The 126270-nt window shown below is 42.2% G+C and overlaps 2 protein-coding genes across 5 annotated transcripts; both read right to left on the bottom strand.

Annotated features, from left to right (window-relative positions):
* Positions 1-5201: 5201 nt before the first annotated feature.
* Positions 5202-14979, bottom strand: etv5a (ETS variant transcription factor 5a). Of its 2 annotated transcripts, none has more exons than XM_056388885.1 (13): positions 14806-14979; positions 12948-13100; positions 12696-12789; positions 12531-12578; positions 12098-12148; positions 10199-10322; positions 9806-10108; positions 9380-9702; positions 7714-7776; positions 7262-7330; positions 6836-7005; positions 6626-6733; positions 5202-6213 (listed from the first exon to the last, which is right to left on the bottom strand). In XM_056388885.1, the coding sequence occupies exons 2-13, from the start codon at positions 12993-12995 to the stop codon at positions 5983-5985; spliced, it is 1632 nt and encodes a 543-aa protein (XP_056244860.1). In that variant the 5' UTR covers positions 12996-13100; positions 14806-14979; the 3' UTR covers positions 5202-5982. The 2 variants fall into 2 exon arrangements, with proteins under 2 accessions (XP_056244860.1, XP_056244861.1); XM_056388886.1 differs by having other exon boundaries at positions 5203-6213; positions 6632-6733.
* Positions 14980-20890: 5911 nt separating this feature from the next.
* Positions 20891-125744, bottom strand: LOC130177290 (diacylglycerol kinase beta). Of its 3 annotated transcripts, XM_056388881.1 has the most exons (27): positions 124449-125744; positions 106887-107458; positions 101338-101414; positions 96022-96042; positions 95128-95278; positions 92808-92870; positions 92151-92417; positions 90394-90546; positions 89857-89906; positions 89417-89491; positions 88603-88722; positions 87847-87964; positions 87215-87303; positions 85863-85979; positions 84688-84786; positions 82751-82861; positions 82563-82636; positions 79621-79695; positions 75832-75917; positions 74662-74751; positions 71923-72083; positions 59348-59412; positions 50876-50966; positions 47030-47229; positions 30018-30140; positions 28160-28220; positions 20891-26850 (listed from the first exon to the last, which is right to left on the bottom strand). In XM_056388881.1, the coding sequence occupies exons 2-27, from the start codon at positions 106951-106953 to the stop codon at positions 26752-26754; spliced, it is 2703 nt and encodes a 900-aa protein (XP_056244856.1). In that variant the 5' UTR covers positions 106954-107458; positions 124449-125744; the 3' UTR covers positions 20891-26751. The 3 variants fall into 3 exon arrangements, with proteins under 3 accessions (XP_056244856.1, XP_056244858.1, XP_056244857.1); XM_056388883.1 differs by lacking the exon at positions 92808-92870 and having other exon boundaries at positions 124449-125743; XM_056388882.1 differs by lacking the exon at positions 96022-96042 and having other exon boundaries at positions 124449-125743.
* Between the last annotated feature and the right edge of the window lie 526 nt (positions 125745-126270).

Here is a 126270-nt window from a genome sequence, read left to right as displayed (position 1 = left end):
ATCACATGGATTTTCATGAAATTTTGTGCAGGAATTCATGTTTCTGGGTGGATTAATCTTACTGACTTTGGTGATCCTCACACTTTCCCACACTTTGCCATGAAATTTGGTGTAAATATTCAGGATTAATTTCACTAATTTGAATTTGGTGATGTTCTTTATTGTCATTGTAATTTTCCGGTGCCACCATTAGGTTTTAATGTGTCCAGCACTTTGGTTTATGACCAAACTAATGATGTTCCCTTTATGCGGCAAATGTCTGAATGCTAACAGGCTAAACTGAGATAGCAACTAAACCTGATAAACATTATTAATTTAAATTCAAGAAACTTTATTTGTTCCCAGGGGGCATTTAAATCACACACAGAATAGACGTCACAAAAAACTAAGTGACTGTACATATTTTGATGTATGTTAGCATTGCTATTGTGAGCATGTTAGCGTTTAGCACAGCCTGACAGAGCTAGCTGTAGCTAGCATGGCTGAAGGCTCCAAACCGGGACTGCTCTAAAACCTGATAGGATGTGACAACACAGAGACACTGGACATATAACAATAAAAAAAAACCTTAATGACAAATCCTTTTACTCTGGAAAAAGCTGGTAAAGCTAGTTAGCAAACTTTAACTAGTCAAGCTAGCGTTTGGATGGTCATTGTTTGTGACAGTGATCTGTTGTTCAATCTAGTAGAGGATTCACAGCTTAAGTGTGAACGTTCATATTTTCATTATTTGGGATAATATGCACTTTTCACTGTTTATTCATCAGCGGCTGCTCAATAAATAACCAGGGATGGTTTTCAGAGGGTTTGTGAGCAGTGGATGAAGCGGCATAAAACGCTTGAATGTGTTGCACTGATATAAACCAACATGAGTGACACTATTCATAGAAGTCAATATGAAGTGCACCCATACACCTCCACCAACGGCTTTCAGCGTAAGAGGAAAACACAAAGAGCAGCTCGGAGTAAAAAATTGTTATGAATGCTGGAAGCAGCTATCTCTCTCTCTCTCTCTCTCTCTCTCACACAATATCAGGGCAGGGCACCTCCCATGAGCGCACTAAAAGGCCTTTCATAGCATTCAAAGGCACTCTGCTCTCTCAATCAATGGAAAGTTGCCTGCCAGGCTGTGTTACTGGAGACCAGTGCTTGGCTTTTTACACTCTGTGGTTTGATAAGGCTGTGACTCAACACCAGGCAGAGCGCTGCCGGCCACCCAAACAAAAAAGCCTACAGTCTAAAGCCTCACTGTTTTTTTTTTTTATCACACATCAGATCATTCCATCATGCTACGAATTTCAGCTCCACACGAACTTAACACCCCAGTGACATTACGAGCCAGACGCTGTGAAAAGACACCAGCCCCGGGGAAGCACTTCAGATGTTTCGGAAATCTTCAGTGAGTTGTTAAAATGAAACAAACATCACAAGATGGTTGTGAAACACCACACGACTCAGACAGTGTTCACACACGACGTTCATACGGCACGCAACGGCTACATGAGCTAATCAACCGGTTCATCCACATTTTATCTACATTTATTTCACAGCTCTACGTGCTAGTTTAAATGTACGATGCGTTTATAAAATATAATGCATTGTTAGAGATTATGGAACTACCCCAACAGTTTATGAAGCTTTTAAAATTAGCTTCTCATTAAGAACCTCTGAAATGTTTATGCATCAGTAATATAGACCCAATAATATAATATAGTTGTATAACACTGATAGGGGCCATTTAGTGTTGTGATAACCTTCTATTACTGGCAGCTGTGACACCTTTCGTTTATGACCTTTTTATATTTTGTCAATACAAAAACCCTTTGAATATAAAGTCATATCCCTCCATTCGTTATCCCAGCTTGTAGATTACACTTTAACCTCACAGTCACTGTACAGGCGAGTGCATGTATTGGCTATTTTAATATTTATGACTGACTCTGTGCTCTCAGTCAAGGCTAATGCTTGAATTCATGAATAATTCTACAAACTCAAACGAGCACCAAACAACGCGGCGTCAGATACTGTCCGTCTCCCCCCGTGCAGCAGACTGTTGGAGCTCACTGTAGGTTTTAGTGTCAAACTGTGAATTATTTACTGATGAGTCACACATGTCCATGAGAACATAAAAGTGTAACTAGCCCATAAATATTAGTCAGTAGATTCATTCTTTGTTCCCGTACAATGTGGTGCCGTGTGTGTTCACAGCAGACAAAAGACTGAGCCCACTGCGGTTTTATTTCCAGAAGTAGTTTAAACATGAAGCCTTGATTTTGTGTCAGAAACATCCCGGTCTAAATTAAAGGTCCATATTTTACACATCTGTGTTTTATTTTGAAGTGTTGATACATAAGAAGATATATTTGTGGTTTTAAGAACCAAAAACCATCTCAGTGTAGTTTTACATCTCCTCTCTCTGGAGCTCGAGTAACAACAGGTCGGTGCCTGAGCCTCTCTTCTGATTGGCTGACTGTTTTTTGAGTGAGCCAATAAAAATATAGCAGATTTCAGGTTAAACACTCAGAGAAACCAAATCTTGCAAGGTTGGATGGTGGGTCCAGGTGGGCGGGGCTTGGGGCATGGCTGACTGAGCGCAGTGACTGTATAGTTGTGACATCACAAAGTCACAGAAGTCCTGACGGCTGGTTTTAAGGCTCAGTTTCTGAATACAGGCTGTGTGCATTTCTCTGTGGACTGAGGCTTTGATACTTTCACAGTATTAATATAGAAGCTAGACCTGATCTATAATCACACTACACATGGACAGAGACCTTTACACTAGATGGGCCCTTTAAATCTAGTCATTAAAAACACTACATGTCAAACCGCTCAGTTAAATCAAGCACCAGTTATTGTGCCAAGAAAATAACACATGAGTATGAGTTGCTCAAACACAATTTACCACAAGTTAAAAGAGAGTAATCATTTACCCAGAAATGCATCAGAAGGAGTCAGGAGGAGCATGTGACTCAGAAATCAGCCAGGTCAAGCACAGTGACTGCCAGACCACAGCAGCCAGTCAGCTGACTGGCTGGCTGGCTGCGAGCAGGAGTGAGGGGGTGGGGAGTGAGGGGAGAGAAAATGATGAAACACACCAGGACTGCAGGCAGTGAAGCATAGAGGACCGTTTATTGTACCCAGTACAGATTATTATAAACTCAGCAGTGTAAGAAACACATTGTGAGGGGAGTGGACTGAAGCCTATACAAGTGCAGACAATCCCTGTGCCTGGGGGGTTAGGGTAGGGGGTAGGGGGTAGGAGGAGGGGTGGGGTGGGTGAGGGTGGATCCCATGATAATGTGTGTCGTCGCTGTGACCTTAGCTGGAACTCTGGCCTTAACATACATACGCACACACTTCTACAGGCATGATCATAACAACATCTCCTCATCCATTCTCCAACCCAGTACAGAGGCCTCTTAAAGAAACAGTCTGCAGTAGCATCATCATACGGATTGGGATTTCTTTTTAAAAAGGTACATGTCTATTAGAGCCAGAACTATACAGCTTATACATTAAAATCAAAACAAATGCAGCCTTATAGCAAAAATATATACTTTATATAAGTTTGTCTTTGCCCCCATTCAGAAACAGAGATAATGAACACACAAAAAAAAAAAAAAAAAAAAAATGCAGAGAATATCACAAATATCTTCTTTGTCCAAAGACAGTAAAGCGATATGTTAGTGGACACACAGTCTCGACTGATTACACCATGCAAAGAGAAGCAGAGGTCTCCTGTCGACAGCTTGTGATTGGCAGAGAGGTGTCTGAAAAGAACGAGGGAAAAAACTTCCCCCCTTTCTTTTTTTCGTTTTGTTTTTTTTTTGTTGTTTTTTGTTTTTTTGCATGCAACGTCCTGATGCTCCTGCCATACTGGTGCATCAGAGGAACGAGTACACTGCCAAGGAAATGTTACGCACCCAGACAGAAATACAAAACAAACCAAAAACAAACAAACAAACAAACAGGAGCAATGTGACCATTTATCAGACATAACAACTTCTTAGGCTTTCTGGGAAAATACGTTCTCATGTTATGTGTGTGTCCCTTTTTGAAACGCAGAAGGTGGGAGTGCTAATCATCTCAAAAAACAAAACAAATAAACTAAACAAAACAAAAAAAGCCAAAAAAATAAAATAGACCCAGTAGTGATGAACAGCGGTGGGAGGAGTGTACTGTGTCGACTCTGGGGCTCTAAAGGGAAGCGGATACAATCTCTTACGAGGGCAGAACGATTAAAGAACGGAACATTTACACAAGAGAGCAGCCCGACCAAAACTAGCATGAAATACAGCAACGCCCCAGAAACCTGAGCGGTCCGGGTCTCTAAAAAGTCAGCTGGCGTGTTACAACAACAACAAAAAACAAAAGTTGCAGTCTCTATCTACAGAAAACAAGCCGATCTGTGGGATCAGAATATGTCGTGTGTTTTGTTAATCCGTTTTTTGTTGTTTTGTTTTTTTTTGCAAATTAAAGCCCTTTCACGGATTCTGTAGTTCAAATGTGGTGACATGGAAATGTTGTGGGGAGGGGGGCCGGTGCGGTGTGGGGCGGGGGGGGGGGGGGGGGGGGGGGGGGGGGGGACCCAAAAAGGCAACTATAGAATAATGCTGCATTTCGAATATCTCGTTAGATTTTTTATTTTTTTTATTTTTTTATGTTTTACTCTGTTCGTTATTTTTGATTGTTTTTAAGAAAAGCAGATTGTCACAAAATCAGAAATGTAACAACTCTCGCAGTCTTGTACAAAGGGGGGAGGGGTGGGGGGGAGGGGCGGGTCTGTCAGTTCAGTTAAAGTTGGCGGGCTGTGGCCTCGCTTCGTTTGGTCTCCATAGCAACAGCAGCCCACTTGCCTTACTTTAGGAAGCTTGTAAGGTGGGCAGAGCTAACGAGTCCAGTTCACCCTCACCGGTTTCTCAACTCTCTCTCTCTCTCTCGTGTGTGATGGTGCAGCAGACGAGCCGTTGCAGGTTTTTCCCTCCTTCTTCTTCTTCTTCTTCTTCTTCTTCGCTGGGGAGCTTACAGAGTTCTACGAAGGTTTTCCAGGGAGCAGGAGAGGGAACCATGAAGGAGCAGAGCGCCGGGGTTTTCCAATCCGAGCGGCTCAGCAAGTTCCAGCTCTGGATTATTTTTTAAAGAGTTGGGCGTCGAGAGACTTTTGGGAGTGTTTGTTTTTTGTTTTTTGTTTTTTTTTGCAAATTAAAGCCCTTTCACGGATTCTGTAGTTCAAATGTGGTGACATGGAAATGTTGTGGGGAGGGGGGCCGGTGCGGTGTGGGGCGGGGGGGGGGGGGGGGGGGGGGGGGGGGGGACCCAAAAAGGCAACTATAGAATAATGCTGCATTTCGAATATCTCGTTAGATTTTTTATTTTTTTTATTTTTTTATGTTTTACTCTGTTCGTTATTTTTGATTGTTTTTAAGAAAAGCAGATTGTCACAAAATCAGAAATGTAACAACTCTCGCAGTCTTGTACAAAGGGGGGAGGGGTGGGGGGGAGGGGCGGGTCTGTCAGTTCAGTTAAAGTTGGCGGGCTGTGGCCTCGCTTCGTTTGGTCTCCATAGCAACAGCAGCCCACTTGCCTTACTTTAGGAAGCTTGTAAGGTGGGCAGAGCTAACGAGTCCAGTTCACCCTCACCGGTTTCTCAACTCTCTCTCTCTCTCTCGTGTGTGATGGTGCAGCAGACGAGCCGTTGCAGGTTTTTCCCTCCTTCTTCTTCTTCTTCTTCTTCTTCTTCTTCGCTGGGGAGCTTACAGAGTTCTACGAAGGTTTTCCAGGGAGCAGGAGAGGGAACCATGAAGGAGCAGAGCGCCGGGGTTTTCCAATCCGAGCGGCTCAGCAAGTTCCAGCTCTGGATTATTTTTTAAAGAGTTGGGCGTCGAGAGACTTTTGGGAGTGTTTGTTTTTTGTTTTTGTTTTTGTTTTTTTTGCGTGTACATGTGTGTTTGTTGGCGTCAGGAAACGCCCCTGCGCGCTCGTTTAGTAGCCGTAGCCGTCTGGAAAGGGCAAGCCCGCCACGCACTGCTCCCCGCCGTCCAGCAGGTAAGGAGCGCTTTCGTCGTAATGGGTGAGGGGCACGGTGTCTTCGTCCAGCCCCGGCAGGCTGTCCGGGTCGGCCTTCAGGTTGGGCCTCTGGTTGTCGGGGAACGCCATGGAGAAGAGAGCCTCGGGGTCGCACACGAACTTGTACACGTACCTCTCACCGGCCACCTGAGGAACAACACACATGAATTATACATGTTATAGATGCACATAAAACGTATAAAATCATAGTTGATAGTAAAGTAAACGTGTTAGTTCCTTCGCGGGCTCTTGACTTCAGGGTTAAGTTGTGTTACTCCAGTACATTACCCACGACTGACCCAATCTGATCAAACTGATTTTGATCTGGTTGAAATATGAGGCAGCAAACACCAAACATAAATAGACCATTATATTTAGTAGAAGAAGAGATGTGGCCTGCAGGCTTGTATTCACGGCCGCTATTTAGCTGCTGGCTGTGATAAGAATCTACATCACAACACCCCCCCTCCCTCCCTATGGTTGTATTTAAATATCACTATCTGCTGTTGCTGGGGGGTGGCGGGAGAGAAAAGAAAAGAAAAGTAAAGGGTGAACGTGCCTTTACCTTCTGCATGATGCCCTTCTCGTAGTAGTAACGCAGCGAGCGGCTCAGCTTGTCGTAGTTCATCGCCGGCCTGTTCTTCTGGATTCCCCAGCGACGAGCCACCTGACGAGAGAGAAGCCGCAGATTAGAAAAATCTGCAGAAAAAAATAAATCTTGAATATTCGTGTGCAAAAATAAGACACGAGTCCGGTTGCGGCGGCTAACCTCCTCGGGCTCGATGAGTTTGAACTCCATGCCACGACCGGTCCAGGCTATGAAGTGGCCGTTGGCTGGGTCGTCCAGTAAAGTGACCAGGAACTGCCAGAGCTGCAGGGAGCCGCGGCGCTGGTAAGGAGGTCCGTCACGATACACAGAGGGCTCCTGTTTCACTTTGCCTGTGAGCGAGCGAAAGAAGAAGAAGAAGAAGAAGAAGAAGAAGAAGGAAAGCAGGAGGAGAGATGGCAGAAGGGGAAAAAAGAAGAAATGTCAGTCATGGCCACAGTGTGGTGAGACATTCCTGCCAGATGGTGACTGTGAAGTGGACTCGCTGTTCACCATGAGCTCCTGCCTCAGAAAGCTCACAGCAGACCACTTCATGGACAAATAATATCCAATACTTCTGCTCTAACCTTGTTTTATAATTGCTCTTACCCTCTAATCTTTCAGGGACCACACAGGTATCATCAAAGTACAGCTGAGGATCTCTGTCGAAGGAAAAGCCTGAAATTGGAAAGAAAGAAAGAGAAGCAACATGAGTGAGATGAAAGTGAAGCAGCAGATAGAGCGTGGGAAACAGGCTTTTGTTCTCATATGAACCCAGAGATCCAAACTGCATGCAAAGCAATACAACTGGGCAGCTTCCAAACAGTGGAAGCTTGTATTGTGCAGAGCCTGAGCCAGCTGCTGATGTGAGAGAGAGGTGCTGTATGTGTGGAGCAGCTGATACATTCGCTTCCCCTTGAGCTGTCATTTCATTTCAATGCTGCTGCTGCTGCTGCAGCTGCAGCAGCTCGATAAGTCGGAAAGTCTCAGGGTCACGAAGAAACTAATGGTTTAATCTAAACACGGAAGACATGAAAAGCAAGACAATAACGTGAACTTACTTTCATGGTTATTCTGGTAGAAGCTCCCCGCTCGCCCGAACGATGACTGACAGTTAGGCACTTCTGTAAACAAAGAAGATGGGCGCATAAATTTAGACCAGACATCCTCACTGTCATATCAAATGTGCAATGCACGGAGATCCACTTCGCAGCTGACAGATATATTTGGACCCCTGCCACTGTGCGCAAAGATACATAAAGCTTTGATATGGTATCTGCAGCTATATTAGTGAGTTAGGTCACATTGATAAATATACAGTATGGAAATAAAAGGTCAGAACTCATGGTGGCTGCTTTTCTGTCCAACCAGTGGACCATGTTCATCACACACACACACACACACACACACACACACACACACAAGTGGACGAAAGCCCAGATCAGAGTACACTGCACAGCACACATCCTTTGCATGTCCGCCAAGCCCTTAAATGGGATTAGCACCACGGTTGCTGTATTAAATCTCAATGACAATCAAGTTACGCCACCCACCACCCACCATCCCACCCCTCCAGTGGGGGTCAAGGCCTGTCTTGTGTTTGCTGTGTCTTGTCTCTGAAAGTTCCTACCAACCCCCCACCACCACCACCACCCCATCGCTCCATTTCCTGTGCACTGATAAGACGACCACAGATCAATCTTGAGCAAGTGTTTCCTCCAGGCTCTGACTCCTCTTGTCCTCACTTAGAGCCTGCAGGAGGTAATCGTTAAGTCTCACCACGCAGGCAGATAAAAGAAAGAGGGAGTCAAAGGGAAAGACTTTGGAGACTCCTCCCCCCGTCGAGTGCTGATTGTGCACGGATTCAAATTGTGGCTTTGTGTCTGCATTAATGGTCGTGGCACCGTCTGCAGACAGACCAACGCCGGGGTGACAATGTCAGAGTGCTGAACACGCACATCTTCCATCCGTATAGAGATGCGAAGGCCTCTGTGACGTAGGTATTTAAAGGCCATAAGAAGCTAAGAGGATTTGTCATTACATCACTAACCAGCCAGCCGGTCATACAACAGGCAGAAGAGAGAAAGAGTATATGAGAGTGAGAGGAAAGATGGGGGGGGGGAAATAAATGAATGTTGCAGAGTTTCAGGGAAAGAGGATGTAAATGCAGCAGAGCAGGGACAACAGCTGGGCGTGTGGGCGTTGGGATCAAACAATGCTCCGACAGTCTCTCCGGCTTGTTTGATTTGCACCATGTGAGTAAACAGCGTTTCTGCCACGGCTGTTTGAAAGAGGCTCTTTTTCTGAGGAGGACTGGCACCATTCGGCCCCTCGTGTATTCTGTAAAAAAAACCCCAAGCAGAGACTTTCCAGGCTCTTAAAATCAACTTGCTGCGCTGCGGGTCACTAAGTCCTGCGAGGGCGCTGTCCTAGATCTATTCCAGGTAGGCTCAGTGAAGAGGTTCTGTGCACCTGGCTGCATGACCCACTTACTTTTTGCCCTTGGAGGCTTACGCTGAGCTAAAAGACCCACTTTTACTTTTGCTGCCGTGACTCTGGAGTCTGAGCACCTGTGTGTAAAACTCACAGGCGTGTGTTAGCGCCCAGAACAAACATGGCCCAGGTACATTCCTCACCCTCTGCCTGCTCTGCTCTACTCTCTGGGACATCCTGAGACGCGACGGGCTCTTCTCAACTTATTTTATCAACAAACACTCGGCTACTCACCAGAATCGAAGCAGAAGTCCCGGGGCTCCTGCTTGATGGCCATGGGGTGGAAAGCAGCCTGGCACGGAGGCCCCTGGGGTGCACCTGGGGGGCCCATGGTGGGGACGCCCTGCTCGGTGTATCGTGGGTCGATGAGCTCCTGCTTGAAACCCTGGGGAGGCACGGCCACCAGCGGCTCTGACATCTGCCGGTGGTATGGCGGCCGCCCGTCGCGTGGCAGACTGTTGTTGTTGGCGCTGGGAGGCTGGGGCAGGAAGTGGGGGCGTCCTTGACTCTCTGATGGGGGGAAAGGTAGACATGGCTCTGACATCTGCCTCTGGAACCTAAAGATGGAGGGGGGGGAAGTTGCCAGACGATGAGATGCTGTTCACAAATACACTAAATGAAAAACCCTTGAAGCAACCAGATGAAGAGGCGTGTGCTCACCTGTGCTCAGGTGTGAAGCTGTTGGCATCCTGGCTGATGGGTGCGCAGGGCACGGCGAAGGGCGGGCTGTGGCTGTGGACTGGGAGTGCTTGCTGGTTGGGGGGGCCCGCACTCGCCGTTACAGGCTGTTGTACGTGCACGGGACGCGGCCCTGGGGTCGGGTTAGCTACATTGGGGTGAGGAGGGGGAGTCTGCTCGCTCAGTGGGTGCGTTCCTGCGGTGCTGGTGGGGCCGCAAGGAGAGACCGGTGTCGAGGGGGGAGTTAATGGCTTGAACCCTGGAGTGGGCTTCCTGTCGCAGGCACTGCAGAGGAAGAGAGGGTCGACATGAGAAATCAGGACTCCTTTGATCAGAGCGGGATAATCAACACGCCGCCGCCGAGCCACGACATACCTGTAGCTGTAAAGGCACTTCTCTCCGTAGGGCATGGGACTCCTGTCCTGGCGACAGGGAGAAAGCTCTTTGGAGCGAGTCAGCTCTCGTTTGATCTTGGCTGGTGGCGGGCCATGAAACATCACTGGACGGACGGAGACACACACAGGAACAACACAATTGAGTGCATTAGATAAACTCCAGATATCAGCCGATTGAAGCTATAAACAGAAGTGCAGCAGTTATCTTAACAACATTTGGACCTGATGGATAAATGGATGCATGGACAGCGTCTGTGTATTCCCCCGACTGACAGAGCCACTTAGCAGCTATTTATCATCCGCCACTAATGACGGTCGACTCTGCACTCTGAAAACAGCCATCCGTCCGCCACTGCTAGGTAGCATGATACTAACTGCACCGCACACACGAAAGCTATCAAACCCCTCGTCTGATTCCCATTAGGGCAGAGCAATACCAATACCCATGAATCAGTGTGGCTGTAATCTAATGGCGGTGAATGATTTTCTTCTCCCGTGCTGTAACCATTAGACACTGGCTGCAGCTTTCCGCGTATCAGTGGCAGTTTCCGGGGCGCCACATAATAGCCGGGCAGAAACTAGATCCCCGGGCGCAGAGGAGCGGGAGCCAAATAAATCACCCAGGGTGCTGATGGACCTAAGGAGGGCTAACAATGGGCACGTGAGCTCCCCTGTGTGCGCTGTGAAACCTAATGGCTCGAGTGAGACTCCTCACACAGAGAGAAAAGTAAATAATGGGGAGATTAGGCATCTTTTCTTACTGTGGGCTGGAGGGGGGGGGGGGATTAATGAACACGAACCACAACTTCTCTCCTTAAAACTTAACACTGTTCCTCCACTCCAGAGAAAGTTACATGTAGTTCAGGCCTGGGTGTGTGTGATGCCCAACTGACTGTATCTCATATTGGAAAACTGGTGATTACGCAAACACACGGCGTACTACTGACAGGACAAGGTCACCGGCTGCACCGCGAGTGCGCTTTACATAAACCTACGTATGCACAGAACCTTGGGAGAAAAAAATAAATACATACATGCCGATGCACCGGCTTCAATAATACATTGAGGCGGTGCAGCCTTGTGGTCAGTTTGCAGCTCGCTGTGCCACATTAACCAAGATTTAAGAGGCAGCCCTGACAAAGAGAGGCAGCAACCACACCCTGTCTCCACCTCCCACGCATCAGACAAAAACATAAACTCAGAAAGACAGAGGGGAGGGGGCATAAAATGCTCCATTGGGCATAATTCAAATATATCCCTCAGCTGCAGCCTAAAGGCGATGTGCAGAGACCAACAGGAGGCTGCGAGGAGCAGGTTGGAGGACGCGGTGCGAGACAGTGTCGGGGATGTTAGTGCTGGGGAGCAGGAGCTGAAACAGGCAGCTCTGAAGCTGCTCTATCCACTGGAATCTAGCCCACTTCAGCAGCAGGGCCTGAGTGCGGGAAAGTGTGAAATCAGATTAGGAGCTTGGCTCATGTGATGCCCCATGCCAATCGGCTGATTAAACTCAAAATGGAGGAGAGAGAGAGAGGGAGGGAGGGAGGGAGGGAGAGCAGCCTTTCCCAGAGCTGTGTTTTGAAGACGAATAATGGCAGGATGAAGAAGCTCTGATGGAAAAGGAAGGATGACCTAAGACATTTCATTAGAGACGGCATCGCAAAAGAAAGAATAAGGAAAAAGACGCCTTTCAAAGTCTTTACCGGGTGAAAAATCCCTGATGCAGTGCAGCTAAAACAGCTTGATATTCAGCCACTGTTATTTGAACCTCTGCCCAAATCAGAGGCAGGAACCAGGCCGGGATAAAAACGTCCAGGGTTTACAGGGGACACACACAGACTCTCAATAATCACGAGATGAACAGCAGAAATCGGGTACTCACAGCTATCTGACTGGAAATCTGGGACAAACTGCTCGTCATCAGGCACCTGGGCTGTGAAGATAAAGGAGAACGCCACGTGAGAGAGGAATAAAAACAACAAAATACAAAGTGTGGATAAAGGGGTGAAACGATGGAAAAGAGAGAATGTAATCTAACAGAAGGAGAAAATGAGCAGCTGCGTTTAGGCAACACTAAGAGGGTCCTGGTCAGCAGTTTCTCATGCACAGGACTTTGCTCTTCTTGCTCTAATTGCTAACTCAAAAATTGCAGTATTTCACATTCTCGTCGGGTTAATCTTTCATCTTCAAACTTTGCCCAATTTCATCATGTTCGCCGTTTAGAAGCAAAGGTCCAAAGCGGCTGGTTGTAGTGGAAGGATACTGGACATTAAAATGAAACTGTTATATATAATAAAATATAATATAGAGCTCACCTTCTGCAATCCAGATCTCTTGCAGCTGACTGAGGTCTTGGAAGAGCTCTGGAAACCAGGAAGTAGAAAACAAACAGTGAGTACAGGTCTAACTGTGCATCTGAATTACAAGTTAAAAATCACGGTAAATTACGTCGATACATCCGGTTCATTCATGTCAGTTACCTTCTGTGTCCTGGGCGAGTTCTGTGTCGACAAATTTCCTTTTCCTGTCGATCAGCGGCCTGCTGTGAGATGGTTCCTCCACGTGAGACTTGTGCTGTTGGGAGGAGAAGAAGAAGAAGAAGAAATGTGAAATAGTTTGCAAGTGTACAACAAATGTACATGATGACCGCATCCATATTGTGGAGCCATGGTTTTGATGGTAGCGTGAGGAGGATGTGATGTGACACGTGAGGCTGGCGTGTGTCCACTTACGCTGGGTGGGACCATAAATGGGACTTGCTGGTCGTAGAATCCGTCCATGTTATCTGGGTGATTGGGGGGGGGGGGCTTCGATATTGGGGGGGTTGGGGGAGGGGGGGGTGTTCGCTGTGAAGCGACAGCGCCTGGGGGTCACTTTGTGGGTCACTGGAAAAGATCAGGAGAGTAAACATAAACCAAAGGGTCATGAAAGTCAATGTCACGCTTACACTACAAGAAGCATTAATGTTTATATTAAATAAACATTTCACTTTAAGCCTCTTTAATGTCATTTTAATCCTTATTAAACAAGCACTAACTGTGTAAAAGGGCTATTGAGTTCTGTATTTGTTGAAGTCATACTGCCTCTTGGGCTTCACTGTATAACAATGTGTTTATGCAGCAGCACAACTGCTCCTCCGCATCAGATATTCTGATGCTGCAACAAGGCCGGCGTCTTCTCTCGGTCCTTCTTTTTTATTTTATTTAACCAACAAACAGCTCTTTGATGCGGAGCACAGTGTAAACACACGGTCATTACTGAATACATGTAACACAGTTATATAAGCTACACTCGCTGGCCATCTGCGGGCACTACTTTTCCACTATAATCAGCTTGGAGATAGTGAGAAAAAGACTTGGAAAGAGTCAGCTGTGGCGTGCTCTACAACGCAAAGCCTCCCAAACAAGATAAAAGGAAAAAAGGGCCAGACATGTCATAGAGCTGATTAGTGTCTTATAAAGGCTTGAACCTAACTGCCTGTTTCCCCTGTGCACAACTTGATCAAGTTAGAAACACTACCAACAAACAAATAAAGGGGGGGGGGGGGGGGGGGGGTTCCCTTTAAAACAACAATAACTCAACTTGAAGAAAAACAAGTTCTGCCTCTATTGTTTCTTCTCCCTCAGCAGAGTGATATGACTCACTCCTCTATCTCCTGTTAATGGATGACGAATGAAGAATAGCCGCTGGGCAATAATTACAGACGCCACTTACAACATTAGAGCCCCAAATGTACAAGTTTATATTAACACAACACGTCAATCTGCAGTAGAAAATTAACACCGACTATTTAACCGGCTCTACTCTGACCCACCGTTCACACGTAGTAGAATAATGACTTGCAAGATGGGATATGTGTATTTAAATATGAGGTAAAGTTACTTTTATTATAACAGTAATGACCTACTAATGAAATATGACAACTGCATAGATTATTATAATATTATAATTAGGTTTTAACTAAAAAAAATAAAATGCAAAAAAAAAAAAAAAACTACATAAAGTTCACAACAAAATCACAGTTGAACTTGTGTTATTGTGTAATTCAGACCAACTTTTATCACAAAAATTTGCTAAATCTCAGTAAAACTTTTGCGTCTGGGGGGGGGCGCGAGGGGAGGAAGATCATCCGACACCCCCCCCCTTCAACCTCCCCCTGCTGCCCCCCCCCCCACTCCTCCTCCACCCCTCCCCGCCCTTCCCCCACCCCATCCCTCCCTTGTTTTTCTCAATGAAGTGAAACTCGATCCGTGTGGAAACACAGAGGGAGGAAAAAAAAAAAATGGCCCGTCCATTCATAAAAAAAAAAAAAAATCACAAACAGTCGCCTGACCGCGCTGATAAGCCACAGCCAACACGCACGCAGATAAATAAAGAGCCAAATACAACACACGCGGGGCTTTAAATACGACATTTCACTCACATAGGAGTCGATATAAAATGGTTGCCAAAGTAAATATCTTTAAATAAGATGGCGTTGCGTTCGTTTGCAGTCTAAAAACAACGTTAGAAAAACAACCAGCCACAGCGAAGCTCCGCAAAAAAGAAAAAGCAAAGCAAGTTCCCGTCGAAAGAAGTCCTGCAGCTTACCTTGTCCGTGTGTGGAAAACGTCCTCTGTAGCGGGAAAAAGCAGTAGAAATATCCACAAATAAAAAAATAAAAAATAAAAAAAAACCCAACGTGTCGATAGTCGTGTATTGGTTCTGCGCGCGGACACACTGATGCGTCTCCTTCGACTCACAAAACTTGACTGAGCTTTTCGTTAATGGCCCGGTCGGTTTTTCCCCTGGGCTCCAGCGGCACGCGGAGCCGCGCGCTGATTGGCTGAGCCGGCACGTCCGTTAAAGCCAGGAGCCAGTGGCGTCTCCGCAGCTCATGAATTATGCACGAGCCGCGGTTTGGCCAATCACAGCGCGGCAGGGGCCTATATTTATGAATGGCTGGATTTCATTCACACTTTTTTCAACCCTCAATGCCAAGATGTGTTTTTTAAAGGGCCAGCTGCAGTGGAAATGTACTCAAACCTACAGACTCACGACGGCTTTCCCTTGACTCTAATGACACATGATCACGCTGTTAAAACAAATTGGATCAACTTTACTCAATTAACTCTTCTGTTGGTAACAAAGTAACTAAGTACATTTACTCCAGCACTGTAATTAAGTACAGTCTTAGGTACTTCTACTTTACTTGACTCCCATATGCAAATGTAATATATGCACATATAAAACATTTCCATACATATATATATATATATATATATATACATTTACACACACACACACATATATATATATATATATATATATATATATATACATTTACACACACACACCACACACACACACACACACACACACACACACACATATATATATATATATACACACATATATATATGCTTGTATTGTACATTGTAGACATATGTAATATATGTATACATTGCAAAGCCTGTCAATATATGTTGATATAATGTATATACAGTAAATACAAAAGATGTGTAAATGTGTGAATGTATAAAATTGATCAAATTAATAAAGACATTTATAACTTTTTACATTTATATCAAAAGTTATATAGTATGTTGTTTCAATAAGCGCTCGTTTATAAATTGAATATATATCCTTAACAAATATGTTATATCAAATAAAATTCATCATATAGATATTCTTAATAAATGTAGAAATTGTACTTAAAAAACGTATATCTTTATATATCCAGAGGGTGTATATGTGTGATAATAATATATCCCCTTATAGTTGACATATATGGAAATATCACTCTTGATATAAGGACATTTTTGTGTGGGCTAATTCTATTTTATGCTGTTTTATACATTTACATACATTTCTGAATACTGTAGGCTAGTTTTTACTCCACTGCATTTATTCTAAAGCTTTAGTTACTTTCAAGTTCAAGAGTTCAAATGAGTTCAAGAGTCTTTATTGTCATATGCAGAATGCCTGTCCAAATTATCAATTGTTCGATTATGTATCATCCATCATAAGAGCTCGATTGCTGTAAAACACCATGGGATGTATTAAACTCTATGTCATAGATGCTGTGTCATGGCATTTACAGTCTTCTATTGAAGACATAAATGCCTGTATCATCTGCATATATCTGAAAACCTGCCACCGGCTTTGTTTCTTTTTTCTAATAGTCTGCAAATAGATTTTTCTAATAGTCACATATGATCTACAGAATCATATATATCAATCTATCTATCAAAACACACACAAAATGCATTAGCAATGTTATTTAACTCCACACAATCTGATTAGTTTGATTGAAGAGCTTTTTGCGTTGTAAGTGGAGATGATGAGGTTAATCATTCTGTCCATCACTTTGGTCCAGAGCACATATCCGAGCAAATACAGGTCACATTAGCATGAAGACATTTTCTCACTGGAGGATGGTAATTAACTCTAGTGACCAGCTGACCTTTCATCAGCAGCACAGGTTTTTAATCCTATTTTGATTGTTTTTTTTTTTTTATCCCATCTTGAACTTGATCACCACTTCATACAGTTTGCACCTGCATTGTACCTTGTTTTTGAAAACCAAACATTTCATGGTTCCAGCTTCTCAAATGGGAAGATTTGCTGCTCTGGTTTGGTTTCTGACCATTTTCAGAATTTTCACAAATCAAAGTTGATTAATCAAGAAAATAATCAGCAAATTAATCGATAATGATGAAATCATGAGTTGTAGTTCCGTACGAAGTTTTTAAAAAAATTACCTATGTGAGAATTGTCCTGATTTTATTTAAGTTACATTTTCCATGCAGGATTTTTTATTGTATTAATTGTATTTTCACAGTGTGGTTTTAGTACTTTTACTTAAGTAGAGGATCTGAATATTTCCTCCACCACTGAAGTCCATTCAAACTACAAACATCAACTGTTGTGATTTTAATAAGAACAAAACCTTATAGTCAGTGTTTCGTTCATCTTTTCAAACACGTATAAGTGTCCAAACTTTAAAAAATCTAATTCTAAACCAGCTTTGTCTGATCTGCTTCTTTCACTATCAGTTTTAAAATTTACAAACATAAAACTTTCCCGAGTTCTGACAGTGACAAAGTATCTGAGGGAAAATAAGATGTTACCATTCGAGTTTGTGTTTAAATACAGATATGTATGTGCGGGAGCGGCTGTTGAAGCCCACAGGTTAGAGGTCATAAATAAATAACCCTGGTCATTATCACCTCGGTCACCAAATTAGGAATCCTTCATATCAACTCTATACGACTGCAAACGTCACTCAGAGTTTAAAACAAATTCTAGCAGCTGTTATAAAAAATATAATCCCGACAAATCCCTGCAGCCAGGACGCAGAGATTACACGAGGCTGCTGCAGAGGCAATAATAGTAAGAGCAGACAAACACACATCTAGTTGTCACATAGGGCGCAGGGCTATCTTTGTTGGTCCTCACAGAGGTCAAAGGCCAAAGGCAAACAGCTTGTCTTTCACGACTGAAAAATGTGGAGGTGAAAGAGTTTAAAAATACCGTCCGACAAATTCAGTCGTACATGTGTGTGAAAGCATTAAGTGGCAGAGGACACGTCTCACAGAGCAGCAGCTCTGCAGGTCCGCTGCACGCCGCACCTCTTCGCTGGTGCGGATGTGGTGGGTGGTCATTTGGAGGCGTGTGGAGAGTGAGCACATTGCGTTGCTGTTCTTACTCTTTCCTGAAATAAATGTGCCATATGCAAAGGGTGACACGCTGCTTGTGTACATACCTCTCTCTCTCTCTCTCTCTCTCTCTCAGGATGACTGTGAGTGTGAAAGTGGGAGCTGTGAAGGCAGGGCAGGATTTAACGTCCTGTTCCCTCGAAGACGACGACTGTGGGTTAGTGTGACACTGACATAACGGCCAGGTCAGCTGACCTGCCTGGGGCTGATCTGGGCTAATCCTGAGTCCTTCATTAACCTGCAGGTGAGAAAAACATTGGTGGAAGAAGTCGATCTTTAACTGGAGTCATAGTGTAGAAATACTATTTTACATGTAAGATATATGAACTTGAAATTTCACTTAGGTAATTAAGTAAAAGTACAAAAGTATTAGTATCAATATATTCTTAAAGAACCAAAAGTAAAAGTACTAACTAGGCAGAATGACCCATTTCAGAATATTATATATTACAGGTGGAGCTAATTTTAATTTAATGAGACCCACTTTATAATCAAACAACACATGGGCATCTACCTTTAGACTTGATGGGACCTTTAAAATGGAAAAACTCAAGTAAAGTACAAGTACAACAAATTTTACTTGCAGTAATTGAGTGAAAATACTTTGCCTGGAATCTCTGAACCACGATCCTTCATGCACGTCAGGACAGTTGACCCGGTTTTAAGGTTAAAAGTTTATTTTCGAGCTCAGGGCAGCGGTGAAAGAGGCAATTTGTATGTTGGCTTAAAAAAAACCCTCCAAAGATTTACACATATACATTACTCACAATGCAACTCTGAGATGTATATGTGTGTGTGTGTGTGTGTGTGTGTGTGTGTGTGTGTGTGTGTGTGTTGTGTTTGTAGCTGATGTAGCCTGGAGCATCTTGAGCTGAGATGAGCATCAGGCTACAAAGGTCTGGTGAGCTCACGTCTCTCTGACTCCACACCCTGAGATGTTTTTCCTTTTTCATTTTCAAACAGACTTTGATGTGAAACCGGTGGAGTTCCCCTTTACAAACTGAAGCTCAAAGATCATTGTCGATATGACTGAAAGCTCCAGAACGCAGACTGTTGTATTGACTGACTTTTTAAAGGAAGAAAAACGAACTTCGACCCTCAACTCCTCAACAAACATGGATGAGAAGTGCTAAAAAGAAATGAAAACATCAGCGTTTCCACGACAAAAACTGTTGTAGTTGATCCCATCAGTGGCTCGACCTTTAGCCTCATCACGGCCAGAATAACAGCCACCGTGATGAAGCACAAGTGGCTCAGAGTATTACAACACAGAGCCTCGGCAGTCTGTCCCAGCTTGCAAAATGTCTGTCAAAATGCACATTTCAAAAAGAGTTAAAATGGGAAAGTAGAGCCTCTGGGCGCAGGATGCTCTCTCACTGAGGGACAAGATGTGACTCGCCTGCTATTAATAGCACTTTGGGAGATAATTCCTGCCTTGTTATCTTAGCAGCCGTACTCAACAAGCCTCGCCAAAGGCAGACTCTTCTGAGGCTCTGAGTTGTATAACCACGCTTTCTTTTATTATCTCTCTCTTGTCTCTCTTCCATTCTTAATTCAATGCCTCCCTCTTCTTCTTTGACATTTTCTGTTTTCTCTCTCTCTCTCTCTCTCTCACTCTGCAAGAAGCTACGGGAACAGATCAGGGACAAAAGGCCGTAAAAAGAAAAAAAAGACTGAAGATGACGAGGAGCTACAAAAACCTTCCTCTTGTTCTAATGTGATTTACACATCGTGTCTTTTTCTTTGTTTCCAGGTTTCAGATTTGAAACCGACACACACTTACACATGTAGGTTTTAACAGGACAGAGTCTGCAGCCGTGCTAACAGCAGCACAGCAGCTCTTTGAGCTCGGCTGGCTGAATAAATACTTCGACAGACTGATTCTTGAAACAATATTAAAGCCTCAGATCTCACACTGAAAGATTCCTGTCTGTGCAGACTTTCTTTAAAGCACTATAATCACTCCATGTCTGATTACCACAAGAGCCATGACAGATGCATGTGCTTGCTTGTTTACCATGTCGATAAGCTAACATTTGCTAATTAGCATTAGCCACGAAGCACAGACGAGGCTGATGGTGTCACTAGAGGAAAAGTTCATTCACTCAAGACTTTTACTACATTTAGCAAATAAGACTTTCATACTTTTAAGTGACAATTTACTTGTAAGTGTAAGTTTAAAATGTACATAAAAGAAATACAAAATAATTTATAATAAATAAATTAATAAAACATATATTTTTCTGTTGACAGTGCGTCAGAAAACTAAATGATTGCTTCATTTTCACCTTTTTCAAGGCCACAACTAGAGTGACAGTGAATTGCATAATCTAATATTAACACTGGCTGTTTCTGTTGTTTTCATTAAACCACTGTCTTATCGTTCGCTCACTCATCCTCATCACACGTTTCCTCTCAGTCTGAAACGTGTTTACAGTCACACGTGTCATTGGATGTTATTTGTCTTCAACTGATGCGTGAAGATAAAAAATAATCAGCTCTCAGTCTTTATCAGGCTTCACTAACAAACAGATGTAACACGTTCTGATCAGGTCACAAAAGAGCAGGAGCCGGTTTCAGCAGCTGTTCACAAGTTCAACTGAACGAACAGCAACTTTCTGATAAAGGGTTTATAATAAATATAATTAATGACTTTATTAATGATTAATCCATCATTTAGTAATGCTTTATAGATCCGATATCTGACATTAATAAAACAAGTTTTGGGTTGGCTGGAGACTGGTGACTGCTTCGTTGTGACATCACAAAGTTCCAGAAGTCCTGACGGCTGGTTTTAAGGCTCAGTTTCTGAATACAGGCTGTGTGCATTTCTCTGTGGACTGAGGCTTTGATACTTTCACAGTATTAATATAGAAGCTAGAGCTGATCTATAATCACACTACACATGGACACAGACCTTTACACTGGATGGGACCTTATATTTGTGAGATTAAAGAAAGAAAAGGGACAAAATGCATATTCAACCTCTGGTGTTTATTTGGTAAAATGTTTAGTCCATCAAAATGCCAACAGCTAACAAACAGTGAGGGCGACATACTGTAGAGACAGACACAGGGCAGACTGCGGAGGCTGGGCGTATCGATTCCTCAACCTCGCTCATCCAATCAGGTCCTGGACAACACGGGGGACGGTCTGCCCTTGACCCTCTGCGGGCTGAGAGTCCCCCCCACCATACTGACCCTGAGGGAGGGGGCGGGGCGGGCAGAGGGCTCATATCACAGACGTAGAGTTTATAAAACAGATAATTTGATTAACTGTCCTCTTGGTTACATACAGTAGATTTCTCCTACTCTGTAATAATATTAATAACAATAATATTAATCCCCTGAAGCTGTGCGATGACGCTGCTGTTGTGATATGTAGAATCTGATCTGTGACTCTATGATCTGATGGTTTTATGCACATGTGGAGCAACAACACGCTGCCGGGGCTCTCTGCTGCATCTGTGCCTCTGATGTCACTCAATACCGCTAATCAGTCCCAGGATGAGAACTGGATCGCACCGGTCGGGACTGTAGGGCCACCTTTGCCTCAGATTGGCGGTGGGGGCTGAAATAGCACCACAACAAAAAAAAGAGGGGGTGGGGTGAAGATGCTGCCAATAATTCTCCTCCATAAAATATATATTAAACTTGTCTTAAAACGCAGCTAATCTGGTTGATGTGTCGTATTTCTGCTTCATTTCTCTCCTTCTTCTTCTTCTGATGATGATGTATGTAATTTGCTCTTGACGAGATGTTTCCAGTGCGACCACAAACATCTAAAAGGTCACCATGAGGAAGGTTTATAGCCTTTTTGAATCAGAGGCCGAGGGGCTTCACTGCTGACTCACGCAGGGAGAAATCAAAGAGGCGGCGACACCGAGCGGAGCAGCCGTGTGCCGTGTCCTGTTTTGTGTTTTAAGCCCGTCTCCGTCTCTGCAGCTGGAAACGCGTCTGGTAACTCGACCTCGGCTGAATGTGACGAGCTTGTTCTGGCTTTACTGAGAGTTGTCAGACAGGAAGAGATCTCAGAGGAGATGTAAACCAGGCTGGTGGAGCTAACAAAACACTTTACACCTCTGAACAAGTTCTCTGGGTGTCAAAGGGAGGATTTCTGTCTTAATTTGACTTAATTCTGGTATCAAAGCAACGGCAGAATAAACAAGGCTGGTGATAAACCGTATTCCTGTATTTGTAAATAAATCCCATGAAAAGACCAAATCACCACTGAATTTATCTCATTTAACAAGTAAAACTGATGATGATGATGATTAAAAACATATAAATGACACGTTCCTTCATGACCATGAACATGGGCACTGCAGTTTTTCAGTCGATCCCACGTACGGCGTCCTGCTGCTGGATAAACGCAATACAGCACCACATGCGTATTAGTCCGCAGCAGAAAATAGTCCCTGACAAATTTAAATTTTACTCCAGTTTAAGTAACGTTTGTTGAAACTACAGCGCCCAGCTGTTGGTACCGCGCTACAATAAGATCATTTATAAATGCTTCATAATTATGTCATTAATTCAGTTGTTACCACTTTATAAATGATTAATTAACAATTATAAAATGTATTAAAAATCTTATTAATGAATTGATAAGTTTTACACTTTACAATAAGGCTCCTTTTACCAGTTATAAATAGGAGTAACTCATTAGTAAGATGAATGAGTCGTAAGCATGAACTTGAGCTTGCCAAATAGTGAGCCTGCATCAATGTGTAGAAACTAATGATTTATAAAGTGTTAACAACCGAATTATAAAACATTTATTGATTTGTGAGTCTTATTGATCTATGACGGGGTTGCAGCCACATTCAGAAAACAAGTCACTGGCTTTGCTCTTCTTTCATGGGATTTTTTTCCCTCTTATCTTTAGAGACGACTGATTCAGGAAACTCAAACAGCAGATAAAGATGGACACAGATATCACCTCCCTTGTTTGTTCATTAAGGTCAGTTCTGAGGCAGTAAATCGCATCAGATGGAAACCAAACCCTGCTGCTGACTGAGGGGTAGGATGACATAAAAAAAAAAAAAAAAGAAGTCTAAATTCTGCTGCTCAGCTGTTGGCGGTTAAATCAAATCCTTTTTGGTCATTTTCAGGGCGTCACGTTACTAAACAGGTTGCTGCAGACACTCGGCCTCTCTGTTTGTCCCTGTGAGCACAGAGCGGCTCCATTTATTTGTTAAGGCAATTGATTACTTCAGAGGACAGGAATAGACATGAGTTGTGACACACATTGGAAACTCACTCAGACGCGCCGTGTGTGGGCGTTCGTGTTGCTGCACTTCGATCCGACACTAAATCACAAATGGATGTTGTCATGGTAGAAACTTCATGTGGGAATTCTTTCTTTTTCTTTTAAATGGAACAAGACATCATCTCTTTTTGCCTTTTTTTTTCTTAAACATGCTACCAAAAAATAAAAAATAAAATAAAAACCACAACAAATAAATATATCAGATAAATTGATTTTTTTTTTTTTTTTTTTTTTTAAGCAAAGAAAAAAGTTTGAATATTCTGATTCACACTCTCCGGTTTTGTTCACTCTCCTTTTGTTTCAGCAGGCATGCGGTGATCTAAGTTAACTTCAGATAAAATATTATAAACAAATATATACACTTGGTAATATAGCTGTCTAAAACCATTCTCTCATTAAATGTAAAGTTACTGTAAACATGCACTCTTTCACCACTGAGGTCTCTCTGCGCCCAGGCTCCATCAGGGACGACGACACGTAAAGGATCAGGTGATATGCTGCGTTTGTCACCGTCGGACTTTCCCACAGTGTCGGGTGAGCCAGTTCTGATTAAAGGTTTTTATACTGGTGTGACATGAGAGTGAACGATAACCAACCTGATGCTGTTTGGACGTCCTGTGTGTTTTCATGGGGCCTGGGTGCGAGAGTATAAACTCAGTGAGTTTTTAAAGGGAATCAGGGTGTAAAGGCGTGGGAGCCCGACCCTACAGTGGACCTCAGTCTGTACCATCAGAACATCTCACCAGTCTCACTCTGCCCTGCACCAGTTCACACCGGACCTCAGCAGGGTGCCGCAGTTTCCCACAGACGTCTAACCTCACATCACAAGCAGACGATTTCAACATTCACTCGTTTAAACATTCTCTGCAGGTTTTATTTTACGTCTTGAAGTCGCCGGTCGGCCCGGACTCAGATCGGTCTCGATCAAAATAAAGTCAACTCAAGGTCCACGAACAACCTTCAGAGCTGTGTCTCATTTTCATTTGAAGACAGATTGTGTCACAACAGCGTGACGAGGCTGTTCAATTTCGAAGGCTCCTTCAAACGCCACCTTCTTTTCCATCGGGTGGATCCAACCTATCCCAAGATGCATTGCTCGCTGGTAAAGGAAGCAATCAACGGCGACAGAGAACCTGAGGATTACACTTTTAAATGTAATTATTGGGTTTCAGCTCCGTTCAACAGCTAACAGTACAACTGTTACGTGTTGTGTTGTCAAGGTTACTAGGAGACAAGAGGTGACGCAATGGTAACGACGGGCACAGTGGGTGACGCAAAGTGGAAATCCTCCGTAGACCAAACCCTTATTTCGGTTCGGCCTTTGCGGTCTACGATGACAACGAAGGCCACGGGTTCGGATCTGCGGGTTTTCAGTGAATCTGGATTGCCGTAAAATTTTGTCCAGACATTCATGTTCCTCTCAGGATGAACTGCAATGACTTCAATGATATTAACTTTTCATCCAGTCCCACCATCAGGTCCAAATGTTTGGAACAAATAGCTCCAAAAATCTGCGTTGCATGCGCGTGGCGGCTGCGTCGCTGAACTGCTGCGGCTCACACACGTGTGTGTGTAGTAGAGTTCGCAGGCTACTCAAATGTTGGATTTGGTTTAATGATCAATTAAATCGTATTTATTCTCATATAAAACTGTCTCCACATGCAGCTGCTCAAATGGTTAAAAAAGACGTTAATATCACATCAACAGGTCAATATGACATCTTTATCACGCGACGCAGTGTGTCCGCTCTAACTCGCAGACCTCGAGTTGAGATTATTTTAACACACGTTCTGCAACTTTGATTCATTCAGGAGAGGACAGTGTTGAACTTCAATCTGATATGATGTGAGTGAGACGGAGTGGGAAGCCGCTGCCTTCAGAGAGCGACAGTAGCGGCTCTGCACAGTGAAGAATACTGATCCGGACCCCTCTACGCTAAAACTTCCACAGTAATAACAATGATATATCAAAAACACGTGTGTGTGTGTGTGTGTGTGTGTACAGGATATTTGAGCTACACCTACTTTCCAGAAATATACATATACTCTGCCTGCACATACAGTAGAATATAATTTGCCATATTTGTGGGGACAGTAATATGCATACATTCTTTATAAAACACTGAACTAAGCTCCCATCTGTGATGAAAACTCAGTTCCTCCTCTCCTGTCCGTTTCCTCCGTCACCATCTCGTCTTTATTTGGTAGTTAAACAAATCGTGAACGTATGAAAGCCGCCCAGCAGCTTCCAGCAGGGGCAGGCTCTGGGATTTGCACTCTGGCAGCACACTTGACATTGCGAGTCGATGCTTGACACGGTAATTAGGCGTAGGGTTTCACTGGAGGAGAGATAGACCCTCCCTGAAATAGAGGGATAAATTTAGCTCCCCTGTCAATGCTGTGGTAAATAAAAACCCCCGGGGGCCTTGCTCCTGTACCCTTGATGGGATTTATTTCAATCCTTGACCCACTAGAAGCGCCCGACGCTGCACGGGAGCCGCTGTGGATTCGATCTGGACGGCGGCGTTCGACTGCACCAGCCGCAGAGGACAAATGGGTTTTTCTTGAGAAAAGCAATGATGAACTTAAATGTCTCCAATCTCGACTTTCAATCTCGACCCTGGTCAATTTATAAAGCGATAACTGGACAGGCACTTCCTCTGCCTGGTGTCTACAGCCAGATCATCCACAGATTGTAAATATGGTTTAAAGGATGTTTTTTTTTTGTTTGTAGGCCAGTGATGCTAAAGGGGCTAAAACCATCCCTGTACGTCTCCATCCGTTCCAGGCCACTGTTACGCCCCACTGCCATCCACCCACAAACAAAATAAGTCAATAATGGATGAGGCTTCTCCTTCTCCTCGGCTGTCAGGCTGTGGGGAGGCCCCGGAGCGAGCACTCTTACAAGCAACCGCTGTTTCATTATTCATACAGGTGTTCTAACAGAGAGGTGGCTCTTACTCTATTTACTCAGCGGCCTTGTAAACAGCCAAGATTACCGTCATGCCTCTCTCATTTAACCTTCTCCTCTTCCTCATTGTAGTGTGTCATCATACAACCTGCCTCTTTCCCATCACTATCGCTGGGAATCCCGGCAGCCACAGTGTGTGTGTGTGTGTGTGTGTGTGTGTGTGTAGCAGGCAGTGCAGTACTGGTATATGGCTAAATTATTATTATTATTATTTTTTCCGGGCAGGGGGCGGCTTGAACTGAGAGACTTGACTCTCGCAAGCGGCTGAGACTAAATCCTGGAGGTCTGGAGACGAGACTAAGAAGATGAAGGTTACACAGGAGTAGGTCGGTGCTGTATACTGAGAGTCTTTTTCAGTTTGGGTGCCGTCACTGCAGGTTCCTTCTGGGAGCGAAGTGTCTTGTAGGCGTCCGGACTCCAGGACTGTTCCACTTGTCCAGATGTGATGACTGTAAATGAAACTTCCCACTTTCAAACTCCAACCTGTGGACCGATCGTCTGATGGAGCTGCCTGTACAGTGGGAGGCGTGTGTGTGTGTGTGTATGTGTGTGTGGTTGTGTGTGTTTCTGGGTTCGTAGGTGACATGCATGGGTCCTAGTCGCGGCTCCGGTTGCGTTTCTTGAAGAAGAAGAACGGCGTCTTCTGCGGCGGGCCCAGTAAAATGGGGACCTGGTTCTTGTGTGTGATCCTGACCTGGAAGAATCACACAGAGAAGAGTGTGATGAAGGTGTTAGGTGTTACACAACAATCTGTTCTCAGTGTCTTTATGGTTAAATTCACCAGGTTGACAGTCATGACTTCCTGCCTTTTCACATCAGACTTATAAAATCAGTCACTGCGACCTCTCATATAACCCACACAACGCAACAAACAGCTCTCTATCTGCCGCCCCCGTGAAGCTTTGACTATAACAAAATGAGAAATGGTTGAACAGATAAATCTTTTATTTCTTCCTTTCATATGAAGAGTTTAGCCGGGCTGTGATATATTTGATGGGATGATGTAGGAGGTGGTGGGAGGTTGAGGCTGGGTGCGTGCGGAGGAGGGCGATGAACAGAAGAGCCAGGGAAATGAGGCAAGACAGGACCGAAGCTGAGCAACACTCGGCCGACTTCATCAGGAGCTTGTCCATTTGGGTCCAGGGGAAGAAGACCCTAAAACCGATCATCTGTGTGTGTGATCGGCCGATACTGATCACTTCTGTCGCTCACTGCAGACGGCATACGTTACGTCAGTCTCACAAACGGCCGACATCTTGTTTTGACTTGACAAGGTGGGAGGCGGGACTTCACTACACACAGAGTATTAACCACAGCTGATCGGTTTTAAGGTGATTGCTGACTAGGAGCCAATCAATCGGGGCAACCCTTCCCAAAACACAGTGGCACCTGGTGTGGCGTTTACAGGTGATCGGACAACATCCTAAATGGAATCAGGTCTCCTCTAATACTAGTGATAGTACAGGTCCCAGAAGCTTTTTGTAGCCAAGGCCTGTGCAATTCACCAGACCCCTCACCGTGACCTCGCAGGTGGTTGACCCACGTGGTGGACTGGGATGACCCAGACTGGTTTTGACAGGTACAGTCTCAGCCATCAGGGGCTTTCCTCCAGATCTGTCCCCCCTCCCCCCACCCCGATGTGGACAAGGTCACCCCTATCCTTAGTGGTCTTTAAATCGCTCCATGCTTGGCCCCTGATCTAAGATCTGCTTTGGGGGCGACCCAGCAGGAGCTACTGCCCTGAACGACACTGGGTTGGCAGGGACACGCAAAAACCCCTCCAGCCAGAAAAGGATGAGTTCAACATGAGCACTGTGGTGGCGCAGTGGAGGAGCTCTGGGAACAGACCCAGGCAGCAGCTGTGACTGGGATACTGTATGTTGTGCCGGTTTTAAAACTGAACTGAAACCTGGTTAAACAACAGAAACGGTCTTGACACACTGAGCTGAATGTATATAGCAGTGAATGTGATTTATAATGCTACAGTAGTGGTGTTGTCTCACTGTGCAGGGGGGCTGCATCCAGGGCTCGCCATCAATCTGCATGGGCAGCCGCCGGGACGTCCTGCGAAGAGAGAGCAGAGGGATGAGCAGAAGAGGTGGGGGTGGGCTGGGCGCAAAGATAGAGAGAGGGAGAGAGATAGAGAGATAGAGGGAGGGAGGGGGAGAGAGGGAAGGGTGGGGTTGGAGGTTGTGAAGGTCAGATCACACACACCTCAGAGGCACGAGAGGCCTGTTCACACTGTCCCAGGACAGGGTCAAACACTGCACTCTTTGTTCCCATGAGACCCATTCCCAGACAGGCCCCCACTCTTTAAACTCACAGACCCACTGTATACACACACACACACACACACACACACACACACACACACACACACACACACACACACACACACACACACACACACTCAGTCAAAGTTGGTTTAAGGCTTTCATGCACGCCTCTGCGGCTACAGAAACACAGTATGGGAGAATGAGTGTGATGAATGCTCTTTTAATTCTGGTCTAGGAAAATATTAGGGGGGCAGTTTGCCGAACAAGTGAGAGAGCAACTTGTAAATGTCACTTCTTCAGTAACTGGCGCACTGTGGATGTTAAATGGGCCGAGTCTCGCAAGAGCAACAGACGCATCTGAACTAAAACCACTTTCTTTGAATAGACAAAGTGTCGATACTTGGACGTGGCCACGGTGAATTTACTGAATCTGAGTCTCCAAGAAAATATGTTTCTATACAACTAAACTGCAACAGCACAATACTTTTTAAATGAATGAAGCTGCATTTATTAACAGCAGTGGATAATATATATATTGTTTCTCCTGTGGTTGAATTCAGAAGAGACAATATCAGCAGAGAGCAGACGACTTTTTATTTCAGTCTTGTCTGACATTAGTGTTTAAGCGTTGCCCTGCAGCCCACTGGTTGGGACCGATTGTGTCCACGCACCTTCGGTTGAACGTCTTTCCTCCGTCTCTTTCTGAACTTCCTCCGAATCTCGTCACTTTCAAATCAACATTAAAATCTCTGCTGTTTTTTTCTGCCTGTGATCGATTCGTTTCTCTACTGCACTTTTGAGTTCCTCTGTTTACAACTCATTACTGCAACGTAACTGCTCTATAATTGTATTTCTAATCATACTATTATCTTCATCTATTTGCATTTTAACTATTTTATTTCATTCAATCTATTTTTATATCTAATTTCATTGTCTTAATTGATTTTGTTCGAGTTTTTACTGCTCATTGTGTTTTTTAATGTTGTTTTAATACTTTCTTTTCCTGTGTAAAGCACAAAATTTCCAAAAGCTGCTTTGCCTTTCTACTATCAAATTCCAAAATAAACAACTAAAGAAACATATACAGCTGATATTTGTCATGAGATTGTCTAAAAATGAGAAGCTTTGCACTTGAATGTTGTTGCTCTTTGGTAATAAAAGAGGAGGAGATATAAGAAACGTGTTTAGTGAATATTTCGCCGCTCGACTCAGAATCCGTGAGAAACACATAAACAGATCATTTCTCATCCTGCGGCTGTGAGCCAGTCCTCTGCGCTGCACTTAGTAAATCATGTCGCAATCTATAATTCAACAGGAACATGTGTGTTATTGTCTGGATGCTGCAGGGATTTCAGCATTCAAATGCACAAAAACACTTAGAAGGAATACATTTTTGATCACGCGTGTATAAGGATGGATGGAGTTTCCAGTCGGTTGACCGGAGGGAGGATGGGAAGGAGGGGAGGGTGATGACATGAACCCAGACAGATGAAGGGAAGGGTGGAGAGCAGAGATCAGAAGGTGACGGGAGGGAGGAGAAGAAGGAGGGATTTAAACGTGGGAAGAGATGGAGGAAGGCTCCGACCTGATGGTGACGTTGGCACACTGAGCCAGTCTGCGTCCCGCGCTCTTCAGTCCGGTGTAGATCTGCCCCATCTCTATCGCCCCTTCCAGGCCGACCACCTCCAACAGCTGGTCACTGAAGTCTGGGCGGAGAAAGGTACAGAGGGAGAAACACCGTTACAGACCCTCTGCTTCACCAAACTCAAATATGAGGAACAAGAACGTGTCAAATATGGGAAAAAAAAAGAGGTTGCGCCATGATATTAAAATAATTTGTCACAGACTGTGAGATGATGATTAAACACTTGCTGACCTCCGGAGAAGGGAAACTTACTGCATCTGACTTTTGAACTTCTGGTGGAGGGTGAGGGAGACAGACTGAAGCATCAATAGATACTTTCATTTCTGCTTTTTGTGTAAACGCACCAACTTCTGTTGTGTGAACAGCTGAGCACAGAACTACGAACGAAAGTTGTACGACTCATCGTGTCTCGGCCTTCTTCTATGATGGCCGACTTCTCACCCACACAAGTCCCTTAAAGTGATAGCTCGGGGTTATTTAACGTTTCAACCGAAAAATTATATTGTTTTCTTTTCTGTGTGCATTTGTTAAGAGGCTAAAACAAAGTTGTTTTTTGTTGCTGACCCCGTCCACAGCAGCTCATCACTCAGCCTCTGTGCCGATGCTTCTCTAAACTGGGAGCGCACTGATCCGAATCTATTGCAGGTAACACGCTGACTAAAGATAACTACCTCATGTGCACTAGTAATCTCTTAGGTAATATACTTAAACCTGCAATAACTGGTGTTTTTTGGCTCCTTAGGAAACAGCGCATCACTGACATGTCAACGTATGGTGAACTTTAACAGATGTTTTTCCACATTATCATTCAGCCGTTGACTCTCAGTCCAGTGTTCCCTTTCTTTCTTGTAGCTCTGTGTTTGGTCTCCACCAGCTCCTGAGGGAAATATCTGGCTCTTTAGCTGCTAAATGCTGCACTGTGTTGACCAGCTGCTCTCTGACTGTGTCTGCGTGTTTGCTACCGAGCAGGTCACGGACGGTGTCGCCTTCTGCAGCTGGAAACACTATGAGAGCAGTGAGAGTGAACCAGAACAGTGCAGTTGTGGTCTGGACAGACAATGAGCTGAAACTCAGCATGAAACCATAAAGGTTCAGGGCGGTAAAGCAAAACTCTCCCCAGCAACAAGCCTCTTTCCTCCATCAGATACACGTCTTTAAGATTATAGAGGTAAACTGTGACATGTACAACTGTCACAGTCATTTAAAGACACAGTATTTATGTGGTTTTCACCACACACAAGTAAACACACTCCCACCTTCCTATAGCCGCAGAGGAGAGGAGTTGTTCACAGTAATTCTGAGACTGTCAAACCTTTGAACAGACTGTGCCTCCTCATTATCTTCTACTCTATCAATTTCCCTCGGTGCTCTCGCTCTGTTTGGAAAGCGTTATGCATTACAGTCAATATTTACAGACATGATCTTAAAGGTCAACGATGATGTCATCTGACATTTCGTTTTTTTTCCAATACACTTCAGCTCATAAGTAACTTGATATGATTGAGAAATGATGTGTTTGCGTGGCCCCTTTGCAAACTTCACAGGTTTTTACAAAATGCTTTGAGAAATTAATTATTAGAGAGAATTCTGGGAAATGTTTCGTCTCCACAGCCGGCGTGTTAATTTGTGAAGCGCTGCAGCAGAATCTCGTACCAACTCATACAAACTGTGTTGATGGCAAACCCGTCTATACTAATTAACCGCAGTCACGGAGGGACAGGAACCAAGCAGGATGAGCTGACCGGGCTGACAGACTTTTATTTTGATGGTTGGTTTTTGGTTTTTATTACTTTAGTTGGTTTTATCAGTATTTTCTTCTGTTTATTGGACAATGTGGTCTGGTGCTAGACCCAAAAATAGACCATGAATTGAGTCAAACCTGAGGCTGCTCTCTAACCCATTCTCCATGGCTAATCATGCAGGTTAGTGTGGAGCTCTGAGAGTCGATTAACTCATTCAGACAGGCAGGCTGGTGCCAGCTGAACACCTAAACATATTCCAGTCTTTTCTCATGCACACAGAAAGCAAAGGGCTTCCCCTGACTAGCTTCCTGCCTTCGCTCAGTACTGAGTCACACACTTTTTAAAATGTCAAACACTGACTGACAGAGACTTCGCTCAAAGTTCTCCTTATGCCAGACGATAAAAAAAACCCAAAAAACCAAACAAAAAGAATACAAGTACAGAGAATCTGGATAGATATGAAGGCAGTAGCAGAGGTTACTTCAGTGCAGCAGGAGAAACGAAAGATGAGTTTGTGAGAGGCACCCAGGGAACTGGTCAAGCCCTTCCCCCGGGGCCTCAGTCCTCCATCCAGCCCAGACACGCTACGACTGGCGGTGCTGCCTGTTGTGACTGGAGCTGCAGGTCTGTCTGTCTGTCTGTCTGTCTGTCACAGTGTAAACAATGCTAATAATTTCCCAACTTCGTCAGACGTCAATCACCCCCCCCCCCCCCCCGGCTTTGTTTAAAGCTACAAACAGGAAACTGTTGCGTTTTTTGTTTTGCTCTGGAGAAGAAGCCTGATGCAACCCGAGGCTGAGTCATGACTTTTCATGTTCAGAGTAATTTTAAAGCTCCATATTTTCCTCTTCTCCTGTGTTTTATTCTGAGTGTTGATCCATAAGAAGATATATTTGTGGTTTTAAGAACCAAAAACCATCTCAGTGTAGTTTTACATCTCCTCTCTCAGGCTTCTCTCTGCAGCTCTAGTAACAACAGGTCAGTGAGCCAATCAGAAGAGAGGAGGCTCTGAGCCTCTCTTCTGGTTGGCTGACTGTTTTCTGACTGATCCAATAAAAATATAGCAGATTTCAGGTAAAAACACTCAGAGAAACCAAATCCTGCAAGGTTTGGATGGTGGGTCCAGGTGGGCGGGGCTTGGTGACTGCTTTGTTGTGACATCACAAAGTTCCAGAAGTCCTGACGGCTGGTTTTAAGGCTCAGTTTCTGAATACAGGCTGTGTGCATTTCTCTGTGGACTGAGGCTTTGATACTTTCACAGTATTAATATAGAAGCTAGAGCTGATCTATAATCACACTACACATGGACACAGACCTTTACACTGGATGGGACCTTTTAGAAATAAGACATGTAAGTACAAAGACAGGCTAGATACGTTTTTCTGATCCTATGCTTATTCCTTTAATGAGCTCCTTTGTGCATTTTAACTGTTGAAAACAAATTTCATCTTGTCAATCAAAATGTTGTGTAAGAGACATATGGTAGAGATGCAGCTTGTGTTGGTTCACATGTATAAAAGCATGAGTGTGGACCTGCGTGTGCAGCATTTGAAAACTGCTGCCATTTCGTGCCTCGCTACAAAAGACGATCAGGGTTATACGGGAATGACTGTGTTGCTGCTGAGTCACTGGCACTCTTTAATATTTCAGATGACAATTCAAAAGTAAATGTCGGAGCAGAGTAAGGAACAAACATTTTAAAATCACTCAGAGGCTGCACTTCAGTTTTGTCGGTCCCCCAAAGAATTAAATGCTCGCGGCACATGCATTAGTACAGAGGAGCTCGAGAGGAACAGAAATAAAATCCAGTACTCTGTGCTTCATTACATGAAAAGTGCGCGCATTAATATAAAAAGGTGAAGCAAACCCTTTTTTTTAAATGTTAAAATTGTAGTTTGACATTAGTGTGATGATGTAACTGTTTCATATTTACAGAGGAAGCTCACATTAACTGAAGTCTGAAGTTTAATATGTTCTTTGGAGGGAATTATATTGAAATGTTTGGATAAAGTGAAGCGTCTTCAGTCGTGGTGAATATATATAAAAACTGTTACTGTAATGTTTTACTTTAAAGGGACGATTTGTAAGTTCTCTCTGTCACTGAATGTGGTTTCTTGTGGTGTTTGTTGCTTGACAAGAGCTTCGGCCATTGTTGTTGTTACAAGACGAGGTTATAATACGTTCCTCTGAGCAGCGCTTCTTCTTCGGGGCAGCCTGGACGCTACAGTGACTCGGTATCAGAAAGTGATGAGAAAGGCCAGAGCTAGCTGGTTAGCATGCTAACTTCACTACAGAGAAAAGAAGTGATAGAAACAAGAGTTAACATGGGTGTTTGTTTTTCCACCTCTGGAGACAGCTGTTGGTGAGTACAGGAATTAAGTTTGATGCTGAACTCACATTGTTTCTTCTAGAGTGGAAAGTAAACGGTTGTTAATGCTAACATTAGCTATGTAGCAATGGCAAAATTACACATAGGGCCTTTAAGCCCTCTTATTTAGCATTTATAACAGTAAATAAGCATCTGATCCAAGGTCTGTAACACACTGTAATTAGTTGGAAGCAGATGTACACAGTGGCTTCTTACGGCTGCCAAAACACAGGTGACCCACACTCAGTGCTGCACCTGAACGCCTCCTTTGTAAACACACACAAAGGAGTGAAGCTGCTGATGCTGTTCTGCTAATGTGATGCGTTCACTACACAGCCTGAATAGAGACTGTGTAATTTTTGAATTGTAGACTGAAACATGAACTGATTTCTTCTTCTGCAACTTGGCAACAGAAACAAGCTGTCATCACAATGCTGATATATTTTAATTACCAAAACAGTTATTTACTGTTTACTTATTTACACATCCAGTACAGCAACATTAGACTTGTTTAGAAGTAACTGGTGAATGTGAGTGTGAATGTGCTCTTCTTTTGGTCTCCATCAAATCCTCAGAAAAATATCAGGCTCTTAAGCTCCTAAATACTCTGCTACATGTTCCCCAGCCAGTTGCTAACTTTGGCCAGTGCACAGTGGGTTTTACCAGAGCTTTCTAAAATCTACCAACAGAAATAATAAACCAGTGGGCTGAAAATCCAAAACAATGATCTGAAACTCACTAAAATGCTCCGAAGTCCTGAGGGAAACCGCAGAGTCAGCAGATAACTTTCACATTGCACACAGTCATTTGACCCATTGTTAATACAGAAATATTGTGCAGCTTTAACTGTATGTCTCTCAACATAAAAGTCTAACTGCAGTTTCATGTCCACAGAACACCCATCGAATGCAGGTTTTAATTGCAGATTAAACTCTCACCAGGTTCCTGTAAACCCCCCCCCCCCGAAATTCCTAGAAAAAATACTTAGGACATGATCTCACGGTCCTAAATGGCAGCTACAACCCCGATCACAAATACATTATCCTGCGTCAGATACATAAATCATGCCTCATCCTTATACTGCATGCTACTGCACAAACACATGTAGTATTCACCATATGCATCTGTCTGTCTCTGCAGAGCTTTCCAGGAAATAATCATAATAGGATTGAGCATCCATTAAGAAAAAAACCCGACAGTTGGAGACTAAGGGATCGAGAGGGGAGGGTGTGGGGGGGGTGGAGGGTGTGGGGGGGGGGGGGGGCTGGTGACACAATGGATACACATGACAGATGGGAATTAAAAGGAAGGATGGTTGTAAAGATGGATGCAGTGTGTCATTTGCTGCAGTTGACAAGCAGGAAGTGTGTGTGAGTCTGTGAAAACTGTAACATGGTCTTATACTGTTGTAGGTTTAAGACAGAAGAGGTAAAAAAAAAAATTCCAGTGAGTGCTGACATGTCCTATTTTAGGATTATAAAACAGTGCTATTCATATACGCCTTTCCTGTTCTACTATCAAATATATAAATCCCCCTCCTCCGCACACCCACCTATACACCTCTACTTCCTCCAACCACCAAAAATGGGCATGGCGTCCTGCCCCGTGTCCCAGTGTGAGAGCCTGATGGCAGAGTAGCCCACTGCGCTGGTTCTCACCTCACTGATGAGTCCCGCCTCATCAGATCTCTGCGCTTTTGACTCTGAGGCAACCAGCACTGTTACTTCTCAGTGAGGTAGAGCTAAGAATAGAATAGAACAGCCTCTTACATAATGCAGCCACAGTGCATTCTGGGATGGGATGGCATTGGTGTGCCAAGTGAGAATCGTTACTGCTGTGCTGCACTATTTTCTCTGCTGTGCAGGCAATCTGAGCCGTCACCCAGAATTCATTCATTATTTCAAACAGCATCACGTTATTATACAGTGACTCGTGAGAATCTACATCTGATATCTAAATATTAACAACTGTTATAAAATATTAAATATACACAACATTAATTTACTTATATCCTCTTCGTTATGTCTGTTTTTATTTGACTGCAATCATCAATCTTACAATCTCATAATTTCATCTCTCTGTAAAGCACTTTGGTCAATGTTTGTTGTTTTTAAAAAAGCTCTAGAAATGAACTGACTTCACTAAAACATAATGTATTATACAATATAAATACATATACACAGAAGTATGAAACTAAAAGACCAAGACCAACAATATGTTCTTTTGTTATTCAGTAACTTCTGACTTCCCATTGGTTCCTGTTGAATATATAACATGCCTCTACTATGGTAATTGACTAATTGTTCAAGTAATTTTTCATGCAAAAATGGCAAAACATTTTGTTTTCAGCCTCTCAAATATGGAGATTTCCTGTTTATATCAGATCAAATAGAGATTTTTCCCTGAAAATTCTGTTTGAAAAGTGGGCTGGACTACGACTACACAATTACATATCCACAATTATTTATCTTCAGATATTTTTTTCAAATGGTGAGAGTTGTATTTGGGTTTCTAGCCTTAATGTTGCTAGGCCAGCAAGATTCTTCAACTCCATTTAAAGTTTGTCTTTCAGGAGTTAGTCTGACATAAAAGTGTTTAAGAAGTCCAGTTAAACATACAAGGATTTCTGGCAGGTCCTGTAAGAAGTTTTGCTGCCACAGAGGAAATAAATTCCTCACAAGTGAAAACAAGTCGAAAGCGTCTCCCGACATCTTTACGACAGAAAAAGGATGATTCGGACTCGGGGCTGATTGAAGACAACAAAAACGTCAAGTTAATGCTTAAATGCCAATATTTCATTATTTAATTATTCACTTCAACAAGAGACAGTGAGTTCAAAAATGAAGACCCTCTTGTCTTCGGACTCATAAACCCTCAGGGGAAATTCTCTGGACAAGTCAGGACAAGTTTTCTCTATCTAAAAACTGGTGTTTGTCATAATGTTCATGAATATCTCTGAATATAAGACGACTCTTATACTCAGGGTCGTTGTATATTCAGGGGATTAACAGTTAATAGCTGGGCACGGTAGTTTTTATCAAACATTCTTCAAACAGGAGGAAATAGTGATTTTGTTTCAATCACAGATTAATACACTTTTATTCACTACACCATGACAGTCTATGTGGGATTGACTTGAGAAGAATAAGTGACAATAGTTAATAATAATAAAAGATATCACGGGTGTAATCCTCGACATTTTAAATTCAGTGATGAATTATTTCTAGCAACCCTTCAATTAGAAGCTGAAAGATGAATTATAAATCCCCCCGAGGAAAAACTGCAGCTTTCATTGTGCATCAGCTTGAGGTGTTGGGCTATAATTATGAGCAGGCATACTTGTGTATCCTTCCTCCGCCCACTTGCCCCTCCCTCCCTCCCTTCCCAACCGACCTGTTATTGTCTCAGGGTGGTCAGAGTCATGGCAGATGGTCAAGAGGAACTGCAGCTCACCTCGCCAGTCCCAACGGAGGTAAAGGTACGGGGGAGAGCACTTGGCCGTTTGACAAAGAACACTATGTTACTATGATACGGTACAAAAATACACCACGCACACCATGTTGCTGATTTCATGCATGGACTATAAGCACCCAGATGGTGATTTTCTTTCTTTATTTTGTCGTTTTGTTTTGTCCAGAAACAAATCGTCATGAGAACCTTTCAGATGGGAGAAAACAATCATGGGAAAGGACCCATCATAGTTTTTGAAGAAGCTTTCAGAAATTTCTCATGTCATCTTTTCCATTGCCATCCAGTTCGAGAGAGACTGGCCTCTTTTTAAGAGCTGCCATTCATTAACTTTGAGTAAATGTATCACTGGAAGGTCATCCACTCTCCCACAATCCACTGAGAGCGACTCAGCAGCTTCATACAAGAACTATTTCCAGCCTCACAGAGTGGAGGGGGCGAATCAAAGTAATTATAGTCCGCTGCTTCTGTTGTGTGAGAAGAAAACAATATGCAGACTTGAGATGTGATCAGCCTAAAATAGCCTCCTTCATGGTGTGTCACAGCTTGACCATTGTGTGTGTGTGTGGGGGGGGGGTTGTGGGCCTTGGGAGGCAGGGAAGGAGGAGCAAGACGAGGCGAGGGGAAGGGGGAGAGCTTGGTGGTGTGATGGGTGGGAGAGCAGAGGGAGGATAAGGTGGACAGAGCGTCGGACAAGCAGGGGAAAAAAACAAATGAGTCATGAAGGGGAGACTGAACGCACCTGAAATAGCAGGTTTCTAAAACACAGCACAGATGAACGGCCAGTGTTGTCACAGTTATCTGAAACTCATTAAAAATGGATTTACACTCCACTACTAATTACCCATCAGGACAAGTAACAAGCTAGCAAGCTCCGTCAGAGGTACTTCCAACACCTCCAGTGGAGGTAGAGGAGAAAACGCTGACTGTGTACAGTATGGAGGCATTTACTCAGCATCTACAGTGGCTCAACTCTGTGACTGTTAATGTGATCATTGTTCATCAGGAACAGGTAGTGCGAGGGATTGTAATTTACAAATCTCAGTATAAACAAACATTTTTTGGGGGTTAGCTTGTTTTCTGTCTTTTCAGGAGCGGGGGAGACGGCAAGCCTTTGCTAAATGAGTTAGAATCTGTCTCTTCCAATCAATCCAAAGTTGTCTGTTTACATGTTGTGCGTCCTTACCTGGCTAGCTACTGATTCATGATCCGGCTGCAGCTAACGATGATCTACTCACTTTTTTCAATTAATCTGTCTTTAAAATGATGACAACATCCATATTCAAAAGGGTGTCAAAAAAAAAGATCCAATCCTTATATTTGAGAAGCTAGAACCAGAAAGTATTTCCCTTTTTTTCTTAAAAAATGACTAAAATGAATAATCAAACTAGTTGCTGATTAACCTTGTGTTAACTGACTAATCAATTAATTGATTAATCGTTGGTGTTTTTAGCTAATTTTAGCTGTTTCGTAACTTGTATTGCTACATAGCTAGCGTTAGCATTAACAGCTGTTTACTTACCAGTCTGGCCAAGATCTTCAACCATCAATACATTTACAAGACAATTGGTTATAATACGCCCGCAGACTGGACTCTACAGTGACTCGGTATCGGAAAAAGTCTGGAGCTAGCTTGTTAGCATGCTAACGTGAATAGAAGAAAAGAAGTGACAGATATAGAAGCTAAACGAGAGGGTTACTTTCTGCCACTGGAGACAACTGTAGCTGAGTAAAGGAATTAAGTTTGATGCTGTAGAGGATTTTTATATTAATCTGTTTTTATACTTTTAATAAAATAATGTGTGCATTGTTGATGTAATCATAATATACTTATAACTAAGTGAGTTTTTTTATAAAACTTGCTGTGCAACGTTACAGAAGAACAGACTGAACTTATGATATTGTTTGAAGGCCACCCTAGAAAAAATAACTCCTTATATGGACGACATCCCGGAACAGAAGTAAGACAAAAAGCAAGGAATAGAGTAAGGTATTGTCTCTGTTTGTGTGAATCTCTCACAGATCCACCGGCACGAGAGCTGCCCTGCGTAGGGGGGTGAGATAACACGTGGGGAGCAAAACAACGAAGACAGCGGCATGAACCGATAAGAAGAGACTCAACCCACATTGTATTATTTTTTTCTGTGTAAGAATATGAAAGACTGGGTCAGGAAAGAGGTAGAGTGTCAGACTTCGTGAACTGGCACAACTGCATGTTGTTGTCAGGGAGAGATAGTTTGGCCCAGAGTTCTGTAACGATCTCCTTTTTCTAATGCTATATTGCTGTTAGCTTTAATAAATGCTGGGATTTGAACTTTGAACTTTCCTGTTTCCTTAATCAAACCAACACTTGAGTTCAGGTGACGAACTCAACAATGCTAAACTTGAAACGTTTCTCCTCGACTGGTAAATAAACAGCTGTTAATGCTAACGTTCTCTATGTAGCAATACTTACAAATTGTTCCTTTAACTTTGACTTTGAAAAAGAGATTGCTAACCTCAATGAGATTTATCTGGTTAAATAAAGGTTAATAAATAGCAGACATTGCATGTTAAGAGGGCACAATCCCAAAAGGTTGGGAGCCCCTGATTTACACTACTTGTGTAAAGTAGTGACATTGCGGTCGTGCGCCACTGTCAAACACTGTACACTGCACAGTCACAGTCCTCACAAGGTCAACTGAGCAAGTCATAATTCTCCTTTATTCCCACGTGTCAGTCCCTAGAGCGCTGCGTGCTACAGCCACTTTATTTCTGTGCATCCTTTCCAGCTACATCCACCGCAGGAAGTCAAGGAAATCTGATCCAGGAGCAGAGAGGAAATAAACAGGGGAGGGGAGAGATGGTACAGAGATAAAAGTTGAGGAGGAGCACGGTAATGGGATGGGCTGACACCGGGGCCTTCACACGGGAATCCTGTTCCTGTCAGCAGCTCTTTCCCTCTCTGTGATTTCCCCTGCACCTCTGACTGTGATCTGTCTTCACCCAGCTGACAGCGGTGGACTTTTGGCCCCACTTCGCTTCAATTCAGACAGGTTGACTTTTTCCCTCCACCTCCGCACATTCGGAAACCTTAAGTTTAATGACCGCGCCGATATTTTCTTTGTCCCATCGACTGAGCGTCATTTACACCGTGACGTCAGAGCACAGGGCGAACTGGAAGAGTTAGGGACACACGGAAGCACAGTACAAGATGCAGAGTGTTTCTGAGGACAAATGCTTGTTCACACATAAAAGATGTTAAGAGTTTCTCCCCTCAGCTGATATGCAAATTAGGTGATTGCTTCCTAGCTAATTAATTCCTAGTTAATTAACAAAATGCTTTAAAAAAAAAAAATCAGTGAGAGGAAGTGAGATAATTCACAGGAGGATTGAGTGATACAGTAAAGTGAAACTAAACAGAAACTGAAACCAGAACCAAGTGTGAATTTATCCTAACAACAATGGATAATCACTATTATCATGGTAAATAAAGCTTATTTCTCTCAGTGTGATGATGCCTGTCCAATGCTCAGCAACTTTCAGAGTTATAATGAAAATAAACTTCCCTTCTTAAGTTCTTAATAAAACAACATGTTGACTTTCTTCAGATTATCAGCGGAGCTCTGTAGCACAGAGGTCTGTGGATATACAGAGAATTATTGTTAATAGAAATCACTGTTTCTAAAGAATTTTGAAGTTTAGGTTTTAAAAATATGAAGTGAAATGTTTATATTATATATTTAGACTGATGTAATGACCTAATTTTACTTTTTTGGTGTTACTCATGTTGCTTGCGGGGGTCGACCTTCTTTTAGCAGGGTGGTGGTGAAAATGTCTTTTCTGGCTATTTTTATTATCATTTGAACATAACTTTCCTCAGTTTTCTGTAAATGTAGACTTGACCCAAGGCTGAATTTTTATGGTGCGTTCAGGTGGCTTTCTAAAATTAATTCGTTTTGGGTGATATTTAATGTCGTTATTAGATAGAGACAATAGAGTGATGAAAATATTTGAAAATAAAACTATTTCATCTCAAGCAAAAACTTTATCTCAAAGGTTTATGATTCCAATTCACAGATGAACAGAGACAAAAAGATAACACAGACACATAAAGTCCCTCTATTTAGCATTTATAAGCAGTATATTAACACTAAATGGTTCATAACACACTATAATGTAGTTATAAACAGATACAAGTGTTTATTGATGCATCTGTCTACGACTATACGTCCTGCTGTGGCACGGCTGCTGTACAAACTGACAACAAAATGTGAATAAAAAACACTGTACATTAATAAACACCTGTATACAACTATATTATGTGAGAAGATATAATTAAAACATTTAGTTAACTATTAAGTAAATGCATATATTGCTGATATATGTTAAATAGGAGGACTTAGAGTCAAGAGTTACTGAGAAGACACACAGACACACAGCTGGTACATTGAGGTTTAGGGTGAATAAACATTGACTGTAGCACTTCATGCAAATAAGGCAAGGCAAATATTCACTGTGCATTCAGTAGCACAGCAGGTTAGCAGGCCCTTCTCTTTAAAGCAGGTACAAGATGCCCAGTTTAAATTTCAATGACACCAGTGATTCAATTACAGTTATAAGTTACATAGACTGTCTCTGTGTGTCTGTCTCAGTTGTCGTTTGTGTCCGTGCAGAACGAAAACCAGAGCATAAACACAGTGAGTCAGAGGACTGAAGTTTCAGCGCTGAGGTCACAAGTGCCCTGGGCTTCTTTCACTCTCTCTGGGTAACCCTGGCTCATTGCATTATCTGCAGCAAATGGATTTAAAAGCTTCAGTTTATTGTGCCAGAGAAAGCAACTGCCATAAACAATTAGTTGTATGATAAACATGCAGGCACGCATTCACACAGACGGAGGCACGCTAGTACACACACACACACACACACACACACACACACACCCACACACTGAGGCACGTAAATGCAAACCTAACACAGTTTCTCTTTGAAACTAGAGCACTCGTCTCAGAGTCCTGTTTCCAAATAGCATTAGCAGGACAGGCTAATTTAATAAGGTAAAATCCTGAGGGACAACTCTGGAGAACAAAGATTCCATCACACACGTTCAGACATGCACAACCTGAACGCAGTCACACAACAACATCTGCATCTGTGCGTGTGTGTGCAAAAAAACATCTGGCTCAGCAGGTCTTACTCATCTGTTGACGAATAGATAATATGTGAAAAATAATATTGCAATAATTATCAGGGAGTTTCCTTATATTATTATGTAACTTCCTTTAACTGATATCTGAGCACTACAGAATATAAATCCCTGGCTACTGCAGTGCAGTCCAATACAAATGCAAATAAAATACAAATCTCGACTGGAACTGGCTCCTTGGGGCGAGATACGACTGACACCACGGCTTGGATGCAACAAAAGTGCTTTGTCGGAGATTTGAAAATTCTTTTTGAAATTCACTTTTCCATTATTCAATTTTAAGTTCACAATTTCAGATGTGCATTACCCAGGTTAAAGGAACAACAATAGGTGTTATTGTTGTTGGCAGAGACGTGGTGATTCAACTATGTGCGGACATTTTGGGGTTGCAGTTTGTTGTGTAGTTTTGAACTTTATTTTCGCTTCTGCAAAAAGCTCAAATAAGAACAAACGATAACAAACGACGGGGTTTGGAGAAGTCGTGAAGGAGCGTGGGATCATGCAGTTTCACGATAAAACTGAGCGGCTGTGAGCCGAGCTGCTGCTAACACTTGCTCAGCTTGTTTCTCCGATACTTGACTATCATTGTAACCATGACAACAGAGATCCTCTAACCTTAAAGAAGAACTTATTTTAACCCAAACTACAGTCTTTTCCTAAACCTAAAATAGTGGTAAAAAAAGTTTTTGTGCCTAAACCTAACCGAATCGTGACTGCTCCACAACCTTAACCGCATTATTATTATTGTTACTATGACGACGGAGCTCGGGTACGCCTGTCCATCAACAGCAAACACACGTAAAACAGAAATGGACTGAGTCATCCGTGTTTCTTCTCACTCTATCGTTTCTTTCACTATATCTTCCTCCTCCTCCTCCTCCTCTTGTGTCTTCCTCTCATCCTGTCTCTTCAGTGTAGCCCTGAGATCTCCATGGAAACAAGGTTTACATCAGTCAGCAGAGATGCTGAGACAAAGTGAAGCGAAAGGGACAGAAGTGGGATGAATCGAGAAAACACTGGTGAGAGCGTAGAGTGAATTGTTTTCTAAATAGCAATTATAAGTTGTCAGGGTTCGGAAAACTTATTTATCAGCATGTGAAGTAAAAATTCAAACTGTGACAATAAATCAAACTCGTCTGTTTCTTAATCAGAAGTGAAGGAGTCCTGATAACTTTGAATCTTAATCCGTGAACAAATGAACTTGTCTTTTTTTCTTCACAACTGGGTAATTATCACTTTCAGAACTTAAAATAATGAGTTCAGATAATCAAACTAAGTTATTTATTAACACTGTGTTTGCATACACTTCTCCAGAAATCCTTTTTTTTTCTGATATAGAAAAGTTACTTGATGGGGACAGCTATATATATATATATAAATATACTGTATATATTTTATAAAAGTCGTCGACCAGAAGCGTGTTCATGTATTGATTGACAGTTGTGAGGGTTCTCCTGACTTTGGTCTTCTCTGAATGGTTGGAAGGAGAGCGAGGCTCGCTCAGACACTTTATATCTCTGCACTGCTGCCAGGCTGTTCCACGAGTCTGGCTCACAGACGCCTGCGACAGCACCTCTCCACTTGAAATGAAGAAATGTTCTGGATCATATTTCAACTAAAAATATTTTAAAAGTTAGATAAAAAGTTAAATTGCCTAACTTTATCTCCTGGTGATCTTTTTTTCCAACTCCTGGTTATTTTCTCAGACTTAATGAAGCTCCAGAGCCACAGACGACATGATACAACTGATTCTCTTTGTGACACATAAACATGTTCAGTAGCAGCAGATTAACCCAACACAGCGTTTATCTACTGGTGTCATACGCCGCTCAAACGTCACCGGCCCGACTGACACGATCTTAGAGGTGAATATCCCGAATATCATGGTTATTTGATTTGGGCCGGATTTTCTTAACAAGCAGCAGCTGTGGTGTTCGGGAGGAGCGGTGACGACACCTGCCAACATGTGTATTCTGAATTCACATCTGTAATTTGAAAGATGTGTCAGTTAATGAGCACCTGCTCCAAAAATATTGGTGTCTGCCACAAACAGTGATTAAAAACTAAAGCATTAAGAATCAAAGCAGCAGCTGCAATAGAGACGTGAATGATGAGCAGATGGAAGACGGAACGCCGCAGCATCCAAACGCTGTAGAACATATTAATGATTATATAAAACAAACAAACACACAAACCTTAGTGGAAAATTATTGTATCTGCTTCATCAAACTTACAAATGGAAATGAAATGTTTTCTCTGCTGGAAAAAACAACCTTTGATTATCAAGAACCTTTACTTATTTATAATAACTTTCAACAGTTACTGGTGTGGATGAAAGTGAAGATCAGGCAACACTTTAAACCACATATAATTACTGCACTTAAATGAACCAGGAACAAGCTGCTGCCGTACGTCGAGACGCCACTCGAGGGTCAGACGGCTGATTACAGGCATTGTTATGTCCGTTTATGTCCATTAACTCTTTGATTGTAACGTCACATCACTCAACATGCAGAGCAGTCAGGAAGGTGTGAAGAAAAACTCACTCATACACGCGTATACATCTGAACACACACACTTAAAGCTGGCTGGACACATTATCCCTCCTGTCTCATCTGTGACACAGCGCTGCAGGACATTTCATGGCGATCATCTAAAACAGATGTTTGGTGGCTATCATTGTCTGTTAATACCAGCTGTGCCAGCACTTCCTGTTTCCAGGGAAGAGCGGATGACAGAGGAAGGTAAATGTTAGAGCCCAGTGGAGACACACGGATGGACAGCCGGACGGACGGACGGCACAAAACTGTTCCAAGTCTGATATCTTAGAGAACTACCTGGTGACATCATGACACCGTGACCCTCGTGTATACCACTGACTCATCACAGACAGCGCATCAAATTCATTGTCAGCATAACACTACAGACAGGAAAGAAGGTCAGGGAGTTTTGTCTGACTAATTTATTAATTAAATCTAGAAACTGTGGACTTGTGTCTCTCTGTGCAGGTGAACGCAGTCATGAACGGTCTCTTCAAATCAAGTGCCTCTTAAAAAAACCAAAGCTGGTGACGGTATTTTTCATGTATGAAGTGTTATTTTTTTTTAATATTCCAATAATCACTAATGACTAATAGGTTCCACATGTTATGTAGCCAGTGTGATGCATTGTGGGTTTAAGACCGGATGTTCTGTAGCAGTGGACACACACAGTGGTGGCATTGAACGTCTCTAGAATGATCATTTTCTTACACTTCCTCCCGACTGAGACAATGAACATTTAACTGGAAATACTCCTGTTTTTTCTTTGTTTTATCCACTCTGCGACACGCTGCTTTCATTCAACACCGTCGCCCTGACTGTGTCTCAGCTCAGTTTCAAGGTGCCAGTCCCGACAGCAGGCTCACTCTTTACATATAATGCTCAGCGGTACCCTACGAGTTAAATCTGATTGGTTTAGTTGAATGATATAATACATGAAATTACACAAAATGGGAACTACTGGGAACATTTACGTCTTCTGGCCTCTAAAAAATCTTTTAAATGAAACAATCCATCAGAGAAAATCACTCTTAGGTCTCATTCAAACTGACAATAGCTCTGCATGAAAAAATAAAAAACCTGAAGCCCTCTCATTCAGAGCTGTAAAATCCTCTCCCAGTATTAGTAACTACTGTGCAGTGATTCTGCGTCAAACGAGCCTTTAAACGTTCATCTGTTCCTCCAATTGGTCGTCCTGGATCGTATTTCATTGTTTCACTAGTACCTTAAACAACATACCCCCAACCAACGCAGTATTCAGTTTTAACGCAGGCCTGTTTTCTGTCTGAGTCCCCACTTGGGTTGAACTGATCATAACTCACGTGTGAAGTCAGGCCTTAACCTGTGATGAAGGGTCACGAGGAGACAGTTCTTCAAAGTCACAAGGAAAAAAAAAAACAAAAACTGGGAAACAATTATATAGTTTTTCATGCGGAAAACAGATTTACTTCCCCAGAGGGTTTTGAAGGTTTAATTCAATAAAAGCCTGTTATTTTTGATCATTGCTTATGACCGTAGAGTCTATGTTTGAGTTATACAATCATGAACTGACAGTAAGTTTTATTTTGTTAGTGCTCAATGTTTAACGGCGGCTTCCTGTAAGCAGGTAACTGGTCGTGTGTGTTCTCACTTATCTGCACTGACTCACCTGCACACAGAACTTGAGCTCTTTAGCGTCGGTGACGGTGCTCGCCGGCATCCTCTCGGGAACCTTCTTGCTCATGCGGTTGTAGTTCCTCCTCTTCTTCGTCTCGCCCCACAGGTTGGAGCCGCCGTGCATGCTGGGAATGTTAAGCACCGCGATGCCCTCCAAGGAGGTGTTGCTGAGGTCCAAGATGATTCCGTCGCACTGAGCGGGAAGTAGGGTGGGAGACAAAAGAAAAGCAGGACAAAGAGAAGCAATGATGAGAACAGCTAAAGAAAATCTCACCACAACAATTAAACACCCTGCTCATCACTGACTGACAAAGATGACAAAGTTATGCCAATTTCATATGATCCAGCATGTGTTGCCTCGATCTGTGTAGAGATACACTACTGGCAAATGTTTCCTTGAAACTTTACTGCTGTTGATGGTGTATGAGCTCAGCTGTGTAGGCAGAAATTTCTTCCGCAGACTATGACAAGACGCACAATAACTACAGAGATGAACAAATAAAACTCTGGGTGGAAGATTTTTCTCTTAATTTTTGGTCTTTTGTGTTTTACTGAAACCAGTTTAAGGGCAATAAATGTAGGATTTATGTTTTATATTGATATAAAGGCTGAAAAAGTCAAAGCTGCAGTGTATGAGTTGCTGTGTCATGGGGCAAATTAGCCGTCCATGCTTGTACCCACTTTGTGCACCGCTGATTTGTTTATGACCACAAGATTTATTTTGTCCTGATGTATTACTTGTACAGAAGCCAAGTGTCCAAGGCTGCAGCTCTGTCTTTATTGACAGCTGTAAAATACACTAAGTTGGCCCGGTGTCTAATAGTCTACACATAGAAATTAACAGATACACTCTTGGCCTATCTCTGAATTACACTGTGTCTAGCCTTATCTGGATGCAACAAATTCTTTAGACACACCAGAGTATATCAACACGTCGCTGTGACTCAGCATGCAGGGTGCTGAGTCAACGTGACCACACACACACACAAAAAATCTTTGGATTTCACCGCACACCCACAATATGCAAGCAAACCACAGAAGACCCATCAAGTAAAGTGTGTGTGGAGTGTGATACATACTCGTACGTGCACACATACATACTGCATATTCACAGAAACACAAATGAGTGGAGACACAGTTCGTTTTTAAATCACCTTCTTCTTCTTTAGCACAGCATTTTTTTTTTGTCAGAAATGTCAGGCTAAAGATGGACACATAGGTGACGTCGCTCATAGGTTTCTGAAGAATGGTAGGAGTGGGCTGCTCCGCTGTTGCCATCTTGGCACTGCCCGACTCTACCTAACGCTACGCTCACCCACCTGTCACTCAAAGCGACACATCTTCAACTATGCATAACTTTAAGCCTTCATAAAATGTAAATGGGTTATATAAAAATTAACTTCCCGATCACTTGCTGTGAAGGCAGAAATTAGCTTTAGAGACCAAAACAGTTTTTTGTACCAGGCTGTAAACATGTTTATTTCTGCTGTAAAGTTGGACATTTTAACATGGGAGTCTATGGGGACTGACTCACTGTTGGAGCCAGACTCTAGTGGTCATAAGAGGAACTGCAGTTTTAGGCACTTTGCTTCATGTTGTTCAGCCCCGGAGGTTATCGCTTGGTTAAACCTCTCCTCCACCTTTTGAAAGCATCAAAACTTGGCTTCAGATTATAGGTATTACTTGATAACATTAAATATGCACAGCTAAACAATTAATAGTTAATAACAGAAGCTAAAATGTCCCTCACTCATTCACTCACTACTCCTCATATAACTTGTAGTTTACTGAATACTGAGAAGAAAATAAAGATTTCTCCCATTTTCTCATCCACAAATGCAGGTGCATAGTAGTACACGACATCACCTTTTTACAAATAAGCCCCACCCACTTCAAACCACTATAAAAAAAAACTCAGGGAAAACAAATATTATATATTCAAGAATCTCAAAACTGTTCCACCTTTGGCAGAAAACATTGTATTCGTGAAGGACTCCATTACTCATAGGTTTAATAAGGTAATAAGGTCGTAGTAATCCAAGTGCAACAATTAACACAGATGCTTCACAGTAAACACCATCAACACATCTCCTCATCAGTCCATATCAGCCTCCGACCCGCCCACTCCTTAGTCTGGTGTTTATTTTCTACATCCTGTGGTACAGCTCTTCTCACTGGGCGCCCACCAAGAGTTTCCTGCCTGTGCAGATCACCTGATTGCCCTCATGAGCTGCAATCTGCCTACACAGTTGTTCCCCGGTTTCTTATTAGACATGATGTCACTTCACGTGGAAATCACTCCCCTCTGAGCAGTAAACACGTCAGCATCTTCCACGGTGCTTTCACATGAAAGAGTCTGTTTTGCAATCGGCCGCGCAGACAGATTCAGAGAGACACAGACGACTGATTCAGAATTTAGACTAAAGGGCTAAAGAGAGGAAACATGATGTGATACTTGCTAAGAGGATGTATTACAAACAAAGTGCAAGAGCTTCTGTTTCCCACAAAGAAAAAGATTATGTCAAATTCTGCTTCAGTGTGAGTGTTCGCTAAGTTCGCATGCCAGTGAAACGGTAGAGGAAGTGAAAGAAGTCGTTTTTTGAGCAATGCAAGTAGAATCTAAGTTCAAAGGTCAAAGAATCTTTATCGTCCCTAACAGGGAAATTGATTTGCAGCCAGGATATACTAAAACGCACATACACAGACACACATAGCACTAAACACTTATGGACATCCACAGACAGGACTGTGCGAATAAGCGGTGTCCAGTGAAATACAATCTGCGATCTAACAACCGAATAGCAGCAGGAACAAAGGAAAACTTGTATCTCATACATAACGAGCCCCTTAAACCCACGACCCGAGGGTAACCGTTCCTCCAGAAGGGACGTAGCCTTCATTACTAACTGCCTTTTATACAGGTCTGTAAGCTGGGCTTTCATAACTCAAATTTTAATTACCTGAAAATACAGGAACATATTTACATTAAACAGTCGCCACAGCGGCAGGTGTGTATTAATCCGCAGCTGAAAATAGTCCCCAACAATAGCGTTGTTTTACTTAACTAACCTTTGGTAAAAACTAAAGTGACCAGCTGTTTCAGGAACTCACTGAGACTTTAAAAAAAAAAAAAAAAGAAGAAAGTAAATATCTGCCTTTTTTTGGACGAACAGATGTTGGTGTTTTAATTGGATTCGTTAACAATTAATTAACACAGAAAAGCCTTAACCTTTAATAAAGTAGTAGAGCTCTATATTGACTAAGGCGATATTTGCCATAATGGTCAGTAAATAAAAGATGTGGTAACACATTATCTCGGCCGTAGTGAATCAAGAAACTCATTTACTTCACCAGTGACACCTTGAATGTTTCTGTCTGACAATAAGCAGATGTTGGTGTGACTGGATGAATATGGTATGGTATGATATGGAGGGTGCAGGGCATGAAGCAGTTTGTTTGCATGTTTTCCGGTGTGTTTTCTTGGAGTGTTGCTGTGCTTTAAGCACCCAGGTGACAGATTATGCGGCGCTGTATGACAGAATGAGGCAATCAGTGACTTTATGGAGCATTAATCTGATGATGTGCTATGAATAGCTCGCCTCATTAATATGGCAAAACTACTTTGGCGTAAATTTCTTCAAAACCTTTTAGAAAAAACATAAAATAACAGCACTTAAAAGCCTGTCAGCGAAAAGGCAGGAAAGCAAACTTGTTGAGGTGTAGTGTACACAAGATGTTTCTTTTTTTTTTTTAAATCAAATATGGTATTTAAGGATATTTTCCTCACTTTTTGTATCCACTCACCCATTATGTCTCAGGGACAACAGTCTGTGACTCACCTCGACTTCGATGCATTCGTTGAGCTTCTTGCAGGTGGCAGATATGGTCTCAGTGGTGCCAAACTCAAAGTACCAGAGCTTGTTCTTCATTCTGAGGAGAGAGAGGGGAAACAGAGGACAGACGTGTTTCTGACCAACACATTCGAAAATATTCCCAGTCCTAACTTAGCTTGCACATGAGTACAGTGTCGCGCGCCCGTGGCTCCATTTGTTTCGGGTGCAGTGGACACATATTGAAGCTGTCCGGTGCCTTGAGTCATCTCACATTTTGAAACTGACAGGTCAGGACAGCAACAGGCCATGTGACCACAGAGGTCAAAGCTCCACTGACGCACCCCAAAGCCTTAAAAACGGAGACACTGGCAGCATCGGTGGTTAGATACTGCACCGCAAAATATTAACCCCCCCACCATCTGTCAACCCGGCCGCCTGCTGTTCTCTGCGCTTTCACCAAAGCAATGTACACATTTTCGCCTCCGTGCCATGATGCCGGGAGTTGAAATGTCAACATCGCCTCTGGAGGGGACGCGGAGTGAAACATTGCTGGTGGAGACTGCGAGGTCAAGGTAAATATTACTGTGATTCACAACAATGAGCAATGCTTCATTACTGCCCTGCAGATGGGTTTGTCAGAGGTGACCTGATGGATGCAGTTTTGTTTATATCCTGATGTCATTTGTTGCAGTTTTAGAACTGGAGAGAGGCTGAATGACACAGTCAAGGTGAAAGATCTGCTTGACCGATCTGTGAATATCAACTGTAAAGTGACGAAGCACTAATGATGTGTGTTTTCAGGGTTAGCAAAAAAAAAAAAAACCCCAACAGGTTCATCAACTGGACGTGACTCTGGAAACTCAGTGAAGAGTCTTACACCGTCTCAAACAAATCATCCAGTAGTTGTCGAGACATTTCGGCAAAAACCATGTATGTCAACCTCATCGGTCACCAGGGGTAAAGTCAGGGGATCATCAGAGTCGGCGGGACTCATCCTCTGGGGACCATGAATGTCTGTACTAAATGTTGGACTAACCCCTTTAAAAGGAAGCGGTCTCTGCGCGATCACTAACAGATTCTGGAGCGGTTTGTGGTTGGAACGTGATCCGACCTCAGTCTGATCCAACTACAGAGCGTAATTGTTATCAGCTAGCTGGAGAATGAATCGAGGTCTGACCTCAACAACAAAGCACACTGCTTTCTTGATGTTCGGACATGTTGGACCCTTTACTACTAGAATACCCCTGAAGATGTCCAATCTCTATCATAGATGGATTAAACTTCCTTTTATTTTCTCAATAAACTGATTAATTGTTTTGTGTATAAAATGTCAGAAAACAGTGAAAATGCCTGTTATAATTTCCCACATCCCGAGGGACGTCTTCAAATGTCTTTTTTTGTCCGACCAACAGTCAAAACCCAAACATATTCAGTAACCTACGCTGTACGACAAGGAAAAGCATGAAATCTAGAGACGTCCTGAGCTTGGGGCCGATTCACGAAACGCTAATAATCAATTGCTAAATGGTGTAGAAAATATTCAGCAGCAGCAGCAGCTTCTCATCATTATCAGTGAGCGTCACTTTTTGCTGGTTAAAAGGTTAAAATTAAATGTTGTTTAATGACAAATTAAGCTTTTGGCCTGTCTGTGTGTCTGCCCTCTGCACACTGCTGTTAATACCTGTCAAAGAGAGTTAGTGGGGGAAACCCTGTCACACCACCGTACAACCTACTCCAACAGAGTGAGACTTCTTCTTCCTTTCATATCACATCAATAATTTAACCTTATAAACTTTATATTTTGTAACCATGACCTTCAGTTTTTGGATCAAGAAGCTCATAAAAAACAAGGTGTGTGACATTAAGTAGTCTACAGCTGTGTTATGTGTTTATTTTTGCCTAAAAAATGCCTGAAATTATTAAAGTATTAATTTGATAAATGATTAATCGACCAGCTCTCCAGCTCGAATGTGCTCCAGAGATCGATCATGGGTCTATAAAATGTTTCACTTCACCTTTTTGCAGTCTAAAAAAGGAAAAGAAAAACAGAAAGTAAACCACAGAAAAAACATGACTAACTTCCAACTAACCGACGGCTCAATGTGTTTTACTGCAGAAATGAAACATATTTCATGATATGACAGTGGGTTCATTGGCATGTGGATATGCTGCTGATACTGACAACACAGCTATTGACACAACATCTCCGTATAATGTGGGCATACCAATAACAAGGTTATGAGAGAAAGACGAGGGCATCGAACATCTAAACAGAACACGACCTGTTTGAACAGTTCAACGTATTTTGCTGTTATTCTTTTATTTCTTTTTCAGCATTCAAGTCTTTAATAAGTGTTTATTTTACTGTGAGTGTAAGTAAAATGTCTTAAGCCGCTGCACTTGTTCACATGTTTTTCTCCCTGCTAATTGTCTTTCTGTCCCTTGTTCTCTCTCTTTCACCTTAATACCTCCCCTGAAACCTCTGCTGCTGTCAAATCAGGGGATTATGAGCATATTTGAGATCACAATTAGGAGCAGTTGCGATTCTCAACGAGGCGAGCTGCCTAACCTCATTAAGCTGCTTCCACTTGAGACGGCCTGTAAAAAATGCAATTAACTCATGTTTTTTCCCCTCTCTTATGAACACAGAGTGCAACAGGGAGACACGCCACTTCCATAAGCCTTTCCTCCATTATTCCCATGTTTCTGCACAAAAACTAATGCAAAGCTAGAACAAAAGGGATCTTAAAAAATGGGGGGTGGGGGGGCTGGTGGTGGTGGTTTACCAATCATGACTTGTAAGGCAGGGTGTGTTGAACCCTAAGGAGATGGTAATAGGTTTAGTGTTAAACAGTGTCCTCGCATGGAACTGACAACTGACTCCCCGACAAAGAAAAGTAGTTTCTTTTCAACTTGAATGAAAACCGTTAAGATGCTTCGTCTCTTTAAAGCTGTTTCAACATTTCAAAGAGAATCGAGTGGACTCACGTTTCATCTACCAGAGAGCAGAGAGAGAGAGAGAGAGAGAGAGAGAGAGAGGAGAGAGGCTTTACCACTGAGGTGGAAGGTGGAACCAGGTTGTTGTGAAAACATGGTTCAGGTGCTTCGGCAGAGCTCTGGGGGGGACGACTCCAAAAACTCTCTGCTGTATATCTGGTCAACCCTTACCCAATACCTTGCTGCCCCCCTCCCTACAGATAAGCATCTCCTTTAATCCCCAATGTGAGCAGTGACCTCATGACCCACCACCTCTTTACTGCCCCTCCTCCCTCATACCTGTTGTGAAATCAGGAAGACATGAGGGTGGACTTTGACGTAACTTGTATAAAGTTGTGCTTAAAAAAAAGAAAAAGAAAGAGATCATTTGTGTTGGTAAATACCAAATTATTTCAACAGAAATCAAAGTTGGAAGTCTGTGGACATGATATTGTGAGGAGAGAAGTCAACTACAACTCCCATGACACATTTCAGGAGGAAACATCCCATTACCCAGCTCAAAAGTGTATTTCAGGTGCTGCAAATGGCAAGTGGAAACTAAAGATTAGAAACCTAATAAAACATTTAGCACTCGCAATCATTTTACTTCCACATTCTGAGGCAATTTAGGTTGAATTAGGCAATTATGTGTAGTATTTTGTTCCCAGTCACACAGACAAAAGCTCTGATTTGCGCCTCTGACTGACTTTTTCTCCACAGCAACATGGGAAGTCCATGTTAATATGAAATATTGATTAATAAAACTTCCAAGGTAGAAACCCCGTTTACGCCTTGACTGTGTGTGATGTGTACCTGAATCACAGTTTATTTAAAAGCAGTTAATGTCGGGAAAGATGTGACTCAAAAGCAGGAACTTAATACAAGTTTGTTCATAAATGCAAAACACTGAATTAAATTAGGATGTGTTTATAAGGCCAAATATATTTAAAATTGACAAAAGAAGAACATTTAAAGGAAGAAAATCCTAGATTTGCATTAATCGGATAATAAAGCATTTCTAAAGAAAAGGCATCAAATGAATCAAATATTAGCTCTTACATCAGAGCACGGTCATGAGATTTGTGTTTCCTTTATGCAGCAGGTAATGTGGGTCTTTCCCTTGTACACAGGAGCTGTTGCTTTTAATTTTCTCGGAGCAGTAACAGCAGTTTGTTTGGAATAAATAGAAGAATCTGGGAAGTGAACACGACAGTCACTGTAGCGGCACAGACAAAGCAAAACATCTTCACACTCCATCAGCAGAAAATCTAAAAGGGAAAAACAACCCTGGCTGCAGTGTTTTTGGACCAGAGGTCAGCAAGGTGCTGACACCTGATCTCTGCTAATCCAATCAGGTGATAAGTTTCAGTGACCTGTTCTTTGGGCTTGATGACAAAGCAGCTTATGAAAAGAGCTAATGGTGTTTACATAAACAAACACCGGGGATCAAAGCGTGTTTTGCTTTAAAATAAATATTAACTCCGATCACTCAGTGTCGGTCTGTTCGCTCATTACAGTTATTCCTCAGATCACTGGCAGAATGTAATCAGCTGGTAAAGCCTGGTTTATACTACACTGCGTAGGATCAATACATAGAGTACTTACACCGTAGCTAACGCTGTGCCTACGCCGTGCCTACGCCGTACCTATGGCAACGAGTCAACGCAGAAGTATAAACCAGGCTTAAGGCAGATCCGTCCTATAACTCAGGCTGAAATCTGTTCATTTAGTTTCCTGTCTTTTAAGAAAATGTCAATTTTAAAAAGTTAAGTTCAACAAGATTACTGATTTGTCTGATCTAATGTTCACCTCTTTTTAATATTAAAACACAGATAAACATTTAACATACAGGATTTTTTAACAAGTAAGTGTAACTTCAAACAAACTGCATCTTGAGTGTGGAGTTTCATTGTTGACCGTGGGAACATATCTATGCTTGTGTATCTGAAAACACAGTAACATCTAAGTAAGTGACCTTAGAATAACAGAAACTGTATCTTGTATTGTGCTACCAACTGTTGTTGATCATTTGAAGGGAGTGTGATATATCTTTACAAAAAAAATGTCTCCTAGTTTTGCACAAGTTTGGATAAGAGGCCACAAAGAAGAGAAAAAGATGCATTTTCAAAATGATCCTTTCTCTCAACGTCTCTAAGTCCAACCCTCCTCCTCTGAAACTCCCCCACTTGCGGTGACGAACACACACTCACACATTCACACACAGAAAGGCAGCATTGTCCCCAGTGTGAGAAGTCATTAGCACCTGGGCTTGGGGCTCCTGGAGGTCTGGCTACTGTGACCATTAGAGGCCTGGTGGAGCTCCACAGGCCGAGGTGTCAGCAGTCACACTTCCCTTCTGTCCCAACAGGCCCAGGATGGGAGGGTGACACTGGGAGGTGGGAGGGGGGGGTATGTGCTAGTAGACAAGCGGGGGATGGTGTTGTAGTACACACACACACACACACACACACAAACACATGCAGACAATGTGGGATTGTGAGTGGCATGGAGGACAGTAAAGCACTGAGCTAAGTGCTGCATGTGGCTATGGGCCCCTCTCTCTCCGGGTCAAAGGTCATTTATCATCTGCTCACCCGTAGAGAAAAAAACTGCTCGATCTCCACACTGACTCCTTTCAATTCAAACTGCTGTAAAGATGGACGGATATTTACTCTGCCAAAACATCAGTCAGACGACAATGAAACAGTTGCAGCTGTCCATCAGCTGTCTGCTGCCCTGTGGACGTCCTGAAGAACAGAATTCACACTAGAACAATAACCTCCAGTGTTGGCTTCCTCTAAATAGTCTTTATCAGACTGTTGGTATTATTATTTTGTGTAGCGGTGGGTGTCAATACAGTTCATGTTTTTGTGAAGACTGTCGCTTGGAGCTTACAGCTGGATCAGAGCCAGGAGTGGCTCACACAGCGACGGAGAGATCGGTCGGTGGATTAGAAATATTCTGAACCATCAAAAAAAGCAAAAGTGAAACACATGCAGTAGAGAAGACGAGGTTTTATAGGTTACTGTGTTCATGTGTTGTTTATGTGTGTTGAATATTTCCTGCTCTCCACATAAATGCTTTACATGTTTCATCTCTGGTCCTTGTCTGATGGATCAAAGAGAGGGCCCCTGGAGAACAGAGGTATCTGTCTTTTATCTTTTACCACCCTCTCTTCCTTCTGCCTGTGATGATGGAAACAGGTCTGGGACCAAGGGTGGAAACTTAAGCATTAATTATTGAATTTCAAAGAATAAACAACCCCCATCTCTCCCTCTTCCTCTCGGTGCTCTTATTTTCTTATTTTCCTTAGTATGTAGACTAATTAAGTGCGGAGGGGAGCAGAAGACATGTTGTTTCCATCATGCAAACAACATGAAAAAACATACAGTGCTGCACAAAGACAGAGTTCCCAAGTGAGTCAGAGGCATTCAAAACAAGACTTTATACTTTACTGAGAGGTCAAACAAAAGTAAAAGTTAATTGTGGCGAGGGAATTCCACGCCACGCTCGAAGCGATTTGTGCTCATGTGCATACGATCACAAACGCACACAGTCGATGTGCAGTTTACACAGGATGGCTTTTAAACAAGTGACTGGTGCAAGTCTGCATGAGACACCAGCCAGTGCTTTGCATAGAGGTTCACTTTGAGACACTTGAGAACTTGATCACACACACACACACACACACCTCGGCCTCAGGCTACAGCAGAGGCAACAGGCCACATCACCGGTCATTCACCTCAGGGCTACAGTATCTGTCTACAGAGGAAGTGTTTATACTGCTGCTGTTTGTTCTCCACGGTGCATCTGAATGAGAGAAGAGTGACCACAGAATAAATGAAAGCAGTGAGACTTCAAAGGAGCCCCCCCCCCCCCCTTGATGCTTTTGGTTTTGGGGCTTCGGGAGGTTAATGTTTATATCTTAAGAAAAAGGTCGGTAATAACAAATCTCAAAATAAAAAAAAAAAGACTGTTAGTTTGTTTCTCAACTCTTTGTGTTTGTGGCACCAAGACCCAAGACTTGAAATAAAACCGGGCCACGAAGGATTGACTCAAAGTAAACCAGGGATGTAAGTTTGTCATGACATTCATGGTCCCCAGAGGATAAAGCCTAGTGACTCACCTGCTCAGTTTCCCTCCAGCGCCACCATGAGGTTGATATTTGTGGGTTTAAAGTGAAATATCTGTTGGATGCCATTAAATTGACTCAACTTTTCTTCTAGCACCATCATCAGGTCAAAACGTCAAACATCATATTCATTAAATGTGGGTTTAAGTATTTTAAGCACTATTTATTTTACTTTTTGTTGATTTGAGGCATTTCTATATAAATATATAAAACTGGAAGTTGCCCAGTCGTAAGATATTGGTGTGAACGCCATTTGCAATTTGAAAACTCGTACATTACAATAACTCCGACAATTCTTCCGCTACTTCCTGCCTGCAGTTAGTGGCCAACACAAAATGTAAGGAGTAAACTTTAAGTGTGCATACAGAACGGATGTGAGTGAGGGGGGGCAATTTGGTTTCCTAGGGGGCACAGTAATGTCCGCAGAGTCCAGGCCAGCTTCAAAGAGCCTGGCTGTAGACTCTGACGCTGAATTTATAATCCTGTCGTGTCCCGTCTTTTCATGGAATTTGAACTGCACATCTCAGACCGGATCAGTTTACTCACTACTGTGAACTCTGCTGTATAAAGTGTTCGGGAGGAGCTTCGTTAAGTCTGACAGAACAACCCTAACAGTGTTATCAGCGTTGTCTCAAGACAACATGTCAGACTTTAACATTTCACACACAGATGACGCTTGTTTCTCACTTCTGTGTAACGAGGTTGAATTCGTCTTTCTGAACTTGCTGCTATAGGCGGTGCGTCATCGCCGAGATATTTCTTTTTCATCTGACTCTGGATCGCTGCTGCTCTCTCTGCTGACCTCTCTCACTCTCTAGTCAGACCGAGGCAGCTTCCAGTGTTATATAACAATTAATTAGACGGCTGTGCACTTGTCCTCGTGGCCCGCCATTTGACGATACCTTCTCTGCTATTAGGATGATGTTAACCTTCGTTTACGTCACAGCTGTCTCCATCTGCCTTCGCGATGTAGCAGCCTCGTTTCTCCACAACTTTCTCCTCATTTTACTTTTTTAGAATCAGATCTGAATGCCCAGTTAGACTCTAATGCCACAGTTCAGTTCAGTTTAATCACAGAAAAGCCACTGCCAGCGTATTGATCCCACCATGCAGGCAGGTCTTGTCTCGTTATTGATTGCTGACGACTGCGGCTCAGTGAGATATTGAGCTTCCAGATTGAAGTGCGAGGTCACTAGCTGGTTACAAGGTTTGCTTGTTAGCTAATGGTATTAAGACAGTGGAAAGGGAAAGATTAACTGTCTTTTTGACTAGCAGAACCACTGTCAACACCCCCCCCCCCCCAACAGCTCTGCGCCGGTGTGTGTTGTAGATGCTTGAGGCCGTTTCCAAAATATGAGCCATTAAGTTACCTGCTGTTGAACTTCTCCGGGTGCTTTTCTCGCATCAGATGAAAGCGATGGGCGATGGAGGCGTCCTGAAGGAGAGAACAGGAGAGACAACGTTACCCGCAGGACATTCAGTAAAGCCTACACAGTATCACAGCTCGTTTTACAGCTGTCTATAAAAGTTTGGCCAAATTCCATATTCTGTGGATTTTGTTTTTGAAAAGAAGTAAACAAACCTGTTACAACCACATGAAAAATGAGCCTTTCCTCTGTTTGTTAACGCTCTGATTCTGATTCTTATTCTGAGTCTGTCTATTCTCAATAAATGAATTTTCACCCACACGTCCTGCGGATCACTTCTGAGGTTATTTTTTAGGCTGTTTAAGATTTTCAGAGATGTTCAGGTCAGGGGGACTGTGAGAGCTTCAGCTTGTGTTTCTTGAAGTGGTTCATGGAGGATTTAGAGGTCCACTTTGGTTCACTGTGGTTGTTCACTGAAACCAGCCTCTTCAGCTCCAGTTTCCTGACTGACTGCAGGACATTAGGATCCAGAATTTGTTGATATTTAGTGGAATCCGTTCTTCCCTCTGTGCAACGATTCTTGTGCCACTTTCTGCCCCACAACCCCAAAGCAGAATATTTCCACCTCCGTGCTTGAGGTGTTCTTTTCATCAAATGCTTTTTTCCAAATGAACCTTTGGTGATTGAGGCCAAAGAGATCAACTGTAACTTCAGCATGTTTCCAAAACTACTTATCAAGATGTTGCTTTGCAGACTTCAGACTTATGTGATGAGGTTGCAGGTAAGTTTATCTTCTGATGACTCCTCAGTGTGGTTTATGCATCAATGCTGCACAGTGAACACAGCTGAACCTCCCTGCAGCTCCTCTGCAGTCATATGGAGGTTTTGCTTTGCCTCTCTGCCCAGCAGACCTGCAGTTTTATCTAAAAGTCTTCTTGATTTTCCAGATCTTGTCTCGTCTTCCACAGCTTCCCTTATCTGCCATTTCTTAATGACATTTCTGACAGTGGAAATTTCAAGCTGGAAGCTCTTTGATGCCTTTTTATAGCCTCTCCTGCTTCGTAGCATCAATTAGCTTCATCTTCAGATCCTCAGTCAGCTGCTTAGAGGAGCCCGCGGTTGTTGAGTGTTAGCACAAGATTTGAAGAGTCAGAAAATGTATTAGCTCAGGAATTATCATCAGCTGGCAATCCTTAATGACAAGTCTTGACCTGCTTTACAAGTCTTAATGAACCAATTAAAGACCATAGAGTTAAAGATGTTCTGAGTGTTTGAGAAGTGTAGGGTGCTCAAACTTTTGCACATGCCAAAGTTTCTCTATTTCCCTATTTTTGTCAAGTTCATTAAATAAAAGTAATAGAGAATTAACATTTGAAGAAAAGCTCATTTTTAATGTCTGTTACCTGCAAGGGTTTTTACCTTTTTTTTTTTACAAATCAACTAAAATATGTAATTTGTCCAGAGGTGCCCAAACCTTTTCATACACCTGTAGGTCTGAATCCAACTGTTGACTGTTGTAGTTTTGGCCAAATATACCTACAGGTTAGAATATCATTGTACAGATTGTGGACTTCGACACTCTACTGGACACTTTACAACGAAGTCCGGTGAAGCCAAGGAAAGCCTCAGATGGCTCCTAAAAATACTCCGATCAACTCCACTTTGCAAAGATAAACATTAAATGTTAGTATCCTTTTATTCCATTGTGACTGTATTTTAAACTGAAGGGCAGCTTCTCTATTCAATCTGCGAGCTGACTTGGATGATTTAGTTTATTTACTGGACAGGGAAAATTAAATCAGCAACTATTTTCATTTCATCATCAGTTTATCATCTCTGTCATTTTCCAAGCAACAGTGACAAATATTTTCTGGTTCCAGCTTCTCCAGTGTGATGATTTGCTGCTTCCCTTTGTCAGACATGACAGTAAAATTAGTGAAATCTTTGGGATTTGATTTATTTGCAGCTCTACTACGCACCGTTTCTATGTTTGGCTCCAACTGACACAGGGTGTACATGTAAACAACTTTATTGATGGAGTATGAATTTTTTGTAAGTGTCCTTGTTGTTGTGACAGCAGTGTAGGTCAGTGTAGTTTGTTGGTCTCCGTGTCATGTAATGCAGTAATTAGTCTAAACTGAGATTACAGTGTAAAATGACTCAATGCATCATTGAGCCAAAGGTCAGAAGAGGATCTGCTCTCAGACCAGACCCTGCCCCTCCTCTCCCCATGTCTTTAACTCTTGACCTCTGGGTTAAGGGTCAATGTAACTGATCAGTCACGAGAGCAAGCTCCGTGTGACCTATCATATGGCCAAACAGAAACTCCAGCAGGGGACCATGCTGCCAAAACAGCATTATTATATATATTTTCCTCTACGCGTGTTTATTCATTCATCACAGGAATCCTCTGATAGTGATTCAGGTTAAATTACAGAGGTCTTTACCTCTAAAACAGCCGAGCTGCTTTCAAAAATACTAACTGCAACACCTCCAACAAGGCGCCTGACTAAACTGAATGTTTGTCACATTAACATATAGACTCATGGATATCCAGTAAAATGCTTTACAGCGTCCACACATTCAGAATACACACGACATACAGCAGCGTTCAGGACACTTCAGCTTCGAGTGGCCGTGATCAATTAAAGAGAGACCTCAGTTTGAGCTTGACCAGAGCTGCTTCTGCTCTCCTCAGGCCCGAGGACGTGATCTGTCTTTCACAGATAAAACCGTCACTGTACATATAAAATAAGATCAAGATGCATGTGTTCAGAGATTAAATCCACTATATGACAAAAGGAAGTCATATGGCTGATGTAGATGTAGCTGCTGGAGGTGATGGAGATGGTAGACAGCACCAGAAGAGCACGGTGAATGGAGAGTGTCACTGTGACTCGCTGGAGTCAGTAACGACGTTAGCAAATGAAGGCGGAGTCAAGGATTCATCCTTTTACTCTGTCTGTGTAATAACATCATCTGCTTCTGCTTAAAGTGTTTAACAGAGGCAAGACACATGACACAACCAGACCTGCTTACATCACTTAACGCATGAAGACAATACGAGAAAAGAAACTAAAAAATACACAAATTGCTTCCAATATTGAACCAAAAGGAGCCGTGTTACACAAGTATCTCATTCTGATGCAGTCAGCAAATATGAAGCTGTCACATGCTGCAATAACACAAATACTAAAGGGAGCTATATAGTTTTTACAGTTAAACTAAGTGGGCCTCAGTGAGGTAACATAAGTTGATTGATGACACTATTCATGCATCTTTCATTTTTCATGCATCATTTGAAGATGTGCTGTTTTCATTGTACTATTTTGATCTGAAAGCTTCTACTCACCAAAAAATATAATATAATATCAGGGGCTCGGCCACTGAGGGTATAATTTTGTAATTTTCTTTTTATTCAGCAACAACAAATGGATAAGTGGGGAGGAAAATGGTGACGGTGCGTCTGTAATTTCAGAGATATTGAAGGCTTTATAATTTTATGAGATGAATGAATGACGGGGACAAGGTTCAAGCTTTTCACGCTAGCTACACTTTTCAGAATTTGGCTCCGGTTCACAAATAAGTGAAAATGCTTCAGTTTCTGAGCTCTCTCCAACCTGATCTCCTCATACACTTAAAGTTAAATTAACTTTTCCACATTAAAATGTCTAAAAATTACTTACATTATCCCAAATGTTTCCAGCAATTTTCAAAACCAGAAAAATACGTGAAATTAATCACAGTAACTGTATGTGTCATTTTTTCGCCTGTCAATGACATCATATCCTCTATGTGCATGCGTAGCTATTTTGGTCAGATTGTTGAGATACACTTTTTACACCTTGGTCATATTCAACTATATATTTTAAACAGATGAAGGACTTTAGTCATCGGACGTCTGGATCTCAAGTTAGAGAAAAGAGGACGTGTTAGACTATCTGTTGATAACTTGGCTCCTCCAACTGACACAGAAGGAATCCAAACCAGGAGACGCCAACATCTCCCATGATCATCACAACGTCACCTAATGCCGTCTTTTGGTTATTGTTTTGGTTGAGAGACCCCTAACAGCAGAAGTTTCATACTGTGCGTTTAAGCCAGGTATTACAGTAGGTAAAGCTTTATTAATTCCACAGGCTTTAAAGCTTGATATATGAGAACTGCACTGATGTTCATTTTTTAAATAAAGGGAAGAAAAATACAGAATATGAAAGTGGTACAACAGCTAAAAATAAATATCAATGAATATAAATTACGCAATATGATATCTTTAAACTTGACACAGTCTGCTAATAATACCAACCTGGCTCGACAGTAGGTGTTAAACTGTGAATAGGATATAAAAGGCAAATGAGGAAGTTGCTGTTTAAGAGGAAACAAGTGTTTTCTGTATTTCCACTTTTCTTGAAGGACATCTGGGGGGTTTATCTGTTAAACCGTCTTATTGTGATCCTGGCTAATAAAAGAGGTGTTATTTACAGCAAAGTGTTGCATCCTGCAGCTTTGACAGGCAAAAGCATCTGTGGTGACGGGGCTGGCACCCTGCCTGTCTGTGCAGGTGTTTCAGCACTCTGCAACAAGGAGAACGGAAGGTTGTGATAAGACAGGTGGACAGGTGCAATTATATGCATCCTCGCCTGTCACCCTCTGAAAACGTTCCAGTGGTGCCGCCACTGCCGGCTGCAACGCACCTCCTCGACCGGGCGCTACGGAGATGTGCTGAAATCCCACGGCATCAGCGAATATCAGATCTTAAAATAGAGCTGCATCTGCTGCTTTGACTGGCTGAGAATTTGATACTTGGAACCTGGGGAGCGAGGAGATGTCGCGGGAGAGCCGATTCTCTGCAGTGAACCTGAGATAAGTGAGACTAACTTTACCCACAGAGCTCAAACTGTGTGGAGCTGGTTCTCATGGCAAGGTTACTCGTCGCAGCAACACATTCATGTAGGAAACAGGACAGTTGAGAGAGGGAGAGTTGTTTACAAGCCGCCAGAGGATCCTGTGTCACTCGTGAATAAATCTGGGAGTTATGTATTTTGGATTTTGGTACATTGTGGGCAGAGTGTCCAGCACAGCATGTGGATCAGGGCCAGACAATGACACAACGTGGCCGCAAATGCTTTCCAAAACATAACGGGCTGTTTCATGACTGCTCTCGGTCCCCTGCTGCAGGCAATCACCGACCAGCCCCGCTTTCATGCGTTCTGTCCCCCTGAAAAATCTGGCAGTAACAATATGTGACATTTTGCCATCGCCTATAGTTGCCTGCGTGATGAAGGTTGTTTTGATCTTGCCGTTTGAAGTTTTGTACATGGTGCGTGGAGGCAAGAGGAGGTGCTATCGGATGGATGATGTGGAAAAAGAAAGAGAGACAAACAACAACAAAAAGAAAAAAGAAAAAGAAAAACAACAAAAACACTGGCTGGAAAATGTCACCTCAGTGGGACCCACAGCACCCGGTGGAGAAATAGGTTGTCAGTTCACCCCTATTGTGTTTCACTGGCCTCTGGTAAGGTGCTTGGTTAGCTTAATGTCAAAGAGAAATGTCATAGTCAGCCTCAAATGTTGATGTTTGTTACACTGAGACGCTCAGGGCAGCGTGATGATACAGAGCTCAAACTACACTGATACACACGTTTTTATTTTAATCCAATTAACAGTAATTTGTACGAGTAGTATTGTTTCCTACTTTCCCATCCTTGTTGCTGTTGTTTGTCCTTGACAAAACAGTATATATATATATATATATATATAAATATAGAGTGTGTCTATATGCATGAATAAAAAAAAAGAAGTTTGGTTTGGTATTTTAAAAGCTGCCCTGATGAATTTCTGACCACCGGTTGCACTACAGAGCAATGTTTTTAAGAGTGGGGCCCTGTTTTGTTTGCATCTGGTGAACGCTCATTGAGATGTCAGTGTCATGACACACAGTCCAGCCGAGGGACTGATGTAATCTGATAACGCAGCGGGTGTGCCAGCAGAGAAAGGGAAGAAGACTGCTAGCTAGCAAACATGGTTGTAAACAATACAGGTTTCAAACGATCTAAAAATAGATTTTGCTAATATTTGTTGATGAAGTCATGTCTGTTAGATCTCTAGGATACGTGTGGGTTGGTGAGACATGCTGAATGGAAATCTAAGTATTAAGTATTTGTGGGTTATTTTAAGCTTCTATTGTGGGGAGGAGACAAAGGTGACAGGAAACAGACTCACATCATATCAGGGGATCCCTAATCCATGAGAACCCTGATGGGAAACCAACATGTCCTGTAACCTTAACGACCATACGCTATAGGTTGTTTGTTCCTCTGATGTGACCAATAGGAGCGTCTCCTGAATTAGTGAAACAGATTATGTCAATCAGTGTCGACAAATAAATAACTAACACTTTTATGATTCTATAGTGAAGGTTTGGTTAGGTTTAGGGAACGATCGTGGTTTGGATTAAAACAAGTACTTTGTTTAGGTTAGAGGACCTTTGTCGTCATGGTTACAATAATAAACAGCAGTTAAGGTTTATAGAACAATTGTTGTCACGGTTAAAAGAAGCAAAACTGACTGTCGGTTGGAAATAGGAAAGAAACAGTGGTCTCCTGTGTTAAGGCCCAAAGTTTTGCCAACCCACCCATTCATCCATCCATCCATTCATCCATCCATCCATTCATCCATCCATTCATCCATCCATCCATCCATCCATCCATCCATCCTCAACAATCTCTACATCTGTTACGTACTGTGAGCGATGGGATACGACATGAACGCATTATTTCCTGCAAAAGTTAAAACAGTTATTTCACATGAGAAATATTGGATTTCTTTTTCTTTTTAATCTCCTCTTCCTTTGAAATAGGTGATGTCATGTACTTCTGTGCACCAATCAGGAATCAGCAATATTTGGTGACTGTTAAATTCTCAGTAATATCTAAATATGTTTTTTACGTTGCTTATTTGGTCATGAATGTTGATTTATGTTAAAGAAACATATTTTAGTTTAGGAGTTTTTAGGACTGTCTAAGTGTGTGAATGTGTGTCCTCGTATTTGATCGTGTGTGTGTGTGTTTGAGCGCTGTTCCTCTCGTCTTTAAGACCAGCCAGGTGTCACTCAGCACGGTCATTCATTACCGCGGTAACCTGGTCTGAACCTGGCAGACGCTGACTTCCTGTCACTGATACTTCCCCTGACCTTCAGTCTGTGCCAGCCCTACTCTATCTCCCTCAAACAAACACACACACACACACACCATTTTATATGCACTTTCTTTCCTTGTGGCCTGTTTTCAGAACCAATACTGACACTAAATCTAAAACGGCCTTTGTCTTTGTACTAAACTCCCTGTTGGTTGGTAACACACAAGCAGAAATATCAGGGAGTGAGTGCAACATCTTTAGTCTTCTAATATCTTTACAGGATATTAAAAAGCAGGCAGCAAAATTCACTCTGTAATTGTACAAAAAAATAAAATAATATGACTGATGTGGAAATGTAATAGTGGATTAACTGTGAGAAGCATCATTTCCGTTAACGATGGTCATTAGTTAAGACCTCAACAGTAAAATAAGATCCAGCCTGTGACAGAACAAAAACACTCTACGTCTTTAGTATCCTGACAGTTTTATTTGAATCTGTAGCTTTGGGGTAAATTTAATTTTGAGCATATAATTTACATAATCGCCTGCTTGTGCTGTTGGTTTCTGACGTAACTGTATTTCTGTGCCAGTCTATTAGTGATGTCGACTTGTTACTCAACAATAATTTAAATAAAACCTCTTTTAACTCCCCGTTGCTGCATCGTTTCTTGTCTTTACACCTCTCTGTCTTAACACCTTCTTGTGCAGCAAACTAAAATGACTTCCTGTTCCCTCCTGTCTCTTGTATACTGGTATTACTTTTAGAAAAAAGAAAAAACCTGAGATCAAATGATCATTTTTACGTCCCACCGTGGGACGATTAGATTTTAGAGCACCTCACCTCTTCATAAATTTCCCAATGATCTCCAAGCTCTTAACGCTTTAAGGTAACAACTTCACATTGATATCAGGTATGTAGTATGTGCTTTATCTTTGCTAATTAATGAGTTAATTGGGTTAATTAGGAGGGGACAGGCACAGTAACTTATGATAATGATGATCTGGTTAGAAAACTTGTATTAGTATTTATTAGCCTTCTTGACTGCTAGCACTGTGACATCTTTAGTCATGGAGATCATGGCAGGACATCCAAGTGCCTCTTGTTGGAAACAGAAGGTGACTACACAGTTTCACCACCAGCTCCAATTAGCTGCGGATCTGTAGCTTCTTACTGTATCACACAATCTTCCTCAGCAGGTGGAGATTGTCTGGTGTGAAATTGTTTGTCCAAGGTTAAGAATCAACTTCCAACCTCAACTTTTAAGCCGACACGAATGAAAAGTCCTTTGCAGAAAAACAAGAGAATTGAACTTCCATCACTATAGGACAAACTCCGTGTAAAGGAAGGAAGATGGTGTGACATGACTGAAAGCTCCAGAACAGCCTGTAAATGGACCTCATGTTAACTGTGGTGGTGCAGCTCCTGCTTATTAGGCGAGAGACGCAGCTAGCGACTTATATGTCCATCAGAAGAGGCAGCGGATACTCTACACCCTCCTGGCTAAAGGCAAAGTCAGAGATTGTGGCACGAATTAGGAATCGGCCATTAACACCGGGAATCATTTTGCAGGACACACACACACACACACACACACACACACACACACACACACACACACACACACACACACACACACACACACACACACAGTCATGTGCATTCAAGTGCATGCACATACATACACATTTACAACGTGTGCACCCGTCCACAGAAGCTCTTGCACCGAGACTCGCGCTGCAGAGGGATCAGCTTCCTCACTGCAACATGAGGCGGCATCTTTAATGGCTGCTGACATGGTGTGATTTCCTTCTCTCAAATTCCTCTCACAAGATTCTTTCCAGGTTGCAGGTCAAGTGAAGGCGCTTTAGGAGCCGATACCGACCCGAGCGTGTACACAGATGGTTTAATCAGCTGTTGTTATTTGTGAATGAAAAGTTTTGTGTATTTAAGGAGGAATGCTTTTAAAGTATTTATATTATTTTGATATCTGTCCCTGATTCAACTTCAGTGCTGACGTGCACATTTAAAACAGGGCATGAAAAAAATCTGTTGTAACTCTATGGAGCAATAAAATGTGACAGTATAGATTTATATGAAGCCACGTGAAGCTGAAACAGGAGGCGGAGGCTTCACACATATTCTTATTGCTATCCTCTCTGCTGCCAGCCCCCACAGCGAGCCCACTGCTCAGAGCACCTTTACACAGCCAGTTGCTCCTGCCAATAGCACAAACCGCATCTCCTATAATGATGATAAAGCTTTAATTATGTTTAATACGATTTCCCAAATATAAAAATGTTTGCACTTACAATGTGCAAAGAGTAAAAACGTATTTTTTTGCCCCTGAGGATTAATAAAGTCTTACATCATCTAAACTAAACACACAGATTGAAACAGAAATCACATGATGCACCCTCTGGTTTACAGCTCTGAGAGCCTTGGCCGAGCCAACCACATGCTCCACACCATGTCATCCACAATTAAGTCAGTGAGATAAAGGACAGATGACTGTGGAAGCTCTCAGATTCAGCCTTGCCAGCCTCCCGTCTCCATAGCAACCAAACCCAGAGTAGCAAGGTCTTCGTTGGGACGGCAGGAAATGCAAACCCTGTATGGTTAGTAAACCAGATTTTGAGGGTTACTAATGGCTACATCATTGGTGTGAGTCAGAGATTGGTTTGCTCAGGTGTCGTGTGCACACAGATCCTCGGCCATCTGTCACTGCGGCTCCTGGAGGCACGGCGATCTGTCGCTTTATTTACCGGCCGAGCCACGTTGGAGTGTTGTCAGAACCCGAGTGTGTGTGTGTGTGTGTCGCAGGTTCACACAGATAACCTTTACATTAACGATAAAGTTGGTGTTTATTTTCTCTTATTGTCAACAAGTCCCACGAAAAAGATTCAAAACCACCAGCGTGTCCGACCTCCCTGCCCCGCCTGTTTCACTCAGCTCCACGTCTTTTCATTCCTACTGAAGATCCGTATGTTTAAAAATGTCCTTTTTTTTTTTTAAAGTTGTGTGCTCTTTGTAGCCCCACATTAATTAGCATTTCGAGTGGTAACAAGTTTTTATGGCAGCAGGAAAGTTCTCATGATAAACTGCCGTGCGCATGTTCATGGTAAAAATAAATAAATGAATAAATTGAGCAACAATGCAGCTCTATGGCAGAGACGTGTACGTTTTATCAGGCTTTGGCTACACAGAAAATACTTCAGTATTCCTTGTTGCTTTTGGTCTTTTTATGAGATTTGTTGACAGCAAGAAATATATAGAAGAATATGGAATAAGTTCCATTTACGAGCATGAACACGGATAGTGATGATCTGTTTTGGGAGAAATGTTCAGATCCTTTTCTTTCAACTTCACCACAGAAACGTCTCTATTAAAATTAAATGTCTCATATTCATAATTTAGAAAGAGGTTTAAAAAGGTTCAAGCATCAAAATGTTTTTATTGTAAACAGCACTCCTTTGATGTTGTAGTATCCAGTATAAACAGGCAGGTAGATGTAATACTTAATGTAAATTTATTTATGTATTCTGGAGACTGATATATCTGATTATACAATGATGATACACAAACTATTGGATGTGAGAGAAGAAATAGACCAAATGTAGCAATAAGCCTCATTAAACCAAGACGGCCTGTTTAATACCATTGTCTGGCTCCATCTGACACACTGGCAGTGCCACTCGCCCCCTCCCCCCCTCTGTGTTTGAGAAGAAGGAGTCATTGTTTGGAGAAAGCCAAAAGTTGACTGAGTTTGTGCTGCAGCTTTGGTTAAACAAACAGTTTGATGAGAATGTGCAAATACAAACCAGTGACATATAGATCAGTGTGTCTTTGGTGTTGTATGTCCACACAGACATATTATATGCAGATATCAGCTGGGGTGCAGTTGTGTAACATCACCTTGCTTCATCATCTCCTGCCAAAAGCCTCTCCTAACGTCTACCTGCGCACATATGTCTTTACACTTATGTCACGTCTGTTTATTTATAGTCGTATGTACTGTTCATGTAATGAGCTTAATGATGCCTGAATGTTTAAGGAGAAAAAAATGAAAACAGCAGATGGCTCCTGCTTTAGCTGGTATGATGATGACTCAGCTCAAAGTTTGGCACAACACCAAGGTTATCAGTCTGGTTTGCAATGCTACACTGAAACATACACTGTGCTTCTAATTACCAGTTCGGTATGATGGTGTTTATTTGCTGTGCAGAAAAAAAAAAAGCAGGGTGCGAGCTATTTATAGGACGCCTGGAAAGACTGTGAGCTGACGACAGTGGAATTCATTTAAATTAATATGACTTGTATTGTGCAGAGGTTGATGATAGTTGTAGCTTCAGATTCAATCTTGTGTGTCCGAACCACAGGTGTGGTAAAGTTTGGTAACTGTGTGAATCCCTCTGTAGCTGCCATTAAGAAATACTGAAGCAACACCTGTCACTGACTTACAGTGAGGACGCAGTCACTAAGTCTCCACTGAGATAACTTCACGAAGGCCTTGTTTGTCACCTCTGTGGAAAACGTCCCTGAGCCTTTATACCGGTATCTCCATCAGGACAAGATAAAAAAAAAAGAAAAAAAAAAGGGTTGCTAAGCAACTGGAACCTGGCAACATGTTTCTTTCCTCCAATTAAAAGAAGAAACCTGCCCGAGAGGGAGCAGAAATTCACTGATGAATCTGCTAATTGCTCATGTCCACATAGACCAGATAATCTTTCTCCCCATGCTGTTACTGTAACAACTGTGGCTCAATTAGACAATTAGGGGATTATGTCTGATACACATAACTATGAACCACAGTACTTAATGCCAAATAACCAAAATATCTAATGTTATATTGTATAGTTTATTTATTATATATTTTTCTAGTAAATTATTTAGTAAATTGATCATTGGTTCCAATTTACATTCAGACGTACTATTGTGACTGTTAACTCAGATTTATGGCTGCAGTACAGGTCACAAGCTCCGCCCCCTCCATGTGTGTCCAGGTTCTTCTGATCAGTTTGGTTTTAATTCGTTATATGATGCTGTAAAATATAAGTGTAATGTCATGATTGACAGCTGTGACTGACCTGGATACCGAGACTCGACTCCCTGATCACTACTGCGCTTACTTTATATACTTTATATAATTATTTGGATCCCCATTAGCCACTACAAAGGCAGCAACTTCTCTTCCTGTACTGATTATTAAAGTTGCTATTATTAAAAAATTAATCACAACTGAATATTTCTGTTGATTGAATAAAAACAGCAATAAATTCAACATAAACCTGTTGGCAAATCAATGTTTTTTTAAAATGTATGTAACAGTTGCAGATATGGTTTCAGAAAAATAATATTATAAAAACATTTCCTAAGAAGTATCCACCATGGTCATGTGATGTGTGTGTAACAGTATTGATAGTCTCTGTATTGGTTTCCTTACCACTCCGATAGAGAAGTAGTTGTTGACGATGCTGTAGGGGACGGGGTCTCCCTTCTCCTCCTTGTCATCGGGGACGATATCGATGTTCCAGCGGTCCAGCACCACCTCTGTGCTGTGCTCGATGTCCCGGAGGAACTTCAGCAAGCTGCCGCCCTCGTAACCTGCCGAGAAAAGACAGAGAGGTAAAAAAAAAAATAAAAAATACGACCTCAACCCCATCCAACAGCTTTGGGATGAACTGAACCACCAACTAAAGCCAGGTCTTTTTGCCCAGCAACAGTGTCCAACCTCACTAATGCGCCGAATGAGAGCAGAAATCCTGCAGCCATGATCCCACATCATTTCACAAGCCTTCAGAGAGAAGTGGAGACTCTTGAAGCAGGAAATTAATGTCCGTGATTTTGGAATTGGATGGTCAATAATCGCACGGGGCTATAATCTTCAGAGCCAAGGTGTGTCCAGTTACTTTTGGCCAGCAGTGTACAAGCACAGAGATAACTTCAACTCTATTCAAATAGATAATCAGACCAATTCTCTAATCAATTCTAAACTATTATAGTGTATATTTATTGTGTGACATGGGTTTAAAGTTATGAAGTTAACTCAGGAATTAGTTGAGCAAAAGTGTGGTTTCTTTTTTCAAATGCAGATAACATACCTAACATACTTCTCTTAACCACTACATTAAACATGGATTCCTGCCGTTTCACACAGGCCCATCCCCCTCTCTCCACCTCTGAACTCAGAACCTGGCCCGGGCCCGACAGCACCACAGGGAGCCCTCTGGTTTTTGCTCCGCAGCTGACAGGCTGCTTCAGCCAGGCATCTTACTAACGATCGGAGGTGGAAGTATGTTCCAGGGGTGTCACGAGGGCACGAGGCATTAATGACTACCATCGCACTGGGAGCATCGTGTGTGAAATATGAGAGTGTTTGCATAAACATGCTTTCTGACGAACTGGTGCTCATAAGATATAACAGCAGTTTCACAGGGAACAATTTCCTTTTCATATAAAAACTCCATTTCATCCTGAATGACTGCGCACACACACACACACACACACACACCCACATGCTCTGTTCTTTTATTTGTTACACAACTATTTTTTTAGAACTTTTCATGTGTACAATTGAATGAACACTATGAATTTCTCCCTAGAATTATCTCATATTTTAACTAAACTGCATCTCCCCTCTCTTTATGACAAACTACGCTTCACCTCACCTTCCAGTGTGACCTGAGACAGGTAGTCTGTCAGACTGAACGTCACACACACACACAAACACGCACGTCACTTCTGTTCTGGTACAACCTGGCCCTCAGAGTCTACAGTCATGTTAGCAGAAATGTGAGGTTGTGCTTTAACACACCAGCGCTCTGAGCTAAATGCTAATGTAGGCAAGTTAATATGAGGCTGATGGGAATGTTATTAGTTTTGCAGGTGTTGGCCATATTGAAAATTTGAGCCGATGATGGCACTAGATGAAAAGTCTGAGGATTTATCCTGAACCACGTGTCACAGCAATCCATCAAATGGATATTGAGACATTTCACTCAAATCCATCTGTTAATCTCATGGTGGTTGTTAAGGAGAAGTCTGGGACCACCACAGTCTGTAGGATTCATCCTCCAGGGACCAAAAGTCTCTGTACAAAACACAGATTTTCTACATGCTAAGTGAAACATCAAGCAACAGTTAGAGCACTGTAGTCTGTACAAAATGTCATGACAATCCATCCAATGATTTTTGAGATAGTTCAGCCTGGACTAGACTATTATTTGACAGCTACTGTGATAACTGAATAATGGGTTTAATGATTTCTCCATCAAAACTGAAAAACCTTTGCTGGGTTCAGTTTTCTATAAGGCAAGACCTTAGTGTCATACATGACAGTAACATGAAGCTGTTGGGGGTTTGGGCTGCTGGTCGGACAAAACAAAACATGGCAGAAAGTGGGACATTGTGATGATTGGCAGGTTAATCAATAATGAAAACAATTGTTAGTTGCAGGCCTAGCCTGGACCGAAATGGTGGATCAACTGATACTGTCATCCCTAAAGCCACAACACGAGCATGGCTAAAAATTGACTGTTGATCTCCACACGCAGATCTGCCTCGCTCGCTCGCTCGCTCTGCCAAAGTAAATATTCATCAAGCTAAATGGCTGCAGAGACTCAAGCTCCTTCACCTCAGTGTTTCTTTCTGGGAAAGATGATCTATTCAACAAAAGTCCCAAAGCCCCCCCAGACCTGGCAGCTTATTGACAAAATATCATTCATAAGCCTGGTTAAGTGCTCTGCTGCTCCTCCAAGCAGCAACAATCAAGCGGTCATAACCAGCCGCTCTAATTACTGGCCCCAAGAACTGCAACAAATCAATGGCTGGCAGAGGATTTACAGCACAAGTGCTTTGCATATTAACAGTTTTTAATTTGACACATAAGAGCTCCCACATTCCTCTCCCCATCTTTCATTTCCTAAAAACGTGAGCTCACACACGCCTGCTCTTTGTATCCTACTATGCTTCTGAGACCCGTCCTTTAAGCACTGAAACAAACACTGACAGTGTTTAGGCTGATGTGAAGACAACACACTTTATATTTGTTCTGTCTTTGATGAGCTGAGATGAGCCTTTGCAGATAATCTGGAATATTTTATCTTTTCCCTGACAAACAAGAGGAAAACTAAAATCTGGACACGGACACACACACACATATATGACTGACTGAGTGCCTCACCTCCTCCCCAGCGTAAGCAGCGTGCCAGGTCGTTCCCTGTGCCCAGAGGGAGGATGGCCACTGGAGGGTGCCTGGCAAAGCTTGCTTTATCTGTGAGACAAACGGGTCCATCTTATGTTTGGTTGGTTGAACAGAACTTCACACAACTGTTTTCGGAGGATGAATTAAATGAAAACTCTCATTTTATTCAGCTAATTCATCTACCAGTTATAATGAACTTGTACTCATCAAGTTAACTACTAAGATTTGGCAACAGAGTGACATTACTGCAACTTAGTCAGACAGGGCAGGAAACACGAGCACAAAGGTTGTGAAATTTAGTCAGATTGTCTAAAGTAATCAGTAATAATTCCTCATTGCACATGAGAACCATGTGGGACTATGATAATAGCAAGAGCGGTAGGTCAGAGCACCTAATCCTGTAAATCTACAGTAAACTGTTTGTAAACTGACATTTACAATAGATACATCTTTTGTGTCTGTTTTCATTTCTCTAAAAGTGAAACCTGCACACTGACTCCATGCCAAGAAAAATATTTCAAAAGATGTTTCAATGCCGTTTGTATTTTCAAGAAATATCAATATATCAAAAAACTTGTAAACTTAAAATGTTGTACAAAAAATATTGTATACAACTCAATAAAGTCACTTCAGAAAATCTGCACACTACATTTTACTTCTAACTCACAAGCTGTGTGAGATATTCAAGGATATGAGGAGTTAACACAAAACAGTGTCTTAAATTTAAGAGACAAAATATGTTTTGTTTCATATTCCTGATTCATCCTTCTGAGTGTCGGACTGGGATTGAACCGTTGGGGTCAGTGAAAAGGTGTTTTTCATTTCAGTGATGCTGCTTTTCAACAGTAGCTATAGGTGATGTGTGTATAATTACACCTCATTCTAATTCAATCAATTGCACTGGCAAATACGTTTGGCTAACCCGGGGGTTTGTTTACAACCTGTCTGATCTGCTGACTGTTCATATTTGTTGCCCTGACAGACACAGTGTTCCCAGATCTAACTAATTACAGTACAGTGTTATCACAACAGAAAAAAATGTTCAGGGTTATAAAATACAACATCAAAGTTGTAATAAACTGGAGTGACCCTTTAAAAACAAGTGTTTGATGTGGTAAACATAAGAATAGTTCAAAAGAATCAGTGTACCTATACAGTCGAGGATCCAGCCCACAGTGCCGTCACCTCCACAGGCAAGCACTCGGAAATCAGGGACATCGTGGAAAAAGTTGAGCCTAAGAGAAAAAGAAGATCCAGTGGATTTAATCAACATGTGCAGAAATAAGTGTTTTTACAAATGTGTCTCAAATTGACACTCATGATGGTTCAGGCAGCGATTTTCTAAGCTCTGAAGGTTTTAATGCACTGAGGGGCAGAGAGACATAGAGAAAGATAGAGGAGGAGGGAGAGCGAGGGTTTAATCAGTGTGTGCCCTCTCCAGCTGCGTTCACTCCGCTCCTTTCCCCAGAAACCACAGTCACAGAGCGGCCACAGAGTGCGTGCCCTTCAAAGGGACTTTTAATGTGTGTTGGGACAAAGGTGTCGACAGTAGCTTTCATCTGTCTCCGTCATGAGACAGCTGCATACAGGGCACCGACCCCTTTCACACTGACCACCTGGTCCTGCACAGTAACAGCCAGGAGACCCTCCGAACCATGACTACATTTAAAATGAAGGGAACGTGACTCACGGAGCGAAGAGTTATGAAGTGTTGTAGCTAGAGTGGACAATCTGAATAATGGTAAGATGATAAGCTCAGTTTTAATTAATTAATTCATCTGTTAGATGTTAAATACATGTAAAACTAATGTAAAAAGATTTTTCATGAATCATTTTAAACTCACAGGTGGTAGTAGGTAGTAGAGTGATATCATCGGAGGTGTGTGTTTGGAAATCAGCTGGTAAAAACTTTGTTTGCATTTCCAAAAAATGTGGTGGAGGTCTTATTTCTTCATCTTCTTCTTCCTGATCTAATAAAGCGGGTGAGGGAGGTGTAGGTGGAGGCCAGCAGTCCTCCACAACTCCATAACTCACTGCGAGGATTTGATTAGGAATGAAGGATTTGATTAAAATCCTACTTCTGACAATACGTCATGTCTCTCACTCAGAAGATGCTCCAACTTCCATTTGATTTTAAAAGATTAAGCCCCCCCCACACACACACACAGATGTATGATCTTTTAAAATCAGTGAAATGGAAGTGAGAGCATGTTTATCCATCTTAAATATATACATATACATACATATATAGGACTGCCGGCCTCCACTTACACCTCCCTCACCTGCTTTATTAGATCAGGAAGACGAATGAGGAATGAATACATTAGATTGTTTAAACTTTATATAGTCAACAAATCCCACGAAAAGACCAAAAACCATAAATCTCCATTGTTTGTCTACAAACTCATAAAAACACGATGGTGAGGTTTGACAAGGAGACATGTTCCTTCAGTACAACAAACATGGGCACTGCGGTTTTTATTTTGTAAATACTCCTGTCAGAACCAAATCTGCAACTAAGAATATTTCCCAACAAAAGTAAAAGTCTCAGGAAATTATCAAGCCCTTTTTTTTTTTGTGTGTGTCCCATCTTCAATGAGTTGTATCTTCAGCAGGAACCAGTGAGCTGTGGGTTGAGTCCTACAGAACCGTTGGCCACATTCAGACGGAGTGCGACTGTCAAATATGTTGTTGTGAAACAAGCATGTTTATTGTGAACGGGATATTTCTGGTCATTGCGGCGAATGATAAAATACTTGCCACCTTGATAGTTAAGAGTTTTAAAAACTTGTACTGTGCTGTGACTTATTACTGACGGATCTATTATCGAACTTCACTTCTTGGATTTGATTTCATGACCCACTGGGACTTGAAACAACAATAATAATATTCTAAGTGTAAACGGTGTAAACCGTTTTTGCTCTTATGTTCTCAGTGGTCGACTCAAATCAAAGTAGGTGGATTATTTCTGGACCAGGTCAGATGATGTGGAGGCCACGAGGCAGACAGCCCTCTCTAACGGCCACGCACACAAACTACAAACTGGCCGTGGGGACGTTTTCACAACATGGAGCTGAGTATCACATCCAACCAAAACCCGTCTGCGTTGGCATAAAATTTTTAATTAAGACGCCTAATCCTGACTGTTTGTGGCCATGTGTTATGTATGGCAAGCTGAGGAGAGACATGTGCATCAACAAAGAGCCAAAGGCAGATTTGTATTAATGGACTGAAACAATGACTGGTGGTAGAGCGAGCGAGCGAGCGAGCGAGCAAGCGAGCGAGCTGCGCTCCCTAAACAAATTTCTCAGAGTAGAGCTGCCTCTCACCTCAAAGCCTGCTGAGCCTGTTGCTAGGGAGCCCATGGTAACAGTTGTGGAGAGTTCAACTGAGAGCAGGTTAACCCTCTACGTGACACATCCAGCCCCATGTGTTTATTTGTGTGCATGTGTTTATATTCACTTGTGCGTACTGTCGAGCCTCTCTCAGCAGCACCAGCACCGCTCTCCCACGGCTCGGCAATAACAGCATTACATCACCTCATTTTAGATATGAAAGGGCCCCTGCACCACCCAGACTGGTGTTACTGGAATAACAGACCATTTGCACTTGAAACAACAAACGACGGAGTTGAGCACAACAAAGGAGCTTCTTCATTAATAATCACATCATTACTGTTAGTCCCAATCACAACATAATGCTCTCAGGAAGGCTGAAACATCACATTGTCCTAGTAGTGACTCGGGGGAAGCCTATTCAGCAAACAGGTAAACATGGATTCTTCACTTCACTGACGAAAAACTTAGTTCAAGTTGTTTCACTCAGTTGTGTTGCAGCTAAGCTGTATCATATGAGGATTTTACCAAAGCTAAATGTCCAAAAAAAAAAAAAAAAAGGCTGAGTCTCACATCACAAGTACTGACATCTCTCCCAAAGTAAGAGTCTTTGTGCTTGACGCCGCATGTATCATCTACAGCATTCTCCCCTAAGACCTGAGTGCGTCATTGGGTCGTTTTTCCTACAATGGGCTCTCGAGGGCAGCAGCTCTGTTTGCCGTGACTGAGAGAGAGAGAGAGAGAGAGAGAGAGAGAGAGAGAGAGAGACGAGGGAGGGGGGAGAGTCACACAAATAGAAGTGAAAGGATGGTGGAGGGAGAGATTCACCTTCAAGGTAAAGCATTTACGGCGCTTGTGCTGCGTAGGGCGTTTTTGTTCCGTGAATGGATACAAAGCGCAACAGCATTAATTTTAAAGTACAAGCTGTGCTCAGCTCTGACGCATGTGAGTGTGTTTGTTTGTGTGTGTGTGTGTGTGTGTGTGTGTCAAGAGGTCAAATGCACACCACGGCAGTAATGCAATGGTCCCATTCTCCTTCGCCGACCTCCACAGCGGTTAGTCTGACATGAAGTAAAGAGGTGGTTTAACAGAACACCTCTCTGACTGAACAATAACCAACTATAAAACCTTCCTGCTTTTTATTCATCAGCTTAAAGTCACTGTAAAATAAATCAGCGGCACCTCTGCTTTTCATCTATTAATAAAGGACAGCTTTATGTCTTTGAGTCTGGCTCTTTATATCAACTCTTTATCCACTGATAGATAAAGTTTGCAGACTTTTTCGAAACGCTCTAACAGGCTGAAAAGACCCCAAAGTTTTCTAAAGCCCTAACAAGACATGATAAATATTTCATCAAGACATGAAACAACTGAAGAAATAAATCCTGTCGAGAGGAGCTTTACAGTTGATATATTGATATCTGTTTCATATCTTTTAAGTTAAAACATAAGTAAATGTGGCTCTTTCACCATGTTCTGAAGGACAGAAAACAAAAGTATGTCCTCCTTATACTAGCATGAACAACCCATATGATAAACAGTGTCCTCTATCCATTTGCTAACATAAAGAAAGTCAGTGATAGGATGAACGCAGCAGACTTACCCGACCATTGGCCCCCCTCGGTCCAAACTGTACACCTGCCTGGGGTTTAGTAGGTACCTGAACTTCCTCAGGACCCTGGAAGAAGAGAGGGGGAGGAAATAGAGTGAAACACAGCAGATGTAATATGCTAATTCTCTTCTAAACTCTTGAGGCTCTTACATGGTACATACCACTCTTCCTGGGGTTCTATGATATAAATAGCAAATAGAAGGGCACTCATAGAGCACAGACCTCCACCAAGGCCAATGTCAAACAACATAGACCAGACCTCCGAGAGAAAAAGAAAAATTCTAATTCATAGTAATTGATCCGGTTCTGCACCAAAATTTAATCCACCAATTCATTGACTCATTCGGTCATTCATTCACTGGGCCATCAGTCACCAACTGTCAAGTCATTTCAGACCTTGCCGCTCCCACCTGACCTGCAGTAACCTCAGCCCTGGAAGCCGTTCCAGTCACCTGTTGCCTGTTCCCTCATTAGCTCCCTGGTATATATACCATCCACTTCCACTTGTACTCTGCCAGATCGTCTATTGTGCCATCTCAGCCTCTTTTCGTGTTTACCTGTCTTTGCCTGCCAGTTTTTGACCTCCTGCGTGTTTTTGGACTTTGCCTTTTGCCTGTTCCCTTTCTGTCTTTTTGCCTGCTGCTCCTTACCTGCTCTTGCCTCTACTACCCTTAAATAAAGGTGAACATTTTGGACTTTTCACCTGTGTCTCGGAGTCGTCCTGTGCGTGTCTGAGTTGTGGCAGGTTTGTAGATGCGGTTCATAGCGACAGTAACATTATGAAACACCAAAAATGAAAAACCTTCCTATGAATGTTCCCAAATTTTTGACACAGTCAGAACTGCAGGCTGTATTTGGCCGTCAAAGCTACAAATTGGCCGTGATCAGAAGCACCATTTTGGATAACAACCAAAGAATCACCACATTTCTCTGACAACTGCAGAATATACCAGTGTACAGCAAAGAAACTCTGCTAGGATGACTTGATGGATCGATCTTTATATAAGTTTACAGAGAAACAAAACACACATACAGTATGTCAGGTTGATTTTTCACAGATCTATAATAATCAATCTTATGGAAAGGTGCTGCCAGTGTGAGCATCATCTCACTCAAAGCATGTGAAATAGATTCTGCACAACCTCAACACACATCTTAAATAATCAAGTCTAAAGTGATGCTGCAGTTTCTGCCTGAATTAAACAGAATTGATCTTTTCAGAGTTTAGAAGAAGAAGAAGAAGAAGAAGAAGAAGAAAAGGAAGAAGAAGAGACTTGATATGAAAGAGAGAAAGAAGTGGAGAGTTTTAGTTTGCCTGCTCTTCACTCCTCCATCTATGATATTTTTGCTCTCTCAAACTGTCAGTGTGTTAGCGAGCTGCGTGTCGACACGGCAGTTTCCTGTAGCCTTGTGAGAGTTACATAAAACGCTCATTGAAGCCTGCACAATCATCTTCATGAACGTCTCACGTAGGTAATTTTATTAATTCCTGAAGGGTTTCTAATATCCAACAGGAGACCAGCCGGTTTATTTAGGCTGCTGGAATGCATTTATATAACCGAGCGAATAGATGGCTAAGCTTTGTGAATTAAAAACGTATGATACAGAAAGGGACATGGGGTATTGATATGTAATTAACAATAATACAGAAGCTTATACAGCTTCTGATAAGTTCATCCATTAAACTAAACAAAAAAAAAAAAAGGTTTCAATTTTCATGCTGATAAAAATAGCAAAACCATAGTCTCTGGTTTCCTGTTCAAAATGTTTTTTGTGCTTATTAATAGAAGATAATTTCCTTTCTAATGGTAATTAATACCATGTTGCTATGGTAATGTGTCAGGCTGAGGCAGAGCAACAGGGTGTGATTGGTCTCTGTTGTGAGGGAGGTGGGGAGAAATGCAACAATGAATACATGACATTTATTTGCCACTAGCAAAAACCTCTTCATCATTACATGACAGTGTTCAGAGCGACAGCAGGGAGGTGCAGACACTGAGGTGTCCTCTGTGACAGAAATCAGTTGCTGTCATTTCCTGATAACATCCCTAAAGATCTCTAATAAGACCTCTAATAATAGTGTGATTCAATCACACTAAATCTGTTACCACTGGTTACCACTACGTCCAAATCCAGTAAGTCCACAGGAAGATGCTGCACTTGATATATAAATTATCTTCACAGCTCACAGTCTAAATGTCTTGTTTCCTGTTGGTGACCCAGGAAATTATTCAGTTAATGAAAAGTGAAGGAGAAAGTGTGAAATGGGGAAAAAGAAAGAGCTGCTAACAGAGTCCTCCAAAAATCACAAAAAAGAAAAAATGAATGAATCAGTGGTGAATCTGTTTTTATGGAGGATCATTTCACACAGAATTAAATTTAAACAGAAACATTCTATATTAAAAGGGAAAGTGATAAATAAACTACTATTATATTACACTATCCCATCTATGATTAAATGTTAAAAGGCAAATTGATGCTGAAATAAACAAAATGGCAATTTTTAAATTCACAGTAAAATTCAACCTCCTAAAATAGAAAAGAAGACAAGCTTCTAAGAAACTGCTAAAACCAAAAGGTTAAATGCAAAAGCTTAAACTGATATGTTCAATGGAAAAGGAAAACAAAAACATAAAAGAAAGTAATAAAGGGAAAATAAACTATTAAGACATAGCTATCTTTTTTTATGTTTTCGTTCTTTAATACATTTAAAAGAAAAATAATTTCCACTCAGAGTTTTTGAACGATTGATTTCTTTTTTATGAATTCTTTTAACTAATCAACCCAAAAACCGACTAATAAACACAACTTCAAGACTTTATAAAAAACTTTAAAATTATGAGCTTTACAGATCCTTAACCTATAAACCGATCAGGCTTTAAAGTGTAAATATTGGAGCAGACCATGTGACCACAGCAGAAGGCCCAACTTACCGCTCCCCCTGCCTCCCTCCACTCTTGGGATTGACCAGGACCAGGAGCGGATGCGTCCCTGGGAGCGGGGTGATCTACAGACACGGAGGGAGAAACAGAATCAGGCATCTGCTAACCAGCTTTGAGTGATCACTTCAACGACCTACAGGATGAAGGATGAATCGTTGCTGGGTGACAGACTGGCGTACCTGAAGTGCTTGTCCGTCCCCAGGGGAGAATTTGAAAGTCTGATTGGTGTCGTCAGGGCTGGTGCTGGGCGGAGACTCCCCCTCACCACGCTTCACCACGGACTGACGGTCCTGTGAGAGGAGGAACACTGATGGACCGGCGATCCCATGTGCACAAAAATATTCCCTTTATAAATCAAAATTAGCTTCAAATGTTCTGCAGGCGCTTGTAAAACATGTATGGTATGCCCTCTGTGAATATGGACACCAATCAACTTGTATGTATTTGTGGCGGAAACTGAGACGTCAGATCACAAAAATAGAATCATCAGCGAGTGTGAAATCAAGACAGGTGTTTGGTTGTCATAGGTCTGCTATGAGATGTTGGAGGAAAGCTTGTCATGAATGCAGGCAGCTCAGTCATCAATCCATCCACTCTCCACTGCTTATCCACGTTATGTTGGCAACAGGATAAGAAAGATAATCCAAACGCTTATCAATGTTTGTGAGCTCCTCAGGTGTTCCCAGGTGGCGTCTGTGATTCCTCTAGTGTGTTCTCTGTCTTCCCCACGGTCCCCTCTCATTGGGACTCTCCGGGTTCACCTCCACAGGGAGCTCTCCGGGAGCCATTAACTTTTAAAACAGGCCGTCCCACCTGCAGGGCACGTCAGCCCTGGTAGCACTACTTAAGGTGTGTTTTGGTTTGAACTGAACTTCGTCTTCACACAACACTGACAAAATTATAAGTTGTTTGAAAGCTCCAAGTCTCCTGATTCTCTCCGGGCAAAGCAATGCAGGATCCTCATGTGACTGCAACAGCTGTTTACACAGAACTGGTTCAGACCAAGGATCTGAAGTTCACTGAACTCACTGTGCTGTTCATGAAAGCAGTTTTGAGACCTTTTGCTTTGTGACACAGAGCATTATCCTGCCGGAAGTGGCCACTACGAGATGGTGAACTGTGGCTGCAAAGGGATGAACATGGTCGGCAACAATACTCAGATAGACTGTGGCATTCAGACCATGATTGATTGTGCCAAGAAAACATTCCCCACACCATCACACCACCAACCACCAGCCTACACTGTTCACACAAGGCAGGTTGGCTCCATGGATTCATGCCAAACTCTGACCCTACCATCTGCTGCCTCAGCAGAATTTACAGTCTTCATCTGTCCAGTGTTGACGGGCCTGTGTCCACTGCAGCCTCAGGTTTCTGTTCTTGGCTGACAGGAAGTGGAACCTGACGTGGTCCTCTGCTGTTGTTGCCCATGCTCCTCAAGGTTGAACCTGTTGTTCGTTCTGATGCTTTTCTGCTCACCACAGTTGTAAAGAGTGGTTATCTGAGTTAGCGTAGCCTTTCCGTCAGCTCCGCCCAGTCTGTCCAATCTCCTCTGATCTCTCTCATCGACACGGTGTTTCCTCCACAGAGCTGCTGCTCACTGGGTGGTTTTTTGTTTTTGGCTCCAGTCTGAGTAAAAACCCTTTAAGACTGTTGTGTGTGAAAATCCAGGAACTCAGCAGTTTCAGAAAAAATAAATCCAGCCCGTCTGACACCAACAATCATGCCACGATCAAAATCACTGAGATCACATTCTGATGTTTGATGTTTAACTGAAGCTACTGACATGTAGCTGCAGGATTTTATTCACACTGGCAACTAACTGTCAGATGTTTCTATCAATATTTTTGATCCATGTCATGACACACTGTGAATTCAACTGGCCACAGTCACTGTTCTCTGTCAACAAGGAACCTATGAACCTTTTTTAAAGTAACCGGCTAAGCCAACAGTGACAAACACAGTTGTGAGTGGGGTCTATTGTACGAGCACAACAGTCGACTCATCCAGTTTGAAAATTAGATTTTTTTAACTGAATGATTTCTTCTGCAGAACAAAGTCTCTATTGTGCATGTGTGTAGTCTTGTACATGGACAGCAGAGTGAAGCGTTCTCACCAGGACAACGGGGCAGATGTACGAGGGCAGCAGAGTGTGGTCCCTCAAGGCTCCCCCGTCGCACTCTGGCTTCACATTAGACGCACACTTATTATGGAGCTACAGGGGAGAGGAGAAGCAGAAACATAAGAACTGTGGGCGTGATCCATCTGTGAGACCGAGTATATCAAATGTGACCAATACAAAAACGCTTTTTACACTTTCTAGTTTGTTCTCCTGACAGGACGATATCGACTGATTGACAGGCCATAGAGGATCAATCACAAAGTTATCTGTGTGTATTTCTCTGCAGATTTATTTATAAACGCTGAGACGAGGACAAGCGCTTCATGAACTTGAGCGTCTTGACGGCAGGATCACTGCTGAGCAAACTCCAAGTCAGTGGTGACATCTAGTGGATGTGAAAAGCAATGTCAAGTAAAATGTGTGAAGGTGTGTGAGTGTACGTATTAGTGGCATTATGGGGACATAAAGTTGTTAACACTGTGGGGACTTGGTAAAAAGGGCTGATCCCTGTATAGAAAAACCATTTAATTTAGGAACAAGGTTCGGTTAACATTTGGGGTTTGTCTTATAGTAGCTGTGGTTAAGTAAAGGTTAGTCTCAAGGGAATGAATGTACACTCAGTTGGCAGTTTATTAGGAACATCCAGCTAAAACTAAAGCAGTCCAATACATACAATACCTACAATAACTCCTACGTTCATGAAGGTTATAATGCTCAGTGTCTGATGTGTTGAATTGCAGCACACAGAGACGTGATTCTGTTATAAAGCAATACAGTTCAACAGCTCAACAAAACTGCAGCCCGATTAGAAAATGATCAGAAAGTTGAATCAACACCTCTTCAGACAGTTTCAACACAAGCTGAACATTAAAACCTTCATGTGGGAGGATTTATGGTGGGACTGTTTGGTGTGCAGCCACCTGCATCTAATAAACTAATAAAAGTCAGTGTAATGTCCCGACGTCCCAGTCAGAGTCAGACTTTACAATGGCCATATCTCATTGTGTTTACCTTCATAAACAGCAGAAACAATAATCCTCCTGTAAAATGAATCTGTGTACCCACAACGCTTTTCTATTGGTCAACACAGGCAGTCTGGAAATGGCCGCTGCAGATAAAAGTGTTACCTGGTAAGAGTTCACCTGTGTCTACATAAGGCAGCAACTCACAGTGATCTGACACCAGACACAGTGCAGGCCCGTGAGGCCCTGGTAACACTTGATGCTTCTGTGACAGCGGTCGCACTTGGTCGGAGAGTTACCCTCCATCCACACATGCTTCATAGCCTGGAGGGCGAGAGGGCGAGAGAGAGAGAGGGCGAGAGACAGAGAGAGAGGGCGAGAGACAGAGAGAGAGAGGGCGAGAGAGAGAGAGAGGGCGAGAGAGAGAGAGGGCGAGAGAGAGAGACAGAGAGAGAGAGAAAGAGGGTGAGAGAGAGAGAGAGGGCGAGAGAGACAGAGAGGGCGAGAGACAGAGAGAGAGAGGGCGAGAGAGAGAGAGAGGGCGAGAGAGAGAGACAGAGAGAGAAAGAGGGTGAGAGAGAGAGAGGGCGAGAGAGACAGAGAGAAAGAGGTTGAGAGAGAGAGACAGAGAGAGAGGGCGAGAGAGAGAGAGAGGGCGAGAGAGAGAGACAGAGAGAGAGAGAAAGAGGGTGAGAGAGAGAGAGAGGGCGAGAGAGACAGAGAGAAAGAGGTTGAGAGAGAGAGAGAGAGACAGAGAGAGAGAGGGCGAGAGAGAGAGAGAGACAGATTCAGTGACAACAGATTCGATGTTCAGTGGTATATTGTATTCGGCAGCTACCTTTCCTGAATGATGTAAACATCATGCAGGTTTTAGGACATAAATTATCCAAAATACATTCAAGCACAAAAAAGTGCAATACTGGTTTAAACTGAAATTGAAAGCTACTGAAACAAAGGGAACTACGATGAGTAAAACCTCGGCTTCCAAAACATTGTTTATCTTTAAAAAAGAATCGCTTAATGGAGCAAGAAATAACCGCAACAGCTGAGACACTTGATTACTACTATATTACTATTACTACTAAATTAAATTAGAGACAAATGCAGGTTCAAAAAGCCAGATGTTAAACTGCATGTTTTCCCAATAAATAAATAAATAAACATTGAATAAATAAAAAGTTGATTATTGACGGGAGTGGGTTTTTGCCAGAGACCCGACAGTGAGTTCTGGTCACGACCCAGAGCTGAATGAAAGAACAAAGCTCTACAGATTGTAATCAGCATGTGACCTCAGCCAGAGAAATCATCCTCAACTGCCTGATCACGTCACCACTAAAATACAGAGGACAGTAACCAGATAAGAAACCCTGCATGACCTCACAGACCATCCCATGATCCTCCTTGCTCTGCTACACAGGACAGAGAGCCAGTGGGAGTCTGCTCAACAGACTGGTCAGTGTTGGAGTCTCATTACCCTGCAGCTCCGGTCCATATCAGCAGCACCAGTCTATGTTAGCATGTGCGGAATGAAGCCTCTCGTGCGTGGTGTCCGTACTTACGTTGGTGTGTCTACGTGACTTGGCGTAGGTGCTGATGCAGGCAGCGATGTCTTTGGACACACAGCGTTCATGCACTGTGTACTTGCATACTGGAGGAAAACAACAGTACAGTTCACATCACAGACCAGCTTCAACAACGGCTGACATATTCCTCACCTTTTGTGCTTAACGCCATTAAACTCGTCTCTCGTCTTAATAAGTGCAAGTGAAAACACAGTTTGCAGGAAATCTAATAAAAAGTTCACCACATTAAAGATCATTTCAGACAATAAGTGAGTACTTGAATTCAACAGTGACAATAACATCAACCTCCAGAGCTGCTCTCTGGTACAATTCAATCAGTAATGAAATTACATATAATGGGATTGTTAATGTTTTTAATGATGACTGGGAGGACTTTTAAGTGAAAAAAAAAACCCCACTGACTCAGAGGCACTCAGGCTCACAAACAACTTAAATTTGAGTCAGATGCAGGGAGTAGAAGACAATCAGATAACGATGGAGGGGCAGACAAAGAGATAATGACAGAGATGGAGAGGAGAGGAAGTCAGAGGCGGAGAGTAATGGACACGAGCAGATGTAAACAGACGGAGAAAAGGCAGACAGACCAACAGGCGGCCACAGAGACTCACTGGAGCAGCAGAGGCCCTGCTTGCGAACTCCGAGCAGCATGGTGTGGCAGTAGTTACAGTAGGCTGGTTTGTTGAAGTGCTTCAGACGCCAAACATGCTGCCCGTCCTCCTGTACATTCTGGGAAGAGGCAACAACAGATGGATGATGCATTTTTTTTTTTTTTACCATTTTATTACCACTTAGCAGCAACTGACGTAACACTGTTTCAACATACAGTAAATAAAAGAAAAAACAGAAAATCCCAAAATATTACTGATGTAATTTAGTGTCACTAACATATAATTTGTTATCCTGAAACCTCTGATGTGTTTATTTTCTATGTTTATGGGATCTTTTCCAAACATATCTAATATTCAAGTTTAAAACAGACATCAGTTTATTGTTGTAAGATGTTTTTAAACACATTATTAGCATCAGAAAAAAAGAAAAAAATCTAGTATCACTTGAGTTCTGATGGCATGGAAATATATATATATATATAAAATCCTAATGGTTTAAATATCCAGAGGTAACACTTCAGATCTCAACGTGAGAAACAGCCAGCATGATTACACCAGCGAAGAAGAGAGTGTCACCTTCCAAACTTCCATTATCTCAGATTCAACCAAAAATACACTGAAAGCATATGAGGAACAATTCAGGCAGTGCTGCCAACTGAGAACTGACCTCTGGGAAATGTAGTGTAAAAACACCAGAACAAAAGCTCCTTTGTACTAAAGAAAAAACAAATCAAAACACCAGTTACTAATCTGTACCGTATCCATGCCCAGCAGGACCAGTAAAGGGATGGTGGTGAGGCCTCCTCTGATCCACTCCTCCAGCGTGACTGTCCCGTCCCGGTCGTAGTCGATCTCCTCCATCATCTCCTTCAGTATCTAAAGACACAGAGATAAAAGTCAAATGCACAGACTCTGCCTGAGCTACACACTGCAGACTGCAGCAGGACTCTGACGTTATTAATCATTCTGTTAAATAATGTTCCACGAACAAAAAGACATGATCTCGGCACTACTACAGGAACTGCAGACGGAAATGAGCTTTTAGCCGTTTACATTGCTGGTGCAATAAATGTACTGTGCATTGTCCCTGTTAAATAAACAATAAACATGCTCATTTTATAATTAGCTTTAACACTGTTAGAGTTAATGATACACTCCGCCCAGGATTTGGTTCCCTTCACAAGATATAATGGCTTGAAGCAGTGAATGAAAATTAAATGAGACAGAATGAAATTCTTTAATCATTCCTACATAAGCATAAAACACGCAAACATTTTTTTAGATTTTCGATGTAATTTTGTTGCAAAAAGCAAAATAGTTGACTAACAAGTTTGTTCTAAGTTGATTTGTATAAAAAGAATCTGCCAGATGAGTAAATGTAAACGTAGGCGTTGGTCTTTGAATCTACTTGCTGTTTCAAGCTGTGTCAAGTCATTTCGTTGTTCATTTTGTTAAGTGTCATTCAAGGCTTCAGGTGTGTGTATGTGTGTGTGTGTGTGCATGTGTGTGTTTGTGTGTCTGTCTTTCTGTTGTGTGTCAGACTTTATTGCAGTCGAGTGTGTTTTCTCACCGGCCTCAGTTCTGTTGAGTCCCACTCCAGGTACTCTGCTACATGCACCATCTGATTGATGATGCGATCTAGCTCCTACGAAAAGAGAGACACAGCAGAGAGATGAAAACAGCCTTCCTACCTTCACCTCCTACTAAAACAACCCCCTCTCACACATTTCAAACACGGACGACAGGTGTGAGAAATGTGAAATTTCCCCTATGTAACCTATTCGTCTGTTTATGTGATGGCTTCAGCACATGGCTAATATTAAACTGAGCAGAACCACTACAAATGATCTCATGTAAACACAAATGCTGTCACGGCTGTGTTCACGTTACTATTCCTGGAGCTGCTGTGTGCAAAGGGCAACGTGAGAGACAAAACACAGAGAGGAAGATGAGGAGGAGAGGAGGAGGAGGGAGGGGGATGGGGTCCAGAAGCGAAGAGAGACCACTCACCGAGCTGTCCAAGACCCCGTTGCCGTCTGTGTCGTACAGCCGGAACATGACTAGAGGGAATCGAGAGAACAGAGATCCCATGATGACTCAGATGTTGTCAGATAATTAGTGGCTCTGTGAAGCTCTAACATTTGTTCCTGGATTCCCTCCAGATGGCCACAGGGTTAAAGAAGTGCAGCATGCTACTTCTGTACCGTTGCATGGGGACCAGTTAGCAGAGATTATGCTTGTCAGTGTGCACCAATATAGCCTTAGACACTAAGGAAGTCAATTGGGCGCAGCAGGGCTTAAGCGTGTCACTGACCTGCCCTGTGTGGGAGGTGTAATGGCCGTATCTAGAGCCCTGGGGAGGCAGCCAGAGAAGGAGGCAACAGCCTTATTACTCTCGCTGTCAACCTGAGCTGACGTGCTATTGAGACAAGCGGCATTAGCGGCCCGAGCGCAAACACACATTGCATACGACAGCTGCTCCCACTCGATATCCCTCTGAGAGGAGCTGACCCCTTCCGCCCACATCCCACCATCCCCGTCACTCACACTCCAGCTTGTCCTCCGGCGTCCCCCTCTCGAGCAGGGAGAGGTAGCAGACGATGTCCTTGAGGAAGACCACCTGGGGTGACGGCAGGGGGGGGGCCTTCTGGGGCGATGGGCTCCTCCGCAGTGACAAATGCTTCTCGGAGTGGCTCCTCTCTGTCGATTGCACAACACAAGTGTTCAAACCTGCTCACAGCACCCGCCGCACTCTCCACTCCGCCGAGGCAAATTAATGCAATGAAGACAGTAAATGACACATTTAAGGATTAGTCTGACAGTTTCAGAAAAAAACTCTGATCCCAGTGTAACAGGCAGAGACAAAACAGAGCAGTGGAGAACAGGTTGACAAAACACTATTTACACTGCAGACAGAGGATGGTGATGCCACAGGCTGCTGACCAAAACAATATGACATCATGTGACAGGGATAACAGATCTGTGAAGCCATAACTGGGTGAGCAGCACCTGGACAGAGCGAGTCATGTTAGAGTCTAAAAAAACTACAGCACCGTCCAATGTGCATTCAAATATCGACCAAAACAAAAGTCCGACTCTATTTCCTTTACTCGTGTTGCTTCTAAAAGGAGGCCTTTTTCAAACAGGTGTCCTCACCTTACCTCACTATCACCTGGTTTGTCTCCAGCGAACAGGAAGTATAAACTTTTATTAGATTTCTTTTGTAATCATTGGAATGGGGCCCAGTGAATAAAGGACTGCTATAGATGTTGGTGAGGAAAACCAGGCCAGTTATTTTCAATATTTAAAACTTTAGTAAGTTCTGCTGTAACTATATTCTGTGGTACAATATACTACAATACAGAAATAGGACAATATATGCACATCATGGAGGTTTAATACGAACGTTAACTCTGTTCTATATGAACTAAATCTGACCAGTTATGTCTTCTGAGGGTCTTCTTGTCTTACCTGCACACATTCAACACACATTCAATGTTAGTAGCTACAATTAAATGCCATCCACCAATAAAGTGTCAGTGGTGTCAACCACTGAAAATGTTTATGTTGCTGAAAAATGAAACCTAAAATCAACATTTACATTGTGGCTTGTGTTTAGATAAATGTTCAGACATTTAAACTTTTATTTTATTCTTGAACTTTTTTAAATTAAGAGAATCTATATTTTGCAAACAGTACTCGAACATATAATTAAAGTAATAACTAATGTATACTGCAGCTAATGAATACTATTGAATATATGCAACACTGCATTAATCTGTCAATGATTTTATTCTATCAGCAATCAGCAGCTATATTAATAACTAAACCCTTACATGACAAAATTTAACCATTAAATTTAATATTAAATAACAAAATTAATTTGAATCAGAAAACACACAACACAACAGAAAACTCTTAGTTCACGTGGCAACAACTTAAGTGAGGACAGATGAAAATATTTTGTCTGTTTCCAAGGTGATGAATTACAGTCAAAGATAAAGACAATTAAAAACTGTGAAACTATCAAAAATATTTTATCTAATTTTTATATCTTATTATACTGTATTAGTCATGTTTTGTTTTCATTCAAACGTTGTTAGTAATATGGTGAGTGTATCTATCAACGAATGCTGCATCATGTATTCTATAAAGTCATAAACTGACTGTATGATTACACCCTCACAGTAAACCACACTGGTTTCCTGCCAGGACACACTACAGGTTTAACACTGTGACTCTGTATGAGATAAAGAAATAAGTACCACTGAGAAGTAAACAACACCACCTGCTGTCAGTCTCACCTGGTGAGAGTTTGGGGGACACTGGCGACCTGGCGGGTCCGGCGTTGGGAGTCAGGGCATTGCTGCTGCTGCCCTCTGAGGTCTTGACCTGGGTGCAGGGTGATCGGTGGGGCCCCGCAGGCGTGTGGCCCCCTGTCCCCGAACGCTGCGAGGAGGAGCGAGATGAACAAGGGGAAGTGGTGGCTCCAGAGCCTGCGGTGCTCATCACGCTGGAGTGCTCTGGTGTGTGACGACCCATCGCAGACAGGATGCTTTTCCCGTTCATCCCTGAAAAGGCGGAGAAATTAGTTGAAGAGAAATTCTGCAAGCGGTGCAGGGTGAGGGGAGGGGGTGATAGATGCACAAAGAGCTGGTTCATTGAAAGGAGCAACATAAAGAAACACTGTAAAACTTCACAACAGCCAAAATACAAAACCATCAGGACACAGAGAGGGACAGGAAGCGGGTAAAAATCACTACATTGCATTAAAACTTGACACAGTTACCATTCACCAAGCATCAAGTCACTGTCATCCACTGATCCACAGGCAAAATACCATGAACTCACATCGACACAACAAGAGCACACGGGAGCAGGAGGTTATAGCCAGCAGGACTCTTGTCCCGTTAAGACAACATCACCCTCGTGATAGGGGGCAAGTCTGCCTGCACTGGTACCTGTAATGGGGGCACAGGCCACTTCGGTCTGAATAGAGATGCCTGCGTCAATGGAACAGGCTTCTGCGGTCAGTCATTGTTTCGGGGGCAAAAAGGAAAGACAGCGGCAGACGCAGCAAGAAAGAGTGAACATCAGTGAAGAAAGAATACGACATGTATAGTTTCTATGAACAGGTGCATCAAAATAAAAGCCCTATTTTTGAATGCTTTGTCAGGAGCAGAAAGCCACATCATATAAGTGGACAGAGCTTCTGTTATACAGTGTGTTATAGGACAAGAGGCAGGCAGCATAACCGGTGGCAATATTGTTCATTTTATCTCTTTGTTCTGACTGGAGGCTTCAGATATAAAAACCACCTGGTAGATGACAGGCCGATGATGATAAATAAAATAAATCTAATCCACAACAGCCAATAGAAACATCACTAGAAGACACTACAGGATTTGATCAGCTCAGCCTGGTTCATGTCTCATTATTCACGATCGCCACCAGGTGGCAGTGCAGGCTCTATCAGCTGCAACACTACACACACTGAAGCAGCTGCAGACTCCACAACAACCACTGAACTCCTGATCAATTCTCTTTTTTTTTCTGGATTCATTACGTACAGTATCACGTCATTTTGTACTGAACCTTCCTGAACATGATATATATTTGCTTTTTTTACTGCGAGCAGCAGGTGGGACGAGAGCGGGGTTGCTCACCAGCTTGCTTGTGTATTTTCTTTACACCTGGAGGATCAAAAGGAATCTCCACTAGAAGCAGATCACAGCAAGGAGAATCTGCTAAAGTTCAACATGGGAATATCTTATTTATTTTGTGCAGTGTGCTCATAACTAACAGAAAGAGCAGCGGCAGCACCATCAGATTAGTGACTCTTCAAACTCTTACATCGTATCCTGATAAACTGTCCAGAGCCGAAACAATTAGTCAATTAATGGACAATTCATCATCCTTCATGAATCGTTCCAGTCAATTTTCCAAACATTCTCAGATTTCGGCTTTTAAAATGTGAATCTTTACTTCCTTTCTTTGTCATATATAACAACAAACTGAATCTTTGAGTTTTGAGCTGATGGTTAGTTACAACAAACCTCAGCTCTGGAAAATTAAAACGACAATTTTCACTATTTTCTGTCATTTCATAGACAAGGGTTGCTACACGCTAAGCTAACTGAGACACTGGGCCCCTTGGCGCCATTGATGCCACCCAAAGTGACATGCTGTCACTCACATTTAGTCCCTGCACTTGCTACCTCTTACTTTTACAAGCGTTAAACCACGGAAATAGATTTCTAATTCAACAGTCCATCTGTCTTCTCAGCTGCTCTGCAGTGAGGAGCAGACAGGCAGAGCTCAGAGCCAGGGCCCACGCAGCACCCGTGTGGAAGGATGGAGGCAGGCAGGGTTTACATACTGCACAGAGATGTCCTGCAACGCCCCGCTGATGTTCGACCTCCGCTCTGGTCAGTGTGAACTCAACTTGTTTTTTTTTTTTAAACATAGAAAGAGTCAGTTTGGACTAATGTGCAAAGAGACAATTTCAATCAAAGATGTAATCCATGTGAATTGACAATATTTTTCTGTTTTTGCTCCTTGGTGCTAACTGAGCAACTGTTGTGGTTTTTTGACTGGTTCTTCACCCACCAGGAAAAAAGATCAAACACTTTGAGATGTATTCTCAGGGGACGGCTCCCACTAAAAACTAAGGACGTGTTCTGATAGCTGGTTCCATTTTGGATCTGGTTCCAAGTTTGTAAAATATGTGTTTGTTAAACTCTGCAGCCAACAAATCTCTTATCCAATCTTTCATCAACGTTCACTAAGCAACTCTGTTGTTAACAACAAACATGGTGGACCAAAGTCAAAGAGCTGGAAAATATTATTTTTGCTCCATGACAAGTCTTTCTAGGAAACTCTGATGGATATTAACATCTGTTTATGAACTGTTTTTCACAGACAGATTTTTGTCTTAAACTCAAATAGAAGAAACATTAACTGTAGCAGCTAACACTTTTTCCATTTGCCTTATAATTAGGACCAAATTGCACAGGCCTATCTCAGCGATGTCCTGATAATTAACAGCTTAATACCAGGAAATGTTTAGGGAACCATGACGAAAGCTTACAGGGAACTGGCTAGAAAATACAGGACCAGTAAAACACAGCGTGGAAGACTTCATGGATGAAACGGCTATGAACACCTGATTCATTGCTGTGTTGTAGCAGCAAAAACAAATCACACGAAATATGGATTATGACTAAAACTAAGTGATCTGTGGTGTTCAAAGACGCAACCACAAAAACACAAGCTGCCTACCCAGTAAGCTCGCTCCTGCTCGAGACTGGTCGGGAGAGCAGCCTCCCGTCTTGCTCTTGAAGGAGGTGAAGAGGTGCTGACACAGCTCCTCTGGGATGTCATTCTCCAGGTAAGTGGCCATGAAGAGCTGGAAGCCCTCGTAGTCGATGGGCTGCGTGGGAAAGGAAAGAGCAGATAGGTTAACAGGATCACTGAGGAAAACTTGTGGATGAAGTTCACACCAACCACGGATGGACGGTCGGTTTATTACAACAATGAGAAAAGAGGAAAGTGTGATGGACTTTTCGATTGAAGTTGATCGGCCCTGAAATGAAAGATTTGTGATGACATGCCAGTTTTTTGTTTTTTTTAAATGTGACACAGCTTAATGACAATATGATTTTAAGCCATTTGAATGAAAACATTTGTTGTAGATTTTATTGCATGTCCCCGTTTAAAGGTCAGTAAAATGTCAGCAGCACAAAGTCTGCCGGACCAGTCAACTGATCTCTGAGGTTAGCGAGGGCAGGATGGAGGTGCTGGGAGATAAAACCTCCACGTTTGGCTTCATGATTTTAAAAAAAAAAAAAATTAAAACAATGTAAAGAAAGAAATACAGACACCAGCACATGTTATATCAACATTCCTGAGTTGTTGTGATGAATACAGAAAATGTAATGCTCCTTCCATTTACCTCCCCCCTCCCTCAGCTGCCCCTCACACAGCCATGTGGTGGGTGCATAGTAGCACCGAACTCAAGGACCCCATGAACTTTGGCCCTTTCCCCTCTGGCAGGGTGACAGACCATCTGTAGCGGATAAGGCGGGGTAATGTTATGTTAGTGGACAGAATGTGCATGCAGTCTGCTGACACAGACACCACACAGCATGCAGAGCCCGCCGGGCTGAGGCTTACTTGGTTGAGAACGTCTTGCTTCTGTTTAACAGTTGGACGAGTGAAGAGAAGAGAGGAGGAGGAAGGAAGGAAGGAAGGAAGGAAGGATGGAAGGAAGGAAGGAAGGAAGGAAGGAAGGAGGAAAGAGCGAGGGAGGAGTGGGTAGAAGAAGAGAAGGGGTTAGCTACTTTGTGTGAGGTAACATGTTCGGTGAAGATGATGATGGTGGTAGTAGTTGCAGACCAGGCTGGCTGCTCCTCCGTCCTGCAGAGACTGTCTGGTTCTTACTGTGCTGCACTCACTCATGCACACTCAGTCACAGCCTGAGACCGTCTGACTGCACAGTGCAGCCCTTACAAAAAGGCAATCATGACCGCATTTCAAATTAAAGGGAATCACATAAGCGCAGGTATGATGCACTGTGACGCAGACATACAGACTGCACCTGTTGTATTGTGCTCGCCGGCTCACTGGCACGACTTACTGGCACGACTAAAATAACCACGACCAACAATAAGCCATTGTGAAAACTCATTTGGCACAACAGCAGCATGTTGGACAGAAGATCTGAATTTGCAGCTGCAGTCTGGTGGACTTTTGATGACATTAGACAGTAAAAAGAGAAGTGAATGCTTCCTGGTGCTCGTCAGTCACAGTGAATGGAGGAGCACATGCAGAAAGGTACAGTAACAACATGGTTTTATCATTCCTGGTAATCAAAATGAATCACATCTTATGAACCAGTAGACACCAAAGAACTATTGAGAACACCATACATTGGAATTTGAAAACAATTTCACTAAAGTCATTGTGTATTTGTGCGATGAATAAGAAATAAACCTAATTGTTTTTAAGGTTATTCTCAGGGGTCTTAAATTAAGCTGAAAGCTTTTACATCCTGTGGATTAGACCAACAACTACAACACCACCAGTAAAAATCATGATGTATTAATAATATTAGTAGTTACACCAGTGTTTTTCCTTCTATCTTCATCTGTACATGTCCCATTCTGTTAGTTCCCAAACAAACATTTAACGACCTGGCTTTTATTGTGGAAACTCTTGTAGCTTTACCTTGTTTTATCTGTGGTTTTATGTTCTGTGTATTTATGTCTTAGGTTCTGTAATGAGAGCTGTTTGATCAGGATGGGAGGATTTTATCACCATGATTTTATGGATAAAGAAATTGAACATTTGGATCGATGCAATTTTCCGCCTCTTTGTGAGGTTACTGACAAATCATGTTATCAGTTTATTTGCCCTGTTTTTTCTGAAGCCACACCCAACTGATCTGGTTCAATACATCTGTGCTTTTATTATCTATTTGTGGTCTTTTTATTTCTCCACCACGGTTAGTAACCAGGTCCCCAAACTATATATAATAAACTGTATTGTCATGTCAGTCCGGCTGAATTATTTGTTTAACATACGCTCACATCAGTACCACAAGTGTTTGCCAAATCCACTTTCGGTGTTGATGTGGTCAAGATTTCCTCCAAGGCTTAAACAGATCTGGTGCAACCAAATGCAAATAAGCTAAACAAACATAATAAGACTGCGTTACAGTCTAACTCTAACCTTCTCCTCTCAGGGAACAGTTGATTCACACCAAAATAGGAAAAAGTAAAGCTGATCCCTTTTGCACGTCAAGATTTAGTGGAAATATGCTTCTAATATTCTTCTGTTCGTCGGGCTTGGAGCTGCTGTAACTGACGCCCGTCATAAAAGAACATGGCGTGATGAGGATCCTCCTCCCTCGGCCCAACACTGTTGACCTAACCCAGCCAGGCATCATTCATATCAACTCTCCTCTCCTTATTTGGCCAAATAAACCACAAGGCTTTAATTTGCTGTGCATCGTTTAGCACGGCAGGTTCAGATAAATATACTGATCCACACTGCCATAGAAAACACACACACACACACACACACACAAAAAAAGCTGTGTTCATATTTTGATAGATTGCCCTGAGAGTAAGATCTCGTCCCCCTGGAAAACACGTTCACCCCTGAGTCTAGCCGACGATTATCTCCCCCACGAGACGGGCTCACACTCAAGGCTGCCAATCTGTAAATATTCCCCGAGGGCAGCTACGACACATTTTTACACGGTTCACTTCATCTTTTTTTTCTCCCCTCACTTCAGGGCAGGGTATGGAGGGGGCTACCGTCCCTGTCTAGAACCCAGATCGGCGGAGCAGGTCTGTCCATCTGAAGAACAATGTTATCAGACTGAAAAAATGAGAGCGCCATTTGTGGTAAGCTGCAATCACCTTAGCGCAGTCTGAGAGGAGCTGCAGGCAACACATGAACAGAGGAGGATAAGAACCTGGGATGTGCTTTAGCTTAAGACAGGAAACTGATTTTCAAGAGTTTTATGCCTCACTGATGCAAAAGCTGCAAGAAAATAACAATTTAACAACAACTTATAGTGATGCAATGAGGACAGACAGGTTAGAAAACGCTCAAAGTAATTAAAAAAAATACTGTCAAATAATTTCTATATGGATTTTTGTATTCTTGTTTGATTTTCAGCCATTTTCATTTTTGTATTGTTTGAATGGTGCAGTAACTGTTGCAATATAACACACAGCTTTACATGTGCTTCCAAACTGCTTCATGCTGACCACTGTCACGATGTAGATGAAATGATTTTATGTGACATCATCAGTTATGCACGGCTACATGACATGGTGCTAAGTTGGTCGTGTCTGATGGGTATGGAGTCTTCAAGTGAAGGGAAACCCTGTGGGTGTTAATGCGCAGCCTCTGTCGCTCTGTCACTCATCAATCACTGAAGATTATGGCGCTACTGTTTGTCAATGGAGAAAACTGAACACTGCTGACAGGTGCAAGTGTCAGTCATTGTTCTCTCTTTTTATCTGTTGTCCTTAATCAGCTTTTTAAACTCCCTCAGAAGAGACAGGATCATAGTTTGGTTTAAAATGAGCAAAATAAAATCAGTGAGTGGAAAGAAACCGAGGTCGTAGTCCGAGTAGATTCCACTACAGCTGGCACAATGCACCGATGAGTCATTAGAGGTACATGTACACACTCGCTCTCACACACACACACACACACACACACACACACACACACACACACACACACTGATACATGGCAGAAGCAGGGCCGTGGTGGTCATCGTGGCGCCAGGTGACAGCGTAGCCTAAGACAGCCCACGTGAACATTAATTCTGGTTCCTGTGGCGCCAAATGTCCGGCCGGGCTGTTAGTCATGTCATCAGTAATACTGAGGAGGAGCTTAGAGCAGGGTGGAGGTGATAATGAAGAGAGGAGGAAGAGGAGGAGGAGGAGGGGGGCTGAAGAAAAGAGAAACTAAGAGGAAGAAGGGTATCAGATTATCATGAACATCAAATGAATATACTCTGGTTTTGTATTCTATGGCTCTTTACTGATAATGCTCTTTAGCTCTTTATTAATATTATTATGTATAATTGGGCCAATCACAGTCATTTATCGCCCTCCTACATATAAATATAAGGTCATTCTCAGAACAATAATGTGAAATTGATTATGTCAGATGATTAAACTTCATCTGACCTCTACAGATGTAAAAACGATGGAACTAGTCTGTATTATTTGCTAGTTTATGATCAACAAACTTGCGATCCATAATTTCTTGCCCTGCAGTATAAATTTGTGGCATGCTGACAGCGGGTGTAACATCTGCAGGTATATTCTGGGATTATGTTTTTTAGACAGAACATCAGGATATTAAATGAAGATTAATTAGATTATTGACTTTGTTGTGAAGTTTATTATTGCAGCAGCTGACAGCAGTACAGCTCAGCAAGGTGATGTGCAGGTGAGAAGACGTCCAGCCGTTTATTAAAACTGGGCTAAACTGAAATGTTTACGTTTATGCATTTGAATTATTATATTTAGTAAATGTTTAACAGGTTCTACAGGTATATTTCTGGGCAAGAGTGTCTAAAATGTGATGCCACCACAGTGATGGCCGCTTGTTTACTTAGATACTGATCAGATCACGAGATAAGATGTGCTAGGATCTGTCCGTTTCAGCTCAGCAGGTCACATTGATTAATTGATCGAACTGCACATACTTTACTTCATTAATTAGAGCAGCACACCACATCAATGCTGTGGAAAAAGAAAACCTTCCTTCATTCAGCAAGTATCCAGGATACATTATACACACCAGTGGACACACAGCTGGATTTCTTTAATTAGATGACATTGTATTGTGGCTCTGAATCACATTTTCTCTTGATTTGGCCCAACAGTGACATAAACACAGGCAATAAAGCCAGTCAGTTCACATGTACAGTATATAACTGTGACACTAAACATGGCTCAAGTCAGGGCTCAAAACATTTCTGAAACACCAGTAAGAGTGGCCTTTAAATGTAGATTTTGAATTCAATCTTCTGCTATCAAAACTTTCTCCACACTGACAATCAAAGGTGACGATCAATGAAACCAAACAAATCAAAGCTCATCAGTCTGTTTCACACTGTTCCTCCGAGCTGGATGATAATAATACTTTTACACCATGCGACGACAAAGACAAACTAGAAAATGCACTCACTAGAGCGCAGACCTCCCCCAAGGCCAGTGTCAAACAACACACAACAGACTTCAGAGAAAAAATTCTAATTCAAAGTAAATGAACCGTATCTGCCCCAAAACGTAATGGGTTCTTCCCTGATACATGTCCCATCCCTCGACCAAGTTTGGTGCAAATCGGCTCAGTAATCTTTTTGTGATTCTGCTGACAAACAAACAAACAAAACAACAAAGACACAGACGAAGTAAAAAAAAAGACAAAATAGTGAGAAGCAGAAGTGAAATTTTCACCGACTCTCACTGCGTCCCCTGAATATTTATAACAGGATCAAATCATGTACGCAAAGTTACAAGTAATTGGCAAGTGATTACTATTATTATAGTTTACAAGGTGGGTAATAATCTATGTTTGAGACAGAGAACGTGAAGAAAGTCAAAGCTGTAAAGAGCAAAGAAATTAGAGACAAAGCCCAGACGACGGTATAAAACTGCTGCAGCCACCAGTCTACGGTTCAGCTGGGAGCTGATCTGCTGACGTCAGGTGACAAAGTTAGTGCGGAGGGTGTGTCTCCATCACAGCCTTTATTCAAAAACGGGGGGGGGGGGGTGACTAAGCATTTCTGTGATTGGTTTTACACTGAATCAGAGGAACCAATGACGTCACTCCATGTGTTTGTGTGCGCAAAGGCAGCAGTTGTGACACAGTGTGAGCAAGACAGAGAGAGAGAGAACATCGACCAGAATGTGATGAAGGATAATGGAGTCAGGAAGTGTGGTGCAGACACACCTGCTCTGGGTTGTATTTGGAGAGGACTCCTTCGCCGTGAAACTCGTCCAGCACATCCTTCAGCTTCTTTGTGGAGTCTGAGGAGGAAAAAACACTGTTTTGTTATTGCCCCATGTAGACACAGCGAATATGTTCCCCCAAGCACTTTTTGTAATCATATCTGTTAGGTGAAATGTCCCTCTGGCTAAAATGTTTTCTCCAAACTGAATGAACACACTGCATCTCACTAATGAACGCCCTGATAAATACCCATCTGTACCAGGAAGTGCTGCATCAGTTGAGCAGAGCCTGTGACTCACCCTGTTAGTTAAAAGTAAAAGGGAACAATGTGTCCGTCTCACTTTTAGATCCTAATCCCGATTCATTCAACACACACAAAATGTGACTGCAACACTTTGTGCACACTTTACTGTGTTATAGATTTAATTGTAAATATATAAATTAGCCATTTTTGATCATCAATCTACATCAGGACAAAGGTATAAAACCAGTTCTAAAGCTCTGAGCTCCCATGGAGAAAGGGGCCTCAATAATTGGGTGAAATGGAAGAAGTTTGGAACCAGGACTCATGACCATGACCTGAAGCACACAGCTAAGACAACACTGTGGCTTCAGGACAAGTCCTTGAGCAGAAGCCCAGACATAAACCCCGTAGAACAAAAGTGAAAGACCTGAAGGTCCAATCTGACAGAGCTTGAGAGGATCTGCCAAGACGAAGGGGATAAACTGCCCAGATCCAAGTGTGCACAGTTTGTATAGACTTACCCAAAGAGATTGAGGCTGTAACTGCTGCCAAAGAGGCTTCTACAAAAGGGTCTGAGTACTTTTTTAAATGAGAGATTTCAGTTTTTGATTTTTAATAAATCTGCAAAAATTTCACTTTGTTGCTATGGATTATTGGGAATAGATTGATGAGCAAAATCCCCAATTTTATCTATTAAAAATCAAATGCAATTAAATGTGTAAAATGTGAAGTGAAAACTTTGTGAAGCTGCTGTGCGTCACAGATCCTCTGTCCAAAACACTTACAGGGGACAAATGTACACAATGTAGATCAGATCACCACACCAACACCATTACCTCACATACTTGCGTATGCACACACACACACACACACACACACACACACACACGAGCTGATTTCACCAATCATGTTAGCACTCATAATCAGCTACAGACAACACTTCATTATTTTTAGTGCTCAGCAGCTTTGCAGCCTGTAATGCTTTCCTGTTTCTGTCCTGCATCACACGTCCACAGAGAGATAGAGAGAGAGAGCGAGAGAGAGAGAGTGAGAGAGAGAGCAAGCAAGAGAGAGAGAGAGAGATCTCAGCCAGTTCACTGCATCAGCTACATGCACAATGTGGTTATTGAAAAGAAAATATATTATTAAATACTCCAAGTCACCAGCATTGAACTAGAGATGCAACTAACAATAATTTACATTATGAATTAATCTGTGGATTTTTTTTTTTTTATTCATGAATTGTTTGGTTTATAAACTCTGATAATCATTGAAGTCATTATCAACAAAAATGCCAAACGTTCCCTGATTTCAGCTTCTCAAAAGTGAAGCAGCTGCTTTTCTGTTTTATATCATTGTAAATTGAATGTCTTTGGGTTTTGGGCTGTTGAGTTGCGTATTTTTCACTATTTTCGGACATTTCATAAATTAATTGATTAGGGCTGCAATTTATTAACTAACTAAATTTTGTCCATAAAATGTCAGAAAATATTGAAAAGGTGATGTTATCAATTATGTTGTTTTGTTCCTCTTCAGTTTAAAATTACATAAAACAAAAAAACCCAAACCAAACTAATCATCTAATTCAGAAATCCTTGCTGTTGAACCATTTCTGATGAATCAACTAATTGTTTAAGTTGTAACTAATGATCATTTTCATCCTCAATTAATCTGATTATTTTCTCTGTTAATTGATTAAACATTTTGCCAATTTTCGAAAGTCCAGTGTTGACATTTCATGTTGTTTGTTTTGTCCGACCAACAGTCACATATTCAGTTTATTATCACATAATAACACTCAGAAAACCATCATATCCTGACATTTGAGGAAATCCAGTAAAACATGACTCAATGATTTATCAATTACCAAAATGGCTGTGACCGATTAGTCAATTAATTGTCTGAGTTCTATTTGATTATATGGCTTACTAATGACACTGACCCTTCAGCCTGATAGTGCTGCTCCCTCACATCCCTCCTGCCTCTACAGCCAGTGTCCTTCATTAAGTCCTTGATTGATGGGTGCTGATACACAAGCCTTCCTGTCTTTGCACTCCTCTCCATCAGTGGAAATGAGACCTCCCCAGCCGGCAGGGGCCTCCCATGTGTGCACATTCATCATGTTTCCATTACAGTCCTTCTCTAGTGCAGCCCGACTTATAAACTACAAACCCTGTAGACCTGAGCAGCAGCAACATGAATGGGGTGAAGGTTAGCCATGATTATTTTCGTGTCCTCTCCTGTCCAGGGTTTTAACCTGTGCAATATAGTGTGACCTGTGTGTAGGTGGCTCCTGAGGCTGCTGAGATACACATCGTACTGCTGTGACAAGTTCATGAACTTTACAAACTGGAACTGAAAAACTAAAAACCGTTCTTACTTTATAAAAACACATAAGTAACTGTATCATTCTGAAATGACTTGAACTACATGTAAACTGATGTGACAAGACAGAATTCGCCTACATGACAAAAGACCAGAGAGAAAATCAAACAGAGGCAGTTAATTAACTAATTAATTCAGAAATGATACACCTGGTGTCAAGAAAATCCATCAACTGCCCACTGACTGGAAGTGGAGTTTTAAAAGTCTAATGTTAATGTGAGTGGCACCACTTTACCTTGAAATCCACTGATTTAGAATTTAAAATGAGCATAAAAACATTTGAATAATGGTTTATAACAAATTATAATGTAGCTGTGAGCAGATATAAGTGTTTATTAATGTATTTGGTAACAACTATAATTCCTCCCTTGGACACACATAAGTAGAGGACAGTGTATATAAAATACGTCTTCACAGGAGAAGTTATAACTGACACATACTATTCATGTATAAACACTAACACTGTCCTCACAGCCGTCTATATATGGCTTATAAATGTAAGAAGGGGGACTTAAAGGAAAGTGTTACCATGTAATTGTCTGCACAGAATTACTAATATTTTCACCGGCTGCCGCTTTGCTCTTCTTCTCTGGATTTACGTTAGCGTATGCTAATCAGGTTCCTATAGCAGGCGCCACAGGCTGTGGAAATATTGGCTTTTTGGTTTCACCTCAGGGAAATATGTTATAATTTCATGATTTTGAATTTCCTGGAAAATCAATAAGAAAAACATTCATGCATAAACTGAGATGGCTGACGTTTTTGAAATTGGCCACGACATTTATCACATATACTGTACATCTGAAAACATGCACAATGTCTGGCTGACATGGCAACATGATCGCCAAATAGAAATTATACTACTAAAAATATTTCTGTATTAAATTTAAAGTGTTCATATAATTTATCCATATTGATCCATTTTAAGATCCTGCATATTATATATATATTAGACCCCAGGGAAGATGCATTAAATCAATAGAGAACTCTTAGTTTTATGTTGAGGTTTTTTTGCATATGTTTTGATGATAGTAGGATGAGTAACGTTAGACTAAAGATAAAATACACACTACTACTAAACTAACAGTTTCTAATGATCAGACATTTTGTTTTGTGCTGGGACCCGGTCGTTTGTTGATGTATGTGGACTCTATCTCTAAGTTAGCTAGTGTTTTGGCATATGCATATGTTTATGTATGTATGTAGTTGTATGTGTCTTTGTGAAACCTATTTATGAATTCCCTGGATCTCCTTGTAAGACTTTGAATGCTGTAATGTACCGTATGTTATGTGTGTAATTAAAAAACATTATTCTCCCTCCTATATACAATTAATTACATATAGATCCATTACATGTGTGCAGCCACACATAATCTGTAGGTACAAGTAGAAAAAGTCAAGACTAACCACGGCAGCAACCATTTACTATATCAGGTTTCAGTATTTAGACTCTCCCCTCTGGTCTGTGACCTTCCAGTCAATAATAAGCTGTTGTTGTTTTACTTCATGCGGGTCTATAAAAGAATGACTTATGCATGATTGAGTAATTCCTCCGCAGACTAGCCTGTGTGAGAGAGTAATACTCTATTCATCATCCACAGACAGATCCACAGACAGATGACAGATGCTCTTTTGACTAACAAATGTGGTTGCTAGCGAGGGAGGAAAGAGATAGCCACGAGGTTCATCCCACAGGCTAACGAGTGGCATTCAGAAAAATAATGTGACACCAGACATCCAGGCTGAAATCCTGCTCCACTGTCCACTTTAAAATGATATTGTCTCACAGAAAACATGAAATAATTACCTAATTATAGATAGATGGTTAAAGGCGTGTTAGGACCAAGAAAACTGGAAAAACAAGAAAGTGAAAACTAAAATGAGTCAGTAAAAGAAAAAAGTGAAATTTTAATATTTAATCTATAGAACTGACTTGGAGGTATATACACAGGAAATTAACATTCAAATTAATGCATTATTGATTTATGTATTCAACAGTGCTTCAAATATCGTATTGGGGACATTTGTTGCTTTTGGGATGGCATACCTTCTTAACCCTCTGGAGTCTGTCTAGTCATTAGTAAATACACTGAACATGTTTTATTTATAGTGACATAATTTTATATATTTATAAATCATGTGAGACAAGCTGAGAAAACCAGCTGAATGTGCTGATGCGGGGCTTTCACGCAATATCTCATTCAGGTCTGCAGACCGTTAACATTTTCTTCTGATTTAGGAATTTGAATTATTGATATTTTCAGTGATTTACAGCATCATAGAGACTTATAATGAAAATGGCACAAAATTGAGCTGGGATAAAAATCACTTTAAATGTAAATTAACATCATAGATTTATTTCTTACATGTTTCTGTTTCTGTGTGTGTGTGTGTGTATAAATAGTGAAACGATATTTTGTGCAACCGTTCTGTGATAATAACATGATTATTATCACTACGCAGCTGCAAATTTGCTTATGTATCTCCGTGTTTTATTTCTTGTTTTGGTTCCTGGAAGCTTCACATTTTGATAAATTGACATAGTGATAAGTCAGACTTGAAGCTTGATAAGATGCATGTTGGGTAAGGATAGTTCAGAAATGAAGGTATAAAAAAGTGGGTAAGAACTAAAACAGATGAACCTGGATTCCAGAGGGTTAAAATTTATGGACGCACGAATTTGAAACTGAGTTGCATAAAGTCTTTAGTGTACTATAGCATGAATACCACATCATTTGGTTTTGCAAACAAAGCTTTTGAGCACCATCATATGCGCGCACACACACACACACACACACACACACACACACACACAGTGTAAGCATGCAGACACCCAGATGCACACAGAAACTCATCATCCACAGCAACCCCCCCCACAAAACTAAAACAAATCTGGAGACTCAGACATGTGTGTACTCACACTCGCTGTACTGTTGCAGCTGGGCAAACTCAGCTGGGCTCAGACATACCCAGCTCCCGTCTCCCATACTGCCTGAAGCCAGGGGCGGGGCTCTGTGCTCTGGGAGTGTGTCAGTCCACGAGTGCTGCTAAGGGGGGTTGATGGTTATCCTTCGGTCAAGTTGTGAAATAAAACTGAGGTGAAGAGGTTTTGGGATGTCATCTCTGCCTCTTTACAACGAGCACCTTGCAAACACCCCGGAGGTGTAGAGTTGAAATAACTGAGGCCACATGAGTAGAGAAAACTGGCTGGAGCTGATGCTGTTACACCCTGGATATTGCTGAGGTGCTCCAAATATTCAATTTGTCAAAATACAAAAACAAAAGGCTACAAAAATAAATGTATTTTAGTCTGTTAGTAGATATGGGAGCAGTTAAATGTGGTGCAGCTCCCAGAGTGGCAGTGAGGATGATGCCAGGTCAGTTGTATGTCCACAAAGGCGACTGTCTGTCACAGTAACTGACTTCTCCTCATGACTTGAAGATGACACGAGGTTTCTTAGCAGAACTGCAGCAAAAAATACCTTCGCTGACCTGGAGAGGAAGAGAGAGGAGCAAACACGAGGAGAGGAGGGGAGAGAAAACAGCAAAATATAAATGACAGTGATCAGCAACACGTCATCTGAACTGTGTATAAAATATAAATAATATAAAAAGCTTTACATCAGCAGCCATGACTGAATAATCTGTGACATCTTAAAGTTATTTAAGAGATAAAAAGGTGGGGGTGGTTGTGTAGGAAGAGGGAGGAGGGAGAGGAGAATTCAATATGACAGTGAAGTATGAGCATAAAGAGATTTACAGCAGAAATGGAGGTGAGGAGTGATGAAAAGTGATGAAGGGTGATGGAGCATGTGAAGACAGAGGAACAGGGAAAACCAGCTGAGGGAATCACTGCTTAGACTGCCATACAGGACACTGGCATTGTTGTTTAATGTTTGTAGCTCAGTCCAATATATTTATATTGTTATTCTCTCTTTGTGTCAAAACGCATTTCATTTCTACAGGTGACAGAAACTGAAACAACACATATCAGAGTAAGTGGAAACTACATTATAATATGTGAAATTTTAATTCTTTTGCTATCTTCAGTGTGGTGTGGGAGGGCAACTTATACAGTCTGAACAGTATATTGTGTTGAAGTTTAAGTTTAACTAAAGCTGTAAAATACATGTAGTGGAGTAGAAAGTACAATATTTCCCTCTGAAATGTAGTGGATAGGAAGAATAAAATAGCATATAATCGAAATACTCCAATCAAGTAAAAGTACCTCAAACAAATATCAACACATAGATTTTAATATTGTTAAATTACTCAACCAGGTAAAACTCCAGAATTCCTGAGTGAAAACAAAGGTGGTGTCTAGTATACAAGCTAATTATGAAAAAGGTAAAAAATTTACTAAACCACCACAGCCAAAAAGACTATTACACTGAAATAATAAACTCTAAATTGATGTTAAAACGTATCTCTACAACAAATAATCCTCCACTGTCTCACTGCCCATGAATTAGCACCAGTGAAATGACAAGCTAACATTGGAAATTAATGGGCGCGAAATCAGCTAGCTAGCATCAGTTAGCTAAACCGTAACTTAAGGCAAACCTTAGCTAGCTAACATAATTGTTTATCCGTAGATACCTGACACAGTTTAATTAAAAAAAAACTCTGCAGGTTAGCAGGTAACGTGTATTAAATAAGCTAGACAGTTAGCTACTGCTACTTACATTTATCAACAGTGTCTCAATTTGCTCGACACACGGGGCGGAGAGTTGAGGACCGGACCCTCTGATTGGGAATAAGAAGTGCTAGATGTTACGCTAACGTTAACTTTAAGAAATGGTACAGTCCACTTTAGGGGTGTCTGAAATCGTATCACACGACTCTTACAGACATGAATATGGGAAATATATTGTAATATTTACAATTACGGGTAAGAAGGCTATATGATATATAAAAATGTCAACCCCAAACTGTTGTTTTTACCTCTCTGGGGGGGGGGGGTCAAAGTCTTAATCAAGGGGGTAAGGCCCCTTCCACCCCCCACCTCCATAATTTGAACCCTGCCGGTAGACTCAAAGAGACCAGTGGGTTTTTTTACGTTACAATTTAGACATGCTGTAACCAAAAGGATTTACCTGAGACTAACCTGAAACAACACAATCGGTACATTTGTGTGTGGTGCTCAGTGAAACAGTGAAAAACAGCAAGAACAAGTGTCCAGGTGAAACAACAAGGGAGACAAATGTGAAGTGAAACCGAAGTGACACTGATACAACTATTTCTCAGCTGGGGATTTTCGGAGACCTTGGACAAATAAAACCAAAACTACTTATCATCAGTGCCGTTCAAAAACATTACTGTCACTGTGTCAGAGAGAAGGAGAACACGAACACGGGGATGTTAGGAGAGGGTGAATGAGTAAATAGCAGACGAGTTAGAGATGTTATTAATGTGCATAATAACAAGCATACAAATAAAATATTTGAGCATAGAATAGAAGAATACAGTTTTGTTATTATTTGCATGTAATAATTCCCCAAAAAAGATCTTATGTGCTTGCATTTGCTCAAAATGTCCCATCTTTTTTTTTTTTGTCATGAATTAATGGCAGTAGGTCTTTTTCAAGGCAGGTGTTTGGCACAGATGTTACTGACCACAGGATTAGTTATTGCTCTCCAGTTTGCTTTGTCAGTTGCTCTGGCTTCACTTAAATAAAATAGAGCCATGATCAATGATGCTTTTCTGTCTGTCTGTTGTTGTTGTTGTTGTTGTGGTTGTTGAGAAAGACGGATGGGACCAGCTAACATTGATATCCTGAAACTAGTTTTAGTCACTTCTGAAACTAACACGTCTTCATTGTAAAGATGTAAAAAAAAAACTAAAAACTAAAAAAAAACACCGAGGGATATGATCTATTTTGGCTCCGGTGAGAAACCTTTGCTCGTGCATCAGCGTAAACTGGAGATGAGGCTTTTGACTGATGCCAGAGAACACGAAGTTCTAAGAAAGAAAAGATGAAAGCATGGGTGACTAACTCCAATTCACCAAGGGAACAACAACAGCTTATTTTTAGAAACGGCTCTCTGCTGAAAGAAATACGGTCAAAAAACAGGTTTAATTTATTCCTTCACAGCTCAGATTAACATAAAAACATTGTGATTCCAGCTTTACATGAGACAGTTGGATTTGGTTATAACAAATGCACTTTTGTGAATATTTATAATGTTTGTGTCTTTGGACTTTTTGCCATAGATAAAAAATAATTCAAAAAAAGACACAGGTGGATCAAACACAGCTTATCTTTAATGCTGGAGGAGGAAACCAGCACAATAAGAAAAAGGTTGTTAACGCCATTTCATCCAAAGTTCAGTTTCATGATTTGACTGTGGCCAGGTTCAATGGAAACTGTTTGCACAGAACAGACGGTGAAACTGTATGGACAGGCCTACCAGACTGGCGTCACCAAAACATGGTTCCATAATGAAATGTCAAGCATGACAGGACATGTTATCTTGCAAACAGCTTGTTTATATCTCTTGTAGTTAACAAGGTTTTTTTTTTTTTTTGCATAAAATCACTAATATCTCTTAAAACTGTACAGGCTAGAGAAAATAAACTTTTAACAAGCTTATGGAAAGAGATCCAAAGCACTTCCACACAACGGCTCTCAGATGCCTCTCAGCGTTGTGATTATCCAATCAGCACTGCGTTAATTCTTATTTATTAGCTTTGTTTACTGATGCATCAATAGGACATGCATTAGGTCAAGCTGATAAAGACCTTCCAAATGAATGAATGGATGAATGAATTTGTTGCTTCAAATAAAAAAAGTGACATCTATTGCAAAGCCTATAAAAGATCCTAGAAGTGTTAGTTTTTAGTTTAACAGTGGTAGTCTCCAAATGCCCAGAGGAATAAATCAACTCTATGGCATAGAGGAAAACACTATGTCAGGCTTTGGCTACAGAGGCACTGCTTGTTCCTGCAGGAGATTCATGGGATTTGTTGACGGTAAGAAAAGTAAAGAACATCACAATCCTTTAACCCCCTATTGTCTCCCTTTACACCATCAACCCAGCTTGAAAAGTGAAGCAGATGTTTTACCCCTTCATATCCTCCGTGTCCCTCAGCCGGTGGCCTGTGCTAATGGGCTGCACGTGCACTGATGTTACTCACTCAAAGGGAACAAAGGGGAGATCTGTATGTACAGTACGTACTGCAAAGAGCATGACACAGAGAGAAGCACATGCCAATCAAGCGTACGGGGCCTCCCCTCCGAGCGGAGAGGGATTCTGTTTTGCTCATGAGGTTGCTCGGCAACTATGACGTCACTGGGGTAAAGCACCATGACAGAGATAGAGAGATGGAGGGAAAGAGACATCGCCACAGTAACTGTGAACAGATGCAGATACATTATAAGCATCGTTGCTCTGCATGTGTTTTGAGTTTGCCACCACAAACCATATGGATTTATGATCAGTTTTTTTAAATGAGCTATAACCGATATTTCCCAGTGACAGTGGATCAAACGACAGAGGCAGACGGAGGATTATCACCTGGATGTGCGGCTCTGCTGAGCTTTACAGATATTTACAGCGAGTTTCAGCTCATTATTTATCTGTCCAGGAAAATGTGTTTTTGTTCTTTCTCACTGAGCTCAAAGCAAATTATGTTTGCACACAACTGAACGAGGCGATGTAATTGTGAAGAGATAACATCTTCTATTAATGTGATGATGATGTTAATTTATATTTTACTAATGCTGAACATATCAGTAAAAATTTTCTCAGACAACATATTTGATTTCAGCCAAAATATTTAAAAAAATCAATAATATATATCAACAATATCCACGTTTAGTGACTCCAGCATTATTAGACTGTTTTATAGTTATGTTTAGACTCTCGCAGCACTTGGTTAAGGTTAGGAAAAGATCCTGGTCTGGTTTAAAACAGAAAAAAGTTCACAGTGACACAGTGTTCAGACAAATTGTGTTTACTTTTAAGGAAAAACACAATCTTACTCAAACCGTTACCAAAGTGCTTTTCGCTGCCTAAACCACAGACCGACTGTGAAGGGTCTCCGGTGTGAAAGTCGTGTGTTTCGTACCATCCACCTCAACCAATAATAATAAAGAAAGAAAAAGAAAAAGAATTGTAATTTCAGAGACACAGCTGTAAAAAGTCACGGTCTACTACCTGCTCAACAGCAAACAGCAGACTCATACAGTTAGAGAGCAGCTGGTGAACATAGTGGAGCATTTAGATATTTCCCTATGGAGCTGGTGGAAACCAAAACCAGAGCTAAAAGAGAAGGGACATTGTGCTGGCCAGAGACATACGACTGGTGGTGGTAATTCTCCAGTTGGGAGCCGTTAAACCACGGCAGAGGAAGAAGGTGCAATGAAATAAAGCAATTAAAAATTGACAGTCAAACCGGTGGAAAAAATGTAGAAAACCGGATGGAAATATTAAATTTGCGTTTAATTCTCAATGTTTAATTTGAAGAACATTTTAATCTCCTCATCATGTCACACGTATCAGATGTTTTCATCTCTTTAGTGAAAATGTACGTCATGATTTATTCACTAAGTCTGTTTCCTCACATTTACTTTAATCATCCCACCAACTTTTCCTCCTCAGCCGAGTGTGAAAACCCTTTAGTGATATTTCAAGTGTTGGCGTTTCCACTCAGGATTTTTTTATGTGCATATTTTAAAAAGTGTGGATAAAAACACACTTATACATGAGAGGGGTATCAATCTTTACACGCAGGATATTTCCCAAAATATCAAAGTATTCCTTCATGGTGTCTCTCCAGCTTTTAACTCATTCTCAATAATAAAGTGAGTGGAAATAGAGCCGAGACCAAAGGAACAGTCAGCTGCAGGAGGCTCCTTCGAATCTGCTGCCTCAGTGCTGCCGTTTTAACAAGTGCCAGTGATTCAGAGCCCCTCGGTGTTCAGAGGAAAGAGACGGAGAGAAAGAGAGGGGTTATTTACACCTCCGCAGCACATTATGTTCATTACAGCACTCCATCTGTTTCAGTGGCAACTTTGGAAACCCGATGCAATGTTTTATTTTTTTTCTTGTTGCAAAAAATGACAAGACATTGTAATGAAAAAGGGCAGTCAACTGATAAAACACTGGAATGATCAATGATGAGTGTCGGTGTGTCTTCTATTGTATTGTATTCTATTAGAAACATCTACTTGAAATCTAAACCCTGCAGGCAGTTAATGTGTCATTTGGGGTTAGTGATGCTTTTTACCTTTTGAGTGAGTTTGATTTGTTTTAAAATATATTATTAATGTCGTATTGAACTGATGCAACAACCTTCAGTGTCCAGTGGGTCGTGTGATTGTTCTGGATGTGGGTCACTTTCACCACGTAGCATCATAACCTAGCACTTTTGGCCACAGCAGACATCTGTTGTCAGAGCTACAGCTCTAATAACCCACTTTACATTACCTGCATAGTGGAGCATTTAGCAGCTAAAGAGAACAGAGCTAACAGACAGGGAATACTAGATTTAGATTATCCAGGCGGATAGCATGACTCCAAATGAATGATAATGTTGCCCCATAACTGCCGGATGTGTAAATAAGCAGCTGCTAACATGTTCACCGTATCAACCTACGGCAATGTTTTATTCACCTTTGCCCTTTAGTGGTCAAAAACCAGCTATTGTGGAAGAACAAAGTCGACAAAGTCACTCAGACCACAGTCAGAATTTACTCAAGTCAGTCGAAAACCACAAGACATCTATGTCAAGTAAAAATAAACAGGTTGTTTTAGCCACTGGAACAAGTGACGTAAGTTCCCGACAACGCCTCCAACCTGAACAATCACACACGCCCTTTGTTCTAACCCTCTGATAACACCCGTAGGAATGTCTCCTGAGACAGCGACCCTTGGTTGTCATGGTTACAATAATAAACACACGGACTGTACCGACAGCAGCGTATCTACTTTCGTCGCTGTGGTTACTATAGTAACGGTCATGGTTTGGTTAGGTTAAGGAAAAGTTAAAAAAAAATAAGTGCTTGCTCAACATCAGACGATCGTTGTTGTCATGGTTACAACAATAACAAGGTGATTAAGTGTGCTTGAATGGTCATGGTCCCTTCGCTCCTGTCATAATTACTATGGCCACTAGATGTCGCCTAGCAACAAAACGTAACTATGGGCCATAAAAACCTGCTGCACTGGCGACTTTTACAGGTGGACAGTCTCGATGTTCCACGTGACAAAAACTGTTGTTTTTCTGCTGAGGACAATCTCCGAAAAAAACACAGTCTGAAAATAAGAAATATATCGACAAAATTAAACTAAAACCATTCAGTCCAGTCCAGTCCAACGCAAGCGCTCCAGTCTGCACATTCACCACCCAGAGGTGTTCAGAGACATAAAGCACGCGGAGAGAGCAACACTGCCAAATTAGGATACTGATGATGATTACAGTGATAACACTGAAGAGGAGGGAAGGTAAACAGAAACACGAGCTCTGACATAATTAGTTCGCCGTGGAAGAAAAAAAAAAAAAAAAAAAATGGATGGCAGCCTGCAGGAGGACAAACGCAGAGGGCTGATCCAGAGTCAGTCAGAAGAGTCCATCTTAAAGTTGGCAGCACACTTCAGTATGCAGCTGGAAGCCAAATGCCATACAGGATGCCTCTAACTGACATTCCCCTGTAGAGAGTTGGGCAGGATGCTGTGGGCTAAGCAGGCCCTCTCTACAGGAAGAGTGTGTAGAAGCTCTGATAGCAGAAACGAAGCTCTCTCTCTCTCTCTCTCTCTCTCCACACACACTCACACTGTCTCTCCGGCAAAGAGTTTTAACTGTCTGCTGCAGGAAGCCATGGGACTGTGCGACCATATGATTAAATGGATACCGACAGCAGCTTTTCTGTGTCAAACATCAGTCATTTACAGCACCGAGATAATCTTCATGATCCAAGCACTTGCTAAATATAGACGTCACCGCTATAACTGGGTCGGTGGCTCATTGAACAACTCGGGAAACCGAAAATTCAAGCCCCAAAGAAAACAGGGAGGAGAGATCACTTTTCCATTCACTGTCCGTCTCTTGACTTTCTTTACTTTTAATTCTTCCCGTTGCTAACCTGCTCTCCATTTGGATTCTCCAGCTTTTGCCTTGGATCTGATCTTTTAAGCGTTTAATCAGACTGAGATAACCAACAAGCAGACGATGTGGTTCGGTGGCGACAACAGTAACGTTCCTATCATTGTCTTAGCACAGTGATCGGCTTTAATACCATATTATTATTATTATTATTATTATTAATAGGCCTGTTATTATGCTGCATGCCTGTTCACACATGCAGAATCCTGACCTTTGGATTACTGATCGTGTGGCTCCTGACTATAAAAGCACCGCAGACCTGCAGTAGCTCCTGCCTGCCTTGAGGTGGATTTGCATGTTCCCGTGACCCATGTGTGTGTGTGTGTGTGTGTGTGTGTGTGTGTGTGTGTGTGTGTGTGTGTGTGTGTGTGTGTGTGTGTGTGTGTGTGTGTGTGTGTGTGTGTGTGTGTGTGTGTGTGTGTGTGTTTGTTTTCAGCCACCATCATCACTGTGATGAGCTTTCTGTAAAATAAGTAAATCAAACAGCTCGAGTGTGTGGGCTGAGGTTTTCATTCTTTCACCCTTGAGACCGAAACAAGGCCAAGTCTTTAGTGAAGCACTTGAATCACTTCAATCACCCGAGTCCCGTGGCAGGTTTCCTCCACTTTGTTCAGGTAAATTAGCGCCTGTAATGAACCATTAGGCTCTTGGTAATGGTTCGGGACGCTTTAAGAAACGCTCACAGTACTTGAACAATAGTGAAAAGAGCTTTAAGTGATATGATTAACACAATCACAATGAGAGGAAACCATTCAGAGCAGACTGTTGAACGGCAAAGTAAACATCAGAGGTCTGTGTAATGTGACGTTTTCTATATAATAGGGGAAAAAAAGGAGAATTAGAAAAAAAGAACTCAATTCACCGGCCAATCAGATGCAAGTTAAACCTAAACCCCGCCCTCTCAACAACCCCAGGCCTGAATGAAAATATTCAGATTTTCTATTTTGTATTTTTCTATCTAACGTTCCAAAATGTTAATCATACACTGATCTGACAAACGAAAACTTTTAGATAATTTTAAATTAAATAGAAATATTGTGGTAATGTTCATACGTGTTTGTCACACCAAGTCACTACGTCAAAGACCCGTACCCACAAGGACATTTCAGATCTATGGGAAACACTGTGGTGTTAATAAGATGCAGACAAGTCTGCGAAACCCTGATCTGAAACAACCTTTTTATCAGATAATATCTTGTTACAGGCCGTTAAAACATGCAGCGACACACGTGCAGTGAGTGTCATGTCAGTAGGAGTAAAACATTAAGTCAGTAACGCACCGTTTCTTTGTTTTTACAACAGAACTGTTTGTGAAATCTCAGTTTGACTTTTAACAGTTTAGATTCTCGGTTCTCCTCCTGAGCGCCGTCCTCAGCGTTGTGTGAATAAAGAGCTCAAAGAGTCAGAGAGCCCTCAGACACTTGCTGTTCCCCCGGTGGGACAGCTCTGAGCTCTCATGGACTTAGTGAGTTGAAGTGTGTGACTGGAACTGGGCCAATCTTAAATAATTCTCTTCTCCGCAGGACTCACAACCCTGCTGAAAAACTCCTGTTAACACTTCTATTTTATTACATTATAGGACAAAGTACAACATTTTTGAACCCAATTCACTCCATCAGGAGCAGAGGAGTCGACTACTGTACAGTTGTTTTGGACTCAACATCTGGACAAGACAGATGTGTGAATGTTTTGCACTGTTGAATGATGCCCACCACAGACCCGGAGGATCTAGAGACTGAACGGCAGCATCAGCTGGTTCAGCCCCAGAATTACATCCGCTATTTATTTTTAACCTTAACCAAGTGTTTATTATTGTAACCATGACAACAAAGGTCAAATACTTGCTCTAACCTAAGCCATGAGCTTTCGTTGAACCTAACCAAGTGGATTTTTTTGTCACGGTCCATGTGCGGGGCGACAGAGAAGAGGACCCAAACACACACAGGCAGGCAGGGGCAGCGCAGTGATGTTAATGGACATGATGATGGTAAGACTTCCTACATGCAGAGAGGCGAGCACAGGGACAGGTAACTGGAAGAAAACAGGTCAAAGGATGGCAAGAGCGCAACATGAATGCGGCAAAGCGTGTAGGGAAATGAAGAGGAAGTGGACGGCGGAAGAAAGACGGTTCAGGAAAGTTTCATATAAATGACGCAGCCCGAGGACGTGAGAGCGTGGTGGACAGGGACAGAGGGGCAGACTGGGCAACATGAACAAGACCAGGGCAGGTATCGTCACAGCGGTTGTGTCTGAACGTCACCAAATGTCATATAAATCATCGGCTGTGATTTGTAATGTTGAGAAAAACGGTGGCAGCGTGCACAACTCCAAATCCTGAGTAGGATACTGCTCTGGGTGCACGGTAAAGGAGCCAGACAACCAACAGCTATAAGCCATCATCAGCATAGGAAACAGTGGTAAATCAGACAATATATATATATACATATATATATATATAAACAGCTGAGGTTAGAACACGATTGGTTGACGAGCTGCATCTGTGAACGAACCGCCGCCGTAGGGGGAGTGGCGAGACGTCAGCAGCTACAGAGCAATAAATAGCAAAATTAGACGTTCAAGAGCAAAACTCTTACGTAAACCAGCGGTATCTCACTGCCACACAATATATCAAGGCTTCAGAATAAAGGTCTGTTCACAGTGGGGATATACAGCACACGAAGGGTAAATCTGAGTCTCTGTGACTTTGCTTACAAGACTTGTCAGATACTCGAGAAAATAAGATGCATTATAAGAAGAAAAGGAGGTCGATTTGTAATGTTGTAAAGTTCTGCTGATGGAGGCTTTTCAAAGCTCACTCTAAATATCATGTATTATCTCTGTGATTTATTGTAGTTTTACTGTTTTTTATGCTTCTTTGCTGCAAAAGGGTTTAATTTTATTTTTCATCATGGAGTAATAAAACTTCTTACGGACAAATAAGTGTTGGTGGCTGTACACACCCTCTCCTGGGCCAGCGGAGGGAATTAGAGGAAATGGCTCGTCCAAATTAAGAGCTATTGCTCAGAGAGAATAATTTAGTCCCAAAACCAAACGCTCCTCAGACAGTGTTTGTTCCTGCTGAAGTGGATTCGGACTTTTTGATGTTTTACAGTTTCCCTCTGCATGAGGTTTTCAGTGGGGGGTGGGGGGTGGGTGCACAGGCCCAAGACAAAGTTCAAGACAAATTTAGAGGCTAATATTGTTTCAGAGAGTGAACTGCATGGGGGCATGTTTAACCTTAGGGGCTTGTAGCCTGAGCTTCATCTTTACCCATAAAAGGCCGGCTGCTGATCCCTTGTCAAGACTTGACAAGACACACACATACCGTACAGAAAATCTCTCTCTCTCACACACACACACACACTCACACACACACACACACACACACAACACACACACACACAACACACACACACACACACACACACACACAACACACACACACACACACACACACACACACACACACACACACACACACACACACACACACACACACACACACACACAAACAGACACGCTATCCCTGCTTCTTCTCCCGGTCTATCGTCACCTCTCAACCCCGTTATCACAACTCACTGTTTCCACTTGGTCCCTCTTTTTTTTGTTTGTTTTTATATTCGATCTTCTCTGCAATAGTTCTTTCCATCTCGAGAGAATGAATCATCTCAGTTTTCATCTCTGTTTTCGCAGCTTACAGCAGAATGATTAACGTCACATCTTTCTCGCCATCGTTAGTCATCTACTGAAGTTCTGCCACACAGTTATTTGCCTACAGCAGGTGTGCATTGTCAAGGTTATGCGAAGGGAGAAACAGAAGTGAAATGTGCGTGAATGAGCTGTGATCGGCGGTAACGCTGAGCAGAGCCTCTGCAGCCGGCGCTCGGACTATCTGAGAGCGCTGTGGATTGATCTGCGATTAGCTCTGCTGCAGGCGAGGCTCACATAGGGCCCTGGCTTTCTGTTCTCTAACCTACTGGGGGATGTAGCCTCACAAATACCAGGAGTATTTATGGAAGGCCTGGGTGTCATGGCAACTGGGGGATTGTGTCTAAAAACGCAGAGGGGGGATGAAAAGGCCAAGCTACACCACAACAACTGATTGCACTGTATTTAAAGGGAAATGCCAACCAATTAGAAAGAATAGATTCACATGCTCTTCCTCTGGCCTGAGTCGTGAATAGGAAGCGTGAATGTGTGTCAACAGGGTGAAAAGGTAAACAACCTCTTCCCAGAGACTTTTATTCTGAAGTGGCACAGTTTAAATTCTACTGGAGACACATAAGGAACTGCTGCCCTTGAGTGACATGTTAACCTTAAAAATCCACCTCCTGACATTTGGATAATAACATGTTCTTTCCACAAAAAGAAAAAAGAAAAACTATCTACTCTTTCTCCCTCAGAATCTATGAATATGCAAATGCTTACATTTCAAAAGTTTAATTGCTGGACACCGGACGTGTCCTACTTTTTTTAAATTCTCGGTGTCACTGCATCGCAGGTTTCAGTTTGCACGTCACACGCATGTGCACGTTGCGTGTTTGACCACGATTGTGGTCGTGCTGTCATATAATCATGAGAACAGACGTCTATTGTTAAACGCTGCACATGCATCATTCTGCGCGGTGAAGGTCAAACATCCAAGTAACAAGAAGCAAAACATATTTTTGAGTGACTTTAGCTTTAGGGGGGAAAAAATCCCTTTTCCACACTGCATCACATAAACAGTGTATTTTCTGTTTCTGTTGTTGTACCATTTAGATTTGATTAAATATCTTGTGGATTGCTGGCGCTGAATTTGGTCATGTTATGTTTTTGAGCAAAACAAGAGTAAATACATAAAATAAATATGTTGAAAGCAGCAACCGCCTTTATTTCTAGCACATTTCAGCTGCCATAGATGGTCTCTTAGTCATAAATGACAAGATATATAGTTTATCTGTCTCCAGTGAGTCATCTCCCACCAATCAGGCGACAATACGACAGGTAGCAAACTCCAAAACAGCTCAGTCATCCTGCTCTTGTTTTGTGCTTGTTACATTATCGGACAGTGTCTGAAATCCCCCTTTTTCTGAAGGTGGAACGAGACGGGGAGATGTCTCATATGATTTGACTTTCCAATACAGTCAATCAGACACTCCCACCCCCTCCACACGTGTTGGCAGACAGATCATGTGCAGAGATTTTGGAGACGAGATTTGAGTTTCTCGTCTTTGCTTGTGTCATTTATTGTGCACAGACGAGGGCAACATCAGGAAACTACAATTCTCTGTGTCAAGACCTAAAAGATATAGATAAAGTCTTGAGGAGAGAGCGGGGAGGAGGTGGGATGCAGCACACAGGAGGCCAAACAAGAAGGCTTCCTACTCGACCTTCGAATGATTTTAACTTTAAACATGGTTGAACGGTCATTGGACCTTTAATCGTCTCAAACAAACCGTGACCTAACAATTTGTGTCCCTGCTTCACAAGTGAATCTTTCCACTTCCACCACTGAAGGGCTTTTATTGTGAAACAGCTGCGGCCATGACAGTTCTTGCTAACTCCCAGGTGGGTCAAAAACTGCTTTACTTAAAGAAATAGGATTAAATAGGATTAAGGATTTTCTTCACTTTCATTATGATCCCATGAATACAGGACCAGAATTTCCTCAAAAACGGTTTTTATCTTGAAATTCAAGAGCTATTTGTAACATTTGCTATTGCTACATGGCTAACGTTAGCATTAACAGCTGTTTACTCACCAGTCTTGCCAAGAGCTCCAGCCACCGTTGCATTTACAAGAAAAGAGGTTGTGACACGTCCTCTGAGCAGCGCTACATCTACAGGGCAGACTGGACACTACAGTGACTCTGTATCGGAAAATGACAGGACGGAGCTAACTGGTTAGCATGCTAACTGCAGTAGAAGAAAAGAAGTTATGGAAATAGAAGCAAAACAAGAGGAGACTCCTCTTGGTTAGTAAAGGAATTAAGTTTGATGCAGAACTCGCAGCCCTTCTTCAACACTGGTAAGTGAACAGCTGTTAATGCTAACGTTAGCTATGTAGCAATAGCAAAACTCACAAATTGCTCCTTTAACGGCGAGCTCATGCTGCACTGGTGAAGGTCCAACCAATAAAGCCAGCACAAATGGTCTGACTCAGACTTAACAGTCCACTGAAGGCACATCATACAGTATAATGTCACTGCAGGCCTGTTATTATGAGCCAAACAACAGCACTGCAGTGAGCAGAATATATTCAGTCCGAGACTCCAGTCCAAAACCTACTGAATGACCTTTATTCATATAACATCTTGGCCCAAACTGAGCCTGCTGCTTTAAGATAGAGTTGCATTACGGGTTGTTTTCTGCCTAAAAGTTGCAAGGCCAGTGGATTTCAGTGAATTGAGTTCGTCAGCCCCGAGAGTTTTTTCCAGTAAACCCAGTTTAACCCACCAGAGCTTTCTGCTAGATCACGTCAGCGACATGTTTTACTGCCACAGAGTAAATCAATGTCCAACAAGGGGAAAGTGTCTCGTTAAGTCTTTACTGCAGGAATGAACGTCATGGAGTGAGTTAGAAAAACTGTATATTGTTAAGAAAATCAATGTTACAAGATACCGCGTCCTAAAATAAATAAAAACTGAAGATAAATAATAAAAGTCTTCCTCTTCCCATGGTTCGTACAGTGACTGCTGAGTGTGAGACAGTGACGCATGAGAAAAACAGAAGCTAGATAAATCATCATTCACTGGAACTCAGAGGTTAATGCTGATTCTGTTTTACATGGTAAAAATAGAATTAGGCCAGGAGGCAATAATTTGTCATGTTCCTTCTTAAGCACTTGATTTCAACGAAGAAAGTTAAGACCACTTTGCTGATTCAGATCATTTTGTACGTTTTCGTTACTTTTAAAAGCGGCTGTAATTTAGTTTCTACAAAGACGATGTGAGGAGGTGAAGGAGGTCGCTCGTAGTGATGAACCTCACCTGGATCTGCAGCTCCCCAGAGCTCTGCAGAGCTTTATAGTGAGTTTCAGCTCATTGTTTAGTGTCAGTACAACTTCACTGTTCTGGTTCAATCTTTGCTCGTAGTTGTTTTGTTTTTTTTCCCAGCTGCAGCTGTTTTCAGAGAAAACTGAAAATCCACTGTCCATGACCGGATCAGCAGCAAACAGCAGACAGACTCAGTCAGAGAGCAGCTGGTGAACACAGTGGAGCATTTAGCAGCTGATGAGCCAGAGATTTCCCTCAGGAGCTGGTGGAGACCAAACACAGAGCTAAAAGAGAGAGAGGGAACACTGGACTGAGAGTCATCAGGTGACTGTAAACATGACTGCAAATGAACTATTATGTCACTCTGAAACTATATCAGCTTAAAAGGTGATGATGCCTCCGTGTTGTTATTACAGGTTTAACTTAAACAAGCCTCTCACGTTCAGTTGATTTCAAATCATCCATCTGCAGTGAAGTTATCACCTCATCGTGTCCGTGGTTCTTTCAGCCTTTTGTTTTTTTATGTTGTTTTTTTTGGGGCATTCTGTGCGTTATTGTAATGGTTTTTACCCTGGTAAGAAAACACTGTGTATCACGGCTGAGCTGACAATCACACCTTCAGGTACCTGTGGGGGGAGCTGCGCCGCTAAAAGCTACTGATTCAGTCAGCGACAATAATGAGTCAGAGCGGTCGGTTCAGCTGGAGGACTCTGCGTTAAAGATTCATGTACAACACACCTCTATTATTTACTTTTACAGAGGTCTTTAAAATGTTAAATACGTCTAACCTTGTTTTGTGTAACTGTGTAAAAAATCTGGTGTTTCAAAAGGAGGGGGTGGTGATCTTATAATCAGGGTCATCGTCTATTCAGGCCACTACGGAAATTAAAGGAATCAATTTGAGTGGGTCTGTGCATGCTCTCGTCCTAATCACACAGATCCACGTTCAGACAGGCGAACGTTCACCTCTTAATCCATGTGATAAATTGCTGTCTGATGGCGAACGGATCATTATCAGGAGCCGTCTTCACAGACCGCCACTGGCCCTCCACCAGCTGGCCCCTCGCCGAGACTGTTAACATGATTTCAACATGACTAAGACAGTACGAATACACATGGCGCTGTCACAAAGACACACACACACACACACACACACACACACACACACACACACACACACACACACACACACACACACACACACACACACACACAGGTGCTTTCCCGGGGACTGACGACATGAGCTGCATGTCAGAGCTCTGCTAAATGATCCTCTTCCCTTCTCTCTCCATCCTCACACTCCGTCTTCCTCCTCCCTGTTCAGACTGTCTCTCTCTCATTTTCTCTGTTGATCCTCTCCTCTCCTGAGTCTCTCGGCGCCCCCCCCCCCCCCGTGCCGCGCTCTCGCAGACGAATCCCTAATGTTTTATCAGCGACCAAGAGGATGCTGTCAAGGAATAAATAACCATCGCATTTGGTGATTGCTTGATGAGATGTAATTAGGCGTGCCGACTGGAGATTAATCACGAGAAGTCAGCCGTCTCGTGCTGAAGCGCCGCTCTCAAGGAGGCAGCCTGGGATTAAAAGGGAGCGACATGAAGATGTGCAACATATACTCAGTAACCAATTCTGTTTAATTACAGATTTAATTATTAAAGTGACAGAATTATAGTTTAATAGTCGCCTCTCCTCCTCCTCAGTACAGGATAAAATTAATCTGAATTATAGATACACATTTTAGCTCAGCTGCTTGTTAATTTGATATATCCTGGTTGAGTCCATCACTGTGTCCTTGGCTTGAAACTCTCGGATAAAGGTCACCACATGAGTGAAACATCCCGTTAATTCTCTTTTTCAATGTGTCTCCAGATACCAGCTGATCTAACTCCAGTATTGATCTAATGCTGTGGTCAGTTGTTCTGTGTCCAGCTGGTTCTGGACGCATCATGAGTCTGAGACATTTGGCTTTTAATTCCACCTCCTCCCGAACACACACATGACATCCAGTCCTGTTCAAACCTCCTTAACTACAGGACAAGTTGTGATGCCATTTATGACAAAACCTCACAGAGAAGCCTCGCCAGCGTCGCTGGGTCAGAGGTAGTAAATTCAAACACTAAAAAACTTGAATAGAAGAAAGGTTATGACACATGAAGCGAAAATATAAATTGGGCCAGAAAAAGAAAAAGGAACTGTGCAAGAAACAAGGAGGGAAATGTGTCAAAACAAAAAATATTAAAGTGCTGAGAATGTCCTGAAAAAGGAAAAGGAATAGAGACAAGGCTGAAAGACAAACAAGAAAAGAAAAACATGATGATCGTCGACATGGAAGAGAAAGAGCGAGACAGAAATGGGAGAAGGGGGGACAGGAGGAGTAATCACAGAGAAAGTCTCCCCTACCTCTGGCCATTGCTGCTCCCACTATAGTCCATGTAACATCCCTGTTTAGTCGTTCAGTGAAGAGCCAGCCAGTCAAAACAGCCAGTCAGTCAGTGGAGTCGTGGCTGGTGTGGACCGGTGTCTGGTTCCCAGCAGCAGCAGCAGCAGCAGCAGCAGCAGCCGAGTCAGAGTCGTCCTCTCCACTCAAACAATCACTCGGCTACATGCAGCACGACAGCAGAGGCTCTGGAGCCTCGGCAGGGACAGCAGCAACATCCCTCCCATCCACCCTGAATTAATTAAGCTTTTTTCTCCCTCGGCTGCCCTCCCTCTCTCCCTCTCTCTCTCTGCTCTCTCTCTCTCTCCGTCTCTCTGATTCTCATGTGCGCATGGTTAACGCTCCCTCTCTCTCTCTCTCTCTCTCTCTCTCTGCTTCCCCCTGTGTTCAGTTTCCTCTCTCGCTCTCTTCCCTCTTTCTGACTCACTGATCAACAGCTGCAAACAGGTCGTCTTTTCCTTCTTCATTTCACCTTCTGCGTCTGTTTTTTTGTTGTTTTTTTTTTTGCTACAGTCAAAAACAAATCAACGAACAGGAAAAATAAATTAATATTCATCTTTATTTGTGAAGAGAATGCTTCAAACTTCAAAACTGTGACTGAGAATAGTTGTTTGCTTTTTTTCCCTCCAAAAATTTTACTTTTAAAAAGCGGCTGTCAAGACATAAAAATACATGAACGGGTGCTGCACAATTAAATAATAAGAAGAAGCATTTCAAACAAGTGCACCGTCCCCCGAAGAGGAACAGCAGCATCAGTCATTTCATCAAAATTCCCCCCAAAAAAAACAATTTACGTTCAAGTGACAAAGCCCTCTAGTGGCCGTAGGAATTACAACGGGAGCGAAGGTTTGCACGAGGTCGGGATGGACGGAGACTGCCGTTTCCAAAAGCGCAACGAAGATGTAAAGGTGGACTGGTGAGGAGATATTTGTGGCTTCGGGACGAGGGAACAGGAAGTGCTATAACGCTAACTCATTTCCGGGGTTTTACGACTCATTCCTGCAGCGCTCTGTAGTCGTCTTCACTCAAACCGAGATGTTTTCCCCGAAACCGAACCAAGTGCATGAACCCAACCAAACCTTAGCCATCACGTTATCACATCATCAAACTGATTTATTTCAGAGTATGGTTTCAGAAGGCCCAGATGAACTATATCTTTCTGCCGACAGGGCGTCATATCAGGCGCCATTTTTGGGGTAAACAACATTTTTATTTTCTGAGCGGAGAAGTAAGAGACGAGCTCCAAGTAATATATTTTTTCTTGCACCGAATGTCAAAATAAAATAATTCTTTATGATGTCAATCAGTGATGTACATGCTAGGAATAAAGAAATTATATCTGAGAAACGCTGGATATAATTCAAGCTCAGTTCCCAACATTTTTCATGCTGGACATTTTTCTAGAGGAATGTGTTTTCCATTGAGAAGAAGACCACAGAGAATAGTCTCAGAGTCCGACGCTGGAGCAGGTCCTGGCAGTGGCCACTAAAGGGTCCGGGTCTCAGTTTGCCCCGAGCATGCAAACACACACACACACACACACACACACACACACACACACACACACACACACACACACACACACACACACACACACACACACACACACACACACACACACATTTTTTTTTTTAGCTACAGCTGTAAAATCTACTGCAGTCCAATACAACTGTTCATTCGTATGTTATACATTTAGGGGGTTTTTAATATTCAGATTTAGTTGCCATTATTTGGCGATGTGTAAATTCATTTACATTTACATTTACACACAATTCAAATATATGT

The sequence above is a fragment of the Seriola aureovittata genome, chromosome 11 (assembly GCF_021018895.1).
Source record: "Seriola aureovittata isolate HTS-2021-v1 ecotype China chromosome 11, ASM2101889v1, whole genome shotgun sequence".
Taxonomy (NCBI): Eukaryota; Metazoa; Chordata; class Actinopteri; order Carangiformes; family Carangidae; genus Seriola; species Seriola aureovittata.
Note: the sequence above shows the minus strand (reverse complement) of the source record. Positions and strands in the feature narration are given on the sequence as shown.

What these genes read in the sequence shown, in the direction of transcription:
- etv5a (XM_056388885.1), bottom strand. Translation starts at nt 12,995, where the DNA reads ATGGACGGATTCTACGACCAGCAAGTCCCATTTATGGTCCCACCCAGC. An exon ending in GGTCCCTGAAAGATTAGAGG is followed by an intron (nt 7,006 to 7,261) that starts GTAAGAGCAATT and finishes GCTCGCTCACAG; the next exon opens with GCAAAGTGAAACAGGAGCCC. An exon ending in AACTCATCGAGCCCGAGGAG is followed by an intron (nt 6,734 to 6,835) that starts GTTAGCCGCCGC and finishes CTCTCTCGTCAG; the next exon opens with GTGGCTCGTCGCTGGGGAAT.
- LOC130177290 (XM_056388881.1), bottom strand. Translation starts at nt 106,953, where the DNA reads ATGGGAGACGGGAGCTGGGTATGTCTGAGCCCAGCTGAGTTTGCCCAG. An exon ending in AGCAGGAGCGAGCTTACTGG is followed by an intron (nt 92,871 to 95,127) that starts GTAGGCAGCTTG and finishes GACTGACCGCAG; the next exon opens with AAGCCTGTTCCATTGACGCA. An exon ending in ACGGGGTCTTGGACAGCTCG is followed by an intron (nt 89,492 to 89,856) that starts GTGAGTGGTCTC and finishes CTCTTTTCGTAG; the next exon opens with GAGCTAGATCGCATCATCAA.